Below are 144,179 nucleotides of genomic sequence, written 5' to 3' on the forward strand. Positions count from 1 at the left end.
TATCACAATGGATAGTGGTTGCCATCGAACGTCACTTCTTCTTAGTGCCTAAACGGAAACGATGAAGCATCTCCGCTGGATTACCAGCAACATCTGGATGATAGCAAGACAAATCTGTAAACCTCCGGTAGTACTCATTTGCTGTCAACTTCCCTTGTCTCAACTCAGTGAATTCCTGCTTCTTTCGGTTAATATACTCAGGAGGCACAAACCTTTTCCTGAACAACTCTCGGAATACATCCCAGTCAGTCTTCTCAGCTAGAGTCAAACGATGAAGTTCCTACTCCCACCAGGACGCAGAATCCTTACCCAAAAACCACGATGTCGTCTCTACCTACTTCTCGACAGGGAGATTCCCCTGATTATGCAAAACACGAAAAGTCTTCTCAATATGCTCTAGCCACCGCTCCGCGCCCTCATAACCCTCGTTACCCTCGAACTTATCCAACTTCAAATTATACAGTCTTCAGAAGAGTACTCTAGGGAAGGCGGATCGCCGAATGAATAACTTTGGCAATAACTTCCCCCAACTGAGCTATATCAGGGAAACTAGGCTCAGCAGAGCAACGTGGTTCCCGACGAGGCGACATAATTCTGACAGAAGACACCAAAACCATTAGAATACTCACAAAAGTACAGGACTGCCAAACCTAGGCTCTGATACCAAACTGTCACATCCCCGCCCGGGGTGAATCACTTCCCGGGCCCGCTCCACCACCGTAGCACGATATTGTCCGCTTTGGGCCCCGACCACGCCCTCACGGTTTTGTTTTTGGGAACTCACGAGCAACTTCCCAGTGGGTCACCCAGCCTAGGAGTGCTCTAGCCCCCTTCTCGCTTAACTTCGGAGTTCCTACGGAATCCGAAGCCAGTGAGCTCCCAAAACGCCTCGTGCTAGATAGGGATGGGAATATACATATAAGGATCACTCCCCTGGGCGATGTGGGATGTCACACCCGACCACGCCCTCACGGTTTTGTTTTTGGGAACTCACGAGCAACTTCCCAGTGGGTCACCCATCCTGGGAGTGCTTTAGCCCCCTTTTCGCTTAACTTCGAAGTTCCTATGAAAACCGAAGCCAGTGAGCTCCTAAAAGGCCTCGTGCTAGGTAGGGATGGGAATATACATATAAGGATCACTCCCTTGGGCGATGTGGGAGTTTCGTAGGAACTCCGAAGTTAAGCAAGAAGGGGGCTAGAGCACTCCCAGGATGGTTGACATCCCACATCGCCCAGGGGAGTGATCCTTATATGTATATTCCCATCCCTACCTAGCACGAGGCCTTTTGGGAGCTCACTGGCTTCGGGTTTCGTAGGAACTCCGAAGTTAAGCGAGAAGGGGGCTAGAGCACTCCCAGGATGGGTGACCTACTGGGAAATTGCTCGTGAGTTCCCAAAAACAAAACCGTGAGGGCGTGGTCAGGGCCCAAAGCGGACAATATCGTGCTACGGTGGTGGAGCGGGCCCGAGAAGTGATCCACCCCGGGCCGGGATGTGACAATTTGGTATCAGAGCCTAACCCTGGTTGCGTATGTGCCGACGAGGACGCCGGGCCCCTAAGGGGGGTGGATTGTGACATCCCACATCGCCCAAGGGAGTGATCTTTATATGTATATTCTCATCCCTACCTAGCACGAGACGTTTTGGGAGCTCACTGGCTTCGGGTTCCGTAGGAACTCCGAAGTTAAGCAAGAAGGGGGCTAGAGCACTCCCAGGATGGGTGACCCACTGGGAAGTTGCTCATGAGTTCCCAAAAACAAAACCATGAGGGCGTGGTCGGGCCCTAAAGCGGACAATATCGTGCTACGGTGGTGGAGCGGGCCCGGGAAGTGATCCACCTCGGGCCGGGATATGACATAGAGAGATTAGGAAAGTAAAGAATCCTTCTTCCCGGATGAAATCTTGCACAGGATGATTTTCCAAATTTATTAAATAATGGATTAAATCAAATATGTATTTTTTTTTCCTTCAAATCAAATCCGTTCCTACACATCCACACTAATTAATCTGATCACGGAGTTAAATCTGAAGTTCATTAGAATATACAGGCCTTTTATCTAAAGGAAATCCCTTTCTTTTTTCGCTTTTTTTTTTTAATAAAAATAGGGATTAGTTGTAGGACCTACACCACATCAAACTTTAATGATCGAAATCGTTTCTTTTTCAAGTTGCATCTCATAGATCATCAAAATATTAACTAAATCAAAAATATTTGCGGTATCTAATTGAGTTAACAGAAATTGACGAATGCTTAGTTTTCTAAGAAACATTGTAATTTCATTATGATAATTAAATAGGCAAATAGTTTCAGATTGAATTAAATTTTTTTCAAGAATGCTGTATGAATCGAGACTTACAAAATAGACAATTCAAATCGTTGAAGTTCGATGTGAGTGAGTCCCACAATCAATCTCCATTTTTAAATAAAAAAATGAAATCCCTTTAGATAAAGGGTATGTACACACACATATATAAGACCAATTTGGTGTGTCAGTATTCCTTTATGTGATGACATTTTAGGCTTTCCACATATACATCACTTGCTCTGTCAAAAAATAAGAAGAAATTGTATAAACCAAAAGCTTTAAAGTGAGTCACCCAAGAAATCTCGCACTTGTAGAAAATGTGATTAACGGAAGCTTACTTAGTTTCAATTTCCTAATTAATTTAAGAAAGAATTCAAGATAGACCCTACTCTTTTTTTTTGGTGACACAAGCGATGGAGAGAGGGAAATTTGAACCTAGGACCTCTAGTGTAGGTAGATGATCTTAATCATTTAAGCTATAAATCACTTGTAGACCAAACAAATTCCTCTTCACTTGTAAGTAAGAGACTTTAGGTTCGGTTTTGCCAAATGTGAATTTAAACCACATTATTGCTAACCTATTATGAGATTAAGCTCATCCCCTCCCCCTTGGTGTAGATACTATCGTTTGTCTAAAAATTATATATACAACAATGGATATGGAAGGTTTTGCATTCCAAAATGATGTGTATTAGTGTCAACTTTATTAATAACTTATAGTAGTGATGAAAATATCCGATACATACGGAGAATAGACTTTTGTACCTTATTAGTGTACTATTTTATGTGACAAGTGATGTATACGTGTTATTTTTTATACATATTTTGACACACACTCTGGAGGGCCCATTTCATAACTTTTTTCAAAGATTTGAACCATATGTATTTTAGTTTATCATTCATAGATCATCATTGCAAAAAAAATTAGCCAAATCTAATACCACAAAGACATTTGTTTCTAGATATATACGATTTGGCAAAAAAAAACACTAAAACGAAAATAATCCAAAGTAATGCTACCCATACCACATATTTGTACACCATTTGTATCATCTCTCTAATAGAGATATGATCCACCAACAAATGTGGGCCTCATCTCTATTAGAGAAATAATAAAAATAATTATACAAATATGTGGCAAGAGTATCATTTTTGTTTAACCCAACATTCATATAGTTTCAAATTGGGGTAATTTTTGGTATACATAATTTTTAAGGGTGTGTTTGTTGCACCGGATTATCTCAGACTGGACTAACTTCAGGGTCTAAGCTAGACTGGCTTTGAATATACTAAGCTGGACTGATTTAGTGAAGTGTTTGGTGCAGTGTCGAACAAAAAAGCAAGATTCTAATATTATATTATTTAAGGGAGACTTTGGATACGATCCTTAGTTATGAATATTCTTTGATTAAAACCTTGTTGGTTTTCAATTTTTGATCGAGGTCTCTGAAATTAATGTGATAATTTATTTCTATGTACGTTACTACATTTTTTTAATTAAAAATTAGAAATTTTAGTTGTTTATATAAATGAGATTTTAAATAAAAAAAAACCATAATTTGTGGGATTAAAAATATTAAAATATAAATATACTATTGTGTGTGTGTGTGTATATAAACATGGGTACATTCATCAAAATTAACAAAAAAAATTTATTGTATCAAAACATGGGTACATTCTTCAAAATCACAAAAATAAAAATAAAAATAAAAAATAAAAAAATAAAAAAGATATTAGGCTTAATAACATTAGTAAATTTCTTCGATTAAACTTGACATGGATACAATTTAAAATCAAAGAAAAAAGAATGTACTCATATAAGTTTAAACATGAATTAGAAAAAAAATTGAATAGATTTTATATATTAAAAAAAAAAGGGTACATTTTACATATAACAAATTGGTATATTTAAGAACGAGTACATTTTAAGATTAAAAAGTTTTACATGAATGGGTACATATAATTAGCATGGGTACATTTAGCAAAATAAAAAGTACAAATAAAAAAAAACATATATGGGTACAAATACAAATAAACTTTAAAAAAACATGGGCACAAAAAGAAATTAATATATGGGTACAAATTAAAACTTAAAAGAAAATTGGTACAAGTTAAAAAAGAATTACAAATTAAAAATTAAAAATAGGTACAAACTAAAACTAAAAATATATGATAAAAAATTTAGTCATAAATATAAATATACTAATTGTAACATTTTTAACATTAAATGAATATATTTAGAAATAAAAAAAATTATTGAAATAATTAATGATGCTATTAATACCCAAGGACCTTGATAAAAATTTGAAAAGGAATATGATTTTAATCAATGAAGTAGTAAAAGGAATGATGAGAACCTAATTTCTCCATTATTTAATCTACAACTATAATATTTTATTATTATTTAATATAATCTACTAATATTTATTATTGATATATCATTTTTTGTTTTCTAGAATCATCTTCCACTTCCTCTATCTAAAGCTATTATCCTTAACTCCACCATTTCCTCTACCAAAACCTCCCAAATATCTCACAAAACTATATACGAATTTTTCCATAAATCAGACCCTTCAATCAGAACCCAAAATCTCAGAAACCTCACATCAGAACCCAAAATCCCAAAATAAAAATCCCTCAATCTCAGAAAACTTCATTCGCCATAGCCGTTGCCTGTCAAGCTGTCCACCTTTGTATACCGGCGAGGGCCCAGGCAGATCGAAGGTGATTCAGACGATGGCGAGACAGTGGTGATGATTCTGGGTCTCGTTCGAATAAGACGACGACGAGAGATTGGGTTCTCCGATTGAGGTTCGGGGCGAGGAGAGAGCAGTGGTAGTCTAGTGGTGATCTCGTCGAAGTTGGTGAGTATAACCGATGGTGACTCTCGGTGTTCGTGAGAGTAAAGAGCAGATAAAGGGCGATACGAAGGAGAGGAAGGGAAGGTCCTAGCAATACCGTGGTTTTTGGGGGGCCTGCTAAGAACTTTTTGTGAAAGAGTTAGTGTTAGTGTAGGCGAGTCCCATTTAATCCCATTAAAAATAGTCCCAGCTTGAAACAAACACAAGACTACACTAATAATTAGTCTATCTAGTTCAATGAAAGACAATGAGGTCAAATAAACACACCTTAGGGTACATTTGTTGCACCGGATTATCTCAGATTGGACTAGATTATCTCATACTGGACTAGTTTTAGGGACTAAATTGGACTGGTTTAGACTAGACTAACTGGACTAACTTAGTGAAGCGTTTGGTGCAGTGTCGGACTAACAAGCAGGATAATTAACAAACTCTTATATTATATTATTTAATCCATAATTATTAATATTTTATTTTTATCCTTTTTTTCCTCCCTTATCGTCCCATTCTGTCCCTCTTTTTCTCCCTTTTCCATTCCAGTCTTTTCCTCCCCAGATTAAACCTCTCAATTCCAGCCTCTCTCTCCTCCCTCCTTCTCGATTTCAGTCTGTATCTCTCTCTTCCCTTTCTTTCTCTCTCTCTAGCTCTGCGCTAGTTGAATGGAACCCTCACGGCTCCATTTTTTTTCAATGAGTTGCAAGTTTCTCAACAAGTTTTCCAACTAAACCTTGTCAGATTAAATGAGGTTTGCACCACTAACAAACTCTTCCCCATCTTTGGTCCCAAATCAGAGCTTTGCATGCTCGAATCTGTCATGGATTCGAAAAAACCCAAATTGGTCGAGACTTCCATGCCATTTTTCGGCCACCTCCGACCACCTTTTGGCCTCGATTCAGGTAGAATTGTAATCCCCTCACTCTCATCTTCAATTTGGTATTTTATATGAAAATTGGTTGTGATAGTCTAATGGTTTTCGAGGGTGAGTGGTCGAGAAGCAGGGCAAGGAAGAGAGAAGGGGAGAGAGGGGACAATCTTAGCTAGTCTCATGGTTTTCGAGGGGTCTCACTAAGATCAGCTAGTCCCTGATTTAGTCTAGGCGAGTGAGACTTAGTCTCATTAAACCTAGTCCCTGTTGGGAACAAACATAGGACTGGACTAACCCTTAGTCCTGTCCAGTCCAGTACACTTTAGTGAGGGCAAACAAATGCCCCAAGAATAACTAGAAGATAAATGGTTTGATCGTTGAAAAACTTCACGAAGAGGGTTGTATGAAGTGCCTGTCAAAAAGTGTGTACTCCCAATTCTAACCCTATAGTTTTCGACCATATGCATACTCTGAAACAATACAAGCATTGATGCAACATGGTTTCCTGTCATGCATTACTTTGACATGATCAATATGCATATGCTTATGTTTTTCCGGAGTCACAAAAGAAGGTGCAACCCCACAACACATGCGAGTAGGTAAAGTGTTACAATTGGAAATAATATATATATATATATATATATATATATATATATAATTAACAAGAACTAAATTCTCAATTAGTCAAAATTAAAGAACACACAATAATTTCTTAATTATTTCACAATTCCAATCGATGATCTCTTGATGAAACATGTCTTTGCATACTAAAAAGATAGTACAAATGATAGTAAATAGATAATAAATATAGTACTACTCTTGTAGATCTAGTCGGGACGCATAAACTTTATCATATAGCCTAATTACCCCTCTAAAAAAAAAAAAAAAAAACTTAAAATGGTAAAAGCTATTTAGGTCAATCTAGTTCCTCGATCACCTGATTCACCAATGTTACTAACTACAATGCATCAAATAAGAATGAATACTCCAATTGTCATACCTCTTTGTTTTTTTCATTAAAATAGATTTTCTATTCCTAATTCGAATTTCCACATTCAAAGGTATTATATGTAGACTATTAATGCCACTTAATACCATGGTCCAGTTATATTCCTATTCACTTGTAAGTGAGAGGTCTTAGGTTCGATTCTCGCCAAAAGCGAATTTTGAACCATATTATTGCTAGCCCATTGTGAGGCTAAGCTCACTCCCTCCCCTTTAGTGTAGATTATATCGCTTATTCAAAATAAAATTGTGTTTTATTTGAAGAGTTATAATCTTTTTTGATGGGGTATAAGGAGTTCTTTAAATAAGAAACCTACTGAAAACAGAATACGTTAAAACTATTATGTCTCATCCACTTCTCACAATTATATCGTCATCAATTTACATTCCTACAATCCCTGTTTTATAATTCTTGGGTAATTGATCACTACTTGGCAATTCCATCTGCTGTTGACGTGCATAATGGATCAGACATCTTGTGAGGCATTGGGTTGTATTTTGGAGTTGTAGGCACCGTCATAACCTGCACATGGGGAGACATCTACGGCATTAGAGCAGCAATATCGCAACTCTCTTCACTTCACAGGCCAGATACGTTTATTCCTTTTTCCTCATTTAATTTTCATAAGTCTGATAGTGATTATACATTTAATGTGTTATATTTGATTATATAAATAGTTGGTATATTTCTGCAATATATTTCACATTATAATCATGCATCATTCACAAATAACCCCTTCAAAACTCTTTTACGTACTTAAAACCCCTTAAAGTACCATTTTGAAGGGAAAAAACCTCTTTCATGACCCAACTATTTTTAACCATCGATTCTAGCAATCTTCTCCTGTTGAAGGGGGATCAAGAATGATGTACTCAGCGTCCTCTTCGGGTTTCCATCCCGTCTCGTCTGTCGACGTGCTGATTTGGACATCATCTTCTTAATTCGTCTGCTATGATTGCTATTTGGTAGCTTCGTCATCCCTTTGGACCTCAGTAACCTCTACGGGGTAAAAGTCTTTTTCTTCGACTCCTTCAGTACTTGCACAGTGCATCGTCGAGATGCGACCTGGTTAGACTTGATTTCTCAAATTCTACCTCTCGGGATGCGTAATCAGATTTTTTGATACTTAACGGAGGTTACGACATCCAGATTTATCAACCAAGGTCGACTTAGAATCCCATTGTAGGGAGACAGGTTACTTACTTTCGTGAACATCTGCTTTGAGACAACTAGTGGTGTTCTCACGTGAAGTGTAATGTTGCTCATGGCAGTCAAGGTGTGTCTGTTGAATCCGGTAAGTACCTCCACTCAGCGTATGATTGTGTTTTCCAGGCCCATCTTCTGAATTACTGAGAATTAAAGCAGGTTGACCGCACTTTCGTTGTCAACCATCATTATGTCGCTTATAGCATGTGCTAGTTGGACAGATACCGCTAATGTGTCGTCGTGTGGGAAGTCAATTTCTTTGACATCCTGCTCGATGAAGCCAACGATGAGTCTATGTTGGGTGTTAACTGCCTGAACTTGTGAGATTAATAGCCTGCTGGATCTTCCTTTTCATGGAGTTGTTGGTGGCCCCCAAGTGCTCGGACTCGGCAAAAATGCCATTGATCCAAATTGTCTTGGTTGGCAACTCATTGTCGGTGTCTGCATTCCTTCTAGGTTTCGCAGCTAGTTTGTCCAAGTATTTGTTGACCTTGCCTTTTTTCACTAGCTTCTATAGGTAATTCCTCAAAGTGTAGCAGTCGTCGGTGAGGACCTCGATGGAATGTGTAGTACTTTGTGTGGTCCAACTTGAAGGTATCTCCCTTTGATTGCTTTGGTAACTTGAGCCATGGTTCGCTCTTGATGTCGAGGAGGATTTGGTGGATTGGGATCGAGAACTTATAGTAGTTCTTTGGCATCAGGCCTCCTTTAGTCGGGGATCAATCCATGTGTTTAGCCTCTTACCTGCTTTTATTATTGTACTGATTCCCGTCCTCCTTCTTTTGAGCTACTGCCGATTCTTTTCAAGATTGCTCGGGTGCCTTATCTGCTCGCAGAGTGTTGTCCCAAAATGCATGTTTCTCTTCCATGGCGAAAGAATCTACAAAAGTTAGATCTTCTTTCATGATCAATTCTGCGAACAGCGGATGGTTTGCTGGCAGTCCTTTTTGGAAGGCTACACTAGCTATTGAGTCGTTACATCCGATTAACTTTGTCTTCTCTGCTTTGAGCCTCTTTACATAATCTCGAAGCGACTCTTTTGGGTTCTTCTTCAAGTTGAACAAGTGGTCGGACTTCTTCTTGATCGAGCGATAGTTTTAAACCTTACCCCCCAAAACTAAGTGTAATTTCACATTTATATTTAACATTTATGAAATTACATAAGTACCCTTGAATTGTTACCCTATCCGGATCCTTTTTCTAGATTTGCTCTCAATTTCCCTCATCTCTCTTACTGCCATATGGCACCACCTCTAACTCTTATTCCTTTCTCTCATTTTTCTTTCTTCTTCCCCAGGAGTCAACTCTCATACTCTCTCTCGCATATCTCTCTTTCTCTCGTCTTAACTCTCTCATATTCTCTCGGTGAACTCACACACATATGTATATACCTATACACTAATCACACCACCAGAATCACCTTGACCTACCTTCCCTACCTCACATCCCCAATCTCTCTCAACATTGTGCATCGCCATTGTGCACATAGCTCTTCGGTGAAGTAAGTCGAGTTTTGCTCTAAAAGCTACAAGATCGGGTCTTGGTTAAGTATTTGGGTAGTGATTGAAACTTATTGGTAGGGTTTGAATGCAGGAACACCTCAGAAACGCTCTCCTCATATTTTCCGGTGAAAGACCGTAAGTTGCAAGCCATTTTATAGCCAATCACGACCTCGACATGACCTCATTTTGGTACAACTCAGATCTCTACTATTTTATCTTCAATTTAGATTTAGAATGATGAATTTTGGATGAGTTTCGACCCCTAATCGGAATCGGGGGAATTTTTCGGTCGGATTCTGGCTTTCTCTGTCATTGGGTCTGGCGACCCATGAGTAAAGTTAGGTTGGCCCAACCCTTTTAGTCTAAACCCCAAACCCTTTGTCACCCAGGCCTTTGGACCATTTAGAACCAGGGCCTTAGCGCAGTTAACTCCAAAACCCAATTCCTTTGAAACCCTAGCCCAAAAAACCCAAAAAAAATGGCCTTGGGGCCAAGTGGAACTTAGGCATTCAACCCATTTAACCCTAAGACCCAAACCCATTAAAACCCCAAGCCCAGGAACCCTAAACCCAGCATCTTTTGGGCCGGGCTACAAAGCCCAAACCCAAAACCCCTCAACCCAAACCTCAGGCTGGTTGACCTAGCAACCTGTGACCCGGTTAACCCCGACCCGAACCCGTTGACCCAATCTGACCGTTGACTCGATAAAAGCTAATCATTGACTTTTTTTTTACCTTTTCAGGTTTTGTCCGGGACCCCTCATAGGCTAATTTTGATGTCATGGATCCGTTTTTTAAGTCCACTTTCCCAAATTCAATCGTTTGAGTATAGTTTTATTAATTGGACCATTTATGTGCTTAGGTGCAATTATTAGCAGCGTTTCTGTCCCATCTATTTTGTACGGCTCTTCAACGACGAAGTATTCGTGAGTGGCCCCCTTCTACAATGCATGTTTTAATAGTAGAAATGCATACATGAAAAGCATGATTCAATGGTTACGTTTTATGCAACGTTTTATAAGTAAATTAGATTTACATTATATGATTATCATGTTTTACTGAGAATATTTTGGAATACCATACTTTATCGAACTTATGTTCTTTGTAGTATATATGATGGATGACTATATGCTATGAAGATGATTTTGAGATATATGTACCTATGTTTGGAAAGATTATATTCAATGGTTTTGTGTGTATCTAGTGGTCACATATATGCCTTCAGGTGGGTGTTGTAGGAGACTACGGGCAATTGATACTTATACACCTTTGGGTGAGTGTTGTAGGTGCCTACAGGCGATTGATATTTGAAGTATTTCTAAAAGAAGGCCTTCGGGCGAATGAAGAGTTCTATATGCATTCGATGACACTGATACCACTAGTTAACACATTATATGCGAGATATGTTTTATGAAAAGTTTTATGGCATGTTAGGGTTTTCAGCAAATCTATCAACTATTCTGCTATTAGTTTTCATAAAACTTTAGGGGTTAGTATGCTGATAACTGTTTTAGTATTATATTTATTTATATATATATATATAACTTAGTATACTCATGTTTGTTTTGTGCCCCCTAAGGACATAGGAACGAGGCTTATGATCCGAACTATGAGGCATTCCTTTACCATTGATATCATATCATCATCTCTACTTTGACATGTATTGTAATAGCACCTCTCTACTTTACCTTCCGCTTGTACTCTGGATTAGTTGTATGCTCTGAACATGTCATGCATTATCACTATATTCATTGTTGGCAGTTGAATATTATTATGGTATTTTGTAAGACTTATATTTGAATATTACTTTGAGTAGTTACGCGCGAAATTTATATGCATGATTTACATGTTCTCAGCATATGCATTCATGAAATGGCTTACGTCACCATCGAGTGTCGGCCAGCACGCGGCCATCCCGATGTCCCCCAGGCATCAGGATCGAGGCGTGTAAGATAAAATGAATACTCCTTGGTGAAAACCAAAGACAGCTTATCGAAACTCCGAATGGATTGTGGCGGCAAGGTATGGAACCAATCTTACACCTCACCTTATAGAGTGGTGGCAAATATCTTGCACATGAGAGCGTCGTTGTTCCGATAGAGGATCATTGCACTTTGGTAGTGCTTTAGGTGTTTTTTCGGGTCCTTGTCTCCTTTGAAGGATGTGAAATATGGCATACTGAATTTACATGAAGGTTATGCCTATTCGATCTCATCCATGAAGGGCGACCTGCTTATGTTGATCATGCTTTATCATAGTGCCTCATCAGTGACCTCGTTGCGTTGGAAATCGGTCAATTGCTCTATCAGGAGCCTCTCTAGTTCTTCCTGAATTTGCCTTTGTTAGGGTAGCAAAGCTCTCAGCTACCTTCGGTCGTGACCTGCTGGTCTAGGCTACTCTTTCATGTGCTTGGCTCGTCTATGTCACGGCTGCAGTACATGTGGTACATTCCTAACAAGCAAGCGAATTACTCGTAGGCTGCCAGTTAAACATGAGTCATATCGAGTGACTGCTTCTCTTTGTCCATCATGCTGCCTACTCCAATATGAGGTGAAGTATGCTCATTACAAGCCGAGCCACGAATAAACACTTCGCCTAAAAGGTTGCTCATGTCACTTATCAGAGTATGGCCCCAACCATAAGTGTATGCTTGTTCATGAGCCTAACCAATAGTGTACACTCATCCACGTGCTAAGACAAGAGTATAGGCTATCTCGGGGGCCCAGTCGATAGTGTACATTGCCCGAATGCTCGGTTTGTGGCTGGTCGAGGTGCTGTTTTCCAAGATGTTGCTAGAGAGGTTCGTCGTTTACCCTTGTCTTATTTCGGGATACCATGTTTGGGGCACGCTGCATCTCAGTGCCCTACAAAAGATGATTCACCAAGGTCGTCTGCTGTGCAAGGGAGCTTGTTAACTCTATGACTTGTTAGGACAAGTGTTGTTCGCCATTTGGAGTGGAAGAGTTTGGACGGTATATGTCTCATTGAGTAGTGGAAGTGTAATGGACTCTAGGCGTAAGATTTGAGTTGGGATATGTCAAATCTGCAAAGAAATGGGGTTAAAATACCCCCGATTCAATCGTTGGTCTAGAAATCTGAAATCGGGATGGTTGAACTGGTCTTAGACTGGTTGGGATGGTTTGGTGGGCCACGGAAGTGAGTTGGGCAGCTGAAGTGGGCTGGGCCACATGTGGGGCGCGTGGACATGGTGCGACACTAGGAGCGCGTTGGATTTGAGCCAAGAGGATTGTCGGCGTAGCTCAAGCCTGCAATGCGCCTTGGGCCTGTGCTGTTGAGGCGGCAGCTTAGGCCAGCTCGTGATGAGCCTGGCTTAACTGCCTTACGACTTGGGTTGCTTGGGTCGCCTCCTGGGCTTCTAGTGCAGTTACTCCCTACTCACCGTGGGCTTGCGGCCATGAAACTGGCCCACTCCCCATTGCCACGGTGGTCCTTGTGACTGCCATGGTGGTGGTGCTCCTTGGTGGCAAAGTTCATCCTCTTGCCGCCGCATTAAGCATCGTGGATCATCATGGTGGGGCTACATTTCTTCCTCCATCATTTGATCCAGATCTTTGAATGTAGAAAGTTCCGTTTGCCGTGGTTTCCGAATTTTTCGTCATTGTATTTTTCCCTTACCTCTATTCAAAGAATTAAAAATTCTAGGAATAAAAAAGAGAAAAATTTACGAACAAACGAGAAAGTCTTCTTCGAGCGTGTGAATCAAGATTCTCAATGAAAGCACCAATTTGTGGATGCAAATTTCTATTGTCTTCTCCTTTGACGAAAATACACCTGCAAAATAATAACACCAAGATTAAAGTCAAAAGCCTCACGCACCCACGATGAATAGGGGGGCTTTGGCCGAAGAATCTTCAATGCCAAAGTTAGAATTCTGAAAAGAATGTGTTTAGGAGTTTTTGGGTAGCAAATGACTTAGTTTTTTGGTGGGACAATAAGGCTATTTATAGGGGAGTGGCCGGCCATATATGGTGAAATTGTGTGAATAATTGCAAGATATTATGTGAAATAATATCTTGCAATTAACACGGCAATTAATCCTAAATTAAATAGGAAAATTGGGAGTTACCTTTTGAATAAGGGTTTGATGAGGAGTGATGATAGGGATTCGAATGAATACCATTTTGATCATCTTTGACTCTTCCCTGATTGAGCCGTTACTGTCTGTTGCATGCGCGTGTGAATCCCGGTTGGCCTCGAGGGTAGTTTTGTCCTTTTCACCCAAAAGTTCACGTGTCGCTTCCATAATTTTCTTGATTATTTTTTACTCCACGGTCATATCTTTTGTTTTCATTAAAATAGATTTTCTATTTCTAATTCGAATTTCCAAATTCGAAGGTATTATATGTTGGTTATTTTAAATATTTTTATTTTATTTTATTTTAAAGATTCAAAATTTATTATTTTATTTATTTTTAATATCTAAGAGTTGTATTTTATTTGAAGAGTTATAATCCTTTTTGAAGGGTTTTGAGGAGTTCTTTAAATAAGAAATCTCATACCAAAAAAAAGAACACGTTGAAACTATTCAATCTCCTTCACTTCTTATATTTCTATCGTCTTCAATTTATATTCTTACAATCCCTATTTTGTAATTCTTGGGCAATTGATCACTACTTGGCAATCTCGTCTGCTGTCGATGTGCATAATGGATCAGACATCTTGTAAGGTTTTGGGTTGTATTTTGGAGCTGTAGGCACCTTCATAACCTGCACGTGGGAAGACGTCTACATCTTTAGAGTAGGGATATCGCGCCTCTCTTCTGTTCACGAACCATAAGGGTTTAGGGTTTAGGGTTTAAGGTTTAGGATTATCAGTGTACTATTCCAATGATTTGTTAAATCTAAGAGTAGTCAATCCGTCGAGCATACTGAAGTATTTTAGAGATACGACAAGCTCCAACATCAAGAGTGTTGATATTTGTGACTCAAATCTTGTATCCTTCTTTTACGTCGGAGGTCGGATAAACCTTCTTCTTAGGAACGTACCGCAACTTATTGACGTAACCATTTGTGTTGACAATGATGGATTCGTAGAGGCTGCCTTCAATCAACTCCCATGTTGGTTTTCTCAGCTAGAGACTCTCAAACTGGATGGAATACTGGTTAGTACATTTATGTTTGGTTCTCCTTGGTTTTAGTGGGATTATGTTTAGTTAGGCCTTATTATTTGGTTTTCAGATGAACATGGAGAATTGTAGATTTCCTATGCTTGAAAATCTCAAGCATTTGGAATTAACACTTGGTTTAGATGATTATTGCAATCTTCTTCAGTTAAATTCTTTCATTACAGCGTCTCTTTACTTGCTTAAACTTGTGTTGAATCTAAGTAATGCCTTTTTTCATTTCTTTTAATAAAAAAAATACAATATTCTTTATGTTGAAACTTACTCTTAGATCAAACCAAACCAATAAAAGAAAACCATGAACAACGGAAGTAGGCCTGGCAATTTTTGACACGACCCGATAACCCGACACGACACGACACGAAATTAACAGGTGTTTGGGTCGACACGATAACGAATCGGGTCTTATCGGGTAACCCGATAAGCACCTGTTAAGATAACGGGTTGGGTCGGGTATACACGTGGGTAAACACGATACACGATAAGCAGAATATTATTTTTATAATTTTATAACCCTAAAAAAATACTGTAATAATTATATACATTAATTTTACAATTTTATACCCCTAAAAATTATAATAAATATATATATATATATATATATATTAAATTAACTATAAAATTTATAATAATTATAATTATTATATATACTATAATAATTATACCCCCAAAATATTAAGTCTATCTATACTAATTATATATATATATATATATATATATTCAATTTTATAAAAACTATAATGCATATTAATTAATAATTTAATATGCATGAATCATGATCATGCATTTGCCAACTTGCCGCCCTTTTTGAAAAAAAAAATGGAGGGAAAATAAAAATGTTAAGAAAAGTTGAAAATAAAACAAAAAAGTGAGGGAATTAGGGAAAGATGTTGGAGGGAAAAGTGAAAATGATAAGAAAAAGTTGAAAAGGAAACAAAAAAAAGAGGGGAAAATGAAAATTAATAGAAGTGGTGAGAAATTTTTTTTTTTTTTTAAGTTATTAACTTTTTATCACACACATAATTGTCATGACATATTTCACTATTTTTATAATGACACACGTGACACGTGATGTATGTACTATTCCGTGTACCAGTCAATTATAATTTATACATACAAAATAAATAGATTTAAATCTACTTAATAAATATATATATATATAATTATATATATATATATACACACACACACACGGAACTTGATTGATGGCATACGAATTCTCCAAAACTAATTTCAACGATCCCAACCGTCAAACTTGTTTGTATATGCTTTGAGATCACATCAACAAAAAATCATAAAAAATAAACATTCAGAGATCAAGTAACGGGACAAAGCTTTTCAACGGTTATAAACGAAAAATCACGATTTAACGATTATTTTAACTCCGATTTTGATGATTTTTTATAACTACACTCCTTGACCCTATATGAATACAATGAATGAATTCGATCTTCAATTTAAAATATTTAGACAAGTGGATACCACAAAATCTTTTGTTATACTTAATGAAAGTATAAATAAACTCTAAGTGTTAGTCAATCTATCATTTTACGAATTCTCCAAAACTAATTTCAACGATCCAAACCGTCAAAATTGTTTGTATATGCTTGGAGATCACATCAGCAAAAAATCACAAAAAAAAAAACATTCAGAGATCAAGTAACGGGACAAAGCTTTTCAACGGTTATAAACGAAAAATCACAATTTAACGGTTATTTTAACTCCGATTTTGATGATTTTTTATAACTACACTCCTTGACCCTATATGAATACAATGAATGAATTCGATCTTCAATTTAAAATATTTACACTAGTGGATACCACAAAATCTTATGTTATACTTAATAAAAGTATAAATAAACTCTAAGTGTTAGTCAATCTATCGTTTTACGAATTCTCCAAAACTATTTCAACGATCCAAACCGTCAAAATTGTTTGTATATGCTTGGAGATCACATCAGCAAAAAATCACAAAAAAAAAAACATTCAAAGATCAAGTAAAGGGACAAAGCTTTTCAACGGTTATAAACGAAAAATCACGATTTAACGGTTATTTTAACTCCGATTTTGATGATTTTTTATAACTACACTCCTTGACCCTATATGAATACAATGAATGAATTCGATCTTCAATTTAAAATATTTACACAAATGGATACCACAAAATCTTATGTTATACTTAATAAAAGTATAAATAAACTCTAAGTGTTAGTCAATCTATCGTTTTACGAATTCTCCAAAACTAATTTCAACGATCCAAACCATCAAAATTGTTTGTATATGCTTGGAGATCACATCAGCAAAAAATCACAAAAAAAAAACTTTCAAAGATCAAGTAACGGGACAAAGCTTTTCAACGGTTATAAACGAAAAATCACGATTTAACGGTTATTTTAACTCCGATTTTGATGATTTTTTATAACTACACTCCTTGACCCTATATGAATACAATGAATGAATTCGATCTTCAATTTAAAATATTTACACAAGTGGATACCACAAAATCTTATGTTATACTTAATAAAAGTATAAATAAACTCTAAGTGTTAGTCAATCTATCGTTTTACGAATTCTCCAAAACTAATTTCAACGATCCAAACCGTCAAAATTGTTTGTATATGCTTGGAGATCACATTAGCAAAAAATCACAAAAAAAAAACATTCAAAGATCAAGTAACAGGACAAAGCTTTTCAACGGTTATAAACGAAAAATCACGATTTAACGGTTATTTTAACTCCGATTTTGATGATTTTTTATAATTACACTCCTTGACCCTATATGAATACAATGAATGAATTCGATCTTCAATTTAAAATATTTACACAAGTGGATACCACAAAATCTTATGTTATACTTAATAAAAGTATAAATAAACTCTAAGTGTTAGTCAATCTATCGTTTTACGAATTCTCCAAAACTAATTTCAACGATCCAAACCGTCAAAATTGTTTGTATATGCTTGGAGATCACATCAGCAAAAAATAAAAAAATAAAAAAAAAACATTCAGAGATCAAGTAACGGGACAAAGCTTTTCGACGATTATAAACGAAAAATCAAGATTTAACGGTTATTTTAACTTTGATTTTGATGAATTTTAACAGCTACACTCCTTGACCCTATATGAATACAAAGAATGAATTTGATCTTCAATTTAAAATATTTACACTAGTGGAATTTATATACTTAATAAAAGTATGAATCAACTATAATATTAATAATTATATACATTAATTTAATAATTTTATATCCCTAAAAAGTAAAAACTATAATAATTATATATATATATATATATATTAAATTAAATTTAAAAATTGATGACCCGTTGGATAAAAATATATTTTTTTCTTAACGGGTCATAACGGGTCGGGTCACTTTACCCGTTGGGTAAAGTGACATGACCTGTTAAGGACCCGTTAAGATAACAGGTGTGACACGACACGACCCGTTAAGATAACAGGTGTTACACGAAAACGACACGAACACGACAGACACGACCCGTTTGCCAGGCCTAAACGGAAGCACACTTTATTGATTGAATAAAGGAATACAAGAAAACTCACACATACAAATAGTTTTCTTGTCACATAAGTCTCTCACACACTATATCCACATTAACTATACCCTAACGTTAAGGACCCTTTTTATACTAAATCAAAACCTAATCCTAAACTGAGTTGGAATCCTAAACCTATCTGAAACTTGCGTCCAAGTTTCCCATACCTATTACAATTAGAACTCCCACACCAGTTAGGAACCCTTCTCGGATTCTATACCAACTTCTAACACTTTATATATCTACAAGTGCCACCAAGGGAGGAGTAAATTGACCTCGGAACTTTAGGATCAGGAAGTAAATGCTCTTAACCAACTCAACTATATATAAACCCTTTGCAAACTAACTAAAATACCATTTGGGTTTGTAAGACTTGATGGAATTGCTGGTTTGTTTTGGATTTTCAGGTGCACTTAGAGTTTCTATCCAATAATATTGGGCAGAAGAAACGATAAGAAAGATGCTCCCCCCCCCCCCCCCCCCCCCCCCCCACGCTCCCATGATTACCTTGGAGAAGTGGAAATTAGACGGTTTGAGGGCTGCACTGTTAATTTCCAACTTCTCGATTACTTGACGAAGACTGTTGAACGGGAGAAACTCATTATAAGTCCATTGAAAAGTATGGAACAAAGGGCAAGAAAGTACAATAGTCTTGAAGCAAAACTGCCTCTTGTACTCATGTAGGAGCTTTAGGCCATCTTCAACCGAAATGGCTAAACATAACCTCGTCTAGAATTATAGCCAGGAAAAAATTATTTTTAAATGAATAGTATCATGCCATAATTCATATACCATCTCAAAGGGTAAACATAACCCCTCGATAATTTAATTAAATTACCATTAGATGCTCTTAAATCTAGTCGTTGAATTTGAATCAATTATTACCACTGGAGAGCTGAACCCTAAAAAAATGGCTAAGAAGAGGGCTATAGCAAGCCTATGAGCATACGGTTGAAATTTTGGAACCAACTTTTCGTGGTTGTGTACAAACATTTTCTATAAATCTGAGACATAAGTCAGTATGAATTCTCCTAAACTGAGTATTTCTACCACTAGTATTACAGAAGGCTGTTGCTCTAGAATGCTATTTTTTCTATCTCTGAGGTTTTCAAGAATTTTGCAAAACCTCCAAAGTCGAACTTAAATTCATCCTAAATAAGATAAGTTCCTCCATAAAACATGGGGAAAATACACATGAGAACATCAATACTATACACAAATGTACGTCTCGGCTTGCTTTTGAGCCAGAAATCCCACGAGCAACTTACTTCCTGACCAAATGAATACCAATACATTGAGTACCAATGAACTACAAACTCATGGTTTCCGATAATATCACAAACGTTTAAAACCAATTCAGCTCATACGGTTAGGCAAAAAGATTTTCTAAATGACATCTTAGTGAAAGAAAAAGACATGTCTAGTATATAAAGTGTAAAGAAATTGGGTTCTTGGTACACATAGTTCCTTACACATTAGGTCCAAGGCTTTCCCGAGTATTGTCCACAATGTACCTTAACCTCTCAGTTCAAGTTAATCAATCAAGCACCAAAATACCCAACACAAAAGGTTCATGGTATGTGTGAACCATACAGAACAACCCAAAAAACCCTTTTAAAGATGATAGCTTTGACCGAAATAAATCCAACAAAAAAATCAACCCGAAACAAAGACTATGAATTCAATTGAAAAAGAATGAAATACGAATAGCTGCTGATCCTTTTTTGTACCCATTGTACCAATTCATCACAACATGGGCCTTTTTAGGGTTACACTGTTGCCTACGTTTGACAAAACTTAAAAATATGAGTACAGAGGTAACTGAATCTGAATTTCATCATCTCCAAAGTCTCAACCCTTCATTTGTATATACAAACGAAAAGTCACTAAAATTGGTAAATGGTATGGAACTTAGCAGAAAAAATGCCACACATGCAAAAGAATAACACACCCCGCTTAAAAGAGTAACAGCCAGTTCATTTATAGATATAGGTGATTACCACAATGCTCTAGTTTTAGCTAACAACACCTAAACTACGTTTATGGTTTTCCCAACAGCAGAGAAGACCTCTATGATCAAACCTAGAGATCACCCAAGTATCAACCAAGTTTTATAATGTGAGACTACAACATACTCCGTGCCACTAAAGAAAATGAATATTCTTTGTATGAGTCAGCTGACCACCTCGGTAATGAAATATGGAATTGAGACAATTCACGATACAGTCTAATAAAAACCTTTCAGTGTGTGTTTTACCAACCCAAACGCTTCCAAAAATTTCAGAGAAAATTTCCAGTGATCTGCATTTATATTCTAAATGTGATTTGTAAAACTCATGGAAACCACAACCCGCAGCTCCTATATCACAATTCAGCACATACGAAATTTAATTTATGTTTTCAGGAAACAATTATAAGAAAAAGAAAAATGCTAAATGGTATCAAATTTCTATGGTGTTTAATTTATAACCGACGCAAGAGCTCACATGCCATGTAAGTTTCACATCATTTAGTAAACCTTTTTTTTATACATCTAGCATCATTTTAAGCAAAACCCCCTACTAATCCTATTTAGGTTCCTCAGACTTCAATATATCTTAAAAGTCAACAGTGTAAGCGTGTAAGTATCCAGATATGTTTCAAGCCCTGCTGCCCGTTATGCACACAGATTACAACCCTGGCTCCTATGTATCAATTCAGCACTTTGATTCTCTCCGCGCCTCTAAAACTTATATCTCCAAATGAACAATTACAAGAAAAAAGAAAAACGCTAACCGTTCCCAAAGTTCTACAATGTCTAATTTACAAACTGATGCAATACGTACCATGTAAGTTTTCACATCATTTCGTAAACCTTTGTTATACATCTAGCATCATTCGAAGCAAAACCCGTTACAAATTTATCCTACTTCTGTTCTTCAGACTAACTGTCAACACTCAACAGTGTATGCACTTCAGGCTCATAGATGGCATCCTAGCCCTAGAAATTTTAATTAATGCATCCTAATTCTATAAATTTAGCTACTGATATCACTGCACAATTCAAATTACAAGCATAAAAAGCTATATTAGAGGCAAGAAATTGATGAACTATTCGAAATCATCGACGAGTCAAAACATACAAATAATTGAAAAACAACTAAATTATGAAGTAATCATCAAGCTTCACATCAAAAGCCCAATTAGACATCCCCAAACCATTATTTCAACTACATATCATATCAACAACCGAAAACCCATTTCAACTCTTAAAAAAAATAGGATCGATCTCAGAACGAACCGGCATACCCAGATCGCATGTCAGTCAGATTCAGCCGACCCAGCAACAGAGAGGCCGGCCTGCTCGATCTCGAGCCGTTCGAGGGCTTTCTGGTGGGCCCAAGTCTCGATGGTGAGATCGGGCTTGGCGTTGAGGCCGACGCCGAGGATGACGATGGTGAGGAAGCTGGTGACGTAGCAGGGGAGCTCCCAGTCCTCCCATTTGCGAGACTGACCTGGGGGGAGCGGGGTCCGATTGAAGAGGTAGCCTTTGGGTCGTTCCTCGTGGCCCGGGCTGGTCCACCGGCTCGGACCGGTGGCTGAGCCGCCGCGGGTTCGGAGTGCCTGGACGAGGCGCTGGCGGAGCATTGTGGAGGCGGGTATGGTGAAGACCTTTGCTCCCAGCTCGTAAGGGGGAGAGAGGATGAGAGAGAGGAAAGGAGTGGAGTGAGCGAGCCTTTGGTTTGCCGTGGTATTGCTTATTTGATGGGCCTTTGCTAGAATTATATGGGCCAGGAGGAGAAACCCAACCTCACTCACAGTAATCTCCTTGGGCCTTATTTATTTATTTATATTGTTTTACGTAACAATTTTGACACTCCGTTTAGTTCTATGCATTTTCGTTAGATGAGTAAAAAATTATAAACGATTTACTACTTAGCGACGAGTGAAGGGAAACTTTGTCCTTTTGCGCATTAAACCATTCTACTTTTGTACAAGTTACAAAGTCTATTTTCAAAAGAGTAATGCTACACTTATCATAATCTCGTCTAAAACAATATATCTGTTTACACTAACCTCTTTGCCTTTGTTTCTGCCCCAGTATTCTACGTTTCACAATTCATTTTCATGTCACGGTTATAGTATAACTGCATTTTGTATCCATTTCACTCTTAAGTCAGATACTTGTAGCTTTAAAGGAGGATCTTCACACTCACCAGTAATCTTTGCAAGAACACATTCCTCCAACAATGTGATTAAACCGGTTTTTATCTCTCATACACATTTGTCTTCCTTAAATCTTCGAGACAAGTTTGGCGAAGTTATGGCAATCAACACAAATCTGAAGGTTACTGGCACTCTTTCAGGAGTAGCAATCATCCCAAAGGCCAAAACCAGTTTTTCATGTGGCTTGGGAGTGTCTTCTCCTTCTGCTCATCATCCACATCATAGAAAACACAACCCAAATCAGGAACATAACCAGCTTCCTTCAACTTAATTGACAATTCTTTCTTGAGAGCAATTGCTTGCATGAAATGTATGAAGGATTTGGTCAAACTCAATCCAACTTCTTCCTGGCTCCCTTATCACAACCTTCTCTAACATCAATTCCCTTATGATTCTTGCATCTTCCCATCTCCCTGTAGAAGCATATAAATTAGAAAGAATGACATAGTTACCAGCATTTTCAGGCTCAATCTGTAAAAGTTGGAAACCCACAAATTCACCAATGTCGATATTTGAGTGAACTCTACAAGCACCTAATAACAAACCCCATATAGCAGCGGTTGCTTCAAAACGCATCTTTTTTATAAACTCAAATGCCTCTTCAACTCGACCAGCACGCCCAAGAAGATCAACGACACACCCAGAGTGTTCAAGCTCTGGCTCAATTCCATTTTCACCTTTTTCCATCTCATAAAACTATTCCAACCCTCTTTCATTCCTCCATGGCTGCAACCGAATAAAACCACCAAAAAAGTGACACTGTCTGGTCTGACCTTATTTTCCTCTTTCATTAATTTGAAAAGCTTAACCACCTCTTTACCCATTCCGTGTTTACTATACCCTACAAGCATAGCATTCCACGAGATGATGGTTCTCTCTGTCATGCTATCAAAGATCCTTCTTGAGTAACTCAGGTTTCCACATTTAGAGTACATATCAATCAACGAGTTCAGAAGAACCACATATGAGGGCAGTTCCCGACAAAGGATGTGGCTGTGAACTTGCCTGCCAAGGTCCAATTCAGCAAGCCCTGATAATGCTGTTGACACACTCGCATAAGTGACGTAGTTCGAAATCATTCCTTCTCTCTGCAACTGGCGGAGTAGCTCCAAAGCCTCCTCATCAGGACCCAGCTGGGCATATCCAGAGATTATAGCAGTGCAAGAAACAACATCCCTTTCTGGCAAGCAGTCAAAAACTCCTCGGGCTTCATAGATTCTACCAGCTTTGGCATAAATGTCAAGAAGTGAGCTCCCAACAAATATGTGCGACTCAAAATTTCTTCTTATTATTAGAGAGTGGATTTTCCTTCCCAAGTCCAATCCCGAAGCGCCTGTACATGAAGTAATTATGGTCACAAACGTGAACTCATTAGGCTCCATACCTGCAAAATTATCAATACAAGAAGCCCCTGTTAAACAAAGAGAGAGAAAACATAATAACAATAATGCCTAACTAATCAAAAGATCATTTTTTTTTTCTTAAGGAAAGGAAGATAAAGGATTAGACAGTCGAGCTACACATAAGGCTTGGTCATCCGTCTACCATGGTAGCCTGACTCTCTAAACCCACACAAGAAGGTCAGAAAGAACCAAGGCCCTGAGATTTAGCCATCAACTACAAAATAGGCTACTTCCTTCCTGCTCAGAGCGATTAGAAATGGAAACTCCTTAATAGAATGACCCCCTTGTTCCCTATCTCCAAAACCCGTCAAAGGAAAAAAACAATACATCAACGAAAAAAGGAAAGCTCGACGCACTTAAACTCAAATTAAAAACTTTACTCACAACACAAGCAATGTCTCAACGACGCACTTATATAAACTCGAATTAAGAACAATAATACCTGGTCTTAACATCTGTACAAGAAGTTTCAAGGCTTCAGAGGCATACCCCCTCTTAGAATAAGCCGAAACCATGGCCGTCCAAGACACAACATTTCTTTCGGGCATTTCGTTGAGCATACGGCCTGCGTCACCCAAACAATCGCAGTAGTTGTAGAAGATGATCAGCCGGGTTCCGAGATGCACAGGCGGAAGATAACAGGTTCTGATCATGTGGCCTTGGACTCTTTGGCCTTCTCTGAAGGCCTTTCGGTTTACGCACTCATTTAAGAGTGTATAGTAGCCGTCGAACTTCATCTCAAGGCCTATAGCGGCCATTTCCAACAGAGCTTCTCTCAGTTGACCGTTGGAGCATAGAGATTTAAAATTCTGTGGATTTGGAGGGAAGGAAGAAAGGCAGAGTTGACGGGCAAATTGGTTGGCCATTTCCAAAAAGGTAACCTTCTAAATTGTTTAGACGGCTTAAAGATCTTCAAGGTCCAAGAGGTTATGTCCCCGTTTTTTTATTTCCTCCCCAAAAAATTATAAAATCTCACGAGATGCGCACTCATACATCACAACACGGATTAAACACTGATCTTCTCGTCCCTTTTGTCTATCCCACATGAATAGTCATAATTGATCCATACCCGCGTGCTCAACTAATCTTAGCATACTTCTCACAACTTAGAGTGCGAGTGAAAGGAATTTGTAGTGTATTCTGGTTAAAAACCTTTAAAACCATAACATACAAAACAAATCTAGATATTGGTTTTTCTTGGTGGGTGACCAATTGAGCAAACATTCATGCCTTTAATCTCACAAAAACTTTGAACAAAATCCATCACCAACAGACAATCAGAAGAATGACATTATTCAATACTTCTTCCTAATCTCTCTCTCTCTCTCTCTCTCTCTCTCTCTCTCTCTCTCTCTCTCTATCCACCTCTTTCATTGTTTGTACAAGGCGGGGTGGAAATTAAGCAGAGATATGTTATTTACAGTAGCAGACCTGAAATCCAAAGGATCATTCCACTGCCTTAATGGATCATCGGACCATCTCATATTAACATTGTCAATCACCAAGCCATTGATGTGTTCCATGATGATCCCGGCCATGCTGTGTTTAACAAGTCCCTGGCATCCCGGTCTGTAGTCTACCAACCCACCAGCATCGCTGGTCCATCTTCTGTAAGTCAGATCCAAGTTAATGAATCGTAAATCACGGAGAAGCCCGCCTTTAGAACCTGACAAGAATACTCCATTCTCGGAAGTTGAGGTGATATTAACGAAGAGTAGGTTAGAGATTGAACCCTCCTTTGACTTTGAGTGTCGAGGACATGTGGTCACGTAGATTGGCTCCGCTCTTCCCCACCAGGATTGATCATAGTATCTTGTGCCTATATTTATGTTTGAGAAGGTAATGTCACTCACATTTCCTGCACAGATGAATAATTAGTAATCTTGTCAGACTGAGAGAGCTATGACAGCAAGCTCTAATCAGCCTTTATTTTATCACAACGAAATTCTCTACTGTCAAACGTCAGTAAATTACCAAGTCCAGCTGCTACTTGTTGAACCAATTTGTTAGTTGTTTTCAACTATTAAACCTGTCAATCTTTAGTTTGAACTCAGAAGGCAGACAATACAAAAGCCACAGAAAGAAGGAGTTTTGTTTAAGGACAGTCCCCCATAAGTGGTGGTCAATCGTTCATACAAGTGAGACCTACTAGGGACAGACATGCAACTATCGCTGAGAGTTATTCACGGGCTGCTTCAAACTTTCAGGCAGTCAAAACTCCCCAACTTGCGTACAAACTAGAGCTACGTTAATCCCGAAGCCCAAGAGATAAGTCCGGAAATTTTACATTCAAAGTCCCAGTTGGGTTTAAGCTATCTCATCGTTTACATTGACAATACGAGGTGATAAATGCATCAACTGATTAAAGATGTCGCATTATAGTTGTGGTACTTCTTTTCTTTTCTTCTTCGTAACTTAAAAGTAACAGTCATAACAATAATGCAACAAAATGATAGAGAATATATTACCTCCATCGCGTATTTGAAGTCCCAGCCCTCTATGAGAATCCACAATGGTGATGTTGTCGAAAACCAGACCCTTGAAATCGAACCAACTAGCGCTGCCAAGTTTGATTGCCGAAGACTTTGTTCGAATCCAACAATTTGTTACAGTCAAGTTATAAAGGGGGCCAGTGTACGTCTTTGGACAGATAGCATCATCTCCAGTATTGATATGGCATCTAGTAATGACTGTGTTATTTGAATCCTCGATATCTATCCCATCATTGTTGGGTGTGTTGAAATCTCCATAAATTGAAACATCTTCAATGGAAATATTCTCGCACTGTACAATGTGCAAGCTGCAAATATGCAATGTTCCCATCAGTTACATTGAATTTCAAACTTGTACAAACTGCAAGCTGATTCGATCCGGACCTCTTTAAACAAAGAAGAGACTAAGTTTCACTAGACCAAATCGGGATGTAATTAATTGATAACAACTAAATAAGGAGAAAAAGAATGTCAGCGGCTTCGAAGACGTTAGATATGGGAGGTTTTCTACCATGCTCCAGAGTTTCTGGCTCCATCTTGGATTCTTGGTCATTGTTTCATTGATCAAGGATCTAATGGATAAAAATCAACGCGTATATAATGCACCAGAGCATAGTAGAATTTTCGTATATAAAGTTGCACAATTTATTGAATGACATTATATCTAGGAGGTTCTTTACTATGCTCCGTGATTTTCGGCTGTATTTAGTTATTAGATTCTTGATCAAGGATATATAACTGCTAAAATTTCGGTGTATAAAAAGCGCCGGAGCATGCTAGAATTTTCGTATACATGGTTGTATAATTGTATAAGTAACTTGTAGCTTAGATATTGGGCATACCCCAATAACTTAACTATAAAATATTCCCAGTATCCATTTCCATATCCAAATGATTAATTCAATGTCCTCAGTTAAATAAAATAAAATTATCTAAAAAATTAAAAAAAAAATAATTGAGAGGAACAAAACGCACCACCAGTAAGCGGGCTGACGCAGCTTGAGATTGGAGAGATTGACATTCCGGCAGTTGATGAAGCCGACGAGCCTGGGACGGCACTCGTCGCCCAAGCAAGCCCCGGTCCAATTCCAGCTCACCATCACATTCTTCCTCTCATCGAACCTCGTCACAAACTTCAACCCCTGACCGTCCACCACTCCGCCCCCGCTGATGCCGACGTTGATCGCGTTCTCCGCCAGCACCACGTACCACTTGCTCTGCTCCTTCGGGTAGTCCTCGAGCCTGGGGCCGCCCAGGAGCGTCGCGCCTTCTTGGATGTCTAATACGACGCCGGATTTGAGGCGGATGGTCGCGGTGAGGTAGGTGAGGCCCGCGGGGAAGGTGACGCGGCAGGGGGAAGGGGAGGGGCAGCTGTCGATGGCGGACTGGATGGCGATGGTGTCGTAGCGGAGGCCGTCGCCGACGGCGCCGTAGTCGGCGACGGAGATGGTGGTGGTGGGGTTGTTGGGGAGTTCGATGATGGGTGACGTGGCGAAGTGGGATTGGAGGGGAGGAAGCAGAAAGAGGAGGAATAGGAGCGGGAGGGTGAGTGATTGGATGAGGAGGGGCGGAGGAGGTGCCATCTGGAATTGCGAAACTTCCCCTCAAGGCGTATACGGTTTATTATGGTTTAGGAGTGTTTTTTAAGTAACTAAAATCATGTATGTTTCGTAGAAGAAAGTTAGAAGTGCTTCTAGCGCTTTTTAGAAGAAGAACTTGCGGTGTATTATGTGCTTATTGAACTTGAAGCCCATTTTTATGTAGCGCTTATATTTTAATTAGAAACTTCAATATGCTAATAGAAGTTATTCTACTAAAAGTGCTTCTGAATAAAAGTGCTTCTTAAAAAAGCAGTTCAAAACAACTTTACTTTAGTGTTGCTTAGTGCAAGATTATGGAATATAGAATTAATATATGATGGAATTTAGAAGACTTCACAGCTAATAGTAGTTCAATCCAATTTCAGGGCATTATCAAGTCTAATTTTTAGCTACAATGACATTCCAATTATTCTAATGTAAATTATGCATGGAATGATTAGAACTAAGATGAAAATGAATGAGCACACTACTTTAACTAATTTGACTATACTCAAGTATTTTATTGACTACAATTTTACTCTTTTTTTTTATTTTGAACTCTAATAATCGAGAAAAACTTGCATGCATCCGTTGCATAAAATTGGTGTCTCAAACTCTCACATTCATAGTCATTTGTTACTCACTTTATGTAGCAAATGTTCAAACAATTGTTTCATGCAAGCAGCGCAAACATGTATATGCCAAAATCAAAGTGTCTCACAGTTCTGTAGTAAAAACTATCATTCATGAGATTTGAACTCAAAACAACGTACTGTTGATAGATGAAAATCTAATTGGGTTGTGTTTAACTTCAACGAACAAGTTTTCGACACAAACGAGCACAAATCCTCGACAAGAGATAGAAGCTACCTCAGCGTCTTAGCCGTGCAATTGCTAAAGTGCAGAAGTATTCATGGCGCACAATGAACAAATATAGTATTAAGCAAGGGTTCCTTCAATGATTTTACAATAGGAATCAAATATCAGTTCAAAAAATAGGTATTAGATTGAATGACCCTCAGAGTTGGTATATATATACTTATAAGGATAACATACCAAATCTATTTCCTCTCGAGGCGAAGCAAATCGGGATGTTCTTGACTGACTCTGAAAAACAGAGAACAAAGAAACTCGGCCATGAATACCGAGACATTTCATCTACTACCTGCTAACTGCTAATACTATACTTCATATACACATTTCTACTAGTACAACTTAATTACGTCTTCACATCTCCATCTCCAGGTGACTTGTCTGCAGTTGCTGTACATAAATACCGAAACCAAGTTAAAATCGTTGTTTCATTTTGCTTTTCGAGTGACAACTGAAACAAAGTGCACCTCACGTACATTTTTCATGTATAATTCAGCCTGAAAATGAGATATGCAAAAGAACTTTGCCAATAACGTTAAAATCGGTCTAAGGTCTACCTGAGTTTGCTGAAGAATCCCAACTGATGAGGAGGGTTCTGGGCTAATGAAAGTGTGATTTTCTTCTTCCCGCCCCCAAACTGGCTGTGGAAGCGCTTCAAAGTGCCATTGCTGTTGATACGGTTGTCTGTTCCTATTGATAGGGACTTCCGGACACATCAGAGGTGTAACCATACTGGCGAAGTTACTTTCCATCAGAGATCCACTCTGAAAATTGTGAAGGAGAGAAAAGTACTTCAGTAACAGACAGCATCAACCTTTTAACACTAACTCAAAGAAAGGTTTGATGAGTCTAATATTTTTGCATAACTTCATACGATGGAAACTGGAAACAGACACCTAAGCAAGAATGCATGCATAAACCTGTACTGAACAACTGATAAAATTATAAAACACAAGGGCAACTTAATAATTTACCAATTTTACTGTGCAATAGTAAGTAAAGGAGTTATACGATACTTACTTCAGCAACCAATAGACTATCAAAGTTGAAATCAATTCTCGGGCTGACTGCTGCAAGTCTCATTGATAAGATCTGAAACAAATGCAAACCAGAATCAGAACATAGCAGCACAACATGGTTTCAAATTACCAGTTCGATAACTAAAGCATAAGTCGTTAGAAAAATGGTGGCATACAAGGACAGGATCCAGAGTCCAGATCCATAATGATGCACAGCCACTGGCCAAGTTCAAGCCTTTTCATTTTAGCGTCAAAACTATTACATGAGATGTATGAGATGTGCAGCAGGTCTGACCTCAACTTGACGTTGTAGGGCCTGCACGTGACTGATGATTTCATCTAGAACCAATGCTGTTCCTGAAATCTGCAAAGCAAATTTATTTTAGTCAGTGACTCAAAAAAGGCATACAAAAATTCAAATGATCTAAGGTATATCAGTTAGAGAACAATTAACAGAAAAAGTTTGCTTAACACATTCAATCTAACAAGATGGAACGAATCCTGTAACTGGGAAATCATTCTCGTGATCAAAATGTTCAGCTCCTCATTATATATTTATTTTCACTGTAAAGCATTTTCACTAGATGAGGCCAAAATTAGATCAGATGAGAAAAATAATTCTTTTTCATAATAAAAACATGCTAGTTAGATTCACATTGCACACTAAAAGCGTTCTCATCGTGTCAGTTTGAATGAAGTACCACAAAATTGGCATCAAGAATGGACTGAGTACAGTAGTCAACTTCACTGGAGAATAATAGAATGACTTCTGAAAACTGGAAAGTGCAATTCCACGAGGAAAACGCATTTGAAACTCGAATATTTTGATGGTAAGATGCAGGTGCGCAATTGGTGGCTCCAATTATGGATGCAGGTCAAGAACAATGACTCAATATGCACTAAAAGGAACAACTCGTTTTAAGAAAGCATCGTCATTTGGCTTTTCTGCAAGGTAAATCAGGTGGAGTAAACTGTTCTTGCAATCTGTCAGCAAGCAGCGTACAGCTCAATGGATCAACTCCAACGAGAGCAGATAGAAATCAATCACATTTGTTTTCTATTATCGAACCTACACCGAAGAAAAGGTAGTATGCTAAATTTTATTCGAAATTTTGTTCCTATCCAATTTGAGGAAACTTCACAAAATTATACCGGAAAATCCCAAAAACTTGCCATCAGCAGAAAGGAATCTTAGGCATGCTAGATCTTTGGTTCAGCTCAATCAAGTGAAATGCTAATTGGACTCTCACTCACCCACATCATGATGTCCCACGCAGTTAGGTGGTGAAGGGCAGTTTGTTAAAGGAGGCTTTCTTTTGTCTTCTCTTTTCCGTCATCCAACGAAGGATGGTTACCAAACTCGTCACAGCTGGCAGTACCATGCACCCTTCACATAGAGCTAGAGTGAACCCCCACCCCCCACAACTTGTGGGACCCACAAATATCTAAATCTGTAAATTCAACATTGCCCACTAATTGTGGGGTCTCTCCCCCGAAGCACCACAACTCAGTCCAGCTAGCATTACCCCATGAGGGCACATCCGTCTTTTATAACAAAATTCCGCTATTTTCTAAGCGAATAATAACAATATATGAGTTAGGCTAGTCAGATGGCCAAAACTTACACACTTGGGAATATATTTGTTTCTTTCTACCTCTTATCACTTGAAGAGACAGATAGAAAGAAGGGGGTATACACCAAAAGACATGAGAGTGTTTCTCTAGTTGGACATGGCAATATGTCTGTGGTCCGCCACCTTACATCCGAGTTCAAATATCTCCATTTTAGACTAATTTGGAACTAGAAGTGTCATTTAGACAAAAAAAATATATATATAAATTCTAACATACAAAACTAAATGAAATTTCGGCACTTAGTATTATGGTCTAGTGGTATTGCTTTTTACTTGTAAGTGAGAGGTCTTAGGTTCGATTCTCGCCAAAAGCGAATTTGAACCACTTTATTGCTAGCCCATTGTGAGATTTGCATAACTCATCACTTTGGTCCCTGAGATTTGAAATCAATAAAATCGGTCTCGTCCACCATCAATCATTTTGATCATCTCGTGAAAAATCTCAATAAAATAAGAATAAAATAACAAAAACACGTCAAATCATTTTGGCATATTGTTTATTATGTTAAGGGTAATTTTGTCATTTTAATCATTATTTAACATAATCTTTCACCTAAAGACCAAAACTATTGATGATGAACAATTTCAGAAACTACTTCTATCGATTTCAAATATCAGAAACCAAAGTAAGGAGTTAGGCAAATCTCAATGACCATTTTGGTTAAAAAGCTAAAAAACTAGATGAAATTTCAGATAACAGAATTAACCTTAAAAAGGACTCCTCACCAAGGCCAGTACACACCCGATTTCATCTTTGTAGGTAGAGAAAGAAGAAAAAAGTACAAAGAGAACGAAAAAGTATGGAGAGAAAGAAGTAAAAAAGACAGTGAGAGGAGGGGAACGAGGGGAGGGAAAAAACAGGAGAGAATTCCCATCACCACCCTCACCCCCACCACTACAACTTTTCCATTTTCTCAAATTTTCTCCAAATTATAAAAACAAAAAAAATTAAAAAATTAAAACTGAATTGGATTACGGAAATGCCACTGGGACAAGCCCGGAGAGCACTTTTCTTGGTGGAAAAGCAAGGCACTTTTGTGAAAAGGGAACAAGGACAAAACCGTTATTAAAAAAAGCACATAATCTTAAAAATCCCCAATCAACCAATTAATCAAAAGATTAAGATCCTAAAAGTCAATCAAACCTTATTGCATCCTGGGACCAGCTCCTGCAGCAGCTTCATCCTCGCATTAATCTTCTCTCTCCTCGCCTGTATAATCCCAAAAGTATTTAATTAATTAACAGAAAATATTTGATTAGTTAAAATTAATTGTGGGTTTAATTAATTAAAGAGGATTGATTACTCGCTCTGCTAAGCTATGGCTGTCCGTGGCTTGACCGCGACGAGCTCGAACATGAACGTACGGCAACTTCTCGGCGTCCTCTTTGATTTCGGTCTTGCACTTCTTCGTCGGGGCCTTAATCTGAATTTCACAAAGTCAGAGGGGTTCAATTCGAATTTTATCGATCACTGCGAAAATTCAGCAAAATTTTCGAAAAGGGAACCCTAGAAACCTAATTCGACGGGGAATTACCTTCTTCTCTCGCTCCTTTCTCTTACCCGAGGTCCTCTGGTTGTTTTTGGTCAAGTCAAGCGTCAGCTGCGACGAGCTAGGGTTCGAATCGGTCTCGGCCGGCTCGGTCTTCACCTTCTCCAATTCGGCGCCGTAGTTCGACAGCGCGGAGTTTGTATCCGGTGAGCCATCTCCGGCGAAGGTCGAGAACTTGGCGGCGCGTTCGATTGGGGCGGGGTTGGTAGGGAAGGTGAGGCTGGAATTGAAAGGAAGGTGCTGGACGAAGGGCGTGCGTTGGGGGTCGCCGGAGACGGCGGCCGGCGGCGGAGCAGAGTCCGGTTCCGTCGAGATGTGGAGGAGCTCCATGGCTTGGGTGGGCGCAAGTTCTAGAAGCGCGGTGAAGGAGCTGGCGTTCTCCGGCGCTGTCATGAGTCGATGGATTTCTTCTCGGAATTGGAGGGACTCCAGCTCGGGTCCTGATAAAGTGGATCCGGGTACGGTTGCTCCGGTTGGGTCCATTGAATTAGGCGGCAAATTGAACTAAAACAGAGCTCAATTCCGTGGCAAATTCCCAAAATTTTCAACTCAGACAAAGTGTTGGAGTTAAATTAAGCAAAAACCCAGTAATTTGATTAGAGTCTTGGGAAGAACAGCGGACTTCGGAACTGAAATTGGGTAAGAGAGAGAAGCTGGAGAGGGAGAGAGAGAAACGAGTGTTGTTAGCAAATGTGGGCAAATTGGGCAAGTGGGTAGGAGATATAATGAGGGGAGAGAGAGAGAGAGAGAGAGAGATGGCTATGGTGGTCAAAATGTTATCTGTGCGTTGTCTGAGAGAGCTTCTGGGTGTTGGTTCTGAAGAGAGAGAGGAGGAGAGATATTAGGTGTTCTGGGGCATTTGAAGTATTGCGAAAGCAACGTTGCTTGTTTTGGGTGTCCTGTTTTTAAATTATACGGGTTTTCTTACCCTCCATTCGTACAGTTCGTTGAGGGCTGAGCTGAGCTGAGGACAGAGAGAGTGAGCTGAGGAGAGAGAGGAGTAAAAAGCAGGGGGAAGAAACGGAAAAATGGAGGGGACCACTACTATTTGCCAAAAGCTGCCTCCATTTTCGAGAAATTTTTATTTGTGACGGAAACCTCGAGTGGTATATCACGTATTTTTATCTAAGTGATGAGAAATTTTATTTTTTGAGTTATTAACTTTTTAACACACATATCGCACCATTTGTATAATAACACGATGTGGTACCCATTTGTATAATAACACGTCATGTACCACCTCGTGTGCTGATCACACTGAAAAAACTTTCTCCATTTTCCCCTTTTCTTTTCCTCTTCCTTTTCAATTTTTTTCTTTTACCTGTTTCGACTTTTTCTTTATTTTTGTACATGCATTTCTTTTTCGTCTAACATTTTTATTGTTGTCATTTAGTAGTACAATCTAGTGATATTTCTTACAAGTGAAAAAAATATCACTAGACTATTGCTTTATATAAACCTATAAATAACTTGGTCTAGTAATAAATATATAATCATAAACAAATCGAGTTAGTCTCAAGTACGAACAATTTCAATTAACTGCGAGTGAAAAATAATTTTTGTTTTATACTTTTTCATTTTTAATAGGAAATTTTTCTTTGAATGTCATATAAGATCCCACATTGCCCAGGGGTGAGGATCCTGTAAGCCTTATATGTATATTTTCATCTCTACCTAGCACAAGGTCTTTTGGGAGCTCACTTGTTTTGGAGTTCATCGGAACTCCGAAGTTAAGCGAGTTTTGGGGAGAGCATTCCTAGGATGGGTGGGATGTTCTCGTGTGAGTTCCCATAAACAAAACCGTGAGGGCGTGGTCGGGGCCCAAAGCGGACAATATCGTGCTACAGTGGAGTTGAGTCCAGGATGTAGTGGGGGCCTGGGCCGAGATGTGACATGTCATATAAAACTTTTTTTTTTTAATTTGTCATATGAACTAAATTTTTAAGCAATTTGTCACATAAATTGTTCCAAAATAAGTAATTTAGCATCTCATCACAACTTCGTCAAGTTTTCCATCCAAATAAGTCACGTGCAGTGCACATGACTTGTGCTCAGGGTTATTTCAGACTTTTGACCTCATTTTCACAAGTTTTTATTTTGTTTGTATTTTTACACAAAGATGTATTTATACTAGGAAGTGGAGGACTAAATTGGTTTCGGACATTTGATCTCCTTTTTACAAGTTAACTCTCTTTGGTATGAACCCAAAAATTTTGGCAAGTAAACAAACCATGTCATTTCGTTTCAAAAATAATAGTGTTTAACTAACTACACACTTCGAGAATTCAACATGCTCAACGCGGTCCACTTGTTCTTAAAAAAAAGGAGTTGAATTGTACGAAATAACATTGACAAGGTGGTGGGGAGTTAAAAAGTCCGAAATAACCTTGAAACCAAGTCATGTGCAAAATGACTTATTTTGGATAGAAACTTAGTAGAGCGAGGGTGAAATGACAAATTAATGATTTTGGAAAGTTGATTTGACAAATCTTTTCAAATTTTAGTTTATATGACAAATATAAAAAGAGTGTGTAAGTTAGTATGATTTTTTTTTTTTTTTAATATAATGCCCTATGAGTTAGAGCCACTTTTCAAGGTACTCGCAACTAATGCCAATCTATCTCTTCAAATTTGATTATTAAAATCTCTATCGTTGGAAAAGAAAGAAAAAAAACAATATGGTAGTTTATGTAAGAATAGTTGTGAGGTTTCAATGACTTTACTTGAAAGTTCAAAATGTAGTTCGTTTGCATGCCCATATAAGCATAAGTTATGTATAACATAACACATTTTAAATGAAAAAAAACAAAAAAAACAAAAAAAGCTTGGAACTTACATTGTGATCTTAAAAGAATAAAATGAAAAAAAATAAGGGTCATTTTCGTTTCGGTTCCTAGTCAACCTAATTGTCAGATTGAAATTTATTTTGATCAAGGTCCCTTAGCATCATTTAAGAGATTTAACTCTTGTTCTGCACTTATGAATTCAATTTCCCCCAAATTATAAAATTTAAGCAAATTCTAGCAAAAAATAATATTTACTTAAAAATCAATAATAAAGTAATATTGTCCTTCGCACAATTCTTTCACAATAATAATGTATTCACAGAATTGTTAATATATTTTAAGAAATAACTATTGATAGATTTTAAAACTTAAAATAAGTACATGTAACTAGCATGGGTACATTTAGCAACAAAAAAAAATATATATATATATATATATGGGCACATAATAAAATATAAAGTTATGGGTACAAATTAAACTAAAAAGCATAATTGGTACACATTTACATATTAAACATAGATATATATATATATATATATATATATATATATGAAAAATACTAAAAGAATATATTTAAAAATGATTAATAAGTTTTTCAATTTTGATGGGGGACTATTAGGTCAAGGTGGACTTGGGCTTTGAGAACATCCTCTTTATCTCCCTTGGTTCAGTTTCATACCAAGTCCCAGAATATCTCAAAAGAGTTAGCTCGTCTTAAGAAATATCCTGATTAGATCAATAACTCGAAGATAGCATGATTAAGCAAATAACGGCTTGCTTAAGTGAGGCATGTTGTGGAAGCTAGAAGATCATCAATTTAGCATGAGAGAGAAAGTTGGCATGTGGTGTTCTAGGCTAGATAATCTGGGTTTCCTAGGGTAGTAACAAGGTTTTTTTATGGCTAGAATACTCAAAGGGAGGTTATGGACAATACTAAGGTTCCATAGTGATTCTTTCTGGGATTTGAGGTTGTTTGCACTAAGGGAGAGATTTCCTTATCTTGGTGCAGTACAATCCCCTAATGTTCTCTTCTCTCATCCTATCCTCCCCTTATGATGTTCTGGTCTATTTTGGGGTTAATGATTCCTTTATTCTTAAGGAATCTCTAATTGTGGCTTGGTCATTTCTCCATTTTCTCCCTAATTCTTCTGTCACTTTTGTTTTGATGGAAGGTAGCTAGGTTTTGCTACCTTGTGAAACATGCATCGCTTATTCTTCCCGAAGTACGACTTTCCTAGGTCAGCCTTTCACAGTCATTACTTATAGTAACGTGTCTCATGGCTTTTATGTGTTGATCTTCAACATGAGCTCGAAAAGGAAAGTCAGTCTCTCTCTTCATTAAATGCATGCTCTGCTGGGCTTTCACGTGACTTTAAGGCTTAGGGTACAGTTCATTCCTAACTAAGTTGGTTAGCCTGCTAGAAATGAGGAAACTAAGTTGGTTCTCTCTGAAATTTGCTCACATGGGATACAAAGATTATGGGCTTGGACTTTTGGGCTTCCAAGCAACCAAAATCTACCACAATCTTGACTCCACGTAGGCCCAATGACCTTCCGTAACCATTCACAAAGTGGCAAAGCCAGGATTTTTTGAGAGGAAGGGCGAAATTCCAAAGAGTGCAAGTTCAACTCAAGCGAGCTTTCACATTGAAGAGTGCAAAGTTTTGACAATATTAATAAAAGAGAATGCCCTCTTCACTGCAACAGTTATAAGCGGTAACATCAATCCATTGTAAGAAGCTTAAATTGGCTATGATTAGATTCTAAAAGATGTTAGGTGCTAGTCGATCGACGGGATGAGGCCTAACGTCTAAGTGAGATCTATGCAGGAGCTTAGGAGGACTTAAATGAATTTATTATATCGTATAAATAAGTATTAAATAATATTTATGTATTTTTTAAAAAAAAGAATAATACTATATTTATATATAAGACAATCTCCAACCCTTGGGCTAAAACCTAAAATTTTTAGCCCCGAAAATTTAGGTTTTAGCCCGAATAACTTTTCTGCTTCAACCATTCTGGCCGAAATTTTTTAGTAAATTTAGGCCAATTTTTTATTTTAAAATAATTTTAAAAAAAATTATGTACACTATCATAATTTAATTTTATGAACATTTTAACCTAAAAATATTTAAATTCCGATAAATATTGAAAAATCACTAAATTTGGATGAATTTTGAGTTAAATAATTTTTTTAATTATTTTAGCTGTTGGATTTAAATTTGGGATGTTAGATCATTTTTTTACCGTTAGATTTGATTATATTCGATCTCAGCCGTTGGATTCAATAAATCCTAAGAGACATACCCATGTGAGTAAGGTCCTGCTGGTGGTGCCCACACCATTTTCTGATCTAAATCTTGGGGGAATTTAGTTTTTGTTTGGCTTTTAGCTTTTAGCCCACACATTTAGCATGAGTTGGGTTGGGTTTTTTTTTGGGGGAAGGGGGGAATAAAACCTAAAAAATAGCATTTAACCTAGGATTAGGTTTGATCTAATGTGAGAGTTTAAGATAAATATGATATAGGTCTTAAAAGAAAAAAGTAAAACTTACAAGAATAAAAAAAATAAAAAGATAAATGGGTAAACAAACCACAAAAAATGTGGGGTCAGAAGGGGCAAAAAAAAGAAAAAAAAAAGGGTAATTAAACGAATGGGCAGAAGAGTTAAAAAAAGGTGGGTTAGTACAGTCAATTTCAAGAGAAGAAGGGTAAACAACCGGTCAGTAGAGAAATCCAATTTCTTTTGCCAAACAACTTCGAGTAGGTGTAGGAATATCAAATAAATAAGCCTTCATCTTCTTCACAACTTCCGCCACTTTGCAACTATTTTTTTATTTCCAGATTTCGTCCTCCAAAAATCCGAAAAGTTCAGAAGAGCAGAGGGGCGAAATTCTTACTGTCCATAGAGATTTCTGACGAGTGGAGGGGCGGCCGCCCCTCCATGGCCCTATGTAGCTTCGCCCTTGCATCCACGCCACAATTCACTTGACAAGCCCCGGCCATACGACTTAGGCTTATCTTAGCATGAATAGTGATTAGTGTGATAAAGCTTGGTGTGACAAATATGCATGAGTTTGCACGAGCATGGCATGATTTACACAAATGTGTGGCTTGATTAACATAGCATGACATGATTACGAACATAACTCCTTCTTAATTCTGCACTTTTGCATGTATTTGGGCTTAGCTTAATCTTGTATAAAAATTGAGTTTCGAGACTTGATTAGGCTTGCATGTGACATTTTTGGGCCTCAACAAATTTTAAAATTGACGTATGATTACATGTAAATAATATAATATTCAAATAATAACGTGGACCAAAGTCAAAAGGACCTTGATAAAAAATGAAAATGAATAAGATTTCAATTCATGAGAAAGAAAAAATGAGGAGTAGAAACCTAATCTATCCTAAATGTTATTGAAAGAATGATTATCCATTGTAATAAACCAACTATATTATCGTGTGTCACTGAGTTACTTATATGTCTAAAATGATCCCTAACTAAGAACTCGTTTTGATGTGTTTTTAAAATAGTTGAAAGTATTCTTGGTAAAAATATTTTTGTAACTAGTCCTTAGTAAAAATGTAAGTAAATCTTGGAAAAGTATTTAAAGTACATCCTAGAAGAAGCACATAATTTATGCTTCTTGCAAAAAGCACAAAATTTGTGCTTCTTGCAGAAAGCATATAATTTGTGCTTCTTGCAAAAAGTACTTAAAGTACTTTTAGAACCCAAAAATATTTGGTGAAAATATTTTTGTAACTAGTCCTTGGTAAAAATGTAAGTAAATCTTGGAAAAGTATTTAAAGTACATCCTAGAAGAAGCACATAACTTATGCTTCTTGCAAAAAAACATATAATTTGTGCTTCTTGCAGAAAACATATACTTTGTGTTTCTTGCAAAAAGTACTTAAAGTACTTTTAGAACCCAAAATTTTTTTCTCTAAAATCATCTTTAGTTTATTTAAAAACACTTTCAAACGAACCAACAATTAATTCTCTATTTTCCTTTACACAACCATAAAAATTGATCTATTATATGATTCTTATATCTTATTATTATTTTTAGTTTAATATTATGTATTTCCCAATATGAAATACAAATATTCTTCCAAACAATTGTCCAGTCTTTTATTTATAGTTTTTTTTTTTTTTTTTTTTACAATAAATGTTTTTCATTTCCCTTTATACCATGGAACCGTACTGAAAGTGGTCAAACCGCAAATGAGAAGGTGTACAGTACAGTGCGCTGCAGTGGTTGGATGGTAGGCCTTGGGGCCGTAGAATCGAATGATATGTATGCCGGGTCCCATGGGGCGGGGACCGTCCACGAAGCCGAAACCCGACACAATTAGAAGAAGACGACCCGTCGTTTTCTTGCATCGATAATAATTACTATCCATGTTATTGGAATTTCAAAATTCTCATCCTAAACTCCAAACTTTCTATATTTATAAAGAAAAATACATTTATAAGGAATGTAAAATGTAATTTTTAGAGTAACAATAACACTTCCCAATAATAATTGTAATAATAATTCATTAATTATATTTACCCCATTTGTGTATACACATAAATTATCAGTAATTACAGTGGAATGAAGATCCTCTTCGGATCCTCTTTTTGAGCATCTCGAATATCCTTTAATTGTATCCGTTCATTGTATATCGTGCGGTCAGTTTTCATCAGATACTGTTTGTATTTAATTTCAAATAAAAAAATTTTAAATAATTTGATCACACAATTTACGATGAACAAACATAATTAAAAGATCTCGATATTCTAAAAAAAATGATTTGGAAATGATCTTCATTAATTACAGTGGAGTGAAGTGTCCTCAATCGTCGTCAACGTAGGGTGGGCGATTAAAAAGTTAATTTACTTTACCACATATTTACTGCCTGGATTTTTTGGTTTTGTAATAATTTGGTGCAAAACATTTGGACCACCACTGACTTTTGTGATTTAGTGCTCAGGGCATATGAGCAAAGGTTTATCGCGTGTGATGAAAGGATTGTTATTCACAACAATATCGACAGCTCAATTTACGGAAATATCGACTGTTGATTGTCAATTGGATTAATGTAAATTTATTCCAAAACTTGAATTTTTTAAGGAGAAATGTTAAAGAGATTCTCTTAAAAGTAAGATTCTTCATAACTTTCCGTTATCTTATGTTTTTTGTTCAATGTTTTGAAAAGTTGACATTGAAATTGAGATTAAACTATGAGGTGCTAGAGAGTCTATCGAAAGTCCCGTTTTAAAAGAGTCTTTTTAACATTTCTCATTTTTAAATAAAGTTTCGAAAATGTTTAATCACTCGACAATGCATGATTGCATGTACAAGACAAATAAACATAGTGAAGCATGATTCATAAGATAAGTAAATTAGATATGTAAGGTCTTTACCAAAATAAAAATAGACACAAGTAAGGTGTTAAAACTTAAAGCATACAAGAATCACACATTAGAAAATCGACAAAACTAAACATCTTATTTTGAGTGGTTCCACACATGTTGCACTAGTATATTATAAGATGAAAGTTGAGGATTAATATCAATGTGGTTAGTAGTACGCCATTGCACATTGATCCATCTCACTAAAATTTTAACAAGATATCAAAGAGTTGTTTAAATGGGTCCAATCGAGATTGTAAAAACAAATTTAAATATTGTCGAATGTGCATTTTGTTAAATAGAAAATTGGGAGAAATTTAAATTTAAATTTTCTATTTAACAACACAACAATAACAACAACAAAGCCTTTTCCCACTAAGTGGGGTCGGCTATAAGAATCCTAGAATGTCATTGCACTCGATTTTGTGTCATGTCCTCCGTTAGATCCAAATACTCTAAGTCTTTTCTTAGAGTCTTTTCCAAAGTCTTCCTAGGTCTTCCTCTACCCCTTCGGCCTTGGACCTCTGTCCCATAGTCGTATCTTCTAACATGAGCGTCAATAGCCCTTCGTTGCATTGTCCAAACCACCGTAACCGATTTTCTCTCATCTTTCCTTCAATTTTGGCTACTCCTACTTTACCTTGGATATCCTCATTCCTAATCTTATCATTTCTCGTGTGCCCACAAATCCAACAAAGCATCCTCATCTCCGCTACATCCATTGTATGTACGTGTTGATGCTTCACCGCCCAACATTCCATGCCATACAACATCGCCAACCTTATTGCCATTCTATAAAATTTTCCCTTGAGCTTCAGTGGCATACGACGGTCACACAACACGTTGGATGAACTCTTCCACTTCATCCATCCAACTTGTATTCTATGGTTAAGGTCTCCATCTAATTCTTTGTTCTTTTGCAAGATAGATTCTAGGTAGCGAAATCAGTCGCTCTTTGGTACTTTCTGGTCTCCAATCCTCATCCCTAACTTATTTGGGCCTCCATTTGCATTGAACTTGCACTCCATATATTATGTCTTTGATCGACTTAGGCGAAGACCTTTAGATTCCAACACTTCTCTCCAAAGGTTAAGCTTCGTATTTACTCATTTCCTGAGTTTTATCTATCAACACTATATCGTCTGTGAAAAGCATACACCAAGGAATATCATCTTGAATATGTCCCGTTAACTCATCCATTACCAATGCAAAAAAGTAAGGACTTAAAGATGAGCCTTGATGTAACCCTACAATTATGGGGAAGCTTTCGGTTTGTCCTTCATGAGTTCTTACGGCCGTCTTTGCTCCATCATACATATCCTTTATAGCTTGGATATATGCTACTCGTACTCCTTTCTTCTTTAAAATCCTCCAAAGAATATCTCTTGGGACCCTATCATACGTTTTTTTCCAAATCTATAAAGACCATGTGTAAGTCATTTTTCATATCTCTATATATTTCCATCAATCTTCGTAAGAGATAGATTACCTCCATGGTTGCATGCCCTTGCATGAACCTGAATTGGTTGTTCGAGACCCGCATCTCTTGCCTTAGTCTATGCTCAATGACTCTCTTCCAAAGCTTCATTGTATAACTCATTAGCTTAATACCACTATAGTTCATACAATTTTTTACGTCGCCCTTATTCTTATAGATAGGCACCAAAGTGCTCTTTCGCCACTCATTTGGCATCTTCTTCGTTTTCAAAATCCTATTAAAAATGTCTTTGATCCCAAGACTTTCCACACTTCGATTGGTATATCATCTGGGCCCACTGCTTTTCTATGCTTCATATTTTTCAAAGCTACAACCACTTCTTCCTTCCTAATTCAGCAATAAAATGTGTAGTTTCTACACTCTTCTAAGTTACTCAACTCCCCCAAAGAAGTACTCATTTCATATCCTTCATTGAAAAAATTATGAAAATAACATTTCCATCTATCTTTGACTGCATTCTCTGTAGCAAGAACCTTTCCATTCTCATCCTTGATGCACCTCACTTGGTTTAGGTCCCTTGTCTTCTTTTCCCTTGCTCTAGATAGTTTATAGATACCCAACTCTCATTCTTTGGTATCTAGTCGCTTATACATATCGTCATATGCTGCTAGCTTAGCTTCTATCACAACTTTCTTCGCCTCCTGCTTTGTTATTCTATAGCTTTCACCGTTTTCATCGGTCATATCCTTGTATAAGGCTTTACAACATTCCTTCTTAGCCTTAACCTTTGTTTGTACCTCCTCATTCCACCACCAAGATTCCTTTTGGTGAGGAGCAAAGCCCTTGGACTCTCCTAATACCTCTTTTGCTACTTTTTGGATACAACTAGCCATGAAATCCCACATTTGGCTAGCTTCCCATTCTCTATCCCACACGCATTAGGTGATTACTTTCTCTTTGAAATTGGCTTGTTTTTCTCCTTTTAGATTCCACCATCTAGTCTTTGGGCACTTCAAGATCTTGTTCTTTTTTTCTCTCTTTTGATATGTACATCCATCACCAATAAGCGATTTGATTAGCCAAGTTCTCTCCCGGTATAACTTTGCAATCCTTACAAGTTATATGATCCCCCTTCCTCATTAGAAGAAAATCTATTTGTGTTTTTGACGACCCACTCTTGTAGGTGATCACATGTGCTTCTCTCTTCTTAAAGAAGGTGTTGGCTAAAAAGAGATCATATGCCATTGCAAAATCCAAGATGGCTTCCCCATCCTCGTTTTTCTCCCCAAAACCATGGCCACCATGAAAACCTCCATAGTTTCCTGTCTTCTTGCCCACATGTACATTTAAATCTCCTCCTATAAATACTTTCTCTGTCTGAGCAATTCCTTGCACCAAGTCTCCAAGATCTTCCCAAAATTTCTCCTTCAAACTCGTATCCAACCCTACTTGAGGTGCGTACGCACTAATCACATTGATGAGTTCTTGTCCTATTACAATCTTGATTGCCATAATTCTATCTCCTACCCTCTTGACATCAACAACATCTTGTGTCAAGGTTTTGTCCACGATGATGCCAACACTGTTTCTCATTCTATTTGTGCCCGAATTCCAAAGTTTGAAACCTGAGTTTTCTAGATCATTTGCCTTAAAACCAACCCACTTAGTTTCTTGTAGGCACATAATACTTATCCTTCTCCTCACCATAACTTCCACTACTTCCGTAGATTTTCCCGTTAAGATTCTTATATTCCATGTTCCTAAACGCATTCTACTCTCTTAAACTCTACCCTCCTGTCCTAGCTTCTTCACCCTCCCTCGTCTAATAACATCATAGTACTTCTTTTGTGTGTCTTGTGTAAAGTTGATAGGAGCATATGCTTCCAAACAACTTTGAGTTTAGTCATTCAAAAAGAAGTTTATATGGCCCCCTTGCTCATTTAACACTACATCCGAGAACCGATGGAGATACAGCGACCTTTGCTCACTTATCACTGTGCTCGGGCCACACAGCATGCCACTTATGGGTGACGCCCTAGTTTTAGCGCGATTTCGTTATGGATTCATTTTCATAAGGATTCGACGTAATCTAGGAGTGTTGGCTGTCGACTACCTGACGCTCTCCCCCTTCTCCTTTATCCGGGCTTGAGACTCCTTTGTAGTGGACTAAGTCGAATTGTATGGCTCATTTAGAAGTGTTTTTAAAATGACTGACAACACTTTTGATGAGAGTTCTTTTGAAACTAATTCTTAATAAAAATGCAATCAAATCATAGAAAAGCACTTAAAGTGCTCGTTGCTAGAAGCATATAACTGGTGCTTATTGCAGAAAACACTTCAAGTGTTTTTAAGTTCAGTGTTTTTGGAATCCAAAAACATTTTCAGCAAAAGCTTTTTCAGTAATTTTAAAAGTACTTCCAAATGGACTAGCAATAATGTGATTCAAACTCATCTTTGCTGAAAATCGAATCTAAGACCTCTAATTTCCAAATAAAGAAAAATACTACTATACTGTAATATTAAGTGACTACATAGATCTAATTAGCCTTAATTTAATTTCCCATCCACCATGGTTGGGTAGCTCATAAAAAATAAAAAATAAATAAATAAAAAAAAGCCTTAATTTGAATTTATAACAACTGGGCAGGCCCAACCCAGGCTTCATTAGGTTCATAAATTGAACAAAAAAGTTTTGGGTCCATACTACTCAAAACAATTAATTTACGGAAAGAACCTAGAAAGGCTCTTTTATGATTTATCACTGTCAAAAGCCGCAGAGCCATTACACCAAAAAGGTAAAGGCAATTAATTTGTGAATATCCAAGGAGAATTGTTATCAGCATTTCAAAAATCTTATTTTACACTTCAAATTTTCTATATTAGGAAAGAAAAAAATACTTGTAAGGAGTGTAGAATGAGATTTTTGAAGTACCAATAATACTTCCTATATGCAAATTACAAAAATCTGCCCAAAGGTTTCCAGAATTCACATTTTCGTCATCCTTCCCAGGTTGATCAAAATTGTGGAGAACAGCATCCAAGAAAATGCTTTGGAGTCCAAATTCCATCTCCTCATGAGATAGATACTCATTGTAAAACGTTAGAAGGGAAGGGTGACAAAGTCGTGGAGCCAGAATTTAACGTTTGAAGACTCTATTCATTTAAGCAATCGATTGTTTACAACTCTTAAGACGTTAAACATGAACATTTGTACCTACTCGATATTCCAACTCGTAAAGACACGATCTTGGTTTAGAATCAAAGGTACAAACTCGTTATTCCTATGGGCAGAGTCACTAAGGGACCAAAATGGTCTCTAGCGCACCTTTTTTTTTTTTTTTTTTTTTTTTCCATTTTAACAGATGTTGTTGCTATAAATCAGTCTAATACTCTTAAAATTCAAGTGTGTTCTCAATCCAATATCTTTTTCGTTCCAGACCAGACCTCATTTTTCTCTTCATGCCTCGTATTACGGTGCAACCTTAACTTACCCTCCTTATTCCATCAACTTTTCTTTAGCTTTAACTTATAATTTAAAATTTTTCCTGCTTACTTTTACCTCATATTCGGTTTATGGGTTTGTACAATATTTTTAGTTCTCTCTATTGAATTTATGGTCTTTCAATTTTTATTCAAATTACTCTAATCTCACTTGTTTTGATTTCACAGTACCAATATATTTAAGAGCCCCCTCTACACATGAAATTCTAGTTTTGTCACTGATTACTTTAACTTTATATCTCTAAACTAATATTGGGATAATTTATTTGTTCATGTTATGACTCACTTTAAATTTTATTTATTTATGGTTAATAAAAAATTATTACATCAATTGATGCTAGGACAAAAACAAAAGTACTGACACCAAAATTGACAGTGAAAGGTCAAGTTTTATAAAAGGTCTTCCTACATTTAATTTTGAGAATTATTATTGGTACTTCAAAAATCTGATTGTACATTTCAAATTTTCTATATTATGAAAGAAAAATATACTTGTGAGGAGTGTAGAATGAGATTTTTGGAGTGCCAATAACATTTCATTTAATTTTTTGTACAAAATTAAAAATTATGAATTTCTTTTTTGAATTTGAGATATTAAAAAAAAAAATTAATGCTTATCAATGAGACTTGCATGGAAGTACCATATCCATTATCTCGATGACCTAGAACTCACGCTGGTTCAGTGCAAGCCACCACACAAAATTGATATATCAGGTGAAGATTGTATCAGTTTCCTCCAAATTCAACAAGGCAAAAGTTAAACAAATCCAAAAAATAAGACATTCATTTATAGTGAAGAAAATGAAAGAATACGATTCTATAAAAAAATAACTAAAACGAGTACCACTTATCCAACGATTATATGATTTTAGATTTTTTTTTTTTTTTTTTTTTTTCAAAATGAAGAAAGATTAGGTGAAATTAGTTGCTCTGCAATAGTCGCGTGCGAGCCATCTACCCTTCTCCGAAATGGTTAAGACCATTACACCCAGCATTCCCCTGCTCTTTCCTCCTCCACCGAATTTATTAATAATAATGAAAGCAAACGAAAAAGATATAAGCGGGGGACTATATCAAGACCAACAAAGACAAAATAATGCCTTACATACGCCGTATTTACTAGCAATAATGCAAATATATATGTATTTACTAGCAATAATGCAAATATGTATATATAGTCCTCGCTGTCTCAGTACATGTACCAAGGTCAGCTAATTAACCTATGACCATCCTTAGAGCATCTCTAACAATGCTAGCTAATTTTTATTATTTGACCTAAATGTTCATTTGGTTAGCCACCACTTCCAACAATCCTAACTATTTTAGCTTAAGTTAAAATATTTTAATATTATTTTTCCTATACTTAACAAGCGAAACCTTTTTTTCTTCTCTTGAAATCCACAAAAAGTGCAATTTTATAATTTTTAATGTTTAGCAAAAATTTAACTTTCTTGTAGGGAATTGTTATTAGCACTCCAAAAATGACATTTTACAATCCTCATAAGTGTACTTTTCTTTCTAATTATAGAAAGTTTGGAGTGCCAAATGAAATTGTTGGAGTGCTAATAACAACTTCCTTCTTGTATTGGTGAGCCTCCTGCTTGGATTAGAGCAGCTCTCACAGATGATGATATTGGAGCCCCTCAGACTCGTTTTACGTCTGCTGTTGTTTTGTAGTTTACCTTTTTGGGTTGTATTCCCCACTCTTCATCAAGAAAAAAAAAAAATTCTCTCTCTTCCTAGCTAAATTTAGCTAATTACTATTCACAAAGTTAAGATAACTAGTCATTTAGCTAACCTATTGGAGCTTGACTTTTCGGTATTTTTTGTTAAAGTGGCCAGAAAAATCTCATTAACTAGGTTGTTGAGATGCTCTAAGGGTGGACACAATCAATGAGAATAATGTACTGATGAGTCAATTTCATATTATATATTTTACCCTATTCTTAGTATGTTTTGGTAATTATTCTGGTAAAATTTTGATACTTTGATTTATATTTTCAATACAGGACATTCGACTTCTTTTGGAGTAAAACGTGATCAAACGGACAAATTTTGGAGTGATTCAAATTGAATGACATTCATGTGTCTCTAGCGTATTTGTGTCAAAATTTGGGATTTTTCTACCAAGCAGTTATTTTCTGGCGATTAAATTAAGGAGTTGTGCGTGGTGCTATGAAATGACGTTTCTGGGCTTAAATTGCGTTTTTGGAGCCCAAGATCACCTCTGATGGGTTTGTGGCCTTCTAGAAAAGTGTCCAGCTGTATTGAGCCGGTTTTGGAGCAGTTTAGGGGTCCAAAATGTGGCTGTTCAGATTTTAGGCGAATTTTATCATTTAATTTAGGGTTATGTTTCCTATTTTATTTTAGTTATTTAGTTTACTAGTTCAATTGGAAGACCTTTGATTACGAGGATTTAATTTCTGCTAGGTTAAATAAGCTTGGCCAGCTTTATTCTTGGGTCTACTTCTTCTCTATGCGTTCTTGAAGAGAGGGAATTGGTCAAGTGTAGAGATTTTTAGACTTTTTCCATTCTAGGTGTTTTCGATCTTTTATTATTTCAATAAAGAACTTTATGATTTTTATTATGAATATGCGTAACTAATTCTCTTTTTACTAGGGTGAGGCCACGAGTTTTAACAAGAATATGTAGTTTCTCTTTAATTTGCTTATGATTATATGCATGTAGGTTTTCGAATTATTAATCATTGATTTAAACTATCTAATTATCTTGATGTTTGGTCACCATTAAGATGTTTAAAAAAGTAATTTGATGCAATTTTGGTTGGAGGTCGGTCCCTGAAATTGATGAAAGTTTCTTGTGATTAATATGTGCAAGTTCACTTAGGATGAATACCACGTCTTGAGGGTTGCATGGTTTTTCAAAAGGTTTCACAAAACTTAATGAGTCATGCATGTTTAGATTTGATCTGAATACCACTGACGGATTGCATGTTTGATATGCGCTCTATGTTGGGGTTCCAAGCAGGCATATATTAGGAAAACCTAACCTTCGAAATATGCATGTATAAGTCATAAGTAATTGAAATAACTATATAGGATTGTTAAGGTGACGGCGGATGCCTAGTGTTTTCTTAATTTGATTTCTACAAAATTGTTTCCTTTTTCTTCATCTTTAATATTGCATATTAGTTTACTTTTATTAGTTAAATTCGTTTTATTAAATTAGGTCATAAAAATCAATCATCTCAAATTTCTACTTTTCAATAATTAATTGAAATTTAATTTGCTTCAAAGTATTTAATAATCCTTGTGAAGAACGACCTTGCGAGACCTGTTTATACTACAATATCCTTGTTATTCTTGCAAGTATTATAGAAATTTTTAACCCGTTTGCGTGTGTGGTAAAATCCCTATCAAGTACCACCTTCTGAAAGATGCTACTATTGGTGCTAAAATAGGAAGCATAACCAGGCTAGGACAATCATTCATTTGGTTTATGTGATATATAGTTGTTAATATGGTAACGATATTCAATCGGTATGATGAAATTATATAAGGGTTTGTAACTCAAGCAGTAATATTTACCCTACAATTCATTTGCCAAAGTTTAAACATACCGCCATCTCCTTTGATCTCTTTTATACCAATATAAGAGTTTATGGGTTCTTCCAATTGTGACTAATTGAGACCCTATTGATGAATGAAAGAAAGGGTTTATGAGCCCTAATCATCCTTCAAGAAGTAGTTGGGGTGGGGAGAAAAATGCGAAGGAGAGAAAGTTGGAAATGGAGACAAAGAAGAAGACGAAGAGAGTTCAAACTCTCTTTTTTTTTAGTTCTGAAGATGAGGAGGATCCAACAAACTTAGCTCTTGGTAGTGTTTTTTTTATTTTTTATAGTCCCTTGCTCTTTACAAACCTCTGGCTCGTTCATTCACTCGCTTGGATTCAGTTTGTTTGGTTATTCATTTGTTCATAGGTAATTGGTTAGATAGTCATGGTTGGGTTATTCACTTGGAGTTGCTTGGTAACTTCCTGGCCTTATTCTACCTTTTCATGTTGCATACTAATTAATACATGTGAATTTGATCTTGGTTTCAGTCTCGGTTAGAGTTCAAATTCTCCCTCGATAATATTGTTGAAGGGAAAAAAAGAGTTTAAGGAAGTCATCTAATAATCAATTAGGATTTTAAACAGTGCATATAAGTTTTAAGTGCTCAAACAACCATTTGAGTTTTAAGGAATTTGGTAAGACTAAGAGGGAAGTATTATTTGTCACAAGAAACAAAAGATTGTTCATGCACTCCTTAAAAATGAGTCTTAGAGTTTTTTTTTTTTTTTTTTTTTTTTTTGGAACAAAAATGAGTCTTACTGTTTTGTGTTTGATGATGATTATTTATTTTTAAAAAGTACAGAGATTCCTATTTGTAGTTTTGTTAATCGCACAACATTTCAAAAACAAATTTGACTTTAACGTTTATGTTATTGAGAATGACTTCATTTTTGAATTCGGTCTATTTTATGAACCTTTAGGCCACATTTTTTGTGTGAATTTCTCGTGTTTGGTGGGGGAGTCACGACTCATGACCCAAAAAAATAAAAAAAAATCCAATTACAAAAATCAAGAGCTGTGGTTCATGTTTGGTAAATTTAATAATAGCGGGATTAGACACAGTAAGTTGGGAAATTATGTAGGATAAGAAAGGGGTATTTAATTAGAAGGAAAAGTTTGAAAAAGGGTTATATGGAGTTAGAAATAATTTCAAAAATTCAGAAGGCGACACATGAACGTTTTTTTCAAGAAAGACAATATGACCTTCATTAAATGAGCAGACATACAAATATTCTCACGCGCAGCTCAACATCTCAAGAAGTTCAAGCAGCTGACATGACTGCTCAAAGCTCCCCTACTCATAGTATGAAAAAGTCATAAGTATTAAAAATAGGGATTAATTACCAAATCCATCTTTAATACAATCTCAATTGAAAATCAACTCAAGCAAGTAAGGAATCCCTATCACTTAGAATACTTCCACCAGTACCCCATGATATTATCTCCTAATTAATATCTTGGGAATATTCTTTCTTCATTCATCAAACAGATGACATACTTTGGCCAATAGGATGCCAGCATGTGTAGGGCTACTCCCTAACACTATCGTCCGCCACCTCCTCCTAATAAATACCTCTATCTCCACCAAATTTTGGTAAGCTTTTTGCTACGCATGCAAGCTCTAACCACTCACTCTTTTCATAGATATTAACTTAGGCACAGGAGACCTACTAGCCAACCCCCCACCTCGTGGGTGCGTGAAGCTTTGGTCTTTGATCAAATGTGTTAATCGTTTTGTACGTACAAATTCGTCAAGACTGAAGATGACGGATTTTTGCTAGTATAGGTTTGATTCAAGAACGAGGAGAAAATGTTTAAAGATGGAAAATCGTGATCATATAATAAGAGACAAGTCACTTAGTACTACGGTCTAGTAGTATTTCTCTTCACCTATAAGTGAGAGGTCTTAGGTTTGATTCTCGCCAAAGGAGAACTTGAACCACACTATTGCTAGCACATTATGAGACTAAGTGGACACCCTCTCCTTTAGTGTAGATAATATTATTTGATCAAAAATAAATAAATAAATAAAAAGCAAGGCTCATTGTTATAGCTTAGGTTCATGTTTCTTATTGAATATGAAACATGCATTGATGTTATCTCCTAGTTCATTTGGGAATTTAACTTTATGTATCGTACATGCATTTATGTATCATCTAGAGATATAAAGGTGGTTTGTACCCTTAGTTTCTCAGTTCTCATGTATCTATCAACAATATTCTTAGTTGAATATATAGTTATTCTTTACATAGAACCTAGTTGAATACGTCTTCTTCAAAATTCTAAATAAATAAATAACCTAGTTGAATACGTAGTTAAATTCACCTTAATTTTGAATTTCAAAAAAAAAAAAAAAATCACTCTAATTTTTCAACCCATTAGATTAAGAAACAAATATAAAAAAAAAGGTGCAAAAAGTGAAAAAGAAAATGGTGTACATAAGTCAATCTCTATAATAACAAGTTTTTTTGGGAAGGTTTTTTACCGAGACCCACATTATAGTGTGTAATGCATGGCATGTTGTGTTCTTGTCTTTTGGAAGTTTTGTATTTAGTTAGGAGTGTTGATCATGTAGTTTATGCTCGATGATGATAATTAGACCGAGTGTCTTTAAGTAGGTAACTTTGGGTCCTGATCTTCAGGTATACTATATTTTCTCTTTATGTTTAACAAACAACTAATGAATAAAATTTGAGTTCTACTATAAAATTAATTTGGCACTATAGAAAGCTGATCAATTTACTTATAAGTTCATGCATGATCTCTCTTCCCATCGATATAGAATTTATTCTCAACAACTTAGTTGATAAAAAGTTAACGAAGGATTATATATGCGCTACCCATGATGATGGTAAGTGGTAACATATTGGAACAAAAATAAAAAGGGAAAAAAATGAGTTTGCGACGTATATGTGTCGAATATCTTTTCACAGAGCAGTTGCACGACTTTGTCATGTCTATTTGCATGAATCTATATTGTCAAATTGTCATATCATACCATCTACTACTACACCAAATATTTAACCATTTCACATGCATTCTCATCTAATATTCCGAATGCAACAAGCATATTATTGGCTTACCAGAAGAACACAGACATGCATGCATTCTGGTGATCTAATCCACATGATTTCTGATCTAAATTATTCTACATCCTTATCAAGTTATTAGATTCCATCTACCCTTTTGAGGTCATAATGTTTAACCCTACTCACATTTCTAACAAATCATCAAACCAATTATACTCGTAACTGCACGAACAATTGTAGTAAAATATGTAAATACAAAGTCGATTCCATATGAATTACTTTAACACCAATTTAACCGACTAATCAAATCTAACTTAATTAATCAATTAGATTGAATTGAATGATTGATTAAGATTAAAATTAACAAAAAAATTAAAAAGACAAGTAAACAAAATAAACACATGTCAAGAAGAATTTGAGAAACAATGAAGCTTAAGGTTATGAATCCATCAACAACAATCCTATTTACTTTTCTAGAGCCAACTACTATCCAATTATCATGCTAATGTTAAAGGTTGTTCTTTCCAAGGTGTGAATTAATCTGTGGTCAAACATTAACTCGTGTATCTCTACAATGAAAATATATTTTTTGTCTGACATACAATTAACACATAGAAACCCATTAAGTATAGAAGAATTATCAACCAAGTAGGGCTAGCTTGATATTGGTCATTCTCACTAGTTTATCTACTCTTCTTAGTCTTAATTCTAGTAAACTTAATTTATTGGTCATCCTCAAAGATTTATTTCAATGGGTGATCAGTCATTATAAATCCAAATCTAGACTAAAATACGTATAAAAATTAAGAATGTAACATCACATAGAGACAAATAGCAATTAACAAAGTACTTCACAAATATTCATGTCATGGCTTCATCATAAACGTTAGAAAAGAACTTAGTTACACATAAATGGTATGGTATTATGATGGTGTGGTGATATGGACAAAGAGCTTATGATGCCTTATTTATACTTAAAAAGTCTAAAAAGGTCTAGTAGAAACTCTCCTAAAATAAAACAAATTTGTAAACAATTATTGACAAAGAATTATTCTTGGCTTGAAAAACATGTCATATGTCTTCCACGCCAGCTTCGGGGTTCTTCCCTCTTCTAAAAAAATTTGGAAAAACAAAAGGAAAATTGTAGCTCTATGTCTTATATTTCTAGGAATATATTGCACCTTACTAGGAAAAAGCGGGAAAGACTTCGCATCTTCATTCTCCTATAGATGTGCAGTTTTAACAAGAATGTAACTTCCACAACCACAGGATTAACTTGTAAAACTGGAATGTTTGGCTCCATAGAGAATTATGAAATTTAGACACAACGATCTTCAACCTCTTAGCTTCCTCCTCCAATTGGCCTTTCATAAAAAATCCTCGATAAAGTCGATTTATCACCAAAATGTTCTAAGTGCACAACTTGGTTGAAATTGAGAAAAGAAAAATAATAGTGCTCTTTTAAAAACCAATTCCTTAACAAAATTAGGGATAATTGACGTGAAAATATACAAAATAATGCACCCATCAATCTTATCCCCAAAAAATAGTTTTAAAAAAAATCTTATATTTTGACTATGAAATGTTAGTATCTTACATCGTAGTTGAGTTTAACATCCATAAATGTGAAGACCATATATATTTGTGATAAGTTTGATACTTAATTGGGACACTCAAATACGAAAAACGACACATGTTTATAATAAATTTGATAATTAGCCGTGACTTGTCCTCGAGTCGATTCTTTCCATGAATATTTTGTTTCCTTTCGAAAGAAATAAGGGTTCGAAGTGACTACATATGAACTTGAATAACGTATCAAGTCACTTGGTCAGCAAATGTTTTCACGTTTACCAAACGCTAGGATTGCTAATTGGTTTCACATTTAGCAGGACCATCTTGGTCAGGGCCACACACGCCAACACTAGATCTTCGGCATCAACAGTGGTCGTTGCAACGGGATATTCACTTTAATCGCTTAAGACGTGCTTGGATGTGAGTGTGACCCTTCACTCTCTCTCTAAGAAAAGCTTTTGAGCGTGACGATTGTGTAGTTTTCGCGGCAAATTACTGTTTTTTCGGTTATATTGGAAGGTCTCGACCCCTTTTGCAGTTATCATCTTTTTCTTGAATAAAAAGAGAATTACTGTACAATTAACTCAATCACAATCTTCCAAAGTTCATGATAGAATTGTGATAAGAGAGAAGCGAATTGTGTTTGTACAGTTATTATTTGTGGTGAGTTCGACACCCAGAGAAAGTGGGACATAATAAATTATTTAAAAGAAAATAGAAAAATGAGACAACTGGGATTTATCTATACTATTATTAAGAGAACCCTTCTTGTCAACTTTTTGCCCCATTTTTTCCTATTTTGCCCTCACTTTTGATATACAATACTTAGATAATGAGGGCAAAATAGTCATTTTGTATCTTTTGAGAAAATGACAATCATATCCCTAATTTTCCTGTTTTACCCTCGTTTTTGATACATAATATTTACATGAGGACAAAACAGTAATTATGTAATATTAGCATAAAATATACACTTATTAAGAGAAATTATCTTACCATCATTTTTTCATACTCTTTTTAAAAAATGTATATAATATTAAGATAAAACATGCACCTATTAAGAGAAATTGTCCCATCAACATTTTTTCATACTCTTTTTAAAATTTTAAAAACTAATCACACTCCTTAATAAAAAAATAATAATACAAAATAAAATTGTTCACACATACAAAGTGTGTGTTCATCGGCTAGTGTGGATTAAGAATAGATATGGTGTAAAAGCTGACCAAATTGTGCCAAAAGGTTTGCATCAGGAATATTTGGGGTTTGGACCACATAAGATTTTGAAAGCAGCCACATTTAAATGCGGGTCTGCGTGCAGTCCACGTGACGATGGCCCATAGGCCCATTTCAAAATTAATATTTATTTCTGGATATTAGACCTTTTCTTACTTTGATTTTTAAGAGCAAGGTACCAGCCTCATGCGCACTTCCAAGGGACAAATTAGAACTTTGTGCTAGTTGTGGATGGCAGGTTGAGTTTCTACTAGAAAAGACCGTGATTTGCAGGTGAGGAAGAATGACTTTGTATGTCGAACAATGTTATTGGACGACACAATGTGCCCTAGTCATGGTCATTAACATTTCAAACATGTAAACCCTCTTGTTTTGTGGCTTAATTTAACAATCCAAACAACATAACATGTCAATCATCATAAAGTTAGTCTAAACCTACTATCCAGATGGAAAACATCGAGGACCGCCACCGTCTGCCACAGAAACGTACCAAGTGTCTAATTCAAGTGGGTTGAGGGTCCACTTGAGAGCTCATTTTCCACCCCAAGTCGTTGAAGGAAATAATTCATATAACCCAATCCAAAAGGCTTTGTCTAGCTAGGAGCGTACGTAAAAATGTCTCCATTACAAGCAAACCGCAGAACAAGGTGAATCATAACTTTGTTAATGATTCAATGTATTTTGTGTATAGGAAATGAGAACCACAAACAACTCTTCTCCTCGTACACATTCATCTTTGTTTATGGCCGTCAAATTGAATAAATCAAACAGAAACAATAAACAAAATGCAATAAGAGTCTGCGGAAGAAAAACGGGTGTGCGATTATCACTTCACTTTGTGAATTGCTAGCTGCAATGATACTAATTTTCAAAAAGCAAAGAACAATGAGAGGTGCAATCCACGTGCTGCATAGCAATCTAGAGGCCATACCGAATGTGAGAGCAAAAGCAACAGGCACGATATCAGTATTAATGTTTGGATAATGTAAACCCTAGATGGTGTGGATGGGAGGTTTTTTGATGAATGGATGAGATATTTTAGTCAGAAAAACCTGCTCATAAACGCCAAACCATTCATTATAATGCTCAAGCAGGTAACAACTCCGAGAGCACTTTTGAGAGCGTGTAACAGTTAAAAGTGATTTTGAGTTACAATACCATATATTAATGCTATTTGGAGAATGTGTTTCTTCACGAAGCACTTTCAACTTCGACACCCTTCTAATGAAACCACTATATGTCATTCCATAACCATGGGAATTATGAATCAAGGAAAAACAACGAACCGAACAAATCTTCGGTGCATCTAGTGAATGTAAGAGTGAGTTCATTTGCCACTCAGTACTACGGTCTGATGATATTCCTCTTCACTAGGAAGTGAGAGGTCTTAGGTTCGTATCTCGTGGATGGCGAATTCGATACAAAATTAGGCGGCCTATTGTGTGGCTTAGTCGAACTCCCCCTCCCCTTAATAAAAATATCGATGTACCTAAAAAAAAAAAATAAATAAAAAATAAAATAAATAAATGAAAAAGGAAGAGGAAAAAAGTGAGTTCATTTTATGTCAGAAGCCAGAGAGGGAAGCCCACGCCTGAACATGGAGGAAGATGCAGGCAAAAAACACCTTGTTGGAATTATCTTCCCAAACAAAAACAGCCAACAGAAGACCAAGGCTCCAGAGACTTTCAATACCCAAACAGGTCCTTTGGGGGTAAAATCATCATCAACAGAGAGGGACTGGGTACATCGGACGGTCAGATGTCATCGAGCTGATAGGCCCACTTGACAGTGACCATCCACATGAAGGTCCACTTTCCGTAGCCCAAAAAGGGCCTCAATGATGGCGGGCCCAGTCCAAAAACAGGAAAACAACACTAGTCAAGTCCCAGGGCCCGAAAAGGACCCAGCACGCTACAAGTCACGGACCAATGGGGAGTAGGGCCCACTATGCACATTATTGGCATCTTCTGATTGTACAAAGAAAGGCAAAGCTTTTCTGAAGCTGCCTACCGTATGTCTGGTGTCTGACAAGCTCATGAGGGTTGGACACTTGGGAGGTGAAGAAAATAAGAAAAACTAATGAAAAAAACTTGAAATCTTTAAGTTTTAATGATAAAGACAAAATAAAAAGTAAAGTCAATAGTACCATGATTGACTTTTTAGTGTAAAAATATGGTTTTTCATTAAAATGAACAGTATCAAGAGTTTTTCGTTAAAATTCTCAAGAAAATATGGGGCCTATTTTGATGCCTTCCGTCATTTCAAAGCTCGGTTTAAAAAAGAAACTGATTTCCGCACTCTCTTTTGAATTCTCCCTTAATTTTGTCCCCTTATCCTTTTATTTATTATAAAAAGAAGGGAGTGCAATAGATGGAAGAAGAGTGCCGAAAGTCACGTTCATTACGCAAAAAATCTGTCAATTTAGGCTGGCTAGGACTTTGGACCCTAACCCTAACTCTTAAGAAATACCTAGCAATCTCAGAAAGCCCAAACAGGTATACAAAAACAAAGGACATGAACCCCATTCATGTCCCCCCCCCCCACCCCCCTCAAAAAAAGCCCAAACCCACATAAGTCTTGGCCTAACAACAAAAGCCCAGATCACTCGTCTTTGGGCTATATTTTCTGCCCACAACCAGAAATTACAAGCACCTAGTTTTCTCTTAATCACAAGAGGTGCAACCGCTTCTCTACATTTATGTTTCTATAGCTCTTACCAAATGACTAGTAACGTAATGGCATAGATAAACATATGGTTTGACACCACCAACAACCGATGATAGATCTCGCCTAACAAGGGCAAGAGTTGTTGTGGTTATGTACGAAAGAAGAAAAGAATGCATTTGTAGTAGATAAAAATTTCAATATTTTGCGGGAAATGGACACAGAAATGGAAGTTCAAACATTCAGTAATAACGCAGCAAGGATAACAGTGGTGAATGAATTGGCACGACTAGGGTAACCTATGAACTAGGAGTGTCGGAAGGCAGGTTCAGTTGTCACTTTCACTTACGAAATCAATGGATGAACAACCAAGATACTTGCTGCCTTTCAAGAGAAGCTAACAACAGAACAAGAAATTAAAACAAAGAAGACGTACCATGGACACGATTAAAGCACCCTGAAGACAAGCTAACAAGTAACAACTATACCATTAATCATCTGAACACAAAGGTACAATCTACAAGGATTCACCATGCTTATCAGTCAACGCGAATACTTCACATACCAAACAACAAAAGGGTAGAGTTGTCCACTGAATCAATCATTCTACCCTTTGAGCTCTAAATTTCTATAATCCCTGAGCTATGATTCATCTTTCAGTAGTACAAAACTATAGACAGAAAACAAACTTACAATGAGTGGCAATCATACTGTCAAGCAGTGAGTAATCAAAATATCACAGCATGTTCTTCACTAGTCAAAGAGTTGAAAGCAGCTAAGGTAAGCCTGCACATTAGGATTTGTTATCAGCATTTGATACATCACCTAGGGAGGCAAAAGAAGCAACTAGCGACAATCAATATCGCCTCCAGATAAACTGATGATGAAAGAAAAAAGTACAAGGCTTAATGAAATCAATTAAAAGACAGACTTTGAGTACATTTTGGTGCTTGTGGCTCGTATAAAACAATAGCGCTTTTTTGGAAAGGAAGACAATTCCTCAAGGGGAACAAATTTTGGAATGGCAGTTATGAGTGGACAGATGTAGGGAAATGCGGCTAAAGCCCCCATTGACAAAATCAACACAATGGGATATGAAATATTTACACGGTGAAGAAATTTCAATGAAAATACAATGGTATGAAAACCGGGGGATCATCATTTCAGAGAACTTGCATGCTACTCTTAACAAATTTATACACAATTTTTATTAATAAGCAGATATTCTCCATTATCGGATCTAAATTAGGATTTTAATAGATCTGACCCAGGCTCTTCAGGGTAGGTGTTTTTTTTATATTTTATAATTTGATCGAACACAGAATCCTGCAAGCTGAATTAGACTACCATTTCGCAAACTTAATCCCTACTTTGTTCAGAGAGAGAGAGAGAGAGAGAGAGAGAGAGAGAGTTAAGTGCTGGATAGATAATTAAATCAGATACCATAACTGTGGATCATCAAAAATAAAACATATCACCACCTATATATACAGGATACAGCGACTTCTAAAAGCAATCGATATCATGATAAAAGAATAATAGGTAAAATATGCCATTGAGAAAATTTTGCAACCTAAGGAGGAATCCATTAATCCTTAATCTTGATACCCCCATCGATATCATGTATCTGTTAATCATTCATGTCAACAGGTGCTACTCCAAGTAATAAATGGTATATACAATGAAAGTAGATTATGAAGTTTCGGTTCTAGAATTCTAGAAAAGAGGCACGAATGTCTAATTCTTCAGATCCGGCCGTCGGAATTAATATTCCAGAGATGGCAATTCTATAACCAAACAGCAGCGAAACACTTAATTAGAGATAATGAATTAAATGATAACACAAAGAGCAAAAAAAACATTTCCCTGCAAAAGATAGTATGCAAAAGTCTATTTATACTGTAAAGAACAAACCTGATGATGATTACAGCAAGGAGGGAAAAGTAGAAACCAAGTTTGACAAGCCTGCATTTCTTCTCAGTATTAAGAACCCTGAACACTTCAGTCACATCAATAAGATGCTGCTGTTTTACAAACCTGAATGAATCATGGGGAAATGATGGTTATGAAGTTGAGAATGCAAGTTCACCCCCCGTCCTCTCAAACATAAATACCACACATCAAGATATGCATATGGACAGTCATTTAATAGGTACTATAAACCAAAACAAAATCTAATTTATAGCGGATCAAGCAATAATTTATTTCCAATTCTTTTTGTTTCACCACTCAATTTAAATGGAATAGCAGAGCAAAAGTTTTAACAATCAAGAGACACACTAACCCTAAATTGTCCAAAGTAACATCGCTGCTAATGGCATGTAATAGAAGAGATATGAAAAATTCCCTATTATTGGGGAATGCCGTGAGTGGTGAGGAACATAGTACAATGGCTTTTTTGTTATCCTTTTATGAAACTAAATACAGAAATCCAATCAAAACTTCCAGATATAGGACCAATGACTTTTAGAAGAAAGAGTGAACGAAATGCTGAGTTTCATTCTTTTAAATGTCACCCGCAATGATGGTGAAGAATACATATAAGGAAATTAACAAGGCCGGTTAAAAGTAACAGAAATCCTTCCCGTCACCATCCATGTGGTCTTTCCACTCAAAATATGAAAAGCACTTTAAGAAATAACAGTGACATTATTGATGCTAGTTACTAGTTACTGTCTAATAAAGTATGTCAAGTCTGCTGACTATTGAATTCAGAAGAAAACGTGAAATGCGGTCCAACTGCATTCTCGAAGGCAAAATATTGCGACAGGTGGTTAGAACACTTTAACCCCTTGAAAAATTTAGGACAGAAGTTGTTAAATAATAAGTTAGACCAATGATGAAATTAAAATTTCAGTCAATCTTTTAGCTTATTCACCTTCTTATGCCTGATATAGTGCTATATTACAAGAATGTTACCCTAATTCTCTCAACCATACCAAGTCTAGTCAAATCTATCTGTCACAATTTCTAGATGGAAATCACAATTCTGTTCAAAAAGTTAAATCGGTGTTGATTATGTTTTCGATATGCATTCATTTCAGTTAAAACTTAAAACACAAATTGTATCACAAGCATTATGTTGAGATAATAGCATCACATAATTTTAGCAATCCAGTGCATATTCAAATGACGAGTAATACTTACAACATCGCAATATAGCAAGTAAGAGGGACTGTAATAAGGAACATGAACCAACGTTGAGCCAAGAGGAAAAAAGAACAGAACACAATGTGCACTATGAACTCAGGGACAACCAATTGATTGATGCGATTTGATAGTTCGTACGGGTTGAGATAGTCAGCCTCCAAGTCTGTTAACATCACATACTACAAAATGCATAGAAGGGGAAAAACGTTAGAGGCGTTTCACTCGAGAAGCACAAATATGAATTTCATCCATGATGCCCAATACATGTACCTATGCTATGAAAACTCTCTAACCCACAAATAACAGAGGCAAATTTTCAGATTTACGATAAAATTTGGACCGATTTCTCCCATATTTGTTCATATTAACAGTTAGTATACTCCCTTGAAAAACCACAAATCACAGGAAATTAAGAGGAAAATTTCAAAAACCCACAAAAATTTCCACTTTCCCAAGAAAATTCAGCACAAATACATATACTTTAGCGATCTCAGAGAGCTCTTGGCTCCCGCATTAACAAAACAAACCCAAAACGCCCTTGAAAAGAAAAATTAGGGAAAAAAGAGCAGCAGCGATTCTAGGGTTTAACGGTGGTGGCATTCATTAGGGTTTAGGATCATAAGAAAGAGAAGTGAAGAAAAAAACAAGTACTTGGTAAAGGCTGGAGGCGAAGAGGGCAAGGTCAACGCAGAAGCAGATTAGCCAATAGATCAATTCCCAAGCCATGCCTGCTTGCTCGTTTGCCTGCTTTCTTGCACAGAGGTTCGCTCTGAAGCTCAGTGTGTATGATAGGCTTTTTAGCCAAAAATATGTAAGGTTTTTTTATAATGAAAATCAATAAAATAATGAGTTTATTCACCGTAAATTATTTTGATTTTACGCACATTATTACGTAATAGAGTGAGAAATTATACTAATTTCACAAACTATCGTTTAAGTACAAACCCTTAGTAATGAGATTTTATTTGTAACTTTCTTAAATTTCTGTTACTTAATGAGATTTTATTTGTAACTTTTTTAAATTTTTGTTTTTTTTTTAATGTTTTTATATATCCATTTCTCTTGTGTGATTTCTTATATACTTTTATTAACACCCTATAATCTTATAAAGACACTCAATTGTTGTAAAATCGATGGTATGTGCAGTGGAATAAATAAAACAAGACACAAAATTTACGAGATTCTTTTAAAATCAGTGTGACTGGAGTATGTCCTCGAAGTAGCAGTGGTGCTTTCATTATAATTTAGAATAATAAGAATACATAATAACTCTCTCTATTATCCCCTCTACTCTTTCTCTCTTTTTTCTCTTCCTCTTCCATGAACTTATTACTCTCATCCTTAGGTGTGTTGTGTTCCATAAGCCTTGCTTTTATAGAAGCAAATCACAAGCAACATAGTGAAAGGCATATTAGTAGAGTCACCTGACATTCCATCCGATAAAGACATATTGAAGTGGATTAATGGTCAGCCATCCAGTCACCTTTACAACATCAACATCCTTCTTTTTTCTATTGAACTTCTATTTTATGGGAACCGGATCCCCTATGGATTTAAGGGAACTGAGCCCATTAATCAATGAATCTAAACTATTGAAATTTGATTCAACAACTACAATTATTATAACTTTAGAGAACCCTTGTTTATAGTCGTTAAATCAAATTTCAATAGTCAGGATTCATTAATTAGTGGACTCAGTTCATTTGAATTCGGAGGGGATCTGGTCCCCTTTTTGTGTTCACCAATGTTGAACCTTATTTGGTGTGTAAACAAGTTTATTGAAGATATAAACATATCTCTATATACAGAGGTTTTGATCGGCAATATCTTACGTAGATGAAGAAAATTTTTAATCATTTATTGAGGATATAAACATATCTTTATGTATAAAGCTTTTGATCGATAACATTTTACATACATGAAGAAAATTTTTAATCTCTGGAAGACATTTTTAACTAAAACTTTCAACAATTATCACCAAAATCTATTTTGTTTGCTTTCTCGGATAATCACATGTGTGACATTCAATGATTCACTCTATATTTTACAACATTTCAAAATTTATTATTAAGAAAAAAGAAAAAGAAAATGTCGCAAAACACCAGAAATTGAAAAATAAAAAGAAGAAAGCAAAACCCCTCTTCCCGGTTCATCTGGAAGACGCCCAACGGCTCCGATCACTGCACGATATATAATACTTTGCCGCGCATTTGAGCAAAACCCCATTTGAACGAACAAATGTAAACGCTCAATCGGCATGAAGCTGCAATCTTTGAACAATGGCTATACAATCCGAACCCTCAGCCCCAAACCCAATTGCTCCGCGGAGCTGAAACTCCCAGCAACCGTCCGATCATGCGCTCCGGAACAGGACCTTCGAGGCCAGTCCGTCGCTGTAAGCTAAGCTATTTCATTCCCTTTCTGATTCCGTTAAGTTATTGCAATTCAATCTTCCGAGAAAGTTTGGTGTTTGCAGATTGTTGGGTTGGGAAAATCTGGGAGAGCTGCGGCCAGGCTTGCTCTTGCCAGAGGTGCTTCAGTTTTCGCCTTCGATCAGAACCCGAATCTGCGCCTTTTAGAGGTATGCCCAAAAAATCCATTTGTCCCACTGATTGCATTGTGTATGTGTGTGTAGCTGTGTTTGTATTCATAAACAAGAAAGAGAAATTGGCTGAAATGATGAAAACACTAATCCCAATTGCTGAAACTATCAATGTTCCGGATTTTATTGATATGTCATGAATATTTGAATTGATAATGTCGTTAATATTGATCTATATTTAAAATCCTCATTTCAGCAATTGGGATTTGTAAAACCCTCATTTCACCCAATTTCCCTGCCATCATCGTGCATACTTCTAGTGGTTTAGGTTCTAGTTGGTTGCAGAAAGATCCGCTCTTTGAGAAGCAATATGACGGAATAGGTGCATTGAAAACAATCCTGGGTGAATTTGATGAGGAGCTACTTAATAATGCGGACAGGGTTGTGGTGTCCCCTGGAGTTCCCCTACAAAACTATGGTCTTTCGTCTTTGTTGCAGTCGGTAAGTTAGTGCGTTCATAATATGTGCCTACCATTGAATGAATAAATCTACAGACAACATACGTATATGTTTAATTTTGAATAAGTTTAAGCTTTGGTGCAACCGTTGAATGAATAAATCGAAGACAACAAACCTATAAGTTTAATTTTGAATAAGTTTAGGCTTTGGAGAAATATATACATTTACTTGCCTTGCTTTATGTATCATAACATTCTTTGGTTATACACGTGTGGACTGGTGGTGTAATGTTTCTATAATCCGTTCTGAATGGATTCATTCAAGTAAAGGCATTGGACAATGCCTCATTTAGGGAAATATGCAGCCTTATTTAGTTTAGCTGTGGATTCCTGAGATTTTGTCATGAATTCTTTGGTGCTGAAATGCAGGGAAAGCAGGTAATGTCTGAATTGGACTTTGCTGCTGAAATTCTCCCAAAAAGTGTAAAGATTTTAGCAGTGACAGGGACCAATGGAAAATCAACTGTAGTCACTTTTGCTGGACAGGTACTAGATCTTACTCTTTTTATTTATTTATGCTTACAACAACAACAAGGCTTATCCCACTAAGTGGGGTTGAATTAATTTATGCTTATTCATGGTAATTTAAGTATCAATGTCTCATATTGTTGCTGATAGCAACAGAAATCTGAACCGAAACACTAAATCTAAAGCCCAAATGAAAAATGGACAGTGAGAAAAATGCTATCATTTCTGAAGTTCACAATATAACAACCTAAATGCGTTCCACCAATCCCCAAACTCCAAAAATGGATGAATAATCATCAAATATCTAGATAAGTTGCCTTGACATTGCTTCCAGCATGCATTGCTTTCAATTGGCACAAGTCCCTGTCTGCTGTCTATAGAAGCTGCAGCATCCATGCAAAGTTATGTTGGAATGAAGAGAGTTGTTAATTAGAATACTAGGATAAATTTAGTTTCTTATATCATGAATTTATCCTGTTGTAAAATGGAGTCCTTAATTAATTTCTTCTCATATGAAGGTAGATGCTTAGTCATTTTGGAATCGAGACATTTGTTGGGGGTAACCTTGGTAACCCACTCTCAGAGGCTGCTTTCCAATGCTTACAGCCACCTTCTTCAAAACCCAAGTTTAAGGTGTGTCCAATAGTCTGGGTGAATTGTGTTCCTGTGTTTGTGAAAGTGATTTTGCAATAACATAGTTGAAAGTCATTGATTAACGAGAATTTTTGGCCCAACGTGAAATTTGTTGAAAAAAATAGGAGGAACTTAACAGACATATATGGATGTTGCTACATTTTTCCAGGTTGCAGTTGTGGAGGTTAGCAGTTATCAAATGGAGATTCCCAGCAAGTACTTCTGCCCTTCTGTAAGTGCTTTTTTGAAACTTTGCGTCGTTGCACCCCCTTCCAGCTTTATAAATATTTCACACTTTATTTCCTCCTTCAATATAATATGCTTTTGTGGAGGTTGCTGTGGTGTTAAACCTTACACCTGATCATCTAGAAAGGCATGGGACAATGAGGGATTATGCACGGACTAAATGCCGGTTATTTTTTCACATGACTGGTGCCAAGCTTGGGCTTCTTTGTTTTGGTATGCACTTTGTCATTCTCTTGGTAAATGTATTTTGGGTCTATAGAATTTTTCTGAAGTTATTTCTGACATCCATTGTCAGGAATTTACCCATCATTGCTGTTTTGTTAATAGGTTCCTATTAGATTATAGGTAAGGCACGAAAAAGTGAGTTTGTGGGGTTGGGTTGGATATCATGCATGATGACTAAACCCATTTTTCTGATAGCAAGATTAAACTAGGACTGGATATAACCTGTGAAGTCGAATGCTTAGATTTTTTTTTCTCTTCTTTTTGAGAAACTAATTCTCAGATTTCTATATAACTGACTTTCGAAAAGAAAATTATTAGGTTCCTTAAAAATGACCTCAATGTAGACCCAGAAGGTATACGGATGTTGACATGTAGAATGAACCTTGATCACCACAATACTTTTTTCTTTCGTTCTTTGGTTTGAAAATCTACTTCTAAAAGTGATATTGGGATGACTTCTCTTTCCGATTAGCTGTGGTTTCTGTGATACTTAAAAAGGGTCTCCTAAGTCCATTGGATTATCTCCCGGAGTACTCCTATGGCTGATCTTTCTTTGGCCCCATCCCTTTTGGAGAATAACCCTTATGCCAGCTTAATCAGTTAGTCTCACAGTTGAGATAAGATTCGGACCGCCACTCTAATCCATTCATTGAGTGATCCCTAGCTCTCACATTCGAGTGTTTGCTCGTCGCTTAGGCCGGTGATCTCAGGTTGGGGATAGGGAATGCAGGTTGGTCAATGTAGATCTACTTTGTGTCAGGTAGATTGTCATGTGTTGATGTTTACAAGCAAAGAGAAAGATGCAAATGTTATGAAATACATTGACCAACCTTTGAGTCAAACTATATATGTTTCTATTTGGTTACACTGGACATCTTTGAAAGTACAAAGCACAAACGTTATGAAATACTGCATAGGATGCATGGAGGCTGGCAATTTTTAAAACCATGTGTAAAAGTACTGGAAAATGGATGATGACAGAACCTTTTCAGTTGGTTTCACTTGATCCTCAATCATCTGGTGTCTGTGTATGTATCTGTGATTTCGGTGATACCATACCATTGTTGCTTATATGAGACTTGGTATATGTTTCTGACGGCATTTCTTGCAATCTATTTCAGGAAACCAGTACTTAGATGAAGCAATTATTGAAAGCTTGAATGAACTTAATATTGCGTGGATAGGAGCCATTCCAGGTGTGAAAGTAAGAATTACTTCGCTTATTATTTTAGGAACTTTGCTGTCAACTAATCGACCATTATAAGTCCACATATCAATGTCAAATATTTGGAGAAATAAAGATAGAAGTCCAGCCCCACGTGAGATTAGGAATTTGGAATATTGTCTTATTTTGGATGCTTGTAGTGTTGCCATTTTATTTTAGAAACAGAGAAGGAAATTTTTTTCGAAAGCTACGGCTCAAAGTCATTGGTGATAAATTTTGGAATGAAACATAAACCATAATTTATATATTAGCATCACAAGTCTAAATTTATACTTCATTCATGTTTTCTCCTTTCTGCCTTTCTTCAGTTTTACTTTTAGTATCATATATGGTTTTAATTTGGTAATGTGTATTAAAATTTGAAAGATTGACATGGAGACAAAAATTGCAAGCTTAGAAGTGCCTGCATTGGGAGTCAAGTCACAACTACAATTGGGGGCAATGAAAAATATGGGGGGACACAACTTTCACAATGCTGCGGTGGCTGCTCTGTCTGTTGTTGGACTGAATGTTGGAGTTGATGTTGAAGCCATAGGTCCATGTATTGAAAAATTAAGGGCACCACCTCATCGTATGCAAATTGGTCAGTTGAAACAGATGCACCTCTCTAAGTAGTGAGCTGTTTCTTTCTTCACTCTATCTTGATTGGAAATATGAAATCAATGAGTTGGAGCATACCCTTTTTTCCCGTGGATCAAATTTATGTCTTTTTCACTACTTTAGTTTTGTTATGCAGTATGCAAGGATATTCATGAAGTAACCTGGGTCGATGACAGTAAGGCAACAAATGTGGAAGCAACATACGCAGGACTAATGGGTCTAAAGAAACAAAAGTCTGTGGTTCTACTTGGGGGCCTTGCGAAGGTTACAATTTATCCTAGTTGCTAAATGCTGCTTTAATCTTCATACTTCTCAGTTGTCTTTTCCTTACATGAAAAGCTTAGAGTAAGACATCTCGTTCACCAGTCAAGTGGGGAGGAAAAGATGGAAAATTAATTGGAGTTAAATTAATGGATTAACTGAGACATTGTTTATAGTAAAAATGAAAATGTGTGAAGTTTCTTTTATCATTTTACACGTCAAGTTCATGTGAGAAATCCCTGTTTGTTGTGCTTTGCCAAATACTCATTTGAGTGCGCATTAGATAAGTCAAAATGGTTAGTGCATGTGCTAGTAGTGTTGCATCATTAGTATGAATTATGAATTGAAGAATTAGACTCTCGCTTTAAATTTAACTTTATTACAATGAATTTTACTCGTAAATGAAATAATTACATCAAATTTTAGGAGGAATTCCAATGGAATTCACATTAGTTTAACAAAGTCAACATATATTTCTCGTTTATGTGATCTAACTTCTTTTTTTTATCAAACAAACGTGTCACTGTTAAGATTTTCATGATAATGTTTTTCTTTTGCAGGTGTTAGATGGACAAGAGTGTAATGGTTTTGAACAATTGATAGAACCTTTGAAGTACCAGAGATGTGTAATCACGGTATATTATCGTTTCCTCTTGATTTATACTTAGTTGCGCATATCAGTGCTTGTGCCTTCAATCTCGTAGTGGTTTTCCAATATGAAACATAGTTTACCTGCATCTTGTGATCATTTTTTACCAATGAATTCTCAATATTCTCCCTGACTAATGCTATCTGTTCACCAATGCCTCGAAGTTTGGGTCTTCCGGAATGCTGATTCAGAAGACGCTGTCTGATAACGGACTTAGCATTCCCTGCATCAGAGCCGTAAATCTTAAGGATGCTGTCAACTGGGCTAGGAGGATGGCAGAACATGGTACGTACATCATTGCTCAAAAGTGCTAGAAAATCTGTTTGTCTATTATTTGCATTCCAGCCCATTGCTGTGTAATTGCGTATTAGCGGTTCCAGTTATAAAATCTCTACGTTAAATGATTGGCATTGAGCATTGTTTTAAGATATGTTTACCTTAAAATTTATGAATTTTAGCGACGCGAAGATAACAAGCTTATTTCATTATTCTCTGATTGTTGCAGGGGACAGTATTGTATTAAGTCCAGGTTGTGCAAGCTTTGATGAATTTAGAAATTTTGAGCACAGAGGAATGTTTTTCCAGGACCTAGCATTCACATACGTATCCGGGTAAAATTTTCCAGCCAGGATGAATATTTCGTATCTGAGCTCGAAAATTGTTAGTCCTTCGATCTGTACTAGTATTGTAAGGGGCATTTTCCCCAGCTGCTCTCTCCTTTAATGTATTTTTCGCAATGTTTTCGACAATTCATAAATCAATCCTTTTCTTTTGCTGAAGAACATTCTCAAATTGTTTACTTTAGAGTAAACTTCAAATTTAGCATTTATTATGCGAGTTCTCACGGTCTAGTATTGTTCTTCTTTACTTGTACGTGAGAGGTCTTTGGTTTGATTCTCGTTAAAACCAAATTTGAATCATATTATTGCTAGAGTAAACTTCATATTTTCTCTCTGGATGGTAAAAGAGTGGGGCGAAGCCAACGTCGACTACCATAACATCTATTACGAGAGTTTTAATCCAAATTAGGGGTGGGCATTGGAATGGGATTACCAGCCAACCCCCACCCGGTATGAGTTGGTTTGTGTTGGATTTTAAGCATTAAAACTTTACTTTTGGGTAAAAACCTGTTGAATAGGTGGGTTGGATTGGGTTAAAGTATTATTAATGCAATTGAAACCGTTATATCTCGAATTAATTTTAAAGGTCAAAATTGAAAAACTCATGCTGAAAACGAGAAGTTAACATAAACTGACATATTAGTAGAGTTTGTTTTTGAAAGAATTATTTTAATATAAAATCAGTTGACTTATAGGGTGTGGCTTTAATACTCCGCAACACACAGTACTACATGTTATTTAGTCGTTAGATTTAACTTTCATAACCGTTAAACCTTCTATTTTCATTCTCATCCATTCATTTGTAATATGACTCGTTCTTTGGATTCCATTACCAAAACATTTTACGAATGTGATCGGGTGTTTCAAAGTCCAAAAATATTGGACTGGATTCGAATGTGGGCCTTCAGTTATTATAGCCCAAACAGATCCCAGCCCAGTGATTACGTCATGTGCCTTCGTTAAGTCCCCTCAAAACCCCTCTGCCTCTTCCTCTGTTGCCTGCCGCTGCACCTCTTCCTCCTCCTTTTCCTCTCCGTCGGTCTCAGCGCCACAGACAACGCCGCCGCCTTCTCTCCTTCTCTCAGTCTCAATCTTCACTGTGTAAGTCATACTTCATCTTGCTTGGAAATAAATTTTTTTTTTTAATTTTCTGTGATTACTATTTTATTAAATTGAAAATTTTGAATTATTTTGCATAAATTGGAGGCCGAATTGATTGGAATTAATTGGATACGAACTATATTAATTTTTATGTTCGGGTTGTATGTTGAAATGATTACTCTCAGTTTATTTGATTATTTTGGATTTAGAAATTTTCAACTTCAGTAAGCTCTCTCTTTTGTTGTGATTGAGTTTAAACATATTCTAGTTGAATTTATCTCAGTTTTGTGGTGAATTGTTCATATCTACTATTCGGGTTGGTTTCGACAACATCTTTTAATGTCTGCATTTTCGTTTCTTTTTTCCTACTAGAAAAGCAATCAAGTTTGGACTGGATTGAACTGAGGAAAATTTAGAGTTTAGACTGCAACTGTCGTACGGGCTTACGAACATATTTGCCTGCATGAAGTACGCACTGATCGTTCGCTGCATATAGTGAGGAAGAAAGAGGAAAGTGATAAAGGAATGGAGATAAATTTGGGGCACTTGGCGTTTGACATTGATTTTCATCCATCGCAGCACTTGGTGACTACAGGTCTTATCAATGGCGATCTTCACTTGTACCGATATGCATCTGATTCAGTACCTCAAAGGTCAATTTTCTTAAGTTTCTCCGTTATTTTTTCATAATTACTCTTTGCATTCTTATATGATTATTATTACTATGATGATGATTAAGATGAATATGATTTTAGGGTGTTGGAAGTTCATGCACACAGTGAATCTTGCAGAGCTGTTCGCTTCATCAACAATGGCCAAGGTATCATTGAGTTTTTACTTTTTAGTTATTTGATATTGTTACTATATCATAATTAGTTGTGCTAATAAGAAGTTACTGATGGATGATGATGTTAGCCATTTTGACGGGCTCTCCCGACTGTTCAATTCTTGCAACGGATGTGGAAACTGGTGCTGCTATTGCTCGCCTTGACGAGGCTCATGGGTCTCTCTCTCTCTCTCTCTGCTCTGTAACTAGTCAGCTCTCAAGAAATTCTCATTTAGATCATGACCTAACATTCCTTAATCAAATTCAGGTCTGCAGTCAATAAGCTTATAAACTTGACTGAGTCCACAGTTGCCTCTGGAGATGACGAAGGCTGTATTAAGGTCATTTTGTGTTTTGCTTGTGCTTCATTTACCGTTGTTTTCGTTGGGTTTGTCGTTTTTTGACATTGCTTATTGGTCAGGTGTGGGATACCAGGCAACAGTCTTGCTGCAATACTTTTAAAGCTCATGAAGAGTACATTTCTGATATGACTTTTGCGGCTGATTCCATGAAACTCCTAGGAACTAGGTAGTCCTTCATGCCCTTGTTTTTTATTGTATTTCCCTTTACTTTTGCGGCAAATGCAACCCTCAAGAGTTGTTCATTTATATTTGTTCTTTTGCATTGTTAAGTGGAGATGGGACTCTTTCTGTTTGCAATCTTCGAAGAAATAAAGTAAGGTTTTTTTTCCTTTCTAAAACTGCTGTAAATTACAAGGTCAATGCTTATAGTGGATTACTAAAAGATTTCCAAATTTGGTTCTATGGTAACGACAGGTGCAAGCTCAATCTGAATTTTCAGAAGAGGAGCTACTGTCTGTGGTTATCATGAAGGTTGCATTGCTGTCTCCCCCTTTGAATTTCTTCCCGTGATTTTATGATTTCATCAATATCATATATTTTTCCCTCTTGCTTTTCTTCTCCTTTATTCCATGCCTTTTTCATTCTTTTTGTTTGTCAGAATGGTCGGAAAGTGGTGTGCAGCTCACACATTGGGAATCTGTTATTGTACTCATGGGGATCTTTCAAGGATTGCAGGTATTTGTTATTTTCATTTTTAATCATGTTTAAAAAGTTGAAAATCGTAATTGGTGGGGTAACAAACCGGAAGATATGTTGTCTTTAATCATGAAAGAAAGACTTTCAACTTTATTGCTCCTCTCTCTCTCCCACTTCTGATTTTCCTTTCTGGATGACCCTTTGAATTCCAGCGATCGATTTGTTGATCTCTCTCCGAATTCTGTTGATGTTTTGTTGAAGGTGAGTTGGTCATATATCTGTTTTACATTTGATGGCATTTAATTTTTGTACGAGTGTTTGTTGAAGCATTTTAAAATTTATTGTGTCAGCTTGATGAAGATAGGTTGATCACTGGATCTGAAACTGGACTTATCAGGTGAAATAGCATGCAGAATCGATTCATTATATTTCATTGCTCTTTAACCTTTTTAGCATTAAGATTGATTTCATACAAATTTCTTTCAGCCTCGTAGGTATATTACCCAACAGAATCATCCAACCTATTGCAGAGCACTCAGAATACCCGGTTGAGGGTCTCGGTAATGCATTCTTTTCTTTTTAGAGGGTTGAGTAATCAAAGTGTGTTTCTTAATTCCACTTTTATTGTTGAGCATTATATAACAGCTTATTATTCATAGAAAATACGTTATGGTGGCGAACTCATTGCTGCTGAGTTCAATATGGTCTCGTTGTTGAATCTTTACCATCAACCTAAAATCAATTTTCTTATTTGTTTGTGGTTGGTTAACAAGCTGTCCTGTTTCGTTTTGTAGCTTTTTCCCACGATAAAAAGTTTCTGGGCAGCATAGCACATGATCAGATGTTGAAGGTTTGTGTCTCTCTCCCCCTCTCTCGGTGCTCTTTTATTAATCTGTCGCGTTTATGATTTCAACCTACTTTCTAGTAATGATCTTAGTAGTTTTATGAATTGACCCTTGACAATTGCTCAACGCAGCTGTGGGATATGGATGAGTTATTGCAAGGTTCGACGAAGCCTTCAAAGCCTCAAGCAGCTGTGGAGGACAGCGATAGTGATGATATGGATATGGATATTAACCCTCCGAAGTCGAACAAAGGTTTGTTTACGTGATTAAAAAAATAGAACTTCGGTTTGGCTCCAAAACCAAGCACATTAGTCATTATCGAAAAGCATTATTTAACCGATGTTACAATCTTTTGCAGGGACAAAAAGGAAAAATGCAAGCAAAGATCGTGTTTCGGGAAGTTCAAACGATTTTTTTGCTGATTTACAGATGGAGGGTTGAAAACGGTTTGTAAATTCCGGTACAACATTTTTCGTTGGAGCAAAATGCATATAGTTTCCCCTCACAATTGCTAGACCTCTTAATCACTTATTCCCATAACATGCTTCAGGGGATTATAAGATATTCAGTTTTGGTTTATGTTAACTTTTATGATGCGAGGGAGGGAGGTTTTCAATTTAATTATTTGTCGAACCAATCTTTTGTATCTGAAGTTGTAAAAAATTCTCCATCACAGTTTTGCCAGCAATTTGCATCCCCTCTCGAGTTCTGGTTACTGGGGAAGATTATAAGGAAAATTAATGAAAATGACTTGAAAACTTTGAGTTTTAACAAGGACAAAATAAAGGGTAAAGTGAATGGTAACATGATTGATTTTTTAGTGTAAAAATGTGGTTTTTCGTTAAAGTGAACAATACCGCGGGCTTTTCGTTAAAAGTTCCAAAATTATATGCTATGCACTTCAAGGCCCATCTGCTCCATGCATTTATTAACGAAAGTAATATTCCGAACAGACTAGTATGACATGATCAGATGTGTAGGTTAACTCGAGTTAATCCAATCAACGACAACCATGTCGAACAGGAATGAAGACCCAGCATTAATCCTTTGGAGTCAGGAAGCTATCTTTTGTATTTTTTTTGTAGGTGTTCAAAAGCTTATGTGAGAGCCAATACAATTAATTGGGCAAAGCCGAACAACAAGATTGGGTTGGGTTGGGATTTGGGGATTGGATGGGCTCGGGTAACATATAAAACTGAATTTTTGAATTTCTCACTTGTTGGGTGGGGTTATGGCCCAACGGTATCCTTCTCATATTTTGTGTTTGCACTAGGTGTGTCTCTTTAAGCTTTTTTATAAGAAACACGCTGAAATTTTACTAAAGGCCCATATAATACATCGATAAGTTTACAATAAGCGGTGTGAATAATAAGTTGGTGTCGAGTTTGCTATTCACTATATTTGAACTTAAAACTTTTATTTACAAATGTAAAAGAATATTATTAGATCATATTACTCATTCAAAGTAAATAAACATGTCATGAACTCGAAACTAAGCTTAACTTTGCTTATCATTTCTTAATATTAAAAAGTAAAAAACACAATCAAGAAAATTCTGCATAAGGTTTTAATCTTTTCTGTCTTGAAATAATTCTACAATAGTCCGATTTGAGATGGACACGTGAAATCTGATTAGTAAACATATCAATTATGGAGTATAAATAATAAATCATATCCTTATGTGTTATAATAAATGGATAAGCTTGCAAAGTGTTGAGATTAAAACAAAGTTCTAAAAGACGTTAGGCACTAGTCGGACAATGGGTTGGGGCCTTACACCTAGGCGGGAGCCTAGGCGATTTAAGAGGGCACCTAAGCAAGTCTAGATGTTTTTTCTTAATTTTCATACGCTTATGAATTAATCAGAACAGTTATCAACCACTAGCACTTAAGCAACGTTGGGCGAAAATTTTTAGAAGAGTGGATTAAAGCATATAAATCTAACCACCTACTAAAATGATGGGTTTGTTGAAAGTTTGAATTGAGACGAGCCATGAGCCAAACAAGTTTTGTCTTGTCACCCAAAGTTTGAGTGCACATGAGAAAACAGTATACATGGGAGACAGAGCGAGCTTTTACTTGGATTCTATTGGGCGGAATAGAATAATCCCAAGTCCCAACTATCAATTTTGAATCTCAAAATTTCAGAATGAATTGACATAAATACCCCTGCTTGCTTGGTTAGTGGAAAGTGGAAAGTGGAAAGTGGATGGTGAAAAGTGAGTCACAAGCATGCCTATATGTAAAAATACAAAACAGTGTCATTGTCAAATGATTTTCTGACACCATCACTAAATTACTCAACAGGATCCTCTCGGGAATTCCTTTGGTATGGATACTGAAGCTTTCTAAATCGTATCCGTTTATCATATATTATACGATTAGTTTTTATTAGATACTATTAGTATATAATTTTAAATAAAAATATATAAAATAATTTCTAACTGCATGATGTATGATGAACGGATACAATTCACATATCATTGTAATCCTCACAAAAAGGATCTTAAGGATCTGGATTCCTAAATTACAAACCAGTCCCCACACACGCCCTCTTTTGGCTAAACCTTTTCTTTCCTCTGATGGTCAACTCAGCCTTTTTTTTTTATTTTTTTTTTTTTGGAAACACTAAGCTTTCTTTTTCCCTTACAAAATTACAAAACTAACTCACAAAATTGTTCATTTTAAAGTTGATGTGGTTGAGATTTAATTAATAAACAAATCCTCGATTTCACTCTTAGCTTTTATATTTAGGAAAATTATATCACACATTTTAAATTACTTTTGCTACACTTTTTTAATTTTTTAATATTTTTCTATCAAATGTTAATGGTATGTAGAAAATATTAAAAAATTTAAAAGATGTGGAATAAGTAATTTGAGGTATGTGAATATAATATCTCTATATTTATACAAATATTTTATGGTAATGATTGTATGTTTTTTTTGGGGGGGGGGGGAGGCCTAAATTGAGCAACATAATATTTGGTATAAGTTTACAAATATTTCATGGTAATGATTTGGGCGAAATAAGGAATTGGGGGGCCCTAGCTAAGACGCCTAATTGAGCAACATAATATTTGGTATCGAATTTATTATTCAGTAATTTTTAGTTTTTAGATCAAGTTGTGCGAAAGTAGTGATGATGTTAAACTTAATCAAAGACATAAAATTCTCAATATCACTTTGACCTTTATAACCTTGGATTTGAATTTGGGCACAACGGTAATGACAATTGCAAGTGGGAATATGATATAACATAATCCCATTGTCTTAAAAACAAATGAGCTAATAATAACAAGGGGAATAGTTGTATATCCAATCCCAAAATTCACAAATCTTCTCATTCCTCCCTCCCCTATTGCTTGTTTTGTTTGAAACTGACAAACTTTAATCACGTTTTAATTTTTCGAAAGATTAACCACCAAATATTTTAAAGGTGATAATACTTAGTTACTCACTAATCAGTACTCTTGATACTTATTTCTTTTATTTATCCCAATTAAAATGTCACATGATCTTTGTATATTAAATTTGTAAGCTAAATAAAATGAAAGTTAATAATTGAATTAATACTTGAGTGTTGATTAATCTATTTATTTATCATTGTAATACATTATTTAATTTACCTGCTATTGATTGACATTTTTTTTAATTAGTTAAAGCAGAAAGTGAGTATAGATAAAAAAAACAAAAATAAATTAAATAAAAAATGTTAGAAATTATGGGGATTTGCAGGTGCTGCTGTGCTGAGTAGTACAACACTGGTCAGAAAAATTCAAACCTCCCCTCGAATTAAACAATTCTCCACAAATTCAAACTCAAGCTCTAAAACCCCTTTTTCTTTTCTTCTTCTTCTTCTTCTTCTTCTTCTTCCAGTCTCTCTGCAACTCCACGGAGAGAGAATGATATATATGTAGAGTGGCATTGCCAATTTCCCAAAAATTGAAAGAAACAAAATGATGCTTCTTTTGCTGCATATTGCTCTATTTCTGATTCCTGACGTGGTCCTCTGTCTCAACCCAGATGGGCTCTCCCTCCTCGCACTCAAATCCGCAATCGAAACCGACCCGACCGGGATCCTCGACTCCTGGTCGGAATCCGATCCCACTCCCTGCCACTGGCACGGCGTCGTCTGCACCCGCAACCGAGTCACCGACCTCCTCCTCGCCAACAAACGCCTCACCGGCTACATTCCCTCCGAGCTCGGCCACCTCGACTCGCTCAAGCGACTCAGCCTCTCCAACAACAACTTCTCCAAGCCCATCCCTGCCCACCTATTCAACGCCGCCGCCCTCATTACTCTGGACCTCTCCCACAACTCCCTCGTGGGCCCAGTCCCGGCGCAAATTGGAGCCCTCAAGGCCCTGAAGCACCTCGACTTGTCCTCCAATTTCCTCAACGGCTCACTCCCCGAGTCTCTCGCCGAGCTTCCCTCCCTCGCCGGAACCCTGAACCTCTCTTACAACAATTTCTCCGGCGAAGTTCCGGCATCGTACGGAAGGATTCCGGTGCTCGTGAGCCTGGACCTCCGGCACAACAACCTCACCGGAAAAGTGCCTCAGGTGGGCTCGCTGGCGAACCAGGGCCCCACCGCGTTTTCTGGAAACCCTAGCCTCTGCGGGTTTCCGTTGGATATTCCGTGCCCGGAAGCTCAAAACCCTAATTCCTCGAAAAGCGGAGGTCAGGATGTTAAACCCATCGACCCGGATCCGAGTCTAGTCCGCGGGGTGGAAGAGAGGGAAAATCGGAGCGGCGGTTCGGTGACGGTTCCGATAATTTCGGGCGTTTCGGTGGTGATCGGGGCCGTCTCGGTATCGGTGTGGCTGTTTCGGATAAGAAGCAGGGCCAAGGAGGGCAAAACGGGAAAGGAGAAAGTGGTAAAGGAAGTAGCTGAGGTGGTGGTGGTGGAAGAGGGGGAAGGGCAAAATGGTAAATTCGTGGTGGTGGACGAGGGATTCGGGTTGGAATTGGAGGATTTGCTGAGGGCATCGGCGTACGTGGTGGGGAAGAGCAGGAGTGGGATTACGTACAGGGTGGTCGCCGGTTGTGGCGGGAAGGGACATGGTGCAGCGCCGTCGGTTGTGGCCGTGAGGAGGCTGAGCGAGGGTGATGCCACGTGGCGGTTGAAGGAGTTTGAGGCTGAGGTGGAGGCGATAGGGAAGGTGGTGCACCCCAATATATTGCGCCTGAGAGCATACTACTACGCGAATGATGAGAAACTGCTGGTTACTGATTTCATTCGCAATGGCAGCCTGTACAATGCACTTCATGGTAAATTCACCCTCCCCTTGTTTTTTTTTTTTTTTTTTTTTTCAATTTTATTTTCAAATCTTTGGTATTTTTTTTATTTGAATATAATCTCTGGTAAAGCGGGATCTACATAATATAATACGGGTCGAGGTGATCATGACCTCGGGTGTAGTAAATATTAATTACTTGAATTACAAACCCATTGAAAGTTACTATTATTTGTTAAAAGAAAATTTGTTTGTGTTCTATACTAAGCTTTCAGTAATGCCACCATACGAGAAATGACTTGCATGACACGAGTATATTGTCACGACGATGTCCTCAATAATACTAGGACACAAGGAGATGTTGTCTCGACATCCTTGCATCAGCGACATGAGATATCACCATGCCGGTATATCCCTGCCAAACAAGTCCTCATCCTGTTGTTGGCAGACTAGCTATCTTTTCAGAGTTAAAAAATTGGCAAAACTTCGTAAAACATTTCAGACAATGATTCGATGAGTCCCAACATTTATTGATGGTTAAAACCTTACAGATGCCATATACAATCAATATTTTGAGTTGGCTACGTAGCATTTGAGTTTGACATCATTTTTCGTCGTCCTTATCCTCATATGCATGCATAACTGTTTTTCTTTACGTGTCATGTGATGAAAGAGATAGGCACCCGGTTGCACCCGAAATTTTTCCCGTGACGTGCAATACTTTAGAATATTTTCTTGTGTTACTGCTTGTGCACCGAAAATATTGCAGTGTGTTTTGTCTCAACTGGTTCAGAATAGGTTAATCTCCTCAGAAATGCATGTTAGCTAGACATTTATTCACTCTTCAAATCATACACTTGTGGTCCTATTATTAAAGTTATTTAATTAAGACTCCTTCAGCAAGACTGACAAGTTTTCAGAGTTTTTAATATGCAATTTCAAGTAATTTGGGCCACTGCAATTCTGGAGCAACATTTTTATAATTTGAAACAGTCTACACATATATACGGTATTTGTTTTATGTCCTTTGGGAAGTGATTTTCGTATGCCGTTTTCCCCTCTGCACAGCCCTGTTATTTTTTGGCCGTGGGACTAAATAAATCAAATGAGAGTTGAGGGACAAAAATGAACACGGGTGTGCTGAAGTTAGTTCTCTGTGTGTTTATTGCACAATGAAACATTCAGCTGATGAAGATTTTACCTCCAAATATTTTAACATATGTTTTTCTCATGCAATATAGTGACATAAAATGTTCAAATATGCTCAAACTTGTGTGGTCATGTAATTTATTGCAGGGGGACCATCCAACTCTTTGCCGCCTTTGCCATGGACGGCAAGGTTAAAAATTGCTCAGGGGACTGCAAGGGGTTTGATGTACATACACGAACACAGCACTCGAAAGTATGTTCATGGAAACATTAAATCGACAAAGATCCTTCTCAACAATGATCTCCAACCTTACATATCCGGTTTCGGATTGGCACGTCTTATGTTGGGTACCTCAAAGTTCACCACTTCAGCATCCAGAAGACAGAACTCAAACGAATCCATTGCGGCCTCTGGTTTGGTTGTTCCAACTTCTTCAACCATTTACTTGGCACCCGAGGCTCGAATTTCTAGGAGCAAGTTCACTCAGAAATGTGATGTGTACTCCTTTGGAATTGTGCTCTTGGAGATCCTGACTGGTAGGTTGCCAGATGAGGGGATCGAAAATGGTGGCAAGGGACTTGAGAGCCTAGTCAGGAAGACATTCAGAGATGAGCGCCCCTTGTCTGAGATCATAGACCCTGTACTTCTGCAAGAAGTTTATGCAAAGAAGCAAGTTGTTGAAGCGTTTCACATTGCTCTAAATTGCACTGAGCTCGACCCCGAACTGCGTCCTAGGATGAAAACTGTCTCCGAGAGTCTTGATCGCCTCAAATTGCAATGTTAAGAGAGAAAAGCAGAATGTAAAGCTGACACTGCTCATCCGGGATTTTGTTATGGTGCTGAAAATGGTCTCAGATGGGCGTTTCAGTGTTTTTGTCGAGTCGATCAATGTTAGGAAATCCATTAGCTTAATGGGTTGTGTTGTGTAGTTGAATTATTGCTTGTTTGAAGATGATGAATTCAACAGGGACCGACATGTTCTTAGGTTCCCGGCATTCTGGTGGAACGGGACGAGAAGAGTATTTTCGCCCTTTGTTTCTATTCTTTAGGACTTGTTTTTGCCCTGTTCTCAATCCCTGCTTTTGCTCAAGTTGAAATTTCGAATGGTTAATGTTGATTAGCACCTGTGTTCTTCGTTATGTTTGCTAATTGCTAATGTGGTTTAGGGTAAAGGACATTTATTTTATTTTATGGAGTGGACTATTAAAGGGCACCAACTATCGTCCTAAACTTTTTATACCAACTGATGTAGCACATAATATAACTGTTGTTTATACTTGTAAATAACTACGGTTCATAATAAGCTCATGAAATGCCATCACATGAGTTCAAATTGCACTTTTTTTATATTTTAAATTGTATCAATTCATACTTTTTGCCTCTTTAAACGTCTAATCATTCATTAAGTCGGTGAAGTTTTTTGTCAATATGGTGCTAATGTGGCTTACACATTAGCTTACATATGCATCTCACGCTCATAGCATCATCAAGTTAATGAATGATCAATCCAAGCAAAGACATATATTGATACAATTTTAAAACATTATGGTGCTAAATGACAAAAAAAATAGAACTTTATGGCCTATTTTAAAAATTAGGTAAACTTGACAGGTGTAAAATGTAGCTAAATTAATAAATTCGCAATATAATTTGACAAAAATTAAATATATTTACAACATATCGAAAATAAATAAAATTAATTGAAAAATTGTTCATAAATCATAAGCAAATAACGGGCTTAATGGCCTTATCCAAAATTAGAGGCTGCAACATACAAAGCCCAAAAGGCTTTTTTTTGTCATAACAAAAAGTTTGTAATGTAAGTCTGTTGACGTGGTTAGGAAGGCCAACGCATTATGTGTGTTTTTTGACAAGCGCTAGAACATTTACAAAGATATTCTCACAATAAATATGAGGCTCGTTTGGAAGTGCTTTTAAAATGATCAGAAGCGTTTTTAGAAAAAATATTTTTAGGTTCTAAAAACACTTACTTTAAGTGATTTTCTAGGATTCACTTGCATTTGTACTACGGATTTCAAAAACATTTTCACCAGAAGAACTTTCAGCCATTTTAAAAGCACTTTCAAACGAGTTCATAATTTATACACACACATTTTTCTTTTCTTTATAAGAATGTGCGCAGAAAGAATGTATGAAAAATATTTCTATTCTTCAACGAGGCATTAACTCAGCTACAAGAAGTCATGGTGTTTCACAACTGAATACCAAACTTTCAATGCGTTGAACTTGAGAGCTACTTAAACCAAATTAAAAACGATTGTAGCTAAACCAACTAGTCACATACAATATTTAATAATTTATATACTTAATATGTGTTGTCACTCAGTATTATGATTTAGTGGTATTCATTTTCACTTGTAAGTAAGAGATCTTAAATTTGATTCTTGCCAAAGGCAAATTTAAACCACATTTATGGCTAGCCCCAATATGAAGTTTAGTCCACTTCCCCACCTCTTTGTATCAAAAATATTGTTTGTTAGGGCAATGATGGCTAAAGTTTGGCAAAAGCGGAGATAATATAAACACAAAATCTAGATAGAGGATGTCACCAAATCTAATGGATTCGGAATGGCTTTATTTATATATATGTCCACATTCCTGAACAAGAGATGGGAATCACTGAATCAAATGGGTTTTAACTTTTAAGCCATTTTAATTTCTATAGTTCATGCCCCTTTTGGGACTCCACACCATCCCATTCTCTCCTCCCAGAAGCAGAAACTGAATAAGTGATTTTCTAACCACCACATATGCAAACTCTGCTTAAATTAAAAGCCCTTTTTAATAAGATATTGGCTTTTTCTTGTAAGATGGGGTGGATCATTCAGCTTACTTGGGGACATAGATTGGTACAAAATATCTTATAATATAAAAAGAAGGATACTGAAAAATATCTCACTTCTCCACTTCTGCCTTATTTATTTAACCAAAAAAAAAAGAAAGGGAAAACTTAAAAATAATAAAAGTTAGGAAAGAAAATCGGATCAACTAGTTCCATTTAGTCGATCTGATGTTTTTTTTTTTTTTTTTTGAACAAACGATATTATCTATACTAAAGGGCTGAGAAGTAAACGATATTATCTATACTAAAGGGCTGAGAAGTAGGCTAAGCCTCACAATAGGTTAGCAATAATATGATTCAAATTCTCGTTTAGAGAGAATCGAACCTAAGACCTCTCACTTAGAAGTGAAGAAGAATACTATTAGACTATAATATTAAATGACATCTAATTCTTGATTTTCAAATATTTGATTACATTTCGAAGAAAAACTTATGCTTTTCTGCTTTTTTATAGACACATAACTAAACACGAGGGAAATTTAAGAAGTAAAATGATTTTCTTACTCATATTTTTGTAAAGAATGGAATCAAGAATCAAAATAATTTCAATTCTTATTCTTGTAAATAAACCATAAATTTAAATTACAACACATGATGTGCTAATTTGTTTTTCGAGTATAGAAAAGTATAAAGGAGGATTATCTCTCCTTTTAATCTATATCATTTTTTTCCCCTAATTAAACATTTACGGTTACATTACTTTAACATCTTATATTATTTTTTTCATAAAAATAGTAAGATAAAAAATAAAATGTGAGACCGAGGAGATAAAAGGGCGAGAATAAGAAGGGAGAATCCTACTTCGAAAAATTTATGATGTTTTTGTTGTGTGCTAAAAAGTTGAAAAAGAATAGGGCAGACTTCTTGAAGAAAAAGCTGCGTCACGTGGCCTTGTTGCCCTCCACACAAAAGTGCATTTACCCTTTGGCCCCCTCATGGCGTCGTCTTGCATCTCTCACTATCATTTATTAATTTCTTAATTGACTTTTTTTATTTTTTCTTGGTTTACTTTCTTTACTTTTATTATGATTAAATATCACAGGTAACACGAGCGACAATGGAGAGGGGGACCACAAATAAACTCACAAAAAAGTTTGATGGCGTAATTCAACTTTATTTAAGCATAGTTTAGTAAATCGAAGATCTTGATTCCATCCAACAAGGTTTTCATGAAGTGGTCCTTCACAGCATATGATCTAGCTTCTTCTACTTATCTTAATGTTTAATTTATTTTTTTAAATCCATTTTATCTGTTTAATGAAAAGAACGAGAAAGTTACTTTGCACATTGGAATTTTACTGCCAAAAAGTGAGTAGTTTTCAACATGAATATCATATGATGTTACGAAATAACTAATGTTAGATCATGTGATGCTATGAATTAACTGATGAAAGACATTTATTCATTAATAATATATCGTAGGTTTCATATATATATATATATATATATATATATATATATATATATATATATATCTTAGATCCAAGAAGTATTAATTATGTAGTTCATCCACTTTATAATATATAATTACATCACAAAAACGAGTAATTTTGCGTTATAATGGGACTGTGGTGTTGCAAATATGGTTTTATAACAAGATGTGCATTTATTTGTTAATATTATACCTTAGGTCTATAGGATATAGCTCCTTCATTCACTCATGTCAAATTCAATAAGAATTTGGTTTATCTGACTAGTACACATCACGGGCATCATGTTTTTCTATGCTAGGTGTTGACATGAATGTAACGATACAAAGTCACATAACTTGACCATTCCACCCAAAAAATTGATTGTTTTAAAATGACCAAACATAATTATGTCATTATTTCATATCATAAAGATGTAGTAACATTACATAAATAATATGAAGGTCATTTTACGTGAATAATATGAATGTCATTACACTCGAAATCTATACAAATATAGTTACATCATTCATTTATATCATAACATGTAATGATATCATTTGAAAGAACAATAATTAATTAGACTAAAAAATTCTTCAAAAGAGGAAGCACAAAGAATAACAAGTAGATTTGTAACATACGACTCTTTTAATAAATATCTATATCTGAATTACCTAAAAAGTTGAAAATGTAATTTTCATATACTTATTATATCATTGGTGGAATAAGATATAAGTAATGTTGCTTGCAATTCTGGGTGGTTAGTCCCTTTTCTAAGCACTTGGATGTATTCCAATTTACATAGAGTATCCATCTCGATTGATAATTGCCTTTTATTTTTACAATAATTCTTGCTTTATCAATAATCAGAATACGATATATATGACGTGATAATATTCTTGTATTGTTCACGATCCAACTCAAAAAGATTCACAAGGGACAACTTAATAGATATTATATTGAGAATTTCGAACCCAAAAGGAAAATAAAGAGTGAGTTGGAACTTATTGATACTACTAATTAATATTCCAATTTATTGATATTTATTTTAACTTGTAAGTGAGATATTTTAGATTCAACTTATAGATAATGAGTTCGATACCAGTTAATTAAGATTGTCTTATTGTGCGGTCTAACTCATAAGCCTATTACTAAATGCATTGTTGTGAAAAAAAAAAATGTTAAAGAGATCAAATTTTTAAATAAAATGATATGTCACAAATAGGAAATAAACATGTTAATCAATACTTAAGTAATAATCCAATCATCAACATCCACATAATTTAATTTACAAAATTTGGTTTAGAAATTTAATTTCCTTAGCATTACCTGTGTAAAAATATTCATAGGGAAGCTTTTCATAGCAGATAATGTTATTCAGTAGCCTTCAATATTTCTAAGATGCTCCCTCTCTTTCTCTCTATCATTATCTTGGTGATTTTTAGCAGAGCATCTGCTTCCTATATAGCAGTTTAAGTGAAGTATTAAGGGCTTTCATCGTAAACTCTTGATAGAAAACCACTTGAATTCAAACGCAAAGTTTTACGTACCAAGTATGAATCCATATCGAAAAGCGAAACTAGCAATTAACAATCTAGGAATAACTAAAACTTCACAAAAGTAGAAAGAATAAGTAAAATTCATAGTAAGAGCATCTCCAAACTCTACCACCACCTTTGAGGACTTATTTAACGATTTCAAAAGAATATTCGAGTCTATAAAAGAATATTGTCTCCAATAAAAGGTCCTTATAGTATAATCTCTAAATGTAAGGACTAAACAATATTGTGGAGCAAAAAATAATCATAAGGCGACACATGGATTTTTGGGTTAAAAGGACAAAATTACCCTCGAGGCATACCAGGATTCTTACGCGCTAGCAGTGGGCAATCATCCCTCAACCAAGTCAAAAGTGCCCAAAATAGGTAACAATTCAAAACCTATTTCATCCATCCTCATCAAATCCTCTCCACAAGGTAACTCCCAATCATTCATCTTTTATTATATTAATTAGCTAATCAATTAGGAAATTATTCTATTAATTAGCTAATTAATGATTTATTATTCAATTATTCCTAATTAGCTACAAATCATGAACCTCACCCAAAATACCAACCAAGTGGCCAGTCCTCCTCCTCCTAAAGGGGCCGGCCACACCCCTATAAATGCTACTTCATTCTCTCCAGAACTCAATTCCAATTCTCTTGCTAAATTCTCTAAATTCTCCAAACACTTTTCCCTCAAAATTCTAACTTTGGCATCGGAGGTTCTTCGGCCAAAGCACCCCCCCCCCCAAAAAAAATTCATCATGGACGTGTGAGGCTCTTGACCTTGACCTAAGGTGTTATTTGTTTTGTAGGTGCAAATTTGTCCAAGGAGGAAGAAATGTTATTTGTTTTGTAGGTGCAAATTTGTCCAAGGAGGAAGAAATTTACATCCACAAATATTAATTTGGTTTGAGTATTGTGGCCATTGATCTAAACAATAAGAACAAAAAAAAAAAAAAAAAAAAAAAAAAAAACCAAGAATCTGTCTAGACCTTTGGTTTTCCATCGGTTGAAAAAAAAGAAGAAAGAATAAGGTGATGTGGGGTCATGCATGACGCAACTGTCTAGTGAGCGAGAGAAGCTGATGTGCAACCCACGTGGGTGAGGTTTCTGCCCACTCAAAACCAACCTTGGGCACCACTACGGGGTCCTTATAGAGTCCCCATATGTGAGTATTTTTTGGGGGTACTCCAGTGAGTTCTTATACTATAGGAACAACTACCTTGTTGGAAGTCTTATCGTCTTCATATATAGGGACATACAGTGGTAATGACAACTTTGTAGATTCCCATTGGAGATGTTCTAAGAGTGGTTTATGCTTCTGTCGTCATAGAGGAATAAATTCTAACTTTTTATTTTAACAAGAAACAAGATATCTATAATACAATGAGTCTAGTCATCTCATCTATAACAAAACTAAGCCACCACAAATTGTCTACTCTTAATTAGGTATTATCATATTGAACTCACAACTAATTACCGTTTTAGCATCCACATAAGTCATTTATTTAACGTAGACCGAGTTTCCTAACTCTATCTAATTTTAGAAACTGATTGCACTACTTATAGCAAAAAATTTCTTCAAAAGAGGAAGCACAAACAATAACAAGTAGACTTGTACTAGACGACTCTTTTACCAAACATAAAAATTTGATCCCTATATTTGAAATATCTAAAAATTGACGACTCTTTTAGTGAAAATAAAGAATTCGATACTTATATCTAAATTGAAAATGTAATTTTCATATTCATCATATTATTGGTGGAATAAGACATAGGGAATTGTTATTGGCACTTCAAAATTCTCATTCTACACTCCAAACTTTCTATATTTAGAAAGAAAAATACTCTTGTGAGGAGTGTAAAATGAGATTTTTAAAGAGCCAATAACACTTCCTAAGGTATATGTAATTGTTTGCAATTCTAGGTGTTTAGTCACTTTTCTAAGCATTATTGGATATATTCCATTTAGGGTATCCATCTCGATTGATAATTGCCTTTTATTTTTACAATAATTCTTGCTTAATCAATAATTGGAATACGGTATATATGACGTGATAATATTCTTGTATTGGACTCGACTCAACTCAAAAGATTCACAAGGGACAACATAATAGATAGAATATTGAGAATTTATAATCTAGAAGGAAAATAAAGAGTCAAATGGAACTTACTGATACTACTACAAAATACTACGGTTTATTAGTATTTATTTTCACTTGTAAGTGAGAAATTTTAGATTCGACTCATAAATGACGAGTTTGATACCAATTAGTTCAGATTAGCCTATTGTGTGGTCTAACTCATAACACCATCACGTAGTACATTGTTGTGTACGAGGAATGAGAAATGCTAAGAAAGCTTTTTGAAAAGTGGGACTCTCTATAAATTCTGTCACCTCATGTTTTTTGTACAATGTTTTACAACAATGGCTTGAGAATTAACTTTAAACTATGAAGTGACAGAGAGTTCATAGAGTCCCACTTTGAAAGTGTCCCTTTAGCATTTCTCAAAAGATATTCATGGGGAAACTTTTCATAGGTGAGAATGTTATTCATACTAAGAGTGGCTTATGGTTCTGTTGTCATAGAGGAATAAATTCCAACTCTTTATTTAACAAGAAACAAGATATATATCCATTATACAACGAGCTAAGTCATCTATAATTAGGTATCATCATTTTTTTTAGCACATCGATATTTTTAAATTAGGTATCATCATTTTGAACTCACAACTAATTACCATTTTCGCATTCACATGAGTCATTGAGTTCATGTAGGTCGAGTTTGAGATCTCTATTTATTTTTAGAAACTAATTGCACTAGATTCATGTACTTAATACAATCTTCTACTAATGGTCATATATAATATTTAGATGTCATTACGGTACATCTAACCGTTAATGAGTGATTTTACCAAGTCAAGTAGAAATGGAGTATCACTTAATACAATAGTTTAATGACACTTATTTTCACTTATAATAAGCGAAAAATCTTATGATCAACAATGTGGAAAGCATTCCAAACTATGAGCATCAAGCTTTGGAATCAGTATATTATATTTTAAGCAAACACCAAGATATAAAACAAGAAAGAAAAAGAAAGAGAGAGCATGCATTTATCAAACAACGGATGTATTTTCGGAAAGGCGGCGTCTGCAATTTTAGAGGCAAAACCCAAAGCCAAAGCCAAAACTGAATACGACGACAAGAACCAGATGCAGCGCGGAATCTGGTGCTCACGGGACTAATGTTCACGTCATAGTTATGGCCCAAATGCCAAATGCCAAATGCCAAAGCCATCTCTCCCATACCTCACAAGAGAAGAATCAACCGAATTAAAAATCATTTAACAGTTTAATTAACGTTGTTATTGTATTAGTGATTAATTGAAACATATGGTTCATTAAGTTATTTGTTGGATGCCCATTAGATTATTAACTGATATTGAATTCAGTTAATTTGTCTTTAAAGGATTCCTTAGAAAATAAACAATTTGAATCATAGTTCAACAATATAAGATGAGTAGGAGAAAGTCAATATAAGAAGGTTGATAGCATTCGACAATTATTTTTATTAATTACTGTTGTGACGATCCGACCCTAATTTTCTTTGTAATTTCTCGCCGAGTATGTGAATTGTCATTTCTGCCCTTGTTATCAAAGTAATGTGGACATGATTTCAGTTTTAAATTATTTTCTCGCTATTGTAATTAAACTATACACACTATTACGAGTGTACGTTAATTTTATCAGTGTTAGAAACACTATTCCGGATAGATTTTTTGATTTGCTTTTACTGTGGGAAATCTGTAAACGCCTATCTTTTTACTTCTTTAAAATTTGATCCCTGCCTTATGTTTTTCACCAATCAGTTTTCTTCCCTCTTTTTGGCACCCAATCAGACTCTCCTTTTCTTTACCCAATCATAAACCATCACTTTTCTCTCTCTCTCATCTCATTCTCTCTCAAACTCGTACCTCGCTCTTCTCTGCAACAAAGAAGACCACCACCATTTCTTTATAGATCGAACCTGAAAACCACATATTTGGACTCCTTTTATCACCACAAACTTAACCGTACCCTCAAATTGCGTGTTGGGTGAGTTTTGAGTGGTCAACGCAGAGCAACTCGAAAGCTCTGACTCGGTGGTTTTTGTATCGACGTGATCGCAGCTGAGTTACAAAGTTTCAAGACTCAAAAAAAACTTCTACGCAACTCCTTAAGGGTCCGAGACTAGTTTTGGTGAGTCGTTGGCGTCGAAACAAGCGAATTCAAGAGGTTGACTTTTGGCCGAAGCTATCGAGCTATTTTTAGGCCAATCTTCAACCATTTTTTGACTTTCAAAATGTATGATTTTGTTCCCCTTGTCACGAGCTTCAAATCCATATAAAAATTGTGAAAAATGGTTAAGAAATGGCAAAGTTACAAAGATTTGAAAACTTTCCAGTTTCCGGCAAAAATTCAAGTTGCAAATGGCGGTGTCGACGGCGGCGGATGGTGAGAGCGACTGGAGAAGAAGGAGAATATTCAGTTGATGAAATATTCTAACGACATCAGGTAACGCCATTAACGTCCTTTACTATTTAACGGAATATTCTGTCAATATTCCTCTGTTTCGTCAGTCACCTATAGTGCACGTGCCTGCGCGTGGCCTCACGTGTGGCTGTGGGTTGGACGGCAAGTGAGGGCACATCTAACCCCTGGCCGGCGAGTGGTTTTTACGTGTAGGTCCATGACTTCGAGTAGAACATTTTGGTATATTCAAACCTTCCGTTTGAGCAAGTTATGAGACGTTTTTCCTAGTTTTTCATATATCTGTTAGTTAAGTAATTTTTATTAGTTGTTTCGCATATAGGGGAGACTTACCCTGAGGACATATGTGGACAAGCGAGACTAGGGGCTACGACCCTACGACAAACCAATGAGTGGGCATTTTGTTTTAGTATATTACGTATATACCTCATAGTTTCCATAAATGTTTTTAAATGGTTTTATGCATTTATGCCATGAATTATACATTTTTCTAAATGCTATGACATGTATCCATATGCATATTACTTGCATGTAATTAATGTGAATGGTTTGAAATGCTAATGTGAACGCAGGACGCGTAGGTAAGTCCAGGTAATGTTATGTGATGAATTGAATGGTTGAATCATTATGGCATGCTTACATATAGTTTGCTCATCATTACTACACCCCGGTGTTAGTACTCCCGCCCAGGGCTAAGGCTAGTCCTTCACGTGTATGTTCACCTCCCGTACCACACGCTCATCTTGGATCTAAGTAGGTGCTAGTCCTGTCGTACAAGTCACATTAGGTGACTCCGACTCATAGGGGACCCGCTCATAGCTCTAGTCTTCACGTGATCGTAGCACTAGAGTGATTATTATTACACCTAGTCCTGCTGTACAGGTCACATTAGGTGACTCTGACTCGTGTGTTAGCATATGACTGATAAGCGATAGGTGCAGTCGTACATATCACATTAGGTGACTCCGACTGACATGTTAGTATAGATTACAGCACATAATCATGTCTATACTGTTGTTGAGAATATCTGCCGTGGCATACTTCTGGACTTACATTGGGCATGCATTTGATTTTCATACTTATATGTAGTATGATATTTTGGAAACTATACTTGTTTTACAACGAGGGGTTAGTATGATTGAAAGATAAATGGATTTTATAAACCTTTATTTTTGTGCCCACTCACCCTTTTGTTTTACGCCCTTCCAAGTCCTAGTTAGCTGATTTAACTATGTGGTATACGAGGAATAGCTGGTGGTTCTGACATATCTCCATCTTAACGTAGGAACTTATCTCTAGTTGTGTAATAAGTACTTCTCTCGTTCGACTACTTTACCCTTATGTTATCTATGCTCTGAATATTTGTAGTTATGGGTTGTAACCATTACTGCACACTCACTGAATTAGTTTAATTAAGTTCTAATTTTGGTTTTAATTTATGCACTATTTTCTTACATCACTTGCACTTTCGGCTACGTCATCGTCACGTGACGGCCAGCACGCCTTGATTCCTGTCGAGGTGTGTCAACCATATCAGCCAAGCACACACATTGACTCATTTTAGGATTTCCCATGCAAGAATCTATGGTCATTAAGCATATGATAAAACTTAACTATCTCGTGACACATGATTTTTTTCTCTCTTATAAAGTGTAATAGCATGGATTGAGCTTTAAAATAATTAAACTGTACATGGTCAGAAATATAAACCAGTTCTTTTTACACAAACGAATGAAGGAAACGATATTCTCTAAGCTACTTTTTACATCTGGTTAATTAATTCACCTTATAACAAAAGTACGCACTATCCTATTCTAGCAAAGGTCTTTGATCTATATCACGGATTTAGTCTTCGTCTCTGAATGATCTACTAATAGATTCTCTCATCTCTGAATATGTCATTTGTTGCACTAGTAGTCATTTACATTAACTTCGTAATTTTCGTTAAGTTGAGGGATAAAATAGGAATTTCATCCAAAAACATGAAAATAAATTTTTTAAAGAGAGATTGGGCTCCTCAAGGATTGAGGATTGAGGAGGAACTTCTCCTTAAAATACCTCGTGATCTGTTCACAAAACTTTATGCTTATGATCGGACTCCTTAATGATTGACTAAATATCTTAGTTTTAGTTGATTTTTTTGCAGAGATGATTTTCATATAATGATTTACAATATGAACGATTCGATAATAAGCACGAAATTTTGGGAATCTCACGAGGCATTTTGAGGAGGAACTTATCTTTAACCTTAATGAGCCATCCTTTTCTCTTTTTTAAATAACTTAGATATATATTTTTTGGCATGAAAAGACCACTATACACTTAAATTTGATAGAAAAGAAGACAGATTTGACGGAAGGTCTACTCATGCAACGCATAGTTAAGTTAAAAAATGAGAGAAACTAATATGAGAGTTCATTGACAAAAACTAAACAAGGGGTAGAATTCAAGGTCATTGGCTTCCACACACAACCTAAAAAATAAGTATTGTGAACCTGTGTAAATGTCTATTTGAAAATAAATTAATCCAGCACACTACATCTCTCCTTCTGCGTATCAAATTTACTTTTGTCCTTTAATATATTTTTCTTTGTGAATTGGACGTGTATCAATAAAAAATGAGCGTATAAATTACGTTGCATTCTTCAAAATGAAAACTAAAAGATATGTAAAAACAAAAGGAAGGAGGAAAACCCACAAATAGTAAGTACCAAAGTAGAAATCTACTAAAAGAGGCAACAAAAGCAAATGTCAGGTGGAGAGATCAGATATTGATAGCACTGTACTTTTCCATTGGCCGCACCCAACTCGTACCACAGACCAGAAGACGAAGCAACAAGCTCTCTCTCCCTCTCTCCTCAGCTCAAGATCTTCCTTGCTTTCAGTGCTTTGAAAAGCTAATTTGAGGCTTGCACTCAATCTCTCTCTCTCTTTCTCTCTCTCTCTCTCTCGCCCCAACAATCCCTGCAAGTCTGCATCTTTTTCTCTCTACTTTCATTGCAATACAGACCTCAAGGTTCCATTTAATTACGGGGTCCCTGTTTATCTTCTACTTCTAGCTACTCTCTCTCTCTCTCTGTTTCAGTGGCTTACGGTTTGGTCAAGCTTAGCTTTTTTCCCTCCGGTTGCTTCTTCCACAAGATCTTATCCCACTCTGCTTAAAAACAAAGCTAAAAAAATTTCTCTGAGAAAGTGAAAGAAAAAAGAAGAAAAATTCTCAGAATTTTCTAGGAAAAGTTACGTGAGCACTGAGAGCAGCAGCGTATGTATAATGGTCCTCCAGCATCAAATTCTACCTTGACCTCATTAATTCAAATTTCCACTGTAGCAAGCAGTGCACCGCCATTCATGGATTCAAATACCCACCAACACAATTCTGGGTTGCTCAGATTTCGCTCTGCTCCGCGCTCCCTCCTCGCCAATTTCGCCGACGGCGGCGATTCGGGGCTTCACAGTAAAAACCCAATTGAGGGTTCTTCGGAGTCTGAGAGATTGTTCTCCAGATTCGCGAATTACAGCCATAACAACGACTCGGATTCCTGGCCGTCGAGTTTTCAAGAATCTGACGACAAATCCGTGGTGACATCAACGGAGGCGGCGGTGTCAGCGATCCGGATGAGCTCACAGGGAGGGTATTCTGGGCTGCCCCCTCATTATCCGAGGCAGAGCTCGTTTAATGGCGGATATGGGTTGGCGGGTTCCGGTCCAATGGAGCGTCATCACACTCCGGCCAACAAGTCAGTTCATTCGAATTCAAATCTTGTTAGACAAAGTAGTTCCCCTGCTGGGCTTTTCTCCAACACCTCTCTTCAAAACGGTATTGTGTTTTCTTCCGTCTTTCATTAGCTTATGACTTTTTTAATCTGAGTGATATCGTAATCTAATCTAATCTAAACTACGAGTAGATATATTAAAACTCGGGTATTCGAAGGTGATTATCATTTTTTAGTTTCTGAATACTTTGACCGTTGAAGCTGCATTCATTTTTTTTACCATATCATTGTATGATTCCTATTGTTCGCATCGTAGATTCGATATCTGAGTATGTTAGTTTTGGAGATCTTTATTTTGGTTTTTGGTAGTAGATAAGACAGACATTGATTTGAGAAGCACATTTGCAATTTGGTTACCAAAAAGAGAATGAGTTCCTCTCTCTCTCTCTCTCTCTCTCTCTCTCTCTCTCTAGATAGTTGTAAAATAATTACTATTTATGGGCTATTTGTAATAATGGGGAGTGTGGAAGTTTGAGTTTGGTCAGTCAAACAAACATGTTCTGAAAGTGTTTGCCTTCGTCTATGGATGTGTAGGATTTGATTGGTATTGAAAAGTTAGATGGGAATCTATGGGGTGTTTGATTTTCTAACTTCATACTTAGTTGGAAAGAGCACCGCGAAATATACTGTATTGCGGAGGAGCGAATTAAGCTAGATATTGTGTTTTCTTACTGAGGAAATCCGAAATTGATCCAGATTAACAGCTGATAGATTCGGATTAGAAGGCTAGATATATTATTATCTTCCAGTAAATTGCAGATGATGTCGCCACTAAAAAGTTACAATGCATGGTACTAATGGAGATTGCAGCGCTGATCCTCGATTTTATGTTACAGGATTCCCATTCGGAACTTGGAATGACTCATCGAATTTTCCAGAGAATTTAGGTGGCATGAGAAGAGACCAAGATCATGATGGGAAATTATTTTCGGTTGATCAGGTACTAAATTGGTGTATGTTGTTTGAATTTCCTCAAATTTTTGTTGCATATTTAACTCATTCTGAATAAACTTTCATGGTTAGAACGGAGAGCTTGAAAACCGGTTTCATGTATTGTCCCATCACCTGAGTATACCAAAAACTTCAGCAGAAATTGCCATGGAAAAGTTCTTGCAACTTCAAGATTCTGTACCTTGCAAAGTTAGAGCAAAGAGAGGTTGTGCCACTCATCCTCGAAGCATTGCCGAAAGAGTAAATATTTTCCTTTATCTGTAGCCAGCCAGCTAAAATTTGTTGTTAGTCAGCACATTTGTTCCTCATACATTTAATTAGTACATCCACCATGAAACTTCATTGTGGTTTTTCCGTTTTAGTCTTTTGCTCGAACATAGATGACGCTAAGGGGTAGTTTGTTTACAGGTGAGAAGAACACGGATCAGTGAACGAATGAGGAAACTACAAGAACTCGTCCCAAACATGGACAAGGTAGAATGTCACATAAGCATTTTAGCCTCGAATCAATTCTCTAATAATTGTGTTCGGAAACTCGTGATATTCAACTTTTTAAAATTCCTGGCAGCAAACCAACACGGCAGACATGCTCGATTTGGCAGTTGATTATATTAAAGATCTTCAGAAACAGTTCAAGGTACCAAACAAGTTAAATCGAGAAATATTGGTGGAAAAAGCATCATCAGTTGTTACTCACAAAAGTTTATTATTTTGCAGACGCTTAGCGATGTTAGAGCAAACTGCAAGTGCTTAAACATGCAGAAGCCGGTGTCGAATCAGGTCGTTTGACGTGCTTTTCTGTATAAGATCATCAGGAAAGTGATGGGGGAAGTGGGTTGAAAGTTTGAAGCCACATAATATATTCTCTTTTATGCAGTGACATAATATATTCTCTTTTATGCAGTGAAGTTCAACTAGAAATTATATCCAAAAAGAACTCCAAAGCAATAGGTAGAAGGAGCTGTTTAGATAATGTGGTTTTTGATGGGGTGTGATGCAGAAGGTTGGTAGAATTTCCACCACAAACCTGGAGGGGACCAGGTCTTGTAACCTAAACGAGCAGCTTGAGTTCTTATCACATAATTAATATGTGAGATAAACATAACAAGAATGTACAGGACATGTTCCAATAATGAAATCCTTTGATTTCAATTTTTCTGTTTGCATATCATTTTATGTAAGTCATTTCGCACTTCCCTTTTTTACATGCATTTCACTTCTTTTTCTTGCTTGTGGATCAAACGAGAATTACAGAACTGAAATAAAAAGAGGAGTGCATGAAGAAAAAGCGGGAACATGAAATCAATATTTGCTTTGTTAGTTAAGTTAGACATTTCGTTATGTGAAATCAATATACAGTTAAATATCAAACTCGTTATGTTGCTCAAACTCATTACATTGTTTCTTATTGTATATCTTACGTAAATATAGACAATTAAATATTAAACTCGTTATATCGCTCACAAATATATATTGATGTTGCATTTAATATGAGATTTGCCACAATAAGCTATCGAACTTATGAAAAAATATATGTTGTTTTTGCATCCAGAACAACTATAAATATGTGATTTTCTGTAATTAAGGAAATTTCAGATCATTGTGATGAGATGAATAATGAAATAATTTACAAAATTCTGGAAGTTGACGTAACTTAAATTACTGGTGCATGTCTCTTTATTTGGTTACAGACTTCTTTTGCCTTTTTATACTGAGCCTTATCCTGTTTTGAAAAGGACTTTATAAGACTTGAAGAGTTTGCTTGTCCTTATTTGGAAGAGACAAAGGAACAGTTATGTTTCTATGTAGCCTGAACTTAAGAAGGTAATGACTCTGCTCCCGATCGGCTCGTTTGGTGCTTAGAGCTGTATACTTCATTATATTCAACCAATGTTAAGGGGGGACGGGTTTTCGAATTTTATTTGATTGAAAGTAGAAGATTGATTATTTATGGAAAAAAAAAACTTATTTTTCTCGATCATGTCATCTTATTAGGATAACTTATAAATTTAGAAAGTTTTTCGCATATATAACGTTGAGATATTGAATTTGATCAGTTATCCAATGCAATAGACACCCAAAGTGATCATAGTTCTAAGAAGTAATTTCATAAGTAGAACATACTACTAGGTTGCCCACCTTGCAATTTGTTGAGCATGGACTTTACCCGATAGAGGGGGTCGCGAGCCTTGTGAGGGAAATGTAATTTATGTTGGAAGATGTTGACTTCTATTTTTCCCAAATTTGGAATCTTATTATATTATGAAAAATACATGACTACCCAAGCTTTTAAAAAAAGTCCTCCTAAAAAAAATTTGTGTTCGATTCACGATATTTTGAGCTTATGATCAGAACTGTGTATATTATAATTCAATATGTAAAGATTATCTTAGTAAACATAATAAAATATGAGACAGTTTAGTCATCGAACTATATAAAAACATAATGTTAAAATCAGTAAAAGTATTATAAGTCGTCAATCTATTTGCTACACTTGATTGACTAAATGACCGATTATTATATAAATCAAGTATAAAAGATTATGAAGAGGACTTCTTTTAAAACTTTGAGTAGCCAAATATTGTTTATAAATTATGCTTTTCCTTTAGTCTTTTGAGGAAAGGAAAACTTGCAGTGTCTTTTTTTTAGTAAACTGAAAATAGCATTTCAAGGTAAAAGTCAACAAAGTACAATAAAGCAAATATACACAAAAGGTCCAACTACATGAAAATCACAAAACAAAAATATATGGACCCCAAAGAAGAAAAACAAGACGGGCCCAAAACACACTTTGAAACCCAAAAATAGAAACACACCAAAACAAAGAACCTATCCTCCTGCTACCACCGATGCCGCTAGAACAGTGCCTCCCAACCACCGCTAGCCAACATCCCCAACGGTTGCTACAAATCAGCTCCCCAAAAGTGAAGAAGAGGGAGATTATGGCGTCTTGCAACGAGCACCCCTTAATCGCATCCACAGAACGAAGCAAGCCAATAGGAATAGGTGACCCATTAGTGACAGAGTCAATAAAGGTGAAGGTGGTGGTGCAAACACCCAGCCGTAGCTTTACACACTTTCCAAAAGCACCGCAACAAAGCACAATGAAGAGAAGTGTATGTAGATCAGATTTGGTGTAGAAACGATGAAGTATGGAGCAAAATAGGAAGATGATTGAAGAAAAGGGGAGAATCGAAATGAGAAGGATTGATGAAAAACATGGACATGGATGGACGCAAGGAGTGGAGGAGAAAGGGATTTGATGTGGGGGTTTAGAAAGATGAAATCAATTTGAAAGACAACAACAATCGAGATGGCAATGATCAGGTGGAAAATGAAGCAAATGGAACCGGAAAGAATGAAAAAAAGAAAAAAGAAAGACCAAGGGTGGAATGCTACCGAACCTGGCAACGGCTAGCCCCGGCAACTACAACAAGGTTTGACAAGAAGAGAGAACACTCACACACTGGTGAAAAGAACTCTTACGAAGAGAGAAGAACAGGAAAACTTGTAGTTAGATTGACAAATGAGAAGAAACATTATGTAACTCAATCATGTTTTCCGATTGCAATATCTAGAAGAGAATCAAACTTTGTACATTTTACTAATCCTAACCTCTTCACCACCCGCGCTACCAATAAAGCACTCGAAGAATCTATGTTGACAACAAAAAGTTTACTGAACTAACGACCTAGATCCAGCCACTTGTACCGAAACTATTGTACCAGCAAGTGTTAAACTCTTCTCATAGTGGGAGATTTTTCTGTGTGACCGTCACATGAGACGGTACATCACGTGTCCCTATATAAATGGTGGGATATGTGTGTTAAAAGGTTAATAACTTAAAAATTAAAATTTTCCACCACTTACATTAAAACACGTGGTGTATCATCTGTTTTCCCATCACAACTAAAAATTTCTTCCCATGATGAACTTAAAAAACAATTAATGGGACCCGCACTAGCCGATGGTTTCCCCGCCTCTTCCTCCTCTCTTCCTCTCTTTCTTCCACAAATGATAAAACCACCAATGTCCACCCTCCAACAAACTCTCCTCTTCCTCTCAAACCCTAATTTTACCACAATTCCCATTCTCTCCCGCTCTCTTTCTCTAATTTTCCCAACCTACCCCAACCCCTGCTGCTGCAGCCAGCACAAGCTTTTCATTTGCAAGTCGATCCAATAAAATGTACCCACATGATTGATCTGAAAAATTTACCATCATCAATTCATGTAATTTTATTATTTTATGTTCCAAACTGTGGGGTTGAGAATCAATCGGTTGGGAGTCCGGTTGTAGCTAGGATGTCGAATTTATATGGAGATTATAACCAGAAGATTGATTATGTGTTCAAAGTGGTGTTGATTGGAGATTCGGCGGTGGGGAAAACACAGCTGCTCGCGCGATTTGCTAGAAATGAATTCAGTGTGGACTCGAAAGCCACGATAGGGGTCGAATTTCAAACGAAAACACTTGTTCTCGATCAGAAAACCGTCAAGGCGCAGATTTGGGACACGGCTGGCCAAGAAAGGTGCGACATTGCATGCCTTAATGATCAATATTTTTGTTATAGCTACAAGATCTTTTTTTTGAAATTTAGATGTTGATGGGAAAATTATAATGGGATTATTTTCTACCAATCATAATGCATGCTCATTTCTAGGTTTTCGGATTTTCCGTTCAATGGCAACCTTAAATTTTCTTAAACAAAATTACGATTGACCAAAAACATGCAAGGCGGTGTGTGATGATCGAAAAATTTGTAAAAATTTGGTCTAGCCCTTGGTCTGAAAAATATGAATACTTTGTGAGTTAAAAAAAAATTAAAGATATATAATGATTCTTTAGGCACAGTGCAGGGATGTAAGTTAAACTCATCTCGCTGCAATGTTGGGAAATTCGAAACCTAGTCTGAGACAGATATTATGCCCTAAACAGTATTAGTGAAATGGGCGAATACAAATTTATATGTATAGATTTAGAGGTTGTAAGTAGCCCTTGGTTCATACGTTTCCTTTATCAAGTCTTCGATTTTATGCATTATATGTTCAAAAATGCAAGTTGCACACTTGTTCTTTGTTGGGACTCTATTAACCCACTATGCGTGGATGGAATGATCACTGAGTTAGATCTCATTGTTTGCTTATCTAGGATTGGTTTCTTGTTATTATCAGGTGTGACTGTATTTCGATGTAGATGTTAATACGAAACATATTTATGCTTATCTCTTATGAAGGGGGATCACTTAAATGACAACTGCAAATGGATATATCCATACCTTATGATTGTGTGGAAGTTATGAAATTCATGATAGATGAAGCTGCATTCACAATGAAAGGGATGAGAACTTGAAAAGGAAATAAAACTTTGACGCTCTTGTTTTTTTGGTTTCTTTAATATAGTGTTGATTGCCATTTGAAGATATAGTTTGTGCACATTTCCTTGGGAGTTTGATTTTACCTGCAATGTCATACCCTCCTAAACGCATCCCCTCTAGTCCCTCTTCAGGTACAGAGCAGTCACGAGCGCATACTACCGAGGTGCAGTAGGAGCAATGTTGGTTTATGACATGACCAAGCGTCAATCGTTTGACCACATGGCTAGGTGGTTGGAGGAATTGAGGGGGCATGCCGATAAGAACATCGTTATAATGCTCATCGGCAACAAATGTGACTTGGGGAGTCTTCGAGCAGTGCCAACTGAGGATGCACAGGAGTTTGCTCAAAGAGAAAACCTATTTTTTATGGAAACATCCGCTCTTGAAGCCACCAACGTTGAAACTGCGTTTTTGATGATCTTAAGGGAGATATACCGGATAATGAGCAAGAAGACACTAGCTGCCAGTGACCTAGATGGCGGAGATTCAGGTCTCCTAAAAGGAACAGCAATTATTGTTCCCGGTCCAGATGGGGATGGTTCTAGGAAGGGTGGGTGCTGCTTCTCCTCCACTTAATTTTATTGAACTTCATTTTCTCTTTCCAATTTATCGTCAGGGAAATATGTTTCGTTTGGGCTCCTCCATCCATTTCATCAAAGCTTATACTTTGTAGGAAAGGAGATTGTAGGTAATGTATGGCAGTGTTTGATTGTATTGAACAGATGAGGAACCTACAAGCCTAATTTCCAGAAAACAGCCTCCAATTGTATCTGGAATTGGAAAGCTGTTTCTTCTATTTAGAATTAATATAGGAACTTTTGTACAAAATTTCTCAGAATTAAAGTTTGGTTTGGATTTGGTCGCTTTCAAGGGCAGAATTCAAGCATTTATCTTTTATGTTTTCTTGCATTTCATATGAGAAGAGCTTTAAGGTTTAGTAGGAGCTTCTCCTCAAAATACTTATTGGCTTATTCACAGAACTTCACGCTTATAATCGAAACAGTCCATATTATATATCTTAGCAAACAGATAGATGATTCATGATGCTTTTACCAAATCCGTTTATCTAATTTATACAGTTTGATGACTAAACGGCTTAGTTTTATTGATTTGTTGTAGAGATGATCTTTGCAGAGTGATTTATAATATGAATTGTTCCAATTATAAGCACGAAATTCTATGAATAGTCATGAAAGTATTTTAAGGAGTTCCTCCTCAATTCTTGAGGAGCCAAGTCTCTCCTCTGTGCATGTGCCCTGAAAGCATAAACAACCAGAAAGAGAAGTATCAAAATCGACAAAATGCAGAAATACAGACAAGTCACCGAATAAATCTCTATTTGTTAGAATGCGAAGGCCGCAAAACCATTACAAATCATAATGCTTCTGTCGACTCGAATGAGTGAAACGATACATATGCACTGAGCAAGGTCTGCTTCAGAACCCTTCTCTCAAATAAGTCAAATCATTGTTCATTCTACTGACAAACATTATGCATCTATTGATTCTATTCCTTTCTAGATGGTATTCAAAATCGAACAAAGCATCAGAATCTATTTTTAAAAGCATCGCTTTCGAGTCTAGTGAGTATGCGTCGCCTTCGAGTTGAGTGAGCGTGCATTGTGTTTGAGTCAGATAGGCTCAGTTCAACCTTTTTACCGTTCGTGTTTTAAAAAAGAGGTTAGCAAAATCAGTGTTTATAATGGAGCATATGAATAAAGTTTTCGAATTCAAATCTTCAGCGTGAAATTTGGAGATCGTATCAAAGTCAGACATGTATTAATTTAGAGACAAATCACACTTGGATTAATTTCTCGTGTCTGGCACTTTACCATAGTTTTTATTTTCTCACGCTTGGATTAATTTATTTTCTCACATCTTGCAATTTATTTCAATGCAAATTTACTTTCTCGTATTTTATTTTTTAGCAATTAGAGTATTGTAATTTAATTACTTATCAATTTGGTTCATTCGACCAGTTTGTTTGGGTTGATGCGATTCACCTTCCCATACATCTTATCTTATCACATCAACCACTAAATTCGTTCACTCAACTTTTACAAACAACACCAATTCTAAAGTCCTGGCACCTAAGGCATGAAGAACCTTAGACCAAGACAGGTTCTTTCATTGGTCACAATCGATTGAAAGCAGTCAAACAAATTGCAACCAAAATCACCAACAACTTCTCTTTACTCACTTGACTTTAGGCCACAGGTTAGCGCACCTGCAACATAAACGAGGAGGAGTAAGGCCATCTTCCACCGAAGGGGTTATGTTTAGCCTCCGTCTAGATTATAGCCCCGCAATAAATTATTTTTTTAATAAATAGTGTCATACCATATTTATGTACCATCTCCAACTGAAGGAGGCTGTTTTTTAGTCACCTCAATAATTTACTATTTTAACTTTGTTCTTTAATTTGTTGGTTAATTAAATTAAACTACCATATTACAATAAAGTTTTTGGACATATTTTGAGTCTCAGTTGTCGCTAAATAAATAAGCCCTAGATTTCTTATCATTATATAATCTCAATAATTTTTCGGATAGAATTTCGAGTGACACGTGTTGCTAAAGTGAGTAACTCTCCATATTTATTATCTTTATGTAATCTTAAAGATCACAATTTAATTGATTCAAATATCACAATTTAATTGAAATACATTAATTCAACTTAGACATTAACCAAAGATCACAATTTGGACATTATCTTGCATGTTAACTAGGGGTGGAATTTTTTCCCGAAAATCCTGAACCGTCCCGAACTCGTTCCAAAATTTGACCGAAAAATGCCCAAACCAAATTTCTCAAAAAATTCGGTACCTGAAATCGAACCAATCCCGAAAGTTTCGATTTGAGATTCAGCCACATCTTTGAAAGTGTTCGGTAATCCCGAACCGAATATTATATATATATATATATATTTATTTTTAATATATAATTAGAAATTACTTGGATCGTTGGATTGGTTAAGATCTAATCTAACCGTCCATTGTGAGTTAGGCCTTTTGTATTCCTCTCACTTCCTCAGACTCTTTCTCAGTTGCTCACTCTCACTCTCTCGAAAAACTAGTTCGAACGTTGCTCCAGCCACTCCTCCATCAAGTTACGCCGCTCCTCCGTCCACTTCAACGACGCTCATTCGGCCACACACACAGAGACGCAGGAAAACGCGAATCCGACACCATTCGAGTCCCAAAATCCAGATAAGGGTTTCTGATTTTCACTAGGCTTTTGTTCTTTAGGGTTTAGGGTCAAATTTCATGTTGATTAACTTGATTTCTAAGTATTTTGTCGAATGTGTGAGAGTTTGAGGATTGTGGGTTTCAGATTAAGGTAGGTGTATTGCATGACCTGCATGCCTTTAGGAGGGTGGGTGCACGAATTTATGGGTTCATTTAGATTAAGATTAGGGTGGGTGGGTGCACGAATTTGTAGAATAAAATTATAGAGGATGGGGAAATAGTACCTGCACAAATTATAGGGGGTTTCAGATTAGGGTGGGTGCACTGCAAGACCTGCAGGCCTTTGGAAGGGTGGGGTCACGGGTGCACGAAGTTGTGGGTTCATCGGATTAGGCTTAGATTAAGATTAGGGTGGGTGGGTGCACAAATTTGTAGAATAAAAATATAGAGGATAGTGGAAAACTGGAAATAGGAATTGCATGAATTGTAACGGGATGGGTGGGTTGCAATTTTAAAAGTCCCGCACGAATTATATGTTTATGAAATTGCACGAATTATAGGGGATGGTAGAAATACGACCTGCAATTGTAGGGAATGGTGGAAATAGGACCTATAATCAATGTTTGATCATGTTTATGTGTTTAATTATGTTTATGTTTATGTGAATGAATCAGTGAAATTGCAGTGTTTGATTATGTTTATGTGAATGAATGAATTATATGTTTAATCATTGCTCAGTGATTAATATATGCTCAATTGCTCATTGCTCAGTGATTAACATATGCTCAATTGTTCAATAGCTCAGTTATTAATATATGCTCAATTGCTCATTGCTCAGTGATTAATATGAATATGAGATATACGAATATTAAATATATGATGAACTGTCGTTGTGATATATTATTGTGCATTGTTAGGACGGACGGGTCTAGTAGTGGTAGCTAATCACAATCTACTAGTACACCTAGGATCTCGGTTTTAGTAAAACGAAAGCCACAGTACATTCGAACTCATTACTATGAAGATTATTATGATGATGATCCGGATATGGATACCGATATAGGGTTAGAAGAAATAGATGAAGAAATAGAGGAAGAAGAAGGTGAGGATAGTGTTGAATTGGAGATACGGCAGATGCCTTCGGTGGCCACATTAGCAAGTAGGGTGGGTCAACAGAAGAAAAAGTAAGGTGGGCCACATTAGAGCTTCCCTAACACCTAGAACGGTTGAGGCTTTGGTATGTACAAGTGATTGGCTAAGGGGGAATGAAATGTCCTTCTACAAGAAGCCTACAATTGACGACCTCATGTTCTACAAAGAACTTGAATACTTGGAGAAGGGCAAATGAAGTATTTGATTTCATGTTTTTATTTTCTTAGTATTCATTATTTATAGTTTTATAATTTATACATTCACTTTCTAAATATATTTTGTTTTTATTGTTTTAGAGTTGCCTAATTTGGGAAGTGAAGAGAATCCCACACAAAGTGAAATGCCACCTCTTCCACAACCTCAAGTTCAACGCCGCCCATCGCTACCTCCGCGACCACCCATTTCAAGAGTATCTACACCAAGAGGAAAGAGGGTTCAATTATCAACAAGAGGAAGGGGTCCACCATCTACGACAATGGGTCATTCATTAACAAAAGGAAGAGGCCGAAGGGGCGAAAGGGGATGAACTTACTTAAGCTTCATTTTGGTTGCATGCATTTTTTTGCTTATAAACTATGTTTTGCTTTTGGTTTGTAACTTAATCTAAATTCTTTTGGAGTTTGGTTTGTAAAACTTAACTTATTTCATTTTGATTGCATGCACTTTTAATTAACTAGTTTGGTAGACAATTGTGAACTTAAGCTTAACTTGTTAGTTGTTGCTTCATATGAAAATTGAAATTGTGAGATGAGATTGTGGTGAACTTTGATTGAATTGAATTCAGGTGATTGTGAAATAGGTGGGCTGCGGGCAGGGTGTTGCAAGCCTGCAATTATGAAGTTTTTTTTTTTTTTTTTTTCCTGAAAAAAAGGGTGGGCTCACTGTTTAAAGAGCTTAAAATTGCAAAAAGTTTAAAAAGCCCAACATTTTGGGCTTCAAGGCCCACTCTCTAAGTGACCCGAAACAGTTTCGAGTATCCTGAATTTCAGGAATTGCATATTTTGGTTCGGTTTTGGGATATAAAATCTCATCTCGAAATGTTTTGATTTGGGATTCGGGTTGGGGGTTTTGGTTCGGGATCCTGACCCAAACCAGCCCTAATGTTAACCAACTTAGACATTAATTCAAATATCACAATTTAATTGAAATACAACTTCTTAAATTTAAAGACTACAAAAACTTAAATATTAAAGAGTACACAACTTAAATATTAAAAATACAACAACTTAAATTTAAAGGCTACAACAACATAAATATTAAAGCCTATAACAACTAATTATAATAATGATTTTCATCCGCCATTGTTGGATTATAGTCGGATGTTGTAAACAACTCCTATCGGGCTATAATTTCCCTTTTTTTCCTATCAAAATATGCCTTACTCATTGGAGTGTAATTCAATGTCTCTTTCCATGATCCTATCATCCATCTCTTCTTGTGTTTGTTTTACCCGTTCTTTGTGTTTACGTTTCTTTTCTTCCACGGCAATGACATTTTGCTCCGCCATTAATCGCAATAAGGAGGCCATTTCCTCATTTTCCTTGCCATTTTCCTTCAATTTTCTAGCCTTGTTTCGTTTCATAGCCTTAGGTATGGAAGATTGACCTGGAGACAGATTTTCTAGCCTTGTTTCTTCAATGGTAGGAGATACTTCTTCATCCCCAATTGATTTGAGGAAACATTTCCGAACACTGGCGTATGACCAAATCTTTCTTGAGGTGGATCTTGAAATAACACCCACCCTTTACAAATTTCCCAACAACCTTGATGAGTAAAGGGTTTTTTCATGTTGTCATCCATATACAATTGCTCCGCTTGGCGTTTATAATTACAAAAATTATAGGAAATTAATTTATGAAATTAAATATAATATAATTAAATATTTAAAAGAACTTGTGAAAACACTTACTTTGTCGTATAGATTGGCTCCGCTTTCATTTCTCTTTTTAGCTGTTATCACGGCTTGTGCCATTTATTCAACCTTGGATGAAGATGTTTTTTCCATCGTGAAGAACAACTTTCATGATTTCTGGGGTTCGGTGGAGTGGTGCCTTTGTAGAACTCATAGTACTTTTTGGATGTACAAGTCCAAATGCCTTCACTTGTTTGAGAAATACTATTGACACTATCTTCCGAGACCTATCTATAACCCTTGCAAAGAGCTTCATCTTCCTTTCGGGTCCAAGCCTTTCCTTTGGTTGAAAATGTGGCCATTTGAAAATTATTGAAAAAATTAAAAGAAAGATTATTGGAAGAGGTAAGAGAATAGAATGTGAAGAATTGAAATAAAATGAGGTAAGATAGTATGAAATGGTGTAGAAATGGCTTAGGTATTTATAGGAAAAAAATATTAGAATTTTTAATAAAAATTTCGTATTAAAAAAAAAATCAAATTCCAACGGCTACATGAGGTTAGGATGATGTCATGTTACCGTTGGAGCAAAAATGGGCTTTTAAATTTCAGGCTGGCTGGCTTTCTTTGGATAGTCCACTAGCCATTTGGCTGATTTATGGCCCAGTGGATTCCAATTTTTTTTGGTCCAGCACTTCATTGGATATGGGTTTTGTGTCAAAAGGGGATATGTTTTGGCTTATAGCCCTTTGGCCGATCCGGTTGGAGATGGCCTCAGGCTATCTCCAACCAACCCGACCAAAATATAGTCCGTTTTAACATAAAAACCGTCTCTAATCGAGGACTAGGCCAAAAGGCTTGTGGACCCCACCCAGCCAAAAATCAGACATTAGGCTAGAGGGTTGGTGAAAATTAGCCAGCCAGCCAGCGCCATCTATCGATTCCATTCCATTTGTCAGGTGCACCTGGTGTTCCATGCTGCTGGAGGGGGACACGCTCTAGCGTCAGATATTCACTCCTGGAAAGGCAATTTGCCGATTACGGAAGAACTTGGGTTTGTCACCAAGTTTTTGCCCAATTTATTGAAGGAAGAAAATGAAGGTCAAGTTCGTGCCTAGTTTCCCGTCCAAAATTTTCCTTCTGAAATCATGGATGAAGAGCCGTGAAGCGCAGAGGGAAATCAGAAAAAAAAAAAAAAAAAAAAATATATATATATATATATATATATATATATATATATAAGGCAATGATGGTGCCGTGTGAAAAAAAGTACAAATAATCAAAGCAATAATGCATCGTTGCATTGTGATGGTGCTGTGTGCGTGTGTGTGTGTATATATATATATATATTATATGTACATATATACATATTGTATATATACACACATGTTGGATATCACACAAAGTAGCAGGGCCAATCTAATATTACACTTAGGTCATCTCTAACCGAAGGAGGGTTAGAGGGCTCCCTTTAGCCTTATAGCCCTCTAAGAAATTAATATTTTAATAAACAGTGTCATACCATATTTCTTATCCTCTCCAACTGAGAGGCCAAAGAGTCATAGGCCAAACATAGCCATGTGACAAAAAACCATCTCCAACCGGGGAGCCAAAGGGCCATAGGCCAAATATAATTTATTAGTTTAATTGAATTAATATGGTTACTTAAATTAAACTTCCTTAATAATTTTTTGAGATGGAATATCAATAATTTTTCGGATAGGATTTCGAGTGACACGTATTGCTAAAGTGAGTAACTTTGCAGATTTCTTGTTCGAGTGCCACGTGTCGATATGTGAGTAACTTTGCAGATTTCTTGTCGATATGGAATCTCAATAATTTTACGTCTCGGATTTCAAGTGTCACGTGTCAACTGTCAATATGTGAGTAACTTGACAGATTTCTTGTCAATATGGAATCTCAATAATTTTACGTCTAGTATTTCAAGTGTCACGTGTCGATATGTAAGTAACTCTCCAGATTTCTTGTCGATATGTAATCTCAATAATTTTTCGGATAAGATTTTGAGTGTCACGTGTTGAGATGTAATTGGTTATGGAAATTTTATATAGGATTTTTATTTGCGTGACACTTTTTATCTTTAACTTCCAATGTCCATAAATAGGGTGGATATTAGGCTATAATTCACATACTTTCAGCTTTGCCCTCTCTAATATCTCTTTCAATTCAAGTTTGCAACGAATTCCAACTTTAGATCCTCTTCGGATTCCAACTGAGGGTCCTCATCCACTTCTGAATTGGAAGATAAATGGGTGTAGATGAGACGAGAAGATGAGGAGTCTGATGAAGAAGATGAAGCATGGCGCAACACATCATATATGGCAGCCATGGTTGGGTCATAACGTATGAGCCAACTGAATAACAACCTCAATGGGGTGGCTCTATTGCTGGTCGCTTTTACAAACCACGAAATAGAGAGATGATGCATGAGACTCTGATGAACAACTACTTCAACCCCAACTCAGTGTACATAGAAAAGGATTTCACACGTCGCTTCCGGATGAGGTATCCTGTCTTTAAGCGTTTACTTCATGATGTCTAGCATGTCAATCCATACTTTCGATATAAACTAGACATAGCAGGCCGCTTTGGTTTCTCACCTCATCAGAAGGTTACTATTGCACTCTGAATGCTGGCCAATGCCTCCCCAGCTGATGTGATGGATGATACATATAGAATGTCTGAGTCTACATGCCTTGATAATCTTGCTGAATTCTGTTACACAATTGTTCAGCTTTACAAAGAGAAGTACCTCTGTGAACCAAATCAAGCAGATATGGATCGGCTCCTTCGCAAAGCTGAAGACAGTGGCTTTTCGGGCTTGATAGAGTCATTAGATTGCATGCATTGCCAATGGAAGAGCTATCCCATCGGATGGCAATGAGGCTTTTACGGAAGATCAAGAATGCCAACTATTGTGTTAGAGGCAGTTGCCTTGTTTGACATAAGGATCTGACATACTTTCTTTGGAGTCCTAGGATCCCAAAATGACATTACAGTTCTTGGGCGTTCACCCCTCTTCAATAACCTGACGGAGGGTAAATAACCTCAACTTGACTACTACATCAATGAGCTTCAGTATAATATGGGGTATTACTTGACAGATGACATCTACCCAAAGTGGGCGACACTTGTCCAAGCAATTGCAAACCATGTGGATGATGCCCAAAGATGGTTTACCTTACGCCAAGAGGCATACCGGAAAGATGTTAAGAGAGCTTTCGATATTCTACAAGCACGGTGAAAGATCATCAAGGAACCGACAAGAGGGTGGAGTCGAGGTAAATTGAACTCCATCATGATGTTGTGCATCATATTACACAACATGATTGTGGAGGATGAGCGAGATGGCTATATTGATGGAGAGTCTGATGACAACCAAGATGATCCAAATAGGTCAAGGAGGGCTCATGCAAAAATATATGATGGACCTAATTTTCCTTTGGATCTAAAAACTAGTAATATCTCTTTAAATGAGCACATGAGGCACCATAGGATGATACATTCGTGTGCCACAAACAAGTACCTACAACAAGATCTTGTTACACATCTTTGGGCCAAAAAAAAACATGTACTAGACATTTAAGTTTTATGTTGTTAAATATTTTTTTAATGTTGTTTAAGTTTGAATAACTTCCCCAACTAGTACAAGGGTGGAGATTGTGTTCTTTAATGTTGTTTAATGTTGTTTAATGGCTTAGGTAGTTATAGGAAAAAAAAATAGTTAATTTTGTAAAAAAAAAAAAAAAAAAATTCAAATCCAACGGCTACCTGGCGTCAGCATGACGTCAGTTAGCTATTGCTAGCTGGCGTCATGCTGGCGCCAGGTAGCCATTGGACTTGAATTTCTAGACCGGCCCTGGGCTGGCTGGCTGGTACGGGCTTGCCAGTTGGCTTGATTGTACAATTGTGGCCAGATGGGACCCACGATCCCTTTGGCCTAGCCTTCGGTTAGAGACGATTTTCATGTCATTTCGGACTATTTTTAGCCCTATGGCTCTCTGGTCGGATCGGCTATCTCCAACCGAATAAGGGCCAGAGGGCTCTTTTAGCCTTATAGCCCTCTAAGAAATTACATTTTAATGAACAATGCTTGACCATGTTTCATACCATCTCCAACCGAAATGGCCAAAGGGCCATAGGCCAAATATAGCACAATGACAAAAATCATCTCCAACCGAGGGGCCAAAAAGTCATAGGTCAAATATAATTTATTATTTTAATTGAATTAATATAGTTAATTAAATCAATTTGCCATATTAAAATAAGATTTTCGAACATATTAGAAGATTATTGAAAGAGGTGGCCATTTGAAAATTATTGAAAAAATTAAAGGAAAGATTATTGGAAGAGAATAGAATGTGAAGAATTGAAATAAAATGAGGTAAGATAGTATGAATGGTGAAAAGTATGTGAAAAATGGTGTAGGAAAAAAAAAATTAGAAATTAAAAAAAAAAAAAAAAAAAACATTTGTCCAAAAAAAAAAAAAAATCATCCGAAAAAAAAAAAAAAAAAAAAAAAAGTGGGCTGGGCTCATCGGGCTGGCTGGAGATGGCTAGCCTGCTAACCTAATTTGGTGGTTTTGGCCTGGTGGGGTCCATAAGCCCTTTGGCCTAGCCCTCGGTTGGAGACGGTTTTCATGTCATTTCGAGCTATTTTTAGCCTTATGGCCATCTGGCCGAATTGGTTGGAGATGGTCTTAGGTATTCAAATCAAGCCTAATTCTTTGCCTATAAACACTAGGCACTTTTTCATAAGCGGAAGAAAGGAAAAGGTGATACAAATTGGGTAATTCACAGGATCAGAAACGGATGTCGCTTAAACTATCGATCACTATATGGTGTGAAAGATATGAACAAAGAATGAGTATGGAATTGAATGAATCTGACAGACAAGGATTTGACAAATATATAGAGATGGAAATAACCTTTATGGAAGAGTTGTATTCTTCAGGGGAAGTTGTAACTTTTCAAGTTGAAATACAACTGTTCATATCCTTTTAGAATTAATTAATTAAATAAATAAGTAATTATATTATTTCTTTTATTAATTAATTAACTTATTTCACTACAATCATATGTATATTAGTACACCAATGTTATGGTGTACCTTCACACATGATTACACATACTGTGAAAACCATGTTATCATAATCATATTCTAACATCTCCCACTTGATTATGATGACATAAATGGTTTCCTATTCTGATTTGTTTCTCATGAGTATTACTTATAAAGAAATTCAATGTAACATTAGATATGTGGCTTCTCTACTTGGTGCACACTATTCCACTTTATCTGATAACATTTTACTCTTTAGTAAAATGGCATCATATCCAAGTAACTAGGAAAAACAATCCCCACTCGGTTACAAATGATGACTTAGCCCTGCACTATACGCCACAGTGTTATATAAATTATTTCTTGAAGCTTATTATGAATTTTACTTCAAGACGATTTATTATAACCTAGTTACCTCGCTAGTGCCCTCTATCTTTAACCGACCAAGTACTAAAGAACCAGATAGAGTCGCATCTACTTGTCCATGTTTCAGCCGTCCCTAAAACCATACAATGATGCTCGCCGCATGTCTCACACTACAACACATCTAGATGTTTTGCAAACCCGTTGTAGTCACATGCTCTCTAAATTTTTCCAAAGACAATCCCTTGGTCATTGGATCGGCCACCATCTCTTCGAAGGGTATGTAGTCGACCTTTACCTCTCATCTCTCCACTATATCTTGTATATTGTGATATTTAATATCAATGTGTTTTCCTTTGGAACTATGTGCTCCACTCTTTATCAGAAAGATGGCGGACTTATTATCACAAAACACATTAACAGGCTCTTTAGGTATACCTATATTTAAATTATCAATAAATCATTTAGCCCATACTGCAGTACTTATCGTTATGCTACAAGATAGATATATTCTACTTCCATGGTAGACTTTGTAACACAACCTTGTTTCTTACCTAACCAAGAAACAGTCATTCCACCAAACAAGACAATGTTACCACTTGTTGACTTTCTGTCAACCAAGTCGCCTGCGAAATCTACATCACAATAACATACTAACTCCAAATCATTTAATTCGAAACAAAGTTTCATACCTTGGTTGCCTTTTAAATATCTAATAATTCTCTTTACTGCCATCCATTGTTGCTTTCTAGGGTTGAATTGATATCTACTTACCAATCCAACTGCATGACATATGTCAGGTCTTGTGTTGGTCATAGCATACATCAAACTTCCAACTCCTTGGGCATACGGAACATTTTGCATATCAATGATGTCTTGCTTCTGTACTAGACACATTTTTGGAAAGCATCATTCCTTTACAAAACAGGTGTACTAACTGGCTTGCAATCTTGCATATTAAATCTTTTAAATATTTTATCCAGATAATTTTGTTGATCCAAATAGAGCGTTTTGGCATCTTTATCCTTAGTAAGTTTATTTCCTAGAACATAAGATGCTTCTTCCATATCTTTCATTTCAAATTTGGATCCCAGATATGACTTAATCTTTTCAATCATATCTACAGAGTTACCTGCAAGTAAGATGTCATCTACATATAGTGACAACATACAGAAATTATCTTGGCACTTCCAAGAGTAAACACAATGATCCAATGGATTTATTTTATAGCCCATTTCCATAATGGCTTGGTGGAACTTTAAATCCCATTGTCTTGATGATTGTTTAAGGCCGTACAATGACTTTCTTGATTTATAGACTTTGTTTTCATGTCCTTTGACATGATATCTTTTGTGTTGAATCATATAGATGTCTTCCTTCAAATCTCCATTTAAGAATGCTATTTTGACATCTAACTGATGAAGTTCTAAATCCATTCTAGAAACAACTACCATAAGAATATGAATGGATGTAAACTTCGCAACTGGAGAGTAAGTTTCCACAAAATCTGTACCAGGTTTCTGAGTATAACCCTTAGCTACAAGTCGAGCCTTAAACTTATCTAAGGTATCATCTGATTTGTACTTCTTACGAAGTACCCACTTACAACTGATGGGCTTTCTTTCATCAGGTAAATCAACCAATTCCCAAACGCTTGTAAAAGTTGCTTTAATAAAAAGTGGAGTTGAGCCTTTAATAAATATTTTCAATTGTTGTAATATCTTTTTTTTTTTTAAATGACATTATTTAGCCTTACGCACATTTTTTATCCTTTAGAGATTAAAGTGACTGCTACAACCTACCGCTACAATTACTAACCTTACATCAGCAACGCCACCACCACCATCATTGTTGCCACCACTAGAATAATAACCACAACTACCACTATTGCCACCACAACCACAACTGCCACTATTACCATTATCACCACCATCATTGCCGCCCATCGCAATTGCGACCATTGCCTCCACAACTACAACTTCCACCACCAAATACCACCGCCCCTATCACCATTGTTACCTCTAGACCCCAACCACCATATCCCACTATTAGCACCACCTCCATACCTCCTCCATTGCTGCCACCATCACCACCACCACCACCATTGTCCCCGCCACTGATGTTGTCTCCCCTACTCCTACCACTATGTCTATTTTGGCATTGTATACAATTATATTAATTCTACATTAAAATTTACTAAACGTTTTGTATTGTTTTTCTTACTCATAACTACTCATAACTCCTTCAAAATTCAACAACCAAAAGCTCATCTACTTTATTTTATAGTTGATTATTCTTAAAATACAGTAGAAGTACTTAAAAAAAAAAATACGACAATCACACACTGACCCTTAATTGCATGAACTTAGTCTCCATGGCTTCACACGCTGCATGCAAATGCAATCCCATCTTTTGACCATATAACCTCATCTTTGATTGCTAACCAATTCACTCCAAAAGATCACCAGCACATAATCAACAAATTCTATTAGGATAATTTCAATTATTTAGAAAATAGTAATAGTTATCACAACCATAATGATCTAAAATAATTGGAAATCATCTTAATATTTCTCTCATTTAACAACTTAGAACCTTGCACATTCAATAGCCTTGTGAGCTGATGGCGCAAAATCGGGTACAAACAATTAGAATGTTTTTGGATAAGGAATTCATTCGAATTGAAGACGAATTAATTGTATATTTTTTATTCAGTTTACCATAATTTTCAGGGTCTTTTCTGTTTCCATCTAGAATTAGATATATTTATGAGATTTAGGAATAATCCGGATTTGCTATATTTCCATTTAGGTCTGACTTTCTTTCCAATTTAGCAATTTTCTTGTAACAAGTCATCCAATTTTTTTCTGGATAAGAGTTAGAATGTTTTTTGGAGAAGGAATTCATTCAATTGAAGACAAATTAATTGTAAATTTTTTTATTCAATTTACATAACTTTCAAGGTCTTTTTTGTTTCCATCTAGGGTTACTAAATTTGGGTATGAATATGTGATAATATATAGTTACTGTTATAATGATTGATGAAGACTTATCTATAAGCTATACCATTTTGTTTGTCAACAGACTTTTCATTATAGATAATATATAGTTACTCTACTGCATTGTATACCATAATTTTGCAAAAATAGAAAAAAGAAAGATATTCAGGGCTTGATCAAATCTATTGAACTAGTATTTTAAACCCGCAAATCAAATTAACTTATTGAAATGTGATGACTGTGGAGCCAAAAATAATCAAGAGGCGACACGTGGATTTGTGTGTGAAAAGGACAAGATTACCCTCGAGGCACACTGAAACAGGTTTGTAACTAAAAGCATCTGGCCTTGCATTTTCTTTTTCATTTTTCCACGTATCCAAGCACTGCATTACACTACTTCCTAGTGTAATGTGGGGTTCTATGAATTTATTCCTATTCTTTGTTTATTTTTTTTATGGATTGCAAAGGCCATGATATTTATGTAATAATGTGAAGTTTTAATGAGTGATATTGGGACAAATGAAGTGTATTTTGTTCAATTTTTCTTCAGTACTCCGCCCTATACGGAACGATTGCATTTTCTACTCCTACCCCCACAACACCATGATCTTCTTCTTCTCTTTCTTTTCATGGATGGTTGTGAGTGTAACCTCCATTTGCTGAGATCTCTCCTGGTCTTCAAGAATAGTATCAACCACGATGAGTATAACAAAAAACCCGCCGGCCCCATTTTCCAAGTTTTCCGTTTTCTCTCCCAAACAAAGTGATCTTTCAATCTTCTAGATGGTTCCTTTTTCTTTTACTCTCACTGATTTGATCATTTCTCCCACTATTTATATCTTCCATGATAATATCATGATCATCATCCGTGTGTGTGTCATGATCGACATTGTTATGATTACCCATGTTTACGTTTCCCACTTGATCATTGTCAATGTCATGATCATGAGACAAGTCTAAATCAAGATTGAAATCTTGATCATCCATAGGAGAATTTTCTTCTCCCAAAGATTCCAATTCTTGTATTGGATTAACCAAATCAGTAGTTTCAATAAAAGTAGCATCTCTACTTTCGATCAATCATTTCTCAGGATGAGAAAACCTATATCCGACGCTATTATCAGGATATCCTATGAATTTACATTCCAAATTTTTTGCTTGTAATTTATCTCTTAATGGCTTTGGAATGAGGACACACGCTTTACAACCCCAAATTTTTAAGTTTGATAAATTGGATTTTGGCCTATGCCATAATTCATATGGAGTCAGTGGCTTAGCCTTTGTATGAACTCTATTCAATATATATGTTGCAGTAAATGTAGAGGTAAGTCAGCATAAGACATCATAGATTGCATCATATCCATTAGAGTTTGATTTCTTCTTTCTGCGATTCCATTTCGTTGTGGTGTATAAGGCATAGTATAATTATGTCGTATACCATTCTCTTTGCAGAAATCATCAAGGGCTTCAAATTCTATACCTCTATCACTATTAAGGGTCTTTATGGATCTTCCCAATTGGTTCTCTACTTCTGCCTTGAACTTTTTAAACTTGTCAAAGGCATCATTTTTATACTTCAAAAAATAGACATGTCCATAACGGGAATAATCATCGATGAAAGTCACAAAATATTTCATTCCTCTATGGGTTTTAGTAGTCATTGGTCCATATAAATCCGTATGCACAATCTCAAGTAAACTTGTACAAGTCCAATGCTGAGCAAATGATTTTCTAGTCAATTTTCCTTTAATACATGATTAACATGTACCAAAATCATGTGCATTTACTTGAGGCAACATTCCATTTTTACTCATGCGTATCATTTTATTTTTATTTATGTGACCTAAACATAACTGCCATAAAATATGAAAAATTTGAACAGTAGAGACAAAGGCATACTCGGAAGAAATACTTTTATTAATACAAACTGAGTACATATTATCGACTCTTATTCCCCTTACATAAATATGACCTTTTTTCCCGATAGTGACAGCACCATTCATGAACCTTGTCTCAAAACCTTTCTTTTCTAGGATAGAGACAAAGACAAGATTCCTCCTTATATTTGGTGCAAACAGAACATTTTTAAACACAATGGTAGATTTACTATTGTTGATCTTGCAATCTCCTTGACTCAAAACATCGACATTAGTATTGTTGCCCATGTAGAGACGATGTTCTCCTAGTGCTTTCTTCTTGAAATTGATGAAGCAACTTTTGTCCTTGCATACATGATGATTTGCTTCTGAGTCTATCCACTATTGTCCTTGATCTTCAACAATGAGTGTTTCGGAGACAGTCAAAATCAGTTTTTTAGGATTTTTGTTGTTTTTGCGCCGTTTTGGGCACTTGTACCTATAATGACCAGTCTTTCCACAATTGTGAAATGCACTCTCCTTTCCGTTTTGAACTGCTTGCGGTGTCCAAACTTTTTGAAGATTGGGCGCTTGTTATTACTATGTGGCTTGTGCATGTGTTGCTTGTATTTAAACCCTCTTCTGCTATGTAACACTTGGAAAGTGTGTGTGTGTGTGTGTGTGTGTGTGTGTATAAATGATAGTAGTAAAATTATTTTAGCTTTTAAATAATTAAATAACAAAAAAAACAAAAACAAAAAAACAAAAAAACAAAACAGACAAAGGATGAGCTAACTTGTAGACATCCTAAACTCTTATTCTTCTTCCCAATCATCACATGGTGGGGAGCCATGGGAATCTGATTTTGTTCATTAATTTTAGGGGTGATGTGGGTAGTCTAGAGGGGTGAATAAGCATTCTAAAATAGAGAATGCAATGATGGGGTTAGAGAGAGTATTTCTAACTCTCACCGAAGAACTAAAGGAAAGCGAGAGGTTTTGGAAAGGGAAAAGTAGGAAACGGAAAGAGGGGAGTTGAGAAGGTGCCTGGTGTGTTCTTCAATTGGTACAAAAGGTTAGCTCAAATTAGTTAATTTTCTATTTTCTTACCACTACAACTTTGATTTCTAGAAAACTGCAGTTCGTGAGCCACTTTGGCTCTTATTTTCTTTCAATCCATTACACCTTTTTAGAAAGTCTTCTTATATATTTGAAATTAGACATGATAAGGACAAAGCCCAATTTATTTCACCGATTTTGGTTGAGATCTTCTATGGAAAAATATGATTTGAAAATGTGAAAAAAAATCTGGAAATCTGCAGATTTTCTGCAGAAAAACTATTTGTGAACTTAACTTTGGAGCTTGATTATTTTCTTCTCTTAAATCTATTTTGAGAAACTCTTATTAGATTAGAAACTAGGTTTGTTAAAAATCCAAGTAATTTCATCCTTTTCCATGGAGTTTTGAGGGATGAAAATGGGGTCACAATATAGGACTTAAGCTTGGTTCATCACGAGGTTGTGACGAGGGTATATTTGGGTAAACTTTTGATAGCCTGAAATTGAATCTTCATTCCAATTTTATGCTAACTTTTATTATTATTTATGTGATTTTAGGCTTGGGAGTGACTCCGAACACTTCAGAGGCTTAGAGAGGTATTCTAGTTAGTTGGACTCGAGGTAGGGGCTCTATTTCCCGATGATAGGTCTATATCATGTTTAATCTTTGTGATATTAGTAATTATATCTACTACAATAGTAATAAAATTTTTGGATGAAATTGAATCATTTGATTGTCATGGTTGTGTTATGGGTTGATAGTTTCTTTTCCGATGTATTTTATATATTGACTATGTTAAATATTGTTATGTTTTGATGAATGGTTGAGCTATGTAAAATTGCTGGATTAAATATGTTGAGGTTTGCAATTGTATCTGTGAAATTGAAATGCTCAGGTTGCATTACATGAAATAGAGTCAAGTTTTGGGTTGTGTAAAGTTTTGGTTAAACAAATGTTGGAAAATTATATATATATGTTCAAGCGTTGGGGGAAGGGCTTGAACATATAGTTGGGCGTCAAGGGAAGGGCCCATATTAATGAAACTGAAACTACTAATAAAATTCGGGGTTAAGGGAGGAATGAGAGTTAACTTATATTCTATGGTGTTTGGAACCAGGTGGTATAAGCATGGTATGGGACGTTGGGGTTTGGATGCCATAAATATAAGTTAGCAGGATTAGAAGGGAGTGAGTTCATGGGTACTTCTTTGTCATATCATTTGTATTTTATCGTATTGTTTGATGCATGGCACTTTGATTAACTATGATAAATGAACTTGAAGGGTATATGGTTCCTACTGGGCATGAAATGCTCACACCCTATTAGCTATTGTAGGTACCAGTATGGAGGAACATGATGATGACCTGTATCTAAATGAATAGTCATATCATATGTGTGTTGATTCCTAGTTGTAATTAAAATAAAGTGTCTTAGTATCTTAGAGTGGAACTCTTAAACTCAAGATGTATTAAATAAACAGATCTAAATGAACTTTTAGATGGCTCTAGTTTCATCGTACTTTTGTTGTAATATTTCAATTTTTTTTCTCTTAAGATACTATTCATGTCCTAATTCGATTATCATCATTATTTTCGAATTTGGTGTGTAACACGCTATGAGGAGGTTTGCTTTACCTTGTCCAATTTCCTTTTTCCTATAACTTGTACGAACTTCTTCAATAGCCAACATTGCAGGCAATGTATCCATCATTAATTCCACTTGACTATAAATCATGGAAGTAACTGCATTTTCCCAAGAATTTGAGAGGCTACCAAGAAGAACACTAACTTGCATTTTATTGGAAACTGGATGGCCAGCATTAGCAAAGTGTTTTGCCATTACCTCCATTTTAGTAATATGATCGACCATAGAATTAGTTTCCTCCATTTTTATCCCATTGTATTTCTCAAGCAATAACTGAATGTACGTTTGAGAATTAAGGCCATATTTCTTTTCAAGTATATCCATGATTTCTTTGGCCGAATCATATTCTTCATAGAGAGGTATTAATTTATCTTCCTTGTAATGGAGAATTATGGTCTTAGCCAACTCATTATCTTCCACCCATTTATTATAAACTTGAGAGGGACCAAGGGGTTTATCGTCCTTGATAGTGTACAAATCTTATCATGGGTTAAAAGATAAGTGAAAGACGAGTACTTGTTTAGGTGATCACGTCGATAGAAGGCTCGTGGATTTCTTGCTTGTCTACTTGGCCAAACATGATCAATTCTTTCTCTATTTTTGTGCACAAAAGCATCATATTCTCGTCTAGTGGATTCTCTTTCAATTCTCAGTGGCCTTGGTCCCCTTAAATTTCTTGCAGTTGAAATTTCTCTTTGTGCCAAATCAAGATATATAAAACCGTAACGAGTATTATATTGATCCAAATGATTAAGCACTCTAACTCTTGGATTCCTAAACTTAAATCTTTGCTTCCACTTTTGGTCATTGTGACTGTTATTCAAAGTATTCCACAAATCAACCTTATGCGTAAAATTATTAGGGTGAACGGGATAAATAAAACCTTTGGTTTGATCATAACACCCAAACGAGTTGGAAAGGGTTCCAATTGTAGTTGTCCCAAATTTTGCCTAGAGGAAGAGCCCACTTCAAAGAATCTATTGACACTTCAAAGAATCTATTGACTCGACTTTGTGATGGACACCAATCTCTATTGTTGCACTTTGCTTTTTCATGTGCACTATCAGAGTGCTCAGTACCAAAAAATCTCCTATATTTTATTTGTTTCCCACGTGAAGCCTCCCCAAAAACAAATGCTTCTTTTTTTATTTTCAAAGCAATTCCCTTCTTCGTCTTTATTTTCGAAGCACTTCCTATGGGAAAAAACAGGTTCCTCTCTCTACTGTCCCCAGCCTTGCGGATAATCTCGAACGATAGAGACAATTCTTCTTGGAGGATAACGGTGTTGTCAGCATGGTTTATTACCATGAGAGCACGAGACCGTGGCTAGAGGACGTGACCACGGTGGGAGAACACGACCACGCTGCTGAGTGTTATGAGTCGGTGGGATGCTACGGCTAGTCCACGGCGGAAGGCGAAACCACAGCGGAGGCAGAGGGTATGAAGGGCTTATTTATTGAGCTGAAAGTCGCGAGTTCAAATTTGGATTTGTAGTAATCTGAGAGCAACTTTGAACCAGACTTGATGGTGCAGGCAAATCCCTTGGGCTTGGTGACCAAAGTGTAGGAAATCAATCAACACTTTGAAAGAGTTTCTGATCTTAATTATATTACTTCAAAATCTCACACTTTCCAAGCCTTACGGGAAGGCTTTTATATGTACATCACATCAACAACTTTACATATTAAATTACTAGGTGACAGCATGTACACCCATGCCTCAGCACTATCTATACACCTTTACATATTAAACTACACACACATGCAGCAGCACCATCTGCTGTCTTCTGACAGCAGCTTTAGCAGTAACCAAGCACGCATGGGAATACTTCGGACAGCACACATGCACCTGCACATTCCTTCCTGCTGTTCATGAGTTAGCAAATGCTTGCTGTGCTGTCTGTACAGTTTGGCCTGCTGTCCTTCTTCCAATACTTGGGTTAACAAGAACAGCTTGAGCTTGACTTCGTCTAACACCCCCCCCCCCCCCCCCGCAAGCTAACAGGTTGAGGAGCAACTGGAAGCTTGGACACCAACAAATTGAATCGAGACGAAGACAGACCTTTGGTAAATAAATCTGCAAGCTGATCTTGTGAACAAATATAATTAACCAACAGTTCACCACGAACCACTTTCTCCCTGACATAGTGATAATCAACCTCTAAATGTTTGGTTCTAGAATGGAACACTGGATTGGAAGCAAGAGCAATTGAAGACACATTGTCACACCATATTTGAGGTCGAGTAAGATGTAACTGCAAGTCCCGAAATAAAGACCTCAACCACGAAAGCTCAGCTGCGGTGTAGGCAAGTTGCCTATACTCGGCCTCAGCACTCGATCGAGAAACAGTTTTATGTTTTTTTGAACTCCATGAAACCAGATTTGAACCAAGATAAATACAAAACCCCCCAGTGGAATGCCGAGTATCCGGATTCCCAGCATAGTCCGCATCTGAAAAAGCAGAAAGATGAGTAGTACCTGGCTTGTAAAGGAGACCATGACTATGCGTCGTCTTCAAGTATCGTAGAATCCGTTTGACTGCCATCCAGTGAAGAGTTGTTGGAGCATGCATAAACTGGCATACTTGGTTAACTGCATAAGATAAATCGGGACGAGTTATCGTTAAGTATTGTAGAGCACCGACAACACTACGATACATTTCTGGTTTATCAAACGGATCTCCAACATATGCACTGAGTTTTTGACCAGAAGACATGGGTGTAGAAATCGGTTTGGCATCAGTGAAATGTGTGTGTGACAATAAGTCAAGAGCATACTTGGATTGGCACAAATGCATTCGATTTCCATCGTACTTAACCTCTACACCCAAAAAATAATTAAGTAGTCCCAAATCCTTCATGGAAAACAAAGTACCCAGCTTTTGAATTAACTGAATGATGTGAGAAGAACTGTTGCCAGTAATCAGAATATCATCCACGTAGATGAGCAGGATAAGATATACCCCTTTTTGGTTGAACACAAACAAACTATAATCACAAGTTGATTCCTGAAAACCAAGTTGAAGCAGGAAATCTGAAAACCTCTGAAACCATGCCCTCGGAGCTTGTTTAAGACCGTAAATGCTCCGTTGAAGTTTACAAACATGATTGGGTAACTGTTGATCAACAAAACCCGACGGTTGACGCATGTAAACTTCTTCGTTCAAGAAACCATGCAGAAACGCATTTTGGACGTCAAGCTGCCTAACTTGCCAACCTTTGGAAACTGCAAGACTTAAAACAAGCCTAATGGTGCTGTGTTTAACCACAGGACTAAAGGTCTCATTATAATCCACACCAGCCTTCTGATGAAAACCATTTGCGACAAGGCGAGCCTTGTAGCGCTCAATTGTTCCATCTGCATGTCTTTTCAATTTGAACACCCATTTATTTGGGAGCAAATTCATCTTTGGATGAAACGGGACCAAACTCCACGTGCCACATCGTTGTAGCGCATTAAATTCCTGTACCATGGCATTTCTCCATTCCTGAGACTTGACAGCTTGACTGAAACAAGTCGGTTCAATTGGAAACTGATCAACAGTTACATGCATAGCATATTTAGGGTTAGGTTTTTGGATGCCAGACTTTGATCGTGTAGTCATTCGATGGTCATTATTTTCTGACAGCACTTGTACTGATTCCATGGATACCACAGCTTGTTCATGTGAAGGTATGGGTGATGACAGAGGTAAGGCTGACACGAGTGTAGTAGAGGGTGGACTGGATGAGTCAATTGAAGGATTGGGGACAGGTTCAGACGGTGCAGTGGAGGGTAAGGAAAGAATTTCATTAGAAGGACAATTTTGACGGAGAGGAATAGCAGGTACATTAGGTGAGTGAGATAAAGGAGACGTGCTAATATCATCAAAATTAAATAATACCACGGGAGAGTTAAATGTACCTGAATCGACGACATTTTCTGAGGTAGATGTGAGTCCCTTAAAAGGGAAAGAGTCCTCATCGAATAGGACATGGCGAGACAAGTAAATTCGTCTTGTGGACAATTCCAAACATTTGTAGCCTTGGTGATTCAGTGAATAACCTAAGAAAACACAAGCTTTTGATTTTGGTTGCAGTTTATGTTGTGTGTATGGGACTAACCATGGAAAACATCGACAACCAAACACTTTCAACATGTCATACTTTGGAACTCTTTTAAACAACTTCTCATAAGGTGACATATTGGATAAAAGTTTTGTTGGCATGCGATTTATCAGGTACGTAGCGGTAGAACAAGCATCAAACCAAAACTGATTAGGAACGTGAGATTGAGAAAGCATAACTATACTGGTTTCAACAATATGGCGATGTTTCCTTTCTGCAAGTCCATTTTGTTCAGGATGTTTGGGGCAGGAAAAACGTTGTGAAATCCCACTGTCAGAAAGAAACTGTTGAAAAGCACGACTTTTATATTCCCCCCCTTCATCACATTGAAAGGTTTTAATGGCAAGATTAAACATGTTCTCGACAGTGGCTTTAAATTTTACAAATATCTCAAAAACTTCACTTTTATTTTTCATGGGAAAAATCCAAGAATACCTAGAGTAGTCATCCACAAACAATACATAGTAACGAAAATTTTCATTAGAAATAACGGGAGAAGACCAGACATCAGAGTGCAAAAGTTCCAATGGAGACGTAGAAACAGACTCGGACAAATTGAAAGGTAACTTTTTACTCTTTCCTAAGGGACATGACTCACAAAAGCTTACATGAGGAGGACCATGAAGTGGTACTAGTTTATTGGAAATTAAAAACTTAATTATTGAGTTGGCAGGATGACCAAGTCTAGCATGCCATTTTTGCACTGAACACCGTACCCCTACCAAGGCTGACATTGAAGACTGGAACCGTCCACTGCCATTTGGAAATGGGTATAACCCATTCTCACATCTCCCTCGGAAAAGCGTCTTCCGAGTCTTGAGGTCCTTAACAAGAAAAAAATATGGGAAGATTAGCAGGTAGCAATTGTTGTCTAAAGTAAACCTATGAGCAGATATGATGTTTTGAGAAGCAGTTGGGCAGTGAAGAACATCATTCAAATCAAAAGAACAAGCTTTAGTATTTAGTTGTTGGAAACCAAAATGAGAAATAGGAATGCCAGAATCATTACCTACACCTCCAATAGTTTCATTACCAGTGTACTCTTTGGGATTAACCAAATTTTGAAGGTCAGGAGTGACATGTGCATTCGCACCACTGTCTAACAGCCAGGTACCATTGGATTGCTTGTTGAGAGTAATAGGCGAGGAGGACATGGCTGTGAGTTTGTGAGCAGGAATCCGACCTTCATAAGCAGAATTCATCCTTTGGAAGCAATCAAGCGCAAAATGACCTGGTTTGCCACATATTTGGCAAATAATACGCTCACCAGAAAACGAGGATTTCTCACCATTAAACTGCTGGTTGCGCTGATTGGTGGGATTGCGGGGATTGTTGCCACGCTGATTTGACAGAGAAGCACGGGTGAAGGAAGACATTCCTCTTCCATTCCTACGCGATCGTCCACCACCACGTCCTCTAGTGGCAACGAAGGCGTTGACAGGTGCAGGTGCAGCCAAGGAATTATTCTGATCCACCATTCGTCGTTCAGTTGTCAACAGAAGTGCCTCAAGGGTGGGATAGGTGATCGGGGTATCCCTAGCTTGAGCAGCACTTACTGTCATCTCAAATGCAGGTCCTAGATTGTTCAACACAATCTGCACGAGTTCATCATCACTGACCGATTGACCCGCGAGAGCAAGATTATCAGCAATCGCATTCATGCGATCCAGGTAATCCGCAACAGAAAGATTACCTTTTTTTGTCTGCAGCAACTCATTCCGCAGGAACAAAATTCTGTTCTGAGAAGTGGAGGCATACCTTTGCTCTAAAGCTTCCCAAGTGGCACGCGCAGTTCTCTTGCTTGCCACAGTAGCTAAAACAGACGCTGTCAAGGAGCCATTTATCCAACTCAAGATCATTTGATCTTGTTGAATCCACGCACTGTATGCAGGATTGACAGTGGTAGCACCAGGCAAGTTTTTTTGGAGGGCACACCAAAGTACCATCAACATACCCCATCAGATCTCTACTTTTGAGAATTGGGAGAATTTGAGCCAACCACAGTGGGTAGTTGGTTCTGTCAAGCTTGATATTAACAATAGTGGAAAACGGATGAAACTGATTGGTGGTAGGTGGGTTGGTGGAAGAACTGACATTGTTTTCAGTCATTGAAGCGTGGGAAAAAAAAAAACAAACAAACAGGATCTAGTCGTTAGACAATGAGAGGCTCAATACCATGAAAGAGTTTCTGATCTTAATTATATTACTTCAAAATCTCACACTTTCCAAGCCTTACGGGAAGGCTTTTATATGTACATCACATCAACAACTTTACATATTAAATTACTAGGTGACAGCATGTACACCCATGCCTCAGCACTATGATACACCTTTACATATTAAACTACACACACATGCAGCAGCACCATCTGCTGTCTTCTGACAGCAGCTTTAGCAGTAACCAAGCACGCATGGGAATACCAAGCACTCATGGGAATACTTCGGACAGCACACATGCACCTGCACATTCCTTCCTGCTGTTCATGAGTCAGCAAATGCTTGCTGTGCTGTCTGTACAGTTTGGCCTGCTGTCCTTCTTCCAATACTTGGGTTAACAAGAACAGCTTGAGCTTGACTTCGTCTAACACACTTGTAGTTTCAAATTCTTGTGCAGATTCGGTTTTTGCAGCCAGCAATGCCGATTGCAATGGGTTTTCAGAGGTTCTAATAGGACTGAATAAACCCCTTGGATGTAATTCGTTCATATTCTGATAATGGTAAATATATTCGGGGAGTGAACTTAGTGAATTTGAACGCTGAAATGATTCAATGGCATATTCAGTTTTGTTCTCTACCGAATGAAATGGTGTATGGGAAAATAGTTCAAATTGTTGGGTTAATTCAGGCTTGGGTTCAAACGAGTTGTAGGATAGGATTTTGAACATGCTATAATGTTTGAACGATTGGGTATTTTTGTGAGTTTTGGATTATGCAGGAAAATTCTTAGATGCCAATTTTGAACTTTCGATCAAAATCGGTTCAATATTTTTCTTGTCCACCAACGTCCTCTTCCCTAATTCCTTGTCAAGTTGAAACTTAGTAAGAACGTTGTTGGATTCATTACTTGATGAAGAGGAAGCCTCAAATGTAATTTGAGACGCGCAAATTGTTATGATTCATGAAAAAAAACTTGGCTTTGATAGCAATGATGGACATTAGGCAGTTCACAGGATCAGAAACAGATGTTGCTTAGACTATCAATCATAACAATATGGTTTGAAGGATATGAATATCGAGTGAGTATGGAATTGAATGAATCTGATAGAAAAGAATTTGAAAAATATATAGAGATGGAAGTAACCTTTCTGGAGGAGTTGTATTTTTCAGGGGAAGTTATAACTTTTCACGTTGAAATACAACTGTTCATATCATTTTAGAATTAATTAATTAATTAAATAATTATATTATTTCTTTGATTAATTAATTAACTAATTTCAATACAATCATATGTATATTAGTACACCAATATTATAATGTACCTTCACACATGATTACACATATTGTGAAAATCATGTTATCATAATCATATTCCAACAAAAGGAAGCACATCGAAGCCCCAGACATTTAGAAATCCCTCAACCACAACCAAATCCGAATCCGAATACCCAACATGCTTGCTCTTCATTAAACTCATGGAGAATCAACAAGCACAACTACGCGTGCCAGTTCAACAAGCCCCATTCGATTGGAGATGGATTTTTTGTCAAAGGGCTATGTTTTGCCATATGGCCCTTTGGCCCCCTAGGTTGGAGATGGTGTAAAGTATGGTATAGCACTGTTCATTAAAAAATAATTTATTGCAAGGTTATAGGGTTAAACATGGCCATTTGACCCCTTTTCGGTTGGAAATGACTTAAGAGATCCCCAAATCCTCAACCTGTGCCTGGGGCCAATTTTGAGACCAACAACTTTTGGCATGCTCTATAGGACAAAACACCAAAACGTTGTTCGCGTCAAGCAAGTGTATGATCTCGAAATGGGCATGCAACAATATTACCAATATGCTTCTTTCCCTTCAAAAATCACCGAAAACTAGTTTGATTAGTGTACCGTGAGGTTTTTGGGAGTTGAAAGAGGGGGAAACAGAGAGAATGCCACTGCTTGAGATGGGTAAAGGGAAAACTAAGAGGCAAACTGAGAGAACTCCAATTTTTTGAATTGTAGAGTGCAAGCATTCGAAGACGGTTGAAGAATTTCTCACGTCACCACCTCCCAAGGTTTCTTCTTTTCTAGTCTTTCGTTCTTTCTTTCTTTCTTTCTTTTACGTTAGGTTTCTGGTTTTGTTTATTTTATTATTTTTCATGTTAATCTGCCTGGTTGCTAAGAAAATGTGATTTCTAAGATTGAAAATTCTTAACTTTGGCTCTTTGGTATTTAGCATAAGATCTGATTTTTTTCTTTTGTTCTTATTTATAGAGTGCATTTTAGTTTTTTACACAAGAAAGTGGAAGTTTTCATAATTAAAAATAAAAAATAAAAATTTAGTGCTAGTTAGTCTAGCACTGCATTAAACGTTTCACAATTTTAGTACTTTTTAGTCCATGCCAAACCAAGCCAACTTAGTCAATGCCAAGACAATTCAGTTTAGTCATTGAAGCTAGTCTAATCTGAAATAATCTAGTGCAATAAGGCCTGTTTGTTACACATCCTTAGTCCCGTGTTTGGAGAACAAGACTTACTAGGACTATAGTCCTGTGTTTGGAGCAACAAAGTATTAACTTAAATGAGACTTGCCTCGACTAGCAGTCCCTCTGCATCTCACTAAAGGGTGTTATCTAATCCGGAGCAGAACCTTGGTATTAAGCAATACTAACAGGAAATGGCCTTTAGCTTTGTTTGCTTAGATTTCTCCCACTTTCTACGGGGTTTAAGCATTAGAGTTGTTGCTCTCTGCTCAAATTACTATTTTATCTGCATCGTTGACAATTTCGACTAACTTGTTCCCAAAATTAACCTTCTCAATAACTCCAACAGCCTTGTTTGTGTCGTCTACAGAGTTTGATGGCATATTCATTTCGCTCTTCCTCACGCATTATATGCAAAGCTTTTTTATTTCTGGTTCAGTACAATTTGCACAGCTTTTCAATTTAAGAATTGTTTATTCAACTTGAATTCTTGAGCCCGCATGTCGAAAAATCGATGTGTCAGTAGAGGTCTTAGTGACACTACCATCGCTGGAGTCATCATCGAGAAGCTAATTGAGAGGTTAGCATTTTGAAAATCGGAGAATAAGGCTTCGGTCTTGGAATTGAGAGGGCTGAGATTTTTTCAGTAATTTGGGGATTTTGTTAATCGGAGGGCTTTGATGTGATACCCCATCCTAAATTTTTTGTATTTTATATTATTTAATGTATGAAATTTCCAAATTGTCCTTGAGGCATGAACGTTGACTTTCATTAACCGTCTCAATGTAACGCTTGTGACTAACTTTCTAAGTTGATTCTTGTTGATGCATAAAATTGGCGAGGACTTTGGTACAACAAAAAGTGTCAAGTTTGTGACCTTCGTTAGATTGCTATGGTCATTAGTGTGGATAAATATGTAAATGAATAGAGACAGGGAAGCAAATAACACAAGATGTACGTGATTCACCCAGACTGGCTACGTCCACGGAGTAGATGAGTTCTCATTAGTTGTGAAGGGTTTACAAATACATAGGTTCAAGCTCTTTTTTAGTGAGTTCTAGTGAATAATTTAGTACAAATAACTGTAAACACGAAAAATTCCTGAAACAAGAAACAAGAATACCGTGTACAAAATATATATTTTTGTGTTAATGATTTTTGGGTTACAATCTCTTTGTAATTTGATCCTCTGATTCTATCTTCGTAGGGGTAGGTTTGTGGATGAGCTGTTGATCCAAAGGGCCGTTGGGGCTTGATCTAAGGATGAACGGATGATGAACACTTTCTTCAAGGGCCGTCGGGGCTTGATCTTGAATAATGGTTGTGTGGATTTCTTCAAGGGCTTTTGGGCTTGATCTTGAATGAACGGATGATGAACGATGAACACTTTCTTCAAGGGCCGTCGGGGCTTGATCTTGAATAATGGTTGTGTGGATTTCTTCAAGGGCTTTTGGGCTTGATCTTGAATGAACGGATGATGAACGGATGATGAACGATGAACACTTTCTTCAAGGGCCGTCGGGGCTTGATCTTGAATAATGGTTGTGTGGATTTCTTCAAGGGCTTTTGGGCTTGATCTTGAATGAACGGATGATGAACGGATCTTCAAGGCTTTTGGGCTTAATCTTGAAGAACGATTGGATGTGTGAATTTGTTGAGGTTGTTGATCCAAAGGGCCGTTGGGGCTTGATCTTAGGATGAACGGATGATGAATGATGAACACTTTCTTCAAGGGGCCGTCGAGGCTTGATCTTGAGTCGGTGGAAGTTCTTCAAGGGCTGTTGGGGCTTGACCTTGAAGGAGGATTTGACGAAGAACGAAGAATGTTTTCTTGATCCTTCGGGATTTGCTTGAGAGCTTTAGAGTTTCGAGGCTTCAAGGTTTTGGTGTGATGTAAATTCCCTTCTTTCTTTCTTTCTTCCTTTCTTTCTCCTTCCTTTCTTCCTTCCTCCTAAAATGAATGCATTGGCTTCCTATTTATAGAATTCCAAAACTTAATTTTTGGATTTAAATAATCAGATGAAATAAATCATTTCTGCCAGGTAATGACACGTGTCCTATTTGATGACTTTTCCAATTTATTTCAATTTTTCGTTGAGTCACACGCTACATGTAAAATTTATGTGACACGTGAGCGTTGAAATTTTAATTATTGGTCAACATTCACTTCACCGAAATTTCGATGTCCACAATAACATTGGGGATTATTATGGGAGAATGATCGCCTTTTATAGAAGAGAGTTTCTAGCTTTGTTCTGACATTGACACGTGTTGCGTTGTGATTGGCCTCTGATATTGACACGTGTCGCGCTGTGATTGGCCTCTAATATCGACACGTGTTGCGCTGTGATTGGATTTTGATACCGACATATGTCGTGTTGTGATTGGCCTCCTGGTTGGAGGAAAAGTCTTGTGGGTCCTTGACGGTATGTTGTTGACCGGTGCTTAGTAGTTTCGGGATTGGTCAAGTATGGTACAAACAATGCTCCCCTAAGTTCTCGAGTGAGGGAAGCTCCTCGGTTGGGGACTTGCAAGATCCAAGTCATTGAGTAATCACAAAACTTCCAAGTACCGAAGTGTGGTGTCGCCTTCACTTGCCTTCTCTGTCCTGTAAGTCGATGTGGCATCTTCTCTTGGAATTACTTTTCTTTCATCCAGGAGTGGTATCTTTAGTTGGCGTTAACGCACAAGGTAATGTATCATTTTCATTTAAAGCTTACTTGTAGTTTCGGGTTTGGTCAAGTGCGATACAAACCATATAGTAGGAGTCCCCCAAGTCTCTAAGCGAGGAGATCTGCCGAAGGAGGTGACATGCAAGGTAAGCAATCAGGGTTCCAAGTAATCAGTCTCAGATCGGTAAGTTAATCTTGGGTTCCGGCTGATTGTACTTATTCTCCCTGTCTCTCATTCAGCAACAAGGATAAAGAGAAGAAACAGGGAGAAGAGATGATATGAGGTATTCTTGTTTTTGGAGAAGACGGACGAATTGACATGTGCTTTGTTGTACTTGAATTTCCACAGGTGTATTCTTGAACTGGGCTGGAGGGTTTTCTGGTTTCCTCCAAAGGAGCAAGCTAACTCCAGAATTTGAAGGTCAAAACAAGTTCGTCAAACCTGGAGTATGTTCGATCCTGATGATATGGGATACTTTTACTGTTTAACAAAGTAATAGATGTGGTATGGCGAAGCTTTGTTCTTCGACAACGGTGTTGGCAAATGGTTGTTGAGGCTTCTCGATCTCTTCAATTAGAGCAATGATGCCAAGCCTGGATTTTTTATTTTGTTGAAGTTTGCATGTTGAAACTTCGTGGGTAGACCTTGTAGGTTGAAGTAGTGCGCCCTTAATTTCTTGAGTGAGGAAAACTTCTCGGTTGGGGACTTGAAAAATCCAAGGCACTGAATAGTCGCGAAATTTCTGAGTACCAAGATGTAGTGGTATATGGTAGGAGTCCTCCAAGTCTTCGGTCGAGAGAGTTGACGAGGGAGGTCTCTTCCTAGTAGGCAATTTTCCAAACAAAACTTCACCATTTTCCTTTCTAAGTGGTTGCCCATAATTCCTCATTCATATATATTTGGTATGAAAGTTGTTAGGCCTAAAGAAGGGGAGGCCTAGGCTCATTTCTTTCTTTCTTTCTTTTTTTTTTTTTCTTTTTTTGTTTTAATGGGTGATGCTTTGTAGGTGAAGCTTTTGTGTTGAAGCTTTTGTATTGAAGCTTTGTGGGTGAAGCTTTGGTGTTGCAGCTTTGGTGTTGAAGCTTTTGTGTTGAAGCTTGTAGGTGAAGCTTTGTAGGTGAAGCTTTTGTGTTGAGGCTTTGTAGGTGAAGCTTTTGTGTTGAAGCTTTGTAGGTGAAGCTTTTGTGTTGAAGCTTTTATATTGAAGCTTTGTTGGGCACCATAACTTGATTTTGCTTCACACTATCTTGATCAAGAGTGTGTGAAGCTTTTGAGAATTGTAGTTGCTCCCCATTAATGAAGCTTTGTAGGTGAAGCTTTTGTGTTGAGGCTTTGTAGGTGAAGCTTTTGTGTTGAAGCTTTGTAGGTAAAGCTTTTGTGTTGAAGCTTTGTAGGTAAAGCTTTTGTGTTGAAGCTTTGTAGGTAAAGCTTTTGTGTTGAAGCTTTGTAAGTGAAGTTTTTGTGTTGAAACTTTGTAGGTAAAGCGTTTGTGTTGAAGCTTTGTAAGTGAAGCTTTTGTGTTGAAACTTTGTAGATGAAGCTTTTATGTTGAAACTTTGTTGGGCACCATAAATTGATTTTGCTTCACACTATCTTGATCAAGAATGTGTGAACCTTTTGAGAATTGGAGTTGCTCTCTATTGATGAAGCTTTGTTGTTAAAACTTTGTTTGATGTTGATACTTTGTAGGTGAAGCTTTGTTGGGCACCATAAATTGATTTTGCTTCACACTATCTTGATCAAGAGTGTGTGAAGCTTTTGAGAATTGTTGTTGCCCTTCACTTGATGAAGCTTTTGTGGTGAAGCTTCTGTATTGAAGCTTTGTAGGTGAAGCTCTTGTGTTGAAACTTTGTAGGTGAAGCTTTTGTGTTGAAGCTTTGTTGGGCACCATAAATTGATTTTGCTTCACACTATCTTGATCAAGAGTGTGTGAAGCTTTTGAGAATTGTTGTTGCCCTTCACTTGTTGAAGCTTTTGTTGGCACCATAAATTGATTTTGCTTCACACTATCTTGATCAAGAGTGTGTGAGGCTTTTGACATTTGTTGTTGCCCTCCATTTGTTGAAGCTCTTATGGTGAAGCTTTTGTCTTGAAACTTTGTGGGTGAAGCTTTGAGGTTGAAGCTTTGTTGGGCACCATAAATTGATTTTGCTTCACACTATCTTGATCAAGAGTGTATGAAGCTTTTGAGAATTGTACCCTCCATTTGTTGAAGTTGTTGAATTTCCCAATTTCCTTTTTTTTTTTTTTTTTTTGGGAAAATTAGAAATTTGAAAATGTGGGAGAGACAACATATACAAATTTTGTGAAAGAGAGACAACATATGCAAATTTTGCTTGCACACTGTTGAGTAAGAGATTGTGATGCAAGCCACACCTTGTAGTAGTCGAAGGTTTGGATGAACCATATAAATTGAATTTGCTTCGAACAGTCTTGATCAAGAGTGTGTGAAGCTTTCTATGAGCTGTAGTGGTTGCATTGTTACAGAGGAGAAATGTCTGAAGCAGATGTAAGAGGGCTGAAGAGCTTGATCTTCGTATATCATGCACTAGCCATTTTTGGCTTGCAATAAGACTTTGTTGGTAACTATAACTCTTGTTAGGCATAAGTGCCCCCCTAGTTGAGTTGTAAAGCTTGAGGGTTTTTGATTATTTATGAATGCTAGGAGTTCACATGTACAAGTTGTACCATTCGTCTTCTGGTTGGTGGAATGAATGGTGAGTTGCTTTCATCACTTGGTTAGTGGTACGAATGTGAGTTCCTTTATCACCTTTCATCACATTTCATTAACTAGTTGGTGGCACGAAGATGAGTTCTTTCTTCACCTGGTTGGTGGCATAAGTGGCAAGTTGCCAAATGATGCTAGAGTACGGGTTGTGCATTTCATCACCTGGTTGGTGGCACAAAGATGAGTTCTTTCTTCACTTGGTTGGTGGCATGAGTGACAAGTTGCCAAATGATATTAGATTACGGGTTGTACATTTCATCACCTGGTTGGTGGCATGAAAAAGAGTACGAGTTGTACATTTCATCACCTGTTTGGTGGCATGAAAATGAGTTCCTTCTTCACATGGTTGGTGGCATGAGTGGCAAGTTGCCAAATGATATTAGAGTACGGGTTGTACATTTTATCACCTGGTTAGTGGCATGAAAGAGAGTACAGGTTGTACATTTTATCATCTCGTTGGTGGCATGAAGATGAGTTCTTCCTTCACATTTCATCACTTGGTTGGTGAGAATAAGGGCAAGGTGTCGAGGCACATTGTAGCAAGTGTCAAATGACACAATGTATGTTGAACCCTTTTGAAGAACAGTTGGCTTATGTATGGATGTGTTGGAATGTATGATGTTTATGTATGAATGTGTTGGAATGTATGATGTTTATGTTGATTGATATGAGTGATGCTTATGAATGTTTTGCTATGCATGAAGGGATCCATGCTTTCGATATGTGAACCATGTTGGTTGTAACACTTATTATCACATACTTTGTGTCAAAGTACGCATGTTGAAGCTCTGAGTTGGAGTATAGGGGTAGGTCAGCGTAGACCAAGTGTTCTAGTGCTAGGAATACAAAAGACTTAGAAGAAGTTGTCTGAATTCCCTCTTCTTTAAACATTTGCCGAATGGCTTGTGTGACAAAAGAACTCAAGCGGTTGAGAGTCAAAACATTTGTAATATGTATGCCTTCTTATAATAGCATTTCCTTCAGTACCTAGACCTCCACTTTGAAAAAGTGAGGCTTGGCCTCATAGTCATAATAGTCAACGATACGTTCATGCCTGGTTGTCTTGATACGAACTTTTATCCCTCTTGTTGTAATAGGCTTGCTGAGAGTAAAAATTCTTCCTTTTACCAAGAGACAAATATGTTTGGTGACTTAGCGAGTAACTAAATGAGGCAGGAGATGATGCAATGGGTGTCTGAATGGCCAAGATCTCCTCACTTGGTAGAACTTGACTTCCACTTCCCACTTGTTGATAAGGGTTAACCATATGGGGTTTCCCTTGGTATGTCCTTACTTCAGCAGATGCATGGTTGTAAGCCTGTGCCATCACCTCAGAGTAAGTCTTCCAAGTGTTAGCATTGATCATGTACTTGAAGAAACAATTGCGTAGGCCTGCCGTGAAGGTTTTAAGGGCGCTCTTGTCATCTGCCTTAGCGCAGCGAGAATACTCATGGCTGAAGCGGCCAGCATACTTTCGTAGTGACTCATCCGGCTTTTAGCGAATAGTGTACAAGTCATCTGCGGAATGTAAGCGATCTGTCTGGAAGATGTGTTGAGAGACAAACAGTTTCCTCAGTTCCTTAAATGAGTCTACTGTCTTAGGTGGAAGACGGCAATACCAATTTAGAGTTCCGCTAGAGAGGGTAAAGGGGAAGAGAAGACATCGTTCTTCGTCAGTGTGCATCCGATATGCCATGGTGGACTCAAGGAAGTTAAAGTGTTCAATCGGGTCCTCCATTCCAGTGTAGAGTTGTAAGCCAAACTTCTGCTTTTTCTTTGCTTGGAGGGGGTGTCGAGGATTTTCCTTGTAAGAGGGCCAGGCCTAGGTTGGTTCTAGTCAGGTATTTCGGCCTGATGTTCGGCCTTCAACATGTTTACTTCCTTAAGGAGTTGTAGGACAAAAGGGTCCTAAATGGAGTCAGGTATTGCTGGATCATTCTTCTGTAAGTCTCCATTTCCTCTTGGAAGTAAGAAAGCTTGATTAAGGGCATGAGATTTTTCCTTGGATTCACCGTACTGACTTCCAGGGCGAGCCTGTCGAAACGAGCCCAAGTCTCCCGTACCTTCATATTCCTCTAGGACATGTCGCTCATTCCCTAGATTGGTAGTTGGCTTGGGGTATGAGAGAAGACCGAATCTTTCAGAAACCCTTGGGCCATTGACCTTCAAGCTTATGTGGATGGGGTTCCCTTGATGTTGACTCAGGAAGTCCCTACAATTACGATAAACGGCTTTTGATCCTTCTACTCATTCTGCAAGAAGGTGTCTTCCTCCACTTCTCCTGCTTCGGGTCGAAGCAGCTGGGTCGAGAGAGGTCTCATGTTGATCAACACCTTATTGAGTAACTCGCTCCCCATTAGGGATATCCATGTTGAAGGCAGGTGATCCCCCGTGTTGGGGGGCACCCAGGTGGTGGTTGACTTCGCCAGGGGTGATGAGTTCGTGTGTTTGAGTATGCCTAGCGTCATGGAGCATCTTGAAGAGCTTCTTATACTGCTCTTGGATGATCTCATTCTTTATTGTTATCTTGTTGTTCTGAGCCTCTAGCTCATCGACTTTAGCCTAAAGAGTAAACTTCTTTCGTTCCTTCTTTCGTTGCTTTACACTAAGTACGAATGGGGTGTCGTTCTGCGTGCTGTGGCTCCTTTCACTCCCCATGTTGGAAAGAGGTGCCTGGTCGAAAAAAAGTGTACGAATGGTGGAAACTAGCTTAACAAAGCTGGAGAGAGTAAGAATAAGTGCGATTCCCACAGACGGCGCCAAATGTTGATGTACAAAATCGGCGAGGACTTTGGTACAACAGAAAGTGTGAGGTTTATGACCTTCGCTAGGTTGCTTTGGTCATTAGTGTGGATAAGTATGCAAATGAATAGAGATAGGGAAGCAAATGACACAAGAGGTACGTGGTTCACCCAGATTGGCTACGTCCACGGAGTAGAGGAGTTCTCATTAGTTGTGAAGGGTTTACAAATACATAGGTTCAAGCTCTCTTTTAGTGAGTTCTAGTGAATAGTTTAATACAAATGACATTATGGATTATTGTGGGAGAATGATCCCCTTTTATAAAAGAGAGTTTCTAGCTTTGTTCTGACATTGACAGGTGTCACGTTATGATTGGCCTCTGATATCGACATGTGTCACGCTGTGATTGGCTTCTGATACCGACATGTGTCGTGTTGTGATTGGCCTCTTGGTTGGGGGAAAAGTCTTGTGGGTCCTTGACGGTATGCTGTTGACCGGTGCTTAGTAGTTTCGGGATTGGTCAAGCATGGTACAAACAATTCTTATAGTACACATCGCCACGAATGTGTGAGCGTGAATAGATTCAAATTTGGAGTTTTAACGAGGATGTTACGTTATGAAACGTCGAACTTTTATGGATATGTTGTGTTTCGTATTTTGTGACCTTAATTTGTGAGCTAATAGGACCTACTTTGGGTCTTTGTCCCCTTATTCCTCCCCCTTACCCATGATTTGCCCTCCCCTTTATGCTTTCTATCAACTCTTTCTATCACTTTATCTCAAAACTTTATCTTTTTCTACAGTCTCTCGGCTCTCTCATTTTTTTCTCAAACCAACCCTTCCTAAGGGCACCACACACAACAATAACAACATTAACAAGCACAGCACCACCATCACTTCCTCCATGGGTGAAACCATGAACTCAAAAACTAAGAAAAACCCTCCAAAATCTTCATACTTCGCAGCACAGGGAACTTATTCTTCATCGAAGCTCTCCGACAAGTTTCCACGTTTTCTGACGAAGGTAAGCCTTAAACCTCATCTCAAAGTGGTAGATTGTTTCTTGGTGCATGTTTGGAAGTTGTTTTGAGAAGTTTTGGTGATGTTTGGACGTAGGAAACTCACGTGGAAAGCTTCCCCAGTTTTCAAGGAAGGACCGCCACTTTCGAGGCATTTTTCGGCCAAACCATGGCGAGTTAGCCGTCGAGGAAAGTACCATTCTCTTCGACTAAGCCGTAAAGAGATATTCGATTGGAAAGTCAATGTGAGACCTTAAAGGATGTGAGAATCCAGTTTAGTAGCAGCTTACTAACTTTGAATTGAAATCTTAACAAATAAGGCGTAAAAGAAAAGAGTCTCGGTATTCGTTCTGACTTCTGCTCACAAAGGAACAAGATCTAGATTTTACTAGGGTGAGCGTAGCTGTAATGACATGCCTTAAATATTCTGCACTTGAAATCGCAAGTAACACAAGAAGAATATAATAGATAACTAGAGACCCATAACAAGAATAGTCGGTTAAATGGATAACTCATGTAACAAACAATCCTTGTTCCTTTTGCCTTTCTGCCTTCGTCTTTCGGCTTCAGGTTCATAGGCAGATCAAAGTCGAATCTTGCAGATCCTAGTTCACTTTCTAATTGCTTTCGGGACCAGTCTTCAATGGCATGAAGTTTTTGGTTGCCCAACAAAGGTAGATTAATTGAAGAAATATTGCTCCTTATCTGAAAAGGGTGATCGTGAGGCATCCAGTATACCTCATTGGTAGCAAGCAATGGCAGAAGAATGATCGGCGTCAGAGTGGACACTGACCTGGGATCTGGTCCCTCTTCTTGAGGGAAAGAAAGTTATAGGGCATAAGTTGGTTTATAAAATGAAGACTCACTCTGATGGCAGACTTGAGCGGTACAAAGCTCGTCTAGTAGTGAGTGAAGTGATCCAAAGAAGTAGGAGTCGGGGAGATTGAGCTACTACTGGCTTAACTGCCTAGCTACTAATAACTTATAACATAGAGCTTTGCTCTTCGTCTTCAGGGCCTTTAATAAGGAATTCTTAAAAAATGATTTGATGTCTACATCAAGCAATTGTGGAAGTAAACAAACTCTCCATACCAACATCGAAGGCTTCGCAACTATCCAGAAGAGAGCATTTCTCTATAGGGTGCTAACGCTTTACTAATATAATATCAAGTAAGGGCTCATCTTCTGTTCTACGAATCTAACTAATCTATACCACTATTAACTATAGTCAAACTGGGTATTATAGAGGGAACTAGCATAGTATGGTTTATATATTTTGTGCTACTAGAACCATAAGCCGCACTATACTTGATTTAAGGCTTGACATACTCACTTTGATGTATGATAAAGAAATGCTAGCTGTTGTGTATGCACGGAGGCTTCTTTTAATAATATCTTTCTCCTTTGCTCATGAATCCCTTCTGTTTCTTTTCATTCCAGTAAAAAGTCTTATACAGTTAGGCCTGTCTATTAGTTATGCGAAGCCTTCGATGTTGGTATGGTGACTTTGTTTGCTTCCCGTTTGTTAAACAAGCTTGTCGGTTAGCGAAACTTTTTCAGTAGTACAAATTGCTACGCTTCGCTTTATTAGAGGAAGCCCAGATCCCCCAGATAACCATCGCTCAACTAGAATAAAAAGGGACCACAAAAGTGGCCCCTCATGCAGTAAATACTATCTTCCCATGTGCTAATCCCTTCTTACTTTCATGGCAAGAAGGTCATATCAGTGTTTGGGGCTACATAGGATCCTGAAAGTCGTATCGAGAAGTCTTTTCAATTAGTTATATATAAGATCATGAAATCACCTCCGGAATGGTCATGGTAAAGTAGATCAAACAAAGATGTGTTCAGCTTGATTCGCTGGTGCAATCACTTTGTCAAAGCCGAGGCAATCTTGATTTAAGCCAATTCCAGTTTTTCCTATTAAATCTTTTGTATAGTCGAACGGTCCAATTACCCCAGATCAAGTCTCATCTCTTTCATTCAGGGTACTCAAACGAAGAATCAGCAACCACTACTAGTCAATTCCACTTTGGGGCCACCCCTTACTCTCCTTCATCTTTACTAAAGATCAAGGAGTACATTTTTACTTGACCTAATAAGGGAAGATTATGAGGAAGCCTTTGACCTAGTAGATAAGATGAAGTCTCTTCATCTTTTGTTCTTTAGAGCTAACATCACTCAAAATTTTGTTTCCTGCAATGAGTAAGTGAGTTCTCACTGACCTGAGCAATTTCGATCACCTAGCAGGCTTTAAATTTGGTAGGTATTGCGTGTTGTGAAGAGAATGCACGTAGCCAATCGGTTTTCTGCTACTTTAGTTGTCCCCGTAAAAAAGAAAGGAAAAAAAGAGAAAAAAACCTCTTGCCACTGTTCTTGCCCTCGCTACTTTCCCAGATATGAATATAAAAGTAAGGCTATTTTATGGCACCCGGTCATTTAAGTACCTACAATATCTTATGGCAGCTAAAGCAAGTAACCGTCATTGGGCAGTGGCTTATTTCTAACACCCCCTTCTAACACCCCTATCTATAGTTGTAAGGAGGACATTATCAAGCTGGTTTTGAGCTGTTTCTCTTCAGGAGACTCTCAATGACACAATTATTGCCTTGGTTCCCAAAGTCCCCAGAACTCACTTGCAACATAAGTTTTGCAAACCTGGGTTAATTCCACTTTCCACTGGACGAAGCCAAAAATAAAAAGATAGAATACGATGGGTTTTCTGGCATATAAAGAAAGGTGAAACCCTTACTTTGGAGGCCTTGCCTCATGATTTTCTTGGTAAGCATTTGGCTGTTGATATGTCCTCTACATGCACTTGAATGAGCTTGTTCAACAATGTGCACTCCAGATCGGCGAAAATGCTAAGGTAGCTTGCTTACTTAGTGCTTGCGCTAAGGGCTAGGGTTGTTTTCTTGGTGACTTTAGCCGAAGACATTTTACCTTGACATTTGGTCGATGGGGCGTGGTTGGTTCTAAGCTACGGTCAAGACTAGTGTAGGCATAATTTTCGCTTGACATTTATGCCTGAGCAGAGAAATGGATTGAATAGGAATTCTCATTGACCTACTTAACTCAGTGTTTAGAGTGTTCCATACGGCATCGGTTCGCGAGAATGAACCAACCTAAATGATTGTTCTAGCCTATTCGTGTACGTTGACGGCAAGGAATGAGGCATTGGGACCATATTACAATGAGGGATGAGCAAAAATCTAGGGCTCTGATTCAAAATTATCTAGCTCGCCCCATATCAATAAGGCTCGTTATCGCCCCTACATGAGTCCGAACGCTATGTTGAATGTGCAATCGACACTACAAAGAAGACCATCCAAGGATACAATGCGGACTAGGAAGCTTCCAGACCGCATTTTCTAGCCAAATAGTGAGCGATCACTCAGCACATACATACTTTTTTAAAAAAAAATGTAAAACCAACAGACATATAAAAACAAGTGTTATTGCGGCTACTTATATGACATTTTCTAGGATATCTAGTTTCACCGTTGACCTGTTCTATCCCTAAGCCCTTGTATAGTAAGCTAACAAACGACGATGACTAAAATCTATCAGCGATCCCAAGAACATTACAACTTGAAAGGGTCATCTAGGATTTTAGTGATACGGACTAGTGTGAAAAACTGAAAGATAGATATTTCCAGTACGTGCCAATATAACTCATATTTCTTACTTTACTCTTTTTGCTTTATGCTTGAGCGTCTTGTTGAGAAGTATGATTTTCATTTTTGAATCATTCGATTTCATTGAGTATTGAAGAAGTTATGAACGTTTAAAGTTTGCTCAGTTTCCGGCTAGTTTCCAGTTTTCCCACGGACCAGTCAACTTTCAGGTCATTTTTTGGCCAACTTCGGCCACCACTTGGTATGAATCTCTTCTCCATATTCCTAACTACATATTGGCTTTTGACTCACTTGATTTGGACTTGTAGCGAGCTCGAAATAGGCTCTTGAAGTTAGGGGAAAAAATCTGGCGAATTCCCAAATTTTCGAAGGTGGCGCGTGGAGCACACATGCCTCCGCCGGAGGTGCTGTACTCCGCTGCCATGGGGTGGCGTGTGGCCTCCTGAGCTGTCGTCTTGTTGCGGCGCATGTGGCTGCGCGTGGAGGAACCAGAGGTTCTCCTTCAGGTTTTTTGACATCCTGAATCCGTTTACGGCGTCCGTTTTCCCAAATTCAATCGTTTTAGTAGAGTTTTATTAATTGGTCCCTTTATGTGCTTAGGTGCGTTTGTTAGTGGCATTTCCATCCTCCCTAGTTCGGACGGCTCTTCTGCGACGGAGTATCTGTGAGTAGACCCCTTCCAAAAATGCATGATTTTATTACTAGAAATGCATACATGAAAAACATGATTTTATGACTACGTTTTATGAAACATTTATTGAATTATCGGATTTACGCTTATTGAAATATTATGCTTTATCAAATTTACATTACTGAGACATCTATGAATATGATTTATGATATAAAGGTTGAGCTATTAAGCTCCAATGAGATATATTTTAGAAAGATTATGTTCATAATTTTGTGTGCTTACTTAGTGGATATTCATACATAGTACCTTCGGGCAAATGATTTATATGCCTTCGGGCGAAAGATATTTATATATGCCTTCGGGTAGGCGATGTAGTGCCTTCAGGTGGAAGAGATTTATATATGCCTTCGGGCAAAAGATATTTATATATGCCTTCAGATGGGCAATGTAGTGCCTTTGGGCAATTGTGATATAACTATTAAACACGCAGGTTTTATGGCATGCTAGGGTTTTCGGAAAACCTATTACTTATTATGCTATATGAGTTTTCGAAAACTGGAGGTTAGTATGTTTGAAGAGTAATTGTTACTACATATATATAAACTTGGTCCACTCATGTTTTATTTTGAGCCCCCATAAAACCTAGGAATGAGGCATACGACCTGAGCTACTAGGCATTTCCATATCAGTGAATTTGTGTCCTCCTCTCTGTGTTGGACATCTCTTGTAATCGTACTTTCTAATATTTCTTCCACTTGTATTTTGAATTAGTAGTATACTCTGAACATGTCATGTATTATCACTTTTAAACTGTTGGCAGTTGAATATTATATTTTACTAAGGTTTGTACTTGGTTACTATATTGTGTTGTTACGTGCAAAATTTATATGCATGTTTTACATGTTCTCGACATTTGCATTCATGACATGGCTTACGTCACCCTCGGATGTCGACCAGCATGTGGCCATCCCGTTGTCCTTCGGACACCGGGATCAGGACGTGTATTTGACCTCCAAACCACATACTGACCCCATCTCTCAATGCCTTTAAAGAAGAAGAGATTGATGCAGGATTTGAGGCTAGAAATTTCAGTTCAACAGAGAGAAAATCATGGAGAAGAGAAACAAGATAGTAAAAAAGGAAAGGGAAAGAAAATGTGGTTAAGATCCAATCAACTCTAGAATTGGATGGTCATTGCCCCTTTTATTATTAATTTTTAAGGTAAAAGTGAATTAAAATATAGTCCGTAACTTAGTTCGACACTGTACCAAATTAGTTCAGTTTTGTCTATTCTAAATCAGTTCAATTTAGTCTTTGAAGTAAGTCCAGTCCTAGATCGTCCAGTATAACAAACGCACTCTAAACATACCTTAAATTCGTTAGCATATTTGTGTAGGGAAGTTGAAAAAAATTGTTTGTGTTGGTTTACAAAAAAGAACAAAATCGTTTGTGTTCGTTGAAAAAATGAATAAAATTGTTTGTGTTGTAAAGAGAGAGGAAACAATTAATTAACGGTTGTGAAGAATTGATTGATTTAAATTGCACCAGGAAATAAAAATCCCGCCCATTAAGAGAATTTGAAATTTGAACATGCTTGGACAGTTGGGCAAAAAATCAAAAAAGAAAAACTGCAAATGTTTGTAACACGTGCGGAAGTTTTCAAACACACGTGTGAAAATTTTGGGGATTTTGTTGGTAGGTGCATAATACCGCCCATTTTTCCAGTTTGAAAATTTGCCATTCGCTCTCCCTCACAGGCCAAACGCATCCTCTTTTTCTTCAAGTCTCAGAGACCCTCCCACTCTACGCTCCAAACACAGACGCTCCAAAACTCTAATTCTCATCCAGGTAAACTTAATACTTCCTTCTCTCTAATCGATTCCCCTACTACAATCGCACATCTGGGTCGCAATTAGATTTATCATTTCTGATAAGAATGTCATCTGGGTTAGCTTGAGACCATTACCCCTGATTTTCTTAGAAAGTGGAGGATTTTTATGGAAAATGAGAGCCCTTCTCTTCTTTATGCAAATCTAAACTATTTGTCATGAAAATATCATCTGGGTCAGTAACATTTTGAGCTTTGTTGCGATAACTAGTCTTGATTTTTCCGAGAAAATTTTCGATTTTCTGGGAAAAGTAGATCTGTTCTCTTTTTGCCAACTGTTAAATTTATGAGTTGTGATAGAAGTGTCATCTGGGTCGGTGAAATTTCGCGTGTTCTTGCGATGCTTCCCTTTGATTTTCCCGAGAAATGTTCCGTTTTCTGGGAAAGTGAGAGGTTGTCTCTTTATTTATTTTGCTGTGAAATCTCTGGATCTGATTTCCCACTTTGCCTTTTCAGTTGAATCGTGAAAATGCCTGAAGCGAGAGATCGATTGTCAAGGCCAGTTGACCTGGCCACAGCCTATGCTCAGAGGTTGGCCGGCAACCGGAGAGCATACATTGATCCGCCAGAGCAGACTATATTAGCCTTTTCTCCTCCGGTGAGACTACCAACAGGCTTGGGGATTGGAGCTACCGGAGTTGTTGGTGTAGGAGGGCTCCCTAGGAGCAGTTTGAGGACTCCCAGAACTGTGACTGGCCGTGGTCGGATCCCATTTAGGTTGTCAACGGTGGACAGAGAAAACACGCCGAGTGGAAGTTCTCACCGGAGAAGGGGCCGA

At 37.0% G+C, this 144,179-nt stretch overlaps 10 protein-coding genes and 2 pseudogenes across 13 annotated transcripts in view; 7 read left to right on the forward strand and 5 right to left on the reverse strand.

Moving 5' to 3' along the window:
- Positions 1-22,634: 22,634 nt before the first annotated feature.
- On the reverse strand, positions 22,635-24,917 carry LOC137745572 (putative pentatricopeptide repeat-containing protein At3g13770, mitochondrial; annotated as a pseudogene).
- A 321-nt stretch (positions 24,918-25,238) lies between these two features.
- On the reverse strand, positions 25,239-28,255 carry LOC137745573 (polygalacturonase ADPG2). Its single transcript, XM_068485545.1, has 3 exons — positions 27,519-28,255; positions 26,520-26,851; positions 25,239-25,909 (listed from the first exon to the last, which is right to left on the reverse strand). Exons 1-3 carry the CDS (start codon positions 28,124-28,126, stop codon positions 25,422-25,424), a joined length of 1,428 nt encoding a protein of 475 aa, XP_068341646.1. The 5' UTR covers positions 28,127-28,255; the 3' UTR covers positions 25,239-25,421.
- Positions 28,256-29,106: 851 nt separating this feature from the next.
- On the reverse strand, positions 29,107-34,120 carry LOC137744845 (transcription factor bHLH48-like). The gene is made up of 7 exons (XM_068484653.1): positions 33,185-34,120; positions 32,954-33,073; positions 32,794-32,859; positions 30,311-30,379; positions 30,017-30,088; positions 29,554-29,760; positions 29,107-29,386 (listed from the first exon to the last, which is right to left on the reverse strand). Exons 1-7 carry the CDS (start codon positions 33,680-33,682, stop codon positions 29,351-29,353), a joined length of 1,068 nt encoding a protein of 355 aa, XP_068340754.1. The 5' UTR covers positions 33,683-34,120; the 3' UTR covers positions 29,107-29,350.
- Positions 34,121-43,450: 9,330 nt separating this feature from the next.
- Positions 43,451-45,895, reverse strand: LOC137744514 (uncharacterized; annotated as a pseudogene).
- A 12,981-nt stretch (positions 45,896-58,876) lies between these two features.
- Positions 58,877-62,362, reverse strand: LOC137745219 (protein cornichon homolog 1-like). Of its 2 annotated transcripts, none has more exons than XM_068485137.1 (4): positions 62,209-62,362; positions 61,555-61,736; positions 60,322-60,444; positions 58,877-59,193 (listed from the first exon to the last, which is right to left on the reverse strand). In XM_068485137.1, the coding sequence occupies exons 1-4, from the start codon at positions 62,281-62,283 to the stop codon at positions 59,136-59,138; spliced, it is 438 nt and encodes a 145-aa protein (XP_068341238.1). In that variant the 5' UTR covers positions 62,284-62,362; the 3' UTR covers positions 58,877-59,135. The 2 variants fall into 2 exon arrangements, with proteins under 2 accessions (XP_068341238.1, XP_068341237.1); XM_068485136.1 differs by lacking the exon at positions 58,877-59,193 and adding an exon at positions 59,945-60,194.
- A 1,294-nt stretch (positions 62,363-63,656) lies between these two features.
- On the forward strand, positions 63,657-69,706 carry LOC137745989 (uncharacterized). Of its 2 annotated transcripts, none has more exons than XM_068486032.1 (13): positions 63,657-63,952; positions 64,034-64,138; positions 64,356-64,600; positions 64,987-65,103; positions 65,608-65,718; positions 65,888-65,950; positions 66,051-66,177; positions 67,311-67,393; positions 67,781-67,997; positions 68,151-68,278; positions 68,836-68,910; positions 69,089-69,209; positions 69,430-69,706. In XM_068486032.1, the coding sequence occupies exons 1-13, from the start codon at positions 63,913-63,915 to the stop codon at positions 69,537-69,539; spliced, it is 1,542 nt and encodes a 513-aa protein (XP_068342133.1). In that variant the 5' UTR covers positions 63,657-63,912; the 3' UTR covers positions 69,540-69,706. The 2 variants fall into 2 exon arrangements, with proteins under 2 accessions (XP_068342133.1, XP_068342132.1); XM_068486031.1 differs by having other exon boundaries at positions 64,445-64,600.
- An 828-nt stretch (positions 69,707-70,534) lies between these two features.
- On the forward strand, positions 70,535-73,998 carry LOC137745553 (WD repeat-containing protein 55-like). 2 transcript variants are annotated; one of them, XM_068485515.1, is made up of 15 exons: positions 70,535-70,645; positions 71,023-71,298; positions 71,401-71,465; positions 71,561-71,648; positions 71,740-71,812; positions 71,893-71,999; positions 72,104-72,146; positions 72,248-72,304; positions 72,432-72,508; positions 72,682-72,730; positions 72,820-72,866; positions 72,956-73,029; positions 73,264-73,319; positions 73,446-73,566; positions 73,673-73,998. In XM_068485515.1, exons 2-15 carry the CDS (start codon positions 71,171-71,173, stop codon positions 73,753-73,755), a joined length of 1,068 nt encoding a protein of 355 aa, XP_068341616.1. In that variant the 5' UTR covers positions 70,535-70,645; positions 71,023-71,170; the 3' UTR covers positions 73,756-73,998. The 2 variants fall into 2 exon arrangements, with proteins under 2 accessions (XP_068341616.1, XP_068341615.1); XM_068485514.1 differs by having other exon boundaries at positions 70,545-70,645; positions 71,018-71,298.
- Positions 73,999-77,046: 3,048 nt separating this feature from the next.
- On the forward strand, positions 77,047-80,911 carry LOC137745941 (receptor protein kinase-like protein ZAR1). The gene is made up of 2 exons (XM_068485974.1): positions 77,047-78,588; positions 79,851-80,911. The coding sequence occupies exons 1-2, from the start codon at positions 77,274-77,276 to the stop codon at positions 80,486-80,488; spliced, it is 1,953 nt and encodes a 650-aa protein (XP_068342075.1). The 5' UTR covers positions 77,047-77,273; the 3' UTR covers positions 80,489-80,911.
- Positions 80,912-93,090: 12,179 nt separating this feature from the next.
- LOC137746337 (transcription factor bHLH130-like) lies at positions 93,091-95,654 on the forward strand. The gene is made up of 6 exons (XM_068486423.1): positions 93,091-93,873; positions 94,666-94,769; positions 94,853-95,020; positions 95,189-95,254; positions 95,349-95,417; positions 95,498-95,654. The coding sequence occupies exons 1-6, from the start codon at positions 93,321-93,323 to the stop codon at positions 95,567-95,569; spliced, it is 1,032 nt and encodes a 343-aa protein (XP_068342524.1). The 5' UTR covers positions 93,091-93,320; the 3' UTR covers positions 95,570-95,654.
- Positions 95,655-99,069: 3,415 nt separating this feature from the next.
- LOC137746093 (ras-related protein RABA4d) lies at positions 99,070-100,977 on the forward strand. Its single transcript, XM_068486157.1, has 2 exons — positions 99,070-99,311; positions 100,289-100,977. The coding sequence occupies exons 1-2, from the start codon at positions 99,085-99,087 to the stop codon at positions 100,731-100,733; spliced, it is 672 nt and encodes a 223-aa protein (XP_068342258.1). The 5' UTR covers positions 99,070-99,084; the 3' UTR covers positions 100,734-100,977.
- Positions 100,978-108,997: 8,020 nt separating this feature from the next.
- Positions 108,998-109,612, forward strand: LOC137744515 (uncharacterized). Its single transcript, XM_068484311.1, has 2 exons — positions 108,998-109,175; positions 109,473-109,612. Exons 1-2 carry the CDS (start codon positions 108,998-109,000, stop codon positions 109,610-109,612), a joined length of 318 nt encoding a protein of 105 aa, XP_068340412.1.
- A 33,633-nt stretch (positions 109,613-143,245) lies between these two features.
- The window catches only part of LOC137746292 (protein POLYCHOME-like), a 2,703-nt gene continuing 1,769 nt past the window's right edge, over positions 143,246-144,179 (forward strand). The window contains exons 1-2 of the mRNA XM_068486370.1: positions 143,246-143,361; positions 143,858-144,179. The exon at positions 143,858-144,179 is cut by the window's right edge and continues 69 nt beyond it. Of these exons, the coding sequence (XP_068342471.1) occupies positions 143,871-144,179 (309 nt within the window). The 5' untranslated portion in view covers positions 143,246-143,361; positions 143,858-143,870. The remainder of the gene's footprint in view (positions 143,362-143,857) is intronic.

This window comes from Pyrus communis, chromosome 9, assembly GCF_963583255.1.
Source record: "Pyrus communis chromosome 9, drPyrComm1.1, whole genome shotgun sequence".
Taxonomy (NCBI): domain Eukaryota; kingdom Viridiplantae; phylum Streptophyta; class Magnoliopsida; order Rosales; family Rosaceae; genus Pyrus; species Pyrus communis.

Excerpts from the sequence above, each read along its gene's own strand:
- LOC137744845 (XM_068484653.1), bottom strand. The coding sequence starts at position 33,682 with ATGGACCCAACCGGAGCAACCGTACCCGGATCCACTTTATCAGGACCC. Across the intron at positions 30,380-32,793 it reads TGGTCCCAGGATGCAATAAG|ATTTCAGGAACAGCATTGGT; the intron begins GTTTGATTGACT and ends TTTGCTTTGCAG. Across the intron at positions 29,761-30,016 it reads ATAGTCTATTGGTTGCTGAA|AGTGGATCTCTGATGGAAAG; the intron begins GTAAGTATCGTA and ends CACAATTTTCAG.
- LOC137745219 (XM_068485136.1), bottom strand. The coding sequence starts at position 62,283 with ATGGCTTGGGAATTGATCTATTGGCTAATCTGCTTCTGCGTTGACCTT. Across the intron at positions 61,737-62,208 it reads TCGCCTCCAGCCTTTACCAA|TATGTGATGTTAACAGACTT; the intron begins GTACTTGTTTTT and ends TGCATTTTGTAG. Across the intron at positions 60,445-61,554 it reads ACTTGCTATATTGCGATGTT|GTTTGTAAAACAGCAGCATC; the intron begins GTAAGTATTACT and ends TGATTCATTCAG.
- LOC137746337 (XM_068486423.1), top strand. The coding sequence starts at position 93,321 with ATGTATAATGGTCCTCCAGCATCAAATTCTACCTTGACCTCATTAATT. Across the intron at positions 93,874-94,665 it reads CAACACCTCTCTTCAAAACG|GATTCCCATTCGGAACTTGG; the intron begins GTATTGTGTTTT and ends TTTATGTTACAG. Across the intron at positions 95,418-95,497 it reads ATCTTCAGAAACAGTTCAAG|ACGCTTAGCGATGTTAGAGC; the intron begins GTACCAAACAAG and ends ATTATTTTGCAG.
- LOC137744515 (XM_068484311.1), top strand. The coding sequence starts at position 108,998 with ATGCTGGCCAATGCCTCCCCAGCTGATGTGATGGATGATACATATAGA. Across the intron at positions 109,176-109,472 it reads CCTTCGCAAAGCTGAAGACA|ATGACATCTACCCAAAGTGG; the intron begins GTGGCTTTTCGG and ends ATTACTTGACAG.
- LOC137745941 (XM_068485974.1), top strand. The coding sequence starts at position 77,274 with ATGATGCTTCTTTTGCTGCATATTGCTCTATTTCTGATTCCTGACGTG. Across the intron at positions 78,589-79,850 it reads CCTGTACAATGCACTTCATG|GGGGACCATCCAACTCTTTG; the intron begins GTAAATTCACCC and ends AATTTATTGCAG.
- LOC137745989 (XM_068486031.1), top strand. The coding sequence starts at position 63,815 with ATGAAGCTGCAATCTTTGAACAATGGCTATACAATCCGAACCCTCAGC. Across the intron at positions 65,719-65,887 it reads CTTCAAAACCCAAGTTTAAG|GTTGCAGTTGTGGAGGTTAG; the intron begins GTGTGTCCAATA and ends ACATTTTTCCAG. Across the intron at positions 68,279-68,835 it reads TACTTGGGGGCCTTGCGAAG|GTGTTAGATGGACAAGAGTG; the intron begins GTTACAATTTAT and ends TTTCTTTTGCAG.
- LOC137745573 (XM_068485545.1), bottom strand. The coding sequence starts at position 28,126 with ATGGCACCTCCTCCGCCCCTCCTCATCCAATCACTCACCCTCCCGCTC. Across the intron at positions 26,852-27,518 it reads CGTCAGCCCGCTTACTGGTG|CTTGCACATTGTACAGTGCG; the intron begins GTGCGTTTTGTT and ends GCATATTTGCAG. Across the intron at positions 25,910-26,519 it reads ACTTCAAATACGCGATGGAG|GAAATGTGAGTGACATTACC; the intron begins GTAATATATTCT and ends TCATCTGTGCAG.
- LOC137746093 (XM_068486157.1), top strand. The coding sequence starts at position 99,085 with ATGTCGAATTTATATGGAGATTATAACCAGAAGATTGATTATGTGTTC. Across the intron at positions 99,312-100,288 it reads GACACGGCTGGCCAAGAAAG|GTACAGAGCAGTCACGAGCG; the intron begins GTGCGACATTGC and ends GTCCCTCTTCAG.
- LOC137745553 (XM_068485515.1), top strand. The coding sequence starts at position 71,171 with ATGGAGATAAATTTGGGGCACTTGGCGTTTGACATTGATTTTCATCCA. Across the intron at positions 72,000-72,103 it reads ATGAAACTCCTAGGAACTAG|TGGAGATGGGACTCTTTCTG; the intron begins GTAGTCCTTCAT and ends TGCATTGTTAAG. Across the intron at positions 72,147-72,247 it reads GCAATCTTCGAAGAAATAAA|GTGCAAGCTCAATCTGAATT; the intron begins GTAAGGTTTTTT and ends TGGTAACGACAG.